The sequence below is a fragment of the Lycium barbarum genome, chromosome 1 (genome assembly GCF_019175385.1).
Source record: "Lycium barbarum isolate Lr01 chromosome 1, ASM1917538v2, whole genome shotgun sequence".
NCBI classification, from domain to species: Eukaryota; Viridiplantae; Streptophyta; class Magnoliopsida; order Solanales; family Solanaceae; genus Lycium; species Lycium barbarum.
The window spans coordinates 166,930,406-167,057,766 of record NC_083337.1 but is presented as its reverse complement, the minus strand read 5'-3'; the positions used below and the strand labels follow the sequence as shown (position 1 = coordinate 167,057,766).

The 127,361-nt window shown below is 37.1% G+C and overlaps 11 protein-coding genes, 2 long non-coding RNA genes and 1 other non-coding gene across 15 annotated transcripts; 9 read left to right on the top strand and 5 right to left on the bottom strand.

Annotated features, from left to right (window-relative positions):
* Positions 1–1,024: 1,024 nt before the first annotated feature.
* On the bottom strand, positions 1,025–1,838 carry LOC132605938 (17.7 kDa class I heat shock protein-like). Its single transcript, XM_060319222.1, has one exon. The coding sequence runs from the start codon at positions 1,718–1,720 to the stop codon at positions 1,256–1,258; it is 465 nt and encodes a 154-aa protein (XP_060175205.1). The 5' UTR covers positions 1,721–1,838; the 3' UTR covers positions 1,025–1,255.
* An 8,016-nt stretch (positions 1,839–9,854) lies between these two features.
* LOC132626439 (uncharacterized) lies at positions 9,855–17,944 on the top strand. Its single transcript, XR_009577294.1, has 3 exons — positions 9,855–9,969; positions 10,077–10,134; positions 17,546–17,944. It is a non-coding gene; the product is annotated as an uncharacterized LOC132626439 (long non-coding RNA).
* On the top strand, positions 15,715–16,707 carry LOC132626431 (uncharacterized). The gene is made up of 3 exons (XM_060341297.1): positions 15,715–15,987; positions 16,071–16,158; positions 16,490–16,707. The coding sequence occupies exons 1-3, from the start codon at positions 15,747–15,749 to the stop codon at positions 16,656–16,658; spliced, it is 498 nt and encodes a 165-aa protein (XP_060197280.1). The 5' UTR covers positions 15,715–15,746; the 3' UTR covers positions 16,659–16,707.
* Positions 17,945–20,597: 2,653 nt separating the features above from the next.
* Positions 20,598–21,113, top strand: LOC132626425 (uncharacterized). Its single transcript, XR_009577283.1, has 2 exons — positions 20,598–20,731; positions 20,826–21,113. It is a non-coding gene; the product is annotated as an uncharacterized LOC132626425 (long non-coding RNA).
* A 1,226-nt stretch (positions 21,114–22,339) lies between these two features.
* Positions 22,340–23,090, top strand: LOC132605932 (17.7 kDa class I heat shock protein). Its single transcript, XM_060319213.1, has one exon. The coding sequence runs from the start codon at positions 22,437–22,439 to the stop codon at positions 22,899–22,901; it is 465 nt and encodes a 154-aa protein (XP_060175196.1). The 5' UTR covers positions 22,340–22,436; the 3' UTR covers positions 22,902–23,090.
* Positions 23,091–26,800: 3,710 nt separating this feature from the next.
* On the top strand, positions 26,801–27,625 carry LOC132605917 (17.7 kDa class I heat shock protein-like). Its single transcript, XM_060319191.1, has one exon. The coding sequence runs from the start codon at positions 26,926–26,928 to the stop codon at positions 27,388–27,390; it is 465 nt and encodes a 154-aa protein (XP_060175174.1). The 5' UTR covers positions 26,801–26,925; the 3' UTR covers positions 27,391–27,625.
* LOC132605925 (phosphoserine phosphatase, chloroplastic-like) lies at positions 27,471–31,061 on the bottom strand. The gene is made up of 4 exons (XM_060319204.1): positions 30,988–31,061; positions 30,173–30,322; positions 30,035–30,088; positions 27,471–29,448 (listed from the first exon to the last, which is right to left on the bottom strand). The coding sequence occupies exons 1-4, from the start codon at positions 30,994–30,996 to the stop codon at positions 29,323–29,325; spliced, it is 339 nt and encodes a 112-aa protein (XP_060175187.1). The 5' UTR covers positions 30,997–31,061; the 3' UTR covers positions 27,471–29,322.
* Positions 31,062–33,429: 2,368 nt separating this feature from the next.
* Positions 33,430–34,238, top strand: LOC132605907 (17.7 kDa class I heat shock protein-like). The gene has a single exon (XM_060319183.1). The coding sequence runs from the start codon at positions 33,537–33,539 to the stop codon at positions 33,999–34,001; it is 465 nt and encodes a 154-aa protein (XP_060175166.1). The 5' UTR covers positions 33,430–33,536; the 3' UTR covers positions 34,002–34,238.
* A 1,430-nt stretch (positions 34,239–35,668) lies between these two features.
* LOC132605899 (phosphoserine phosphatase, chloroplastic) lies at positions 35,669–40,206 on the bottom strand. The gene is made up of 7 exons (XM_060319171.1): positions 39,804–40,206; positions 38,959–39,091; positions 38,762–38,866; positions 37,516–37,609; positions 36,698–36,847; positions 36,560–36,613; positions 35,669–35,949 (listed from the first exon to the last, which is right to left on the bottom strand). Exons 1-7 carry the CDS (start codon positions 40,027–40,029, stop codon positions 35,824–35,826), a joined length of 888 nt encoding a protein of 295 aa, XP_060175154.1. The 5' UTR covers positions 40,030–40,206; the 3' UTR covers positions 35,669–35,823.
* Positions 40,207–64,210: 24,004 nt separating this feature from the next.
* Positions 64,211–69,033, bottom strand: LOC132605888 (uncharacterized). Its single transcript, XM_060319164.1, has 5 exons — positions 68,449–69,033; positions 68,187–68,363; positions 67,758–68,076; positions 65,148–65,270; positions 64,211–64,733 (listed from the first exon to the last, which is right to left on the bottom strand). Exons 1-5 carry the CDS (start codon positions 68,857–68,859, stop codon positions 64,621–64,623), a joined length of 1,143 nt encoding a protein of 380 aa, XP_060175147.1. The 5' UTR covers positions 68,860–69,033; the 3' UTR covers positions 64,211–64,620.
* A 3,984-nt stretch (positions 69,034–73,017) lies between these two features.
* On the top strand, positions 73,018–75,809 carry LOC132617758 (uncharacterized). Its single transcript, XM_060332833.1, has 4 exons — positions 73,018–73,207; positions 74,315–74,413; positions 74,528–75,138; positions 75,369–75,809. Exons 1-4 carry the CDS (start codon positions 73,018–73,020, stop codon positions 75,807–75,809), a joined length of 1,341 nt encoding a protein of 446 aa, XP_060188816.1.
* Positions 75,810–102,445: 26,636 nt separating this feature from the next.
* On the top strand, positions 102,446–102,517 carry TRNAD-GUC (transfer RNA aspartic acid (anticodon GUC)). The gene has a single exon. It is a non-coding gene; the product is annotated as a tRNA-Asp (tRNA).
* A 44-nt stretch (positions 102,518–102,561) lies between these two features.
* LOC132605869 (thylakoid lumenal 15 kDa protein 1, chloroplastic) lies at positions 102,562–103,518 on the top strand. The gene has a single exon (XM_060319134.1). The coding sequence runs from the start codon at positions 102,627–102,629 to the stop codon at positions 103,278–103,280; it is 654 nt and encodes a 217-aa protein (XP_060175117.1). The 5' UTR covers positions 102,562–102,626; the 3' UTR covers positions 103,281–103,518.
* Positions 103,519–107,370: 3,852 nt separating this feature from the next.
* On the bottom strand, positions 107,371–110,943 carry LOC132605877 (uncharacterized). Of its 2 annotated transcripts, none has more exons than XM_060319151.1 (6): positions 110,621–110,943; positions 109,577–109,667; positions 108,454–108,599; positions 108,286–108,361; positions 108,136–108,203; positions 107,371–107,667 (listed from the first exon to the last, which is right to left on the bottom strand). In XM_060319151.1, the coding sequence occupies exons 1-5, from the start codon at positions 110,732–110,734 to the stop codon at positions 108,187–108,189; spliced, it is 444 nt and encodes a 147-aa protein (XP_060175134.1). In that variant the 5' UTR covers positions 110,735–110,943; the 3' UTR covers positions 107,371–107,667; positions 108,136–108,186. The 2 variants fall into 2 exon arrangements, with proteins under 2 accessions (XP_060175134.1, XP_060175128.1); XM_060319145.1 differs by having other exon boundaries at positions 108,454–108,629; positions 110,621–110,939.
* Between the last annotated feature and the right edge of the window lie 16,418 nt (positions 110,944–127,361).

The following is a 127,361-nucleotide window of genomic DNA, read 5'->3' as shown; positions in this document are numbered from 1 at the left end:
AGGGTTCCCCCAGGAAAGGCATCTCGACTGCTTCCAAAATCAGAACACCTTTCTATCTAAAAGAAATGGTGCTCGATGAAAGGATCCAGATTCCACACTATGCTGTGGGCTGGGGAGAGAGCTGCTCTGCGAAGCTGGGCGTTCAATCCTCGCATGAATTGCTAAGGATCCAATAAGTCCAACATTGATTCCTTCAGATGTGTCAATTGGGCAAATACGTCCATAGTGACTAGGATGAATATCTCGTATCTGAAAACTAGCAGTGCTACAAGCTAGCGCGCAACGGCTGAAAAGCCGTTGTTGCTTGCTGCTTGCAGGCTCGAAAATCTCTCTTTCGCCTCTATTTGTGTTTTCTTCTAGGTCGGCTGACCTTGGTCTTCTTTGAGTTTATGATATTCCCCGCTCGTCCGAGCTTTTGTAGACGCAAATATTGGACCTAGGGCAATTTCTATACTTTCTTGAAGTATCACCCCACACAGCGCGAGCACACATTCGTTATAATCTTTGAATATTATCTATAGCCTAGAGTTTTATGTTATTTCAAGCTCAATCCATAGAAATATGATAACCGCCACCCCGTGGTCTAATCTCCTTTAATTATTATATATATATATATATAGCTTGGACGATACCCAAATGTACATCTTGCTAGGCTATTTGGGAATAACTAGAAAATTGAACATTGGGAATTTCGTGCAATTTTGCTTTCTTTGCCTCCTCTTTTTGTTCATTCGGAAGTCCGGAACATTCTCTGTCCTCATGATGTTATGCTTAGCCTTGATAAAGTGTAAAGTAAGGTATAATTTCACATCCACATGCATAAATTAAGTTCAGCCATCATAAGCAGTCTTGAGTTTCGACTAATTTAAGTGTATATGAGTTTACAATCATGTAATATGCTTAATGTAATCTTGATGCATTCAAGCGAGCAAATAAACGTTAAAAGGTTAACATGTTTTTAGTTTCCCAGGAAATTAAAAAACAAGAACTGATTGAAAAACTTAAAGCTAGGAGTCGAGAAGAATAAGAAGAAAGAACATATGGCAGAGTTGAACAGAATCAAAGGATAATACAACACTGCTATTACATTTTTAACATGGAATTATAAAGGAAGTACATCAACTGCCCCATTAGGCGAGAAACAGAGTCGATTCAAGACTTTAATACAGAGAATCTTCAAATCCTCAACAAACACGACTTTATTCGATAATGTAACTTGTCCATCTCATAGACATAGAGTACTTAGCCATATCATCTAACCCGTGATTTGAATGGACTTAACATCAGGCTTCTTAATTTCTTCCTTAGGAACAGTAACAGTAAGCACTCCATTCTCCATTTTAGCCTTAACTTGGTCCATCTTAGCATTCTCTGGAAGTCTAAATCTTCTCATAAATTTACCACTACTGCGTTCCACACGGTGCCACGTATCATTCTTATCTTCTTTCTCAACATTCCTCTCTCCGCTAATCTGAAGAACTCTATCGTCTTCAATCTCCACTTTCACTTCTTCCTTCTTAAGCCCTGGAAGATCAGCCTTGAACACATGAGCTTCTGGAGTTTCCTTCCAGTCGACACGTGTGTTAGCAAATGCAGAGGTCTCTCGTGAATTGGAACCTGGGAACCCTAATTCCCTGAAAGGATCAAACACGTCCATTGAGAATGGATCGAACATGCTGCTGCTTTGTCGATCGCCGAAGATCCTTGGAATTAGCGACATTTTTCAGTGAGCTTTTTGAGAATATTCTGTGTTTGCTTGGGTTTCTGTTTGCTTTCAATTCTGATGGTTCAACGAGGAGGGGCAGATGGGTATTTATGGCTTCTTAGAGGGTGTCAAGTACTATATCGAAATTTCGTTCCCGATATTTCTTGACGAACCGAGATATCAAATGTCGAGATGCTTCTGGAGAGATCTCCTTGGCCCATTAGCAAATTATACGAGTGAACTTGTAAGGACTTGGGCGACATTATACTGTTATAGAGGATTGGGTTGATTTAGCGGCCCAACTCTATCACTGGTCTCAAATTAAATTGGGAAATCTGCCCGATTGTCCTTCGCTTGTGGTGGTATTTAATTTTTGTCCCTCAAATTGCTGGTCTTTAATTTTTTCTCTTAGCCTGAGATTTTGGGTTCGAATCCCAATTTAGTCATAAAAATAAAATAAAATTTCACAAGAAAAGGCTTTACAAAAAATTTATGCAGCAGACTTTGCCTTAAGGCATAACTAAAAGTCTGGCGGATACGACAGACTTTGCCCTAACCATGGTTTACATAATTAATAACTTATTCATAAATATATTAAAATATTTTCTCTCTCTTCCTATTTAACTTTTCCTATACAGTAAAATATCTGTGCTTCTTTACCCGGTTATTTCTCCCACATATTTTTTTTTCTTACGCAAAAATAGGCTCTGTTATTTAATTGGTAATTTTAAATTTCTGAAAGAGGGTATACACATACCTTTCGTTTTTCTTTATCCACATAGCAGGGTTGAAAATCCCTCTTTCAATATTTTTGAATTGAGAGCGTACACTCTATCTTCCAATTTCTTTTTTAATTATCTTTTAATTGCATTTTTTCTTTGGAACTTTCTCTTTAAATTAGCTATTGCAGGGATGATGACACTTCAATATTTTTATAACCACGTGCCTTAATCATAAGAAAACTATGATTATCTTTTTCACCTGTATTTTAATTAAACAAATTACAATTAAGATAAAACAAAGCCATCCTACCCAGTCATCTTTTGTTAATAAGTACCAGCATATATAGTCCTATTGCTACTGAAAAAATAAATACCGCCTCCACATTTCAAGTGGAATAGACAATCCCACCGAAATGAAATGCAACAATTATGACAGCAACTATTTGGCCAAGAAGTGCAGCAGCAGAAGCCTTAAAATACATCAACAAATTTCCCATCTAAGTGTCCATTCTGTGTAGGGAAAAAAAAATTAAGTGGGAGAAAAAACCTGGTAAAGGAGCAAAGATATTTTAATGTGTAGAAAAAGTAAAATAGGAAGAGAGAGAAAATATTTTAATATATTTATGAATATAAACTATGATTAAGACTTTGTTTTAGTCAATTAAATCTTAGCCATTAATTGTAACACATGTCATGTGTCCCTAATCTAAGGTAGAACTTAAGTAACATGGAGAGAAGGAAAATGAAAAGGAGTCCGATCTGGTTTAGAACAACATAATAAAGTTAAATGTGTTTTAATTTTATTTTTTATATTTGAATAGAGTAACTTATACATAATGAACATTTCTTCTGTAATTTATAACTTGGTTATTTAGCATGTTGTCCTCATTGGTATATCAACTCAACAAACATGTTGTACTAACTTAAATATGTTACCATATAACCACGACATGTTAACACTAAAACACACCTTATCATAACAGGAAGGTTGTAACAAACAAATATGTCTTGTGTCAAATCGGTAATCGGACCGGTAAAATTGGAACCGGAGCCGGAACCGGTTAATCGTATATTAATTACCGGTTTCGGTTTCTATTTTTTTGGAACCAGAACCGGACCGGTTAAACCGGTCGAATTAAAAAAAATAAAAAATTGTAGCCGTTGGACTGCTAATTTGGACCGTTGAGCAACGGTCCATTTGCAAAAATGACCGTTGCCAAACGGTCCCAAACCCATTTTTTGCCCCCCCCCCCCCCCCCCCCCCAACCCCCCAAACTTTTTTTTAACACTTTAACCTATCCCCCACCCCTATATAAACCCCTTTCCATTTTCATTTTAATCCACACCAATTCACTCTTCTCTTTCTCTCAAATCTCAATCTCTCAATTATAGTTACTTTGCAACAATTAGCCATTTTAAATTTCTCTCAAATAAATATTATAATGTCTTATTATAATTTCAATTATTAATTTTGCAATTATAATATTGTTGGTGGAGTTGGTGATTTTGCAACAATCCGAAGTAGCTTTGGTGGATTTGCAATTCTAGCCGCCTTCACATTGTTGGAAATTAGTCCGGGAATTTGGTACCTTCGTTCCAACTCTATCTTTATTTTTCGCAATTTAATTCTAGCAATTTAATTTGTTGCAATTTATTTTCTTGTGATTTATTTGAGTGTGATTTAAATTAATTATATTTAATAATGGCGAAGAGATTTAGACGTGGTGCCGGTAGTAGTGGTATTGTTAGGGGTGGGCTTAATGAGGAAACATTTGTGGAAGAAACACCTAATTTAGGTATTGATGTTGGTGGAAATAATCCACTTTTAGGTCATGAGGCAATGCAACAACATTATACCGACACTTTTAATGAAATTGATGATGATGATGATGAAACACAAGCCCCCGAAAATTCCATAGGAGATACATGTCCTGCACAATCACATACACAAGACAAACCGCCTAGAACTCGTAAGCCAACCGCTAAAATTTGGAAATTTATGACTAAGGATAAGGAAAGTCAAACAGCTAAATGTACCCTATGTGGACAAGTATGTACTTTTAGACAAGAAACTAGTAAGGATGGTAGAACGGGTACACTAAATGGCCATATGAGAAAGAAACATATGGATGTTTGGGGAGAGCAAACGGGTTCAAATGTGGGGGGTATTCAAATGACGATAGACCCACGAACCGGTAAAATTTTTAAGTATGACAAGAAAAAAGAGCGTGTAGAAATAGCTAAAATGGTAGCTTATGATTGTTTACCATTTTCCTTTCCTTCGGGTTTGGGGTTTGTTACTTACATTCAACGTTGTTATAATCCGTTATTTGAGGGTATTCCTAGAAGTACTTGTAGAGCGGATGTTATAGATTTGTATAAAAAAAATATAGATTTTATTTGCGTCATGTATTTAATTCTTTAAATTGTAATGTTTCTCTTACCACTGATTTGGATTTTAGTCTTAACAAGTTAGATTTTTTTGCTATTACATGTCATTGGGTTGATGACAATTGGGTTATGCAAAAAAGAATTATATCTTTTTTATATGATGAAGGAAAAGGTCGTCACGATGAATTTTTTTTAGCGGATTCAATGTCTACTATTATGAGATTTTTTAACATTTATAGAAAAATACTTTGTATTGCTTTAGATAATGCTTCTAATAATACAAAGGCGATTGGTCTTTTAAAAAGAGAATTAAACCCTCCGCTAAAAAATATTTTTCATGTGAGATGTAGTTGTCACATTTTAAACTTAATTTTTAAAGATGGTCTTGTGTGTTTTGATGATTCTATTTAAAAAGTTAGAGATGCGGTTGCGTTTCTTTTTTGTAATGCTAATAGGGGAAGACTTAGAGATTTTAAGAATTGTTGTGTGGAAAATAACCTTAGACCTAGAAAAATTCAAGTAGAAATTGAGACTAGGTGGAACTACACTTACATTATGCTACAACAAGCATATGAGTATATGATTCTCATACAACAAGTTCACAACAAATATAATATTAATAATGATGATTGGTTAAATTTTACGCATTGGGAAGATGTTAAGGAATGTGTTGAGCTCTTAGAAATTTTTTATAATGCAACTCTTGCTTTTTCTAAACAATTCTATCCCACGGTAACCGGAATTTGAGCCTACTTAGCAGAAATAGATAGAGTTTTACAAGAGTATAAATATAAACTCGGTTATCAAGCGGCTATTTTTGATATGACAACAAAATTTAAGAAGTATTTTTTCCCATCCCAACTTTATTTATATTGAGTTCTCTTTTAAATCCTTGTTTAAAAGTGTCTTATACTAGAGCATTGGTTGGTCAAATTTATATATTTTTAGAAATTGAAGAGGGAGTTCAACCATCTTTAGCTGAAGCCGAACTCGCTATTGATGACGAGTTTAGAATTTTTTTTACTCATTATTCTAATTTGGACGAACATGCTACACCCGTTGCTCCACGCCCTACTACTTCTCAAAGTAGCAAAAAGGGTTTGTCGGGTGTGTCGCATTTAAAAGTTTTACATTCACAGTCAACTCCTTCTTATAGTGCAAACTTTGATGAATATAACTTTTATTTGATGCAACCAAATGTGGATATCAAGGAACTAGATGAGTTGGACGTCTTAGCATGGTGGAAGAAATACAAGGCAAGTCATCCGATACTCTCAAAAATGGCTCGAGATATCCTTACGGTTCAAGTATCAACCGTGGCTTCAGAGAGTGCATTTAGCCAAGGAAGACAACAAATTGGAGACCATAGACACTCATTATCCGACTTTAGCTTGCAAGTACTAGTGTGCATTCGCGATTGGATTAGACCGGAGCGACGCAACCAAAACTTAGAAGCGGAGGAAGGCAAAGAGGAAGAGATTGAAGATTTGATAGCAAGTGGACCGGACCAAATGGAAGACTTTGAAGATATCTCCATGGCTGAATATGATATGGGAGAAATTAACCAAATGATTGAGAATTGGTGATTTTATTATTCTACTATTTCTTTGCAACTCATGTATTATTTGCAAGTTAAAAAAAACTACAACTTGCGGCGAAGAGGAAGAGATTGAAGATTTGATAGCAAGTGGACCGGACCAAATGGAAGACTTTGAAGATATCTCCATGGCTGAATATGATATGGGGGAAATTAACCAAATGATTGAGAATTGGTGATTTTATTATTCTACTATTTCTTTGCAACTCATGTATTATTTGCAAGTTAAAAAAAACTACAACTTGCAAATAAATATTATCCAAGAATGAATAAAATATATGGCTCATTAAGCTTTCTTCTATTTACTTGTGTTCATATTTTTACTTATACTAAGTTAGGAATACACCTAAAATATACTAAGAATATACTTATAATATACATCTACTTAAATTAAAAACTAGAAAGTTATATACTTGAAAATATATAAGTATATTCTTACTATATTTTAGGTATATGTAGTATAACTTAAGCATATAACTTAATATATATATATATATATATATATATATATATATAATACGTATTTATAAACTTAGAAAAAAAATTAAGCTATAAATAACTTAAGTTAAGTTATATGTATACTATATATAGTTATAAGTTATAAGTTAAACATATATATATATATATATATATATATATATATATATATATATGTAAGTTATATAACCTAAGTATATTGATATATATAAGTATATTCTTACTATATTTTAGGTATATGTAGTATAACTTAAGCATAAGTTAAACATATATATATATACGAATTTATAAACTTAGAAAAAAATTAAGCTATTATAATATATAAGTTATAAGTATATATAGTATACTTAAACATATATATACCGGTTAAACCGGAACCGGTGGCCGGTTCCAGTTTTTTAATCGGAAACCGGCCGGTTTATTAACCGGTTACCGGTCCGGTCCGGTTCAAACCGGTTAACAGGTTTACTTGAACCTGAGTGGATCAAGTCCAGGCACTTAGTCTTCGGCAATTGAGTCTGTTAAACATAGGAAGAACAATTGGTAAGTCAAATTTGATTTTGTAAGAACAATTAATGGTAATTATCTTAGAAAATCACTCAAGTTTATTTTTGTAATGGAAAAAATCACTCAAACATTGTCCTTTTCACCTATAAAGTCACTTTACTATTGTCTTTTCACCTACAAAGTCACTCAACTAATTCAAGCGATATTTTCAGTAAATACTGCTAACGTGAAATTTTTTGTAAGCTAAACTTTAAAAAAATTAAAGTGAATCATTCCAATATAACAAAAATTAATTAAAATAAATACTCCCTCTGTCCCAATTTATACGGGCTGATCGGAGTATGAGGGTCAAAGCAATTAATCTCTTACTTAATTTTAAACATAGATTCTTTCAGTATTTTATAATAAAAATATAAGTCTATTTGGAAAACTACATAAAATATACTATAATTCTGCATAATTAGTAATTCACAATATGTGAAAAGAGTTGGAGAAAATCGTGGTCGAAGAAAGAGTTGTTTGCCTTGACAAATAGTAAAACCTCATATAAATTAGGACGGAGGGGGTAACTTTTTATGTTTTAAGAATTTGGCTTAAAAATATCTCCACATCAGCAATATCTACCGGAAATATCGCTTAAATTGGTTAAGTAACTTTGTAGGTGAAATGACAATAGTTGAGTGACTTTCGTAGGTGAAATGACAATAGTTAAGCGATATTTTTGTTACAAAATAAAGTTGAATGACTTTTTGAAACAATTATCATTAGTTGAGTGATTTTATGTTACAAACTAAAGTTAAATGACTTTTTGATATGCTCTATTCATTTTATAACATTTTTTTTAATTAGTTGACTATGATATGCATAACATTTTAACATTCTCAAGAATTTTAAAACTCCGAATGTTAATTTGTTCATTAATGATTACTCTCACTGGTTCAATTTGTTTGTCTTACTTTCATTTTTAGTTCATTTAAAAAAAATGTCTCTTTTTATTTTTTGACAACTTTTTGATTTAAACTTTACACATGACATATTTAAGATCCAATATTAAAAAATATTTTGATATATTCTACATATCTTTAATTTAAAACCTTAAGATTCAAAACTATTTTTTTTTTTAAAACTCTATAGCCAAGTCAAAATCAGATAATCAACTTGAAAAGGAAGAAGTACCATGCGGGAAGACTAATAACTTTTATTTATTTATTTACATTTACACTCTTTAGAAGAGCCAGTTTAAGAGAACCTTCGTCGTCCGTTTGTGGACCCAAAAAAATTATGGGCCCACATATTTTTTATTGATCTGCTTTTTCAATCCAAAAACTTCTCACATATTTTTATTTTTCAATGACCCCCTTTTTAATACACTTCTAAAGGGTAGAATACCCACTTCAGATGCTTTCACTTCTAAAGGGTAGAATACCCACTTCAACTGCTTTCACTTCTAAAGGGTAGAAATATTAATTACCTTCAATCCAGAATCAATATATCAAGTATTAATTTTTGAACTCTTATAATTTGAGCATCGTTTCTTCTTTTGATAGCATTTTTTAAAGCTTCTTCACCATTTGTAAAATGCAAAACCCTGTTTCATGGTTAAACTTCTTAGTTCGTGTTTTACTTTATGTAAAATCTTACAATGGTAAGATGATATATTTTTTACATTGCTAAGCATGGCAACTACTAAAAGTTCGGAAAATCCTTATTTGATCCAATTTTTTAAAGCTTCTTCAACTTTCTAATGTAAAATAAACGAAATTATGGAAAAGAAATGATAGGGTACTTATAGTTACAGGTGAAGAGTTTGTTGGATTAATTTGGGAATATTGTTAGTTTAGTGGATTTTGAATCTTTTGCAAAAGTCCAATTTTTTTGGGGTTTTGCCTTTTTTTTTTGTTGATACAGGAGATTTGGGGGTGTGGTAGGTGAGGACGTTTTTTCTTCTGTTTAGGTTTGTTTTATCTTTCGGACTTAGGAAGGTCATGTAATGGAAATGAAATGGGAAAGATAAAAGGAACTAAGAGCCTGTTTGGAAAGCCGCCCAGGTAATTATAATTGGGTATAATTACATAGTTTGGCCTATTTATTTGACTAAGTAATTATACAGTTAGGTGAGAATTGAGTTTAATTGAGAGGGTGTAATTACACCATGTAATTATAGGGTTAAGAGCAAGGGTAGGGAAGACTAAGAGGGCTGCGGCATTCAAAGTGCCCACAAAACAGCAAAGTTGAAACAAAAAAAAATGAACTCAATCGAATGAAAAATTGACAAAAGCCTGGAAATTGAAAGAAAAGAGATAGTGGGTACTTTATATAGCTTAGATTTCACTCCAGCCTTCCATGAAAATTGATAATAACCCAAAGCTCATTTTACAGAGCACCTTTTTTAGAAGCATTTGGATAAGGAATATGGGTAGAGAATAGAGTCGAAGAAAGATTGAACAGTGATGAAACATAATAGTGTTAATGTTGTTTGATTTCTGCCATTACTATAAAGTTGGAACTTTCTTTATGTTATTGACAAAGTTGGTTGAATGTGTTGGTGAAATTTCTTGGTTGGATTTTAGGTAAATTTCTCATCTTAAATTCTTTCTGCCTTTTAAAAAATAATAATAAGTTTTATATATTACTAATAGTTGGATTGCTATATTTTGTTTGATCTTATTTGCTGTAGGTTTAACTTTGTGTTGCAGTGATTGTGTACATATGTGTGTTCAACCTCTTTAATTTAAGTAAGTGTCACTCTTCTGCATTGTTAGATTATTGTCAAATTGCTTCTTCAATTTATTTTGTCATTACGGGATTTGGTTGTCTCTTTATTTGTTGTTTATTTAATTTGAGTATAGAAAATATGTACTCTACATTCGTTTGAGTTGTTTTCTTAAAATTATACCGTCAAACTAAATATATCGCACTCATTAAACTGTTTTTACAAAAAATATTACAAAAATTGCAGCAATGTAAGACGATAAATGTAGAAAAGATCAAACCTCTGAAACCATAAATGCTAAGAGAAGAGCTAGGGAACGGGAGTCATATAAACTAATGTCACCTGAAAAAAAAGGAAGCATGTTTAGCCCGACGGCGGGAGTTATATAAGTTAATGGCGCCCGAAAAAAAGGAGGCATGCTTAGCTCGACGACGAGAGTTATATAAGCTAATGACACTTGAAAGAAAGGAGGGATGTTTAGCTCGGCAACGAGGAAACAAAGCTGAAATAAAAAAGCAGTGTCTGCATGACAATTCAGTTCTAGCTAATTCAGTTAATCCATCATCTTTTGAAGTTAGCACTTCTTTCGCAGAGCAGGCTTCGTCTATTGTAAGACGGTCACTGCTTCTTGGTGAAACAGGTTAAGCAGTTTTTCTATAATTTCTGAATTTAATTAAAAAAATAACTTAAGCTAAAAAGTTTTGTTTATTGAATAAACAGGATCGTCGTCAGGCACAAAGCCTACACATCATGGTAAAAAGTCAGTGATCACTACAAATCAAGGTTGGTTCCAACCGTTTCACTAAAAATAATAATTGTCACACATTGCTTAAATTGCCTATTATTTTGTGCTTACGTTAAAGTTTAATATGCAGAAAGAGTTAAAAAAATAACTTAAGCTAAAAAAATTTGTTTATTGAATAAACAGGATCGTCGTCAGGCACAAAGCTTATACATTATGGTAAAAAGTCAGTCATGACTACAAATCAAGTTGGTACCTTAAGTAGCGCAGAAGCAAAAACCAGCTATATTAGCTTGAAAGATGTTCCGAATTGTGGATTTTGTGGAGCCAAAAAGTTTGAATATGAACCGCCTGCATTTTGTTGTAGTAATGGTTCGATTCACTTAATTTCATATCAAATGCCACAAGAGTTAAGAAATTTGTATTTAGGAAACACTGAGGAATCAAAGGAATTTCGAACTTACATTAGAACATACAATAACACATTCGCTTTCACTTCACTCGGAGTAACTTATGATAAAAATTTAGCAAAACGAACTAATGGAGTTTATACCTTCAAAGTCCAAGGACAAATGTACCATTTTATAAATGATTTGGTTCCAACTAATCAAAGGGCTAAGAACTTACAATTGTATTTCTTTGACAGTGAAAACGAACTGCAAAATCGAATGGCATGCTCAAACAAGCTTAATGAAAAAATTGTGAAATCTTTGATGGACATCTTAAGGTCTTACAATCTCGCAATTTATTTACTCTAAATTTTTGAAATCTTTAATAAACATCTCGCAATTGTCTAATTTCTGCATTGCCCTTAGATGTGATGCTGGTCTAGATCAACGAATCTACAACTTACCAACAGTTTCAGAAGTTGGTGGGATATGGGTATAAAATGATAATAATAATTGTGTATCTGCACCACATATTCGCATATATACAGAAAGTAATAGAAGTCAAATAGTAAATTACTATTATGGTTGTTATGATTCATTACAATATCCATTACTATTGCCTTATGGTCAAAATGGATGGCACTGTGGCATTAAAAAAATAAAACCTTCAAATGTGAGACCCAACAACCTAATGTATTGTGAACACGAAGAATTGCCCAATGTAAAAAATATGTGTTCAATAGATGGTTTTCTTCATATGGAAGCTGAAAACATGCAAAAAGGAAAACGCAAAAGAAATACTATTTCTTGCCATGAGTATTATTGTTACAAACTACAAATAAGAAATGATGAAAATATAATTTTGCATTCTGGAAGATTATTTCAACAATATGTAGTAGATGAATGGATTAAAATTGAAAGTCAGCGATTAGATTTCGTTTCGCTTAATCAAGATTTATTTAGAATAGATATGTTAGAAGGACTCTTAGATATGTTACGTCATGGCGAAAGAGAAGCTTCGCAAATAGGTAGAAATAGATATCTTCCCCACAATTTTACAGGAGGACCACGAAACATGTGTCGTCGATATATGGATGCTATTGCATTGGTGCAACGTTTTGGAAAACCTGATATATTTTTGACTATGACATGTAATCCTACATGGCCTGAAATAAAAGCTAATATCTTACAAACAAATAAAGTACAAAATAGACCGGATTTAGTTAGTCGAATATTTCATGCAAAACTAGAAGAGTTAAAAAAGGACATCTTAAGAAGAAATATATTTGGTAAAGTTGTGGCATTTATGTATACTGTAGAATTCCAAAAAAGGGGACTTCCACATGCTCATTTTCTCATCATATTAGATGAAAAATACAAGTTATTGACTCCTGAAGCATACGGTAAATATGTTTGTGCTGAATTACCAGATCCTGATACCAACCCTGAATTATATGCACTTGTGACAAAACATATGATTCACGGTCCTTGTGGTGCATTAAATCCAGCAAGTGTGTGTACTAGAAAGAAAGGGTACTGCAAATTTAAGTATCCAAAAGAGTTTGCTGAACAAACAACCAAGGGAAAAAATTCATATCCAATTTATAAAAGACGAAATACCGGAAAGAGTGTACAAATTAGAGAACATCTAATTGATAATTCATGGGTTGTTCCTTATAATCCATCTTTACTTTGTAAATTTAGCTGTCATATAAATGTAGAGATTTGTTCAGATATAAAAGTTATTAAATACATTTATAAGTACATCTGCAAAGGACATGATAAAATTGCGTTTAATGTACATTCAAATGATACAAATATAGAAATTGATGAAATAAAAGAATATCAATCTGCTAGATGGGCATCGCCACCAGAAGCTACATGGCGTATATTTTCTTTTCATATCAGTGAAATGATTCCAAGTGTATATCACCTTCAAGTACATTTAGAAGGACAACAATTTGTTTCCTTCAAAAGTACTGATAACATTACTATAATTCTAAATAATCCTACGATCGGAAAAACAATGTTGATAGAATTCTTCTTGATGAATGCTAAAGATGAAGATGCTAAAAACCTTAATTTACTATATCGAGAATTTCCAGAATACTTTGTGTGGTCAACAGATAAAACATGGTCCCGTCGCAAGCAAGGAAAAGTTATTGGTCGTGTTGTAACATGTCATCCAACAGAAGAAGAAAGCTATTATCTTAGACTTCTACTAATGAATGTTAGAGGACCAAAATCTTATGAAGATTTGCGAACTGTAAATAGAATATTATACAATACATTTCGAGAATCAGCTGAAAAAAGAGGATTCTTACTTTGCGATAACAATTTGATAGAATGTATGTCTGAAGCTATAAGCTATCGAATGCCATACAGTTTGAGGCATTTATTTGCTACATTATTAATTTATTGCAATCCTACTAATCCAAGAGAATTGTGGGAAAAATTTGAGAAACCATTGTCTGAGGATTTTTATAAATATACCAACTTAGGCACACGAGATATACGTTTTAGAGTATTAAATCATATTAATGATATTTTACATTCAATGGGTCATGATATCAACGAATTACAACTTATACCAGAAATGATAAAACGCCCTGAGATAGAAAAAGAAGCTAAAGATGTTCATTTCGAAAGAAGTATTAAAGTTAGTGAACAAGATTTATTATTAGAAAAAAATTAAATAACGATCAAAAAAGAGCTTACCATGTCATACTTGAAAGAATATTTTCAAACAAATCGGGTGCTTTCTTTATTGATGGCCCCGATGGAACAGGCAAAAGCTTCTTATATCGTGCTTTATTAGCTATTGCTAGACATAGCGGGTTCATAGCTTTAGCTACAGCAAGCTCAGGTGTTGCAGCTTCACTCCTTCCCGGTGGTCGAACTGCTCACTCACGCTTTAAAATACCTATTGACATTGAAGAAAATTTTAATTGTAATATAAGCAAACAAAGTTCATTAGCTTCTTTGATTCGAGACGCTAAGTTAATTGTGTGGGATGAAATCTCAATGGCAAAAAAGAAAATGGTTGAGGCTTTAGATTTACTTTTAAAAGATTTAATGGAGACAAATATACTATTTGGTGGAAAAGTAGTTGTTTTTAGCAGTGATTTTAAACAGACCCTTCCCGTTGTACGTAGTGGGAAAAAAGAAGATTTTATTCGTGAGAGTTTATTGTGCTCTGATATTTGGAATCAACTTGAAATACCTAATGCGAATTGACATAAAATATGCGTGCAAAAACAGATCCTGCTTTCTGTGAATACCTAATGCGAATTGGTAATGGAAGCGAAAAGAAAAATACTCAAGGAAAAATTACAATTCCTCATTCTTTAATTATTCCATTTACTTCCGAACAAGAATCCTTGCAGCTTTTATTTAGAGTTACTTATCCCAACTTACATGTACATCATTCATATGCTTCATTTATTACTTCTCGCGCTGTTTTAACAACAAAAAATGACTTTGTTGATGAAATTAACAATATGTTAATAACACAATACCCAACCCCTCCAAAAATTTATTTGGCTATTGATGAAACAATTGATCCAAAAGATCAAAGCGAATATGAAGATTTCATGCACAGTTTAAATCCTGTAAGTTTACCTCCGTACAAGTTGACATTACAAAAAAATTGTCCAATTATGTTATTACGTAATCTAAATCCTTCTGATGGTCTATGTAATGGAACTAGATTAATATGTAACGATTTCAAAAGTCATATCATCAGTGCAACAATATCAAGTGGTGATTTTAAAAACAAACATGTATTCATTCCACGAATCCCTCTCCTAACATCGCAAGATGAAAAATTACCTCTTCAGTTTAAAAGAACACAATTTCCAATACGATTATGTTACGCCATGACTATAAATAAAGCGCAAGGTCAAACGTTAGATTTTGTTGGTATTTACCTACGTGAGCCACCATTTTCCCATGGTCAATTATATGTCGCTTTATCACGAACCAAAAATTCTAACTGTGTCAAAGTATTAATTAGACCATCTACAACTGAGGACAACGACGATCACTCTACTTATAATGTAGTCTATGATGAAGTGATTGAAAAGGCTTTTTCTGTGGATTGAGCCTATCATTTGGTACAACACAATAGTTGTTATTTACCTTTTGGTACTGTATAAAACATTGTCATTGCTATCATTTGTTAATATAACATATATTGTATTGACATCTGTTTGTTACGTAATTGCAAAATAGATTGAGATGGCAGTTAAATCTACTATCAAGTCAATCACTCCAAAAACTGAGGATTGGATATGCAAAATTCAAGTAGTAGATATATATCCTCCCAGAGACAAGAAAGACAAAAGTGGAAAATACCAACCGATGCTTTTGCAAGACGAAGAGGTACCTTTATCGCTTTTACACTCTATAAACTATACATGTTTCCACAATTTAATCACAATCTTATGTGCTATTTGATTACATGAAAATCAAATTCAAGCCATCATTTGGAATGTTGATATAATGCAATTTGACAAGTATTTCAAACCATTCCAAACATACCTGGTGTCAGTTGCACAAGTAAAAGAACCGAATCCTGCATATGTTAATCCATTCAACAAATACATTTGGACAATTGACAGAAATACTATTGTTGAACCAATTGAAAAAGTCATTCCTCCAGATAATCCACTACCACCGCCAACACGATTGGCTATCACCCCTTTTAAGGCTATTGAGCATCAAATGAAAGATTTTGAATTTGGTAACTAAAAAACCTTCAATATCTCATTTGCAAATTCACACTCTATTTTTTACTTATTCATTTATTGTTTTTTTTATCTAAAGATGTCCTTGGACTACTTATTAATGCTGGACTTGCAAGTAACGCATCAAATGGGAAGAAATTTCAGGAATTCATCATTATGGATACTCAGTAAGTCTATACTATCTTGACTATTGCCCAACTAACTAATTTCAATATTCACTTGTTTTTACATCATTTTATATTCTCATGGTAGCAATTATTTGCAAAAACATCTGTTCCACAGAATAAAATTGAAATCAGATTTCAGAATTTTGAAATAGATAATTGGGACTGACCGAATTACGGTTCACATAATTGTCAAATGTGTATATTTTACTATATAAAGAAAAAAAAAGATTAGTTGATCATGAATAGAACTTTCTCTTTACTATAGTCAATTTGTTTTGATGAAGTTTACATCAATTCAAATGGTTAAACATCTGCTTTGTATCATCCACAGAAAAAGGCCTAAAAAGCTAACACTTTGGGAGGACTCTGTCGAACATTATGGAAATGAACTTTCAGAGAAAGTGAAACACTATCCCGTCTTTCTGGCTAGAAGAGTGGTAAAATCATCATCAGGTAAAATACATGAAGAATTATGGTTTTTTTTTTCCCTAAACACTTAACAATTAACCAAAAATAAATATCCATATCCATGCAGAGATATGGAGCAGATACAACACAACAATACTCTTACATCCCACATATCCACAAGCTACCACATTAGCTGCATGGTAATGACAATACAATTTTTATAACAATTGTTTCCGATAACTTATTTAGACTCTTCAAAAATATGCACAAGTGTCTTAATTTTACAGGATTCAACTCAGACGCAACAACATTTTTGAAACTACCTTTTTTGCAGGGCCAAAACAATTCAACGACAACTCATTGAGTACACAGCTAAAAGCATGTCCCAGAAGGCACTCTTCTTTTTGTTCTCTTTGAAGAAGAATCAATATTCATATCCGATATCCAAATGCAGCCACAGGTACATTCTGTTTAAAACTTTAACAGGGGGTGCAAAACTTTTAAGATCAATAGTATCAATATAAAAATTACTAAGTTGTTTATTATTTCCATTTGAAACATTTCTTATTCAGAGATTATTTATTGCATATTTGTTTTCTAGAGAAAGGAAATAATACATTTTAGAATTGAAAAAAAAAAACCCTATTGTTCATTTTGGTGTAAAAAGGCATTGGTATTTAGCTTCATTTGTTGGCTCACTGGAATAACTATGTTGTAAGCTTTTAAATTGCCTTCATTAAACAGGAAAAAAAGAGGCACAATTGAGCTTTTGAAATGATCTGTCTTCATTTTGGTTATAATAAACTGGGTCAAAACTTATATTTTTTGTGTCAACATACTAGGATGACAATTCTTGATCGTTTGCATGAGAATTTAAAAGTTTCTAACATAGCTAAATCAATTTGTATAAAGCAGTAGTGAAGTTCTTTGCCACTATTTTTTCACTCAACAAAAACTAAATCAATTTGTTAATTTACAGGGACAAATATTCTATATTGACGGTCAACTTTCACTGATAAATGAAGACCAACATTTTTGCTCCATGGCGTGCTCAGATTGTCAATTGCCATTTTTAAGAACTACTACACCAAGGCCAATCTATTGCATCCAGTGTGAAAGATCCACCCAACTTATTCCCAGGTATTACTGATAAACATAGCATCGACAAATATTCAACCTTTAAAGAAATACTAAAAGACGTTTACACTTACATTACTCAACTCAACCGCTGAAACTACTATGAAACTACTTTATTCGCGTAAAAATAAAAATAGGAGGAGGATCTTATACCATAGATTATATCATACAATAAAGACATATAATTACCATTTATATATATGAAATTTTAAAGACTATAATACTCTACGAACATTTCCCGAACTTCATTTATTATTTCCTAGAAATATTTTTAAGTTTATATATCTAAAGTTGTAAAGATTATCACGTTTTAGGCTTGGAATATGATCGTTCAAATGATGTTTACACATGTTCGAGAAGTCTTATTAGTGCATAAAAATAAAATGATTAACATATTTTGGGCCCGTGGTGCCACTTATTAAACTTGAAATTGTTTTTTTTTTTTACTTTATGACAGAATCCAATTTGAAGTTATGGTCATGGATCACACTGGTAGCACAGTAGCCTCCATCTCGAATCAATCAGCAACGAAGATGTTGAACCTCACTGTACAAGAGATTTATGACATCTGCCATGCACAGGTATTTTATATCATCGAATTTATAAACTTATGACAATCATCATGACTAACTAACTTTTTCTCGCTGTAGAGAAAAGCACTGCTTCTTGACAATGCACATAAACAATTGGGACGAACGACTTTCAGAATCTAAATGAAAAGATTATTTTCCAAAAATCAAGATAGGCTAGCTATCATGAATTATGAGGAAAAAGAACCTACAAACCAACCATCACCAACTGCACCAATGACCAGCACTGCTGAAACAAGCAAGCGCAAGGCTATGGAGATTAGCTTCGACCGAACGAATTAGCAGAACCTGCCCAAAGACACACCTTCCAGCACTAGACAGAAAACAGAAACCAAGACTCCTCTCAAAAGGGAGTGAAAGCTACTGGAAATGTAAGTCTTACAATTTCACACACAACTGAATCTTCTCCTTACTTATTACCGTTATTAAAGTTACCATTATTTGGTTGTTTATTTTCTGCTATACTAATAGAAACTTGATAAAAAAAAGTTGGCAATGGCCAACAGAAATACATAACAGATGCTTTTCATTCGCTAAAAACAACTCTAATTTTAAAGTTGCAATTTGATGTGTTGATGGATCTCTACGGTACATCTGGAACATATGTGCAAGATAGAAAACCTGTGGATAAGCAGCGATACTTTGTGTTGTTTAGTTGGCATATGGTTTATCTGAGTAATTAGTGTTGGCTCATAAGGTTTTAGTATAAGGGCGGTGTACCATACATTTGCCATTTTTGAATTCCATATATTTTTATGAAAACCACACTGATATAAGTTCTGAATAGACGTAAAGAGATGTTCTTACACTATTGTTAGATTAAGCTATTGGTCTATATGACAATTGTCATGCTATTTCTGGAAATTACTGCTGCTATTTCAACATCCTTTCTCTTAATATTTGCCCAAATTTCTTCCACTTCTCTTCATCTTCATTTTTTTTGTTCTTTCTAAATCTCTGTGTTAATTTGAGTTATGTTGTATCAGTTTGTTAACATTGGAAAGTTTGATGGGTATATATTTGTTTTCTTCTTCTTCTTCTTCTAATTCATGGACAACATGGTCACTTTAAAGTTTAAGGGATGTTTATGGTATCACAAGTAAATGTGTCAGAAAGACAAGTTACAGATGTACTGATCTAGCTGTGAGGTATAGGAATATTGAGCTTAGGGTCCTGAGTCATTTAGAAATTTTTTAAACACTCGCAAAAGCAGAGTGGAAGAGTCTTTTAGCCATGCGAATTTACATGCAAAATTGATCATAAAATACTGAAGAACTCGCAAGTTATTGAAGCTCAATAATGAATTCGTAGAAACTTGAATGGTTGCCTAATAAGAAGGCGGGTCTGGTGGGATACATTTTTCTGTTGGACTGGAATAAGCCACTAGGTCAGCAATGTTTTTTCTTTACCCTTTTCTATATTTGAAGGTGTAGCTGGCGTATTAAATTTCTCATAGGATCGCGATAAATAGTTATTATTACAACAAGTTATATGTTCCGAACAAGAGCATATGTTTGGCCTCTAAAATATTGCATATTTGGAAACCAAGGGATTACTCTTTGCTGCTCTCTGTTTCAAGAATTGGCTGATTTAGATACGTACAGTTTAGCCCATTAATGATACATTAATGTTCCTAGGAAGAGCTGTAGAGTAGATAGTAAGTTTTATGTTGTATGCTTGTGCAGTGCATATAGAAAACTAACTTCTTTCATTACTTGAACAACTAGAGACATTAAAGACTTATAATTTAGATCCCAAAATGAGAGATTTGCTGAATATGCTTCCTTCATTAGTTTCAAAACAGAGATAGCCATATAGTGAATCAAAACCTTGGTCAGAAGTCCCTTATGAATGTTGATTCTCGGATGGATCTTCAAGCTGTTGGTAAATCTGACTGCTTATTCGACAATCTTTAAGTTATACTGATATATACCAGTGCGTGATGATTTTGAGTTTGTTCAAATTTCAGTTTTGGGGGTTGAAATAGAACATAAAGAACTTAATTTCATAGCTTAAGAAATGAAATTTGTGAAATATCTTTGAAGTTGGTCGTGCCTTGATGTGGGATGATATCAAATCATACAAACAAAAACCATGCACAAATTAAGTTCTGCACATTTAAGTAACAGGATTCTATTACTCAAGAGGTCACTTTAAAGTTCCATTTTTTTTTTAACTGTAATTGGTAGTTTTTTTGGGAGAAATGATGTTTCAGTTTTTGAAGTTTTAGGTTACTCTGGGTACATGGGTAATTTGTATACTTTAAACATCTACATTCCTAACCAAACCTAGCATCATTTTGTTATCAGGTTTTGCCAACAAGTTTTTGGACCATATCTTTTTGCCAATGCACTGTTAAGCTACTATCTTTTTGCCACAAGACTGCCTTTTTGAAAAGCTACATTACAACCATATGTGACGCCCCCTGCTTTAAAAAGGTACATGACACAACTAGCTGAATTGCACTACTACTACACTCTTTACATCCATCACTTGAAAACGTGCATTAATTTTAACAACAAATTTCTACAGGTATTTTGTCAACCATGGCGTTGCACAACTACAACATGCAGGATTACTACTAAGTACTTTTTCTGTAAATATGTAGTATAAATGATGTATATATGACAGTGCAATCATCAATGTAACAGACAAATGTATATATGCATAAACAGTGCAAACTTATTTTAGTTGTCTTATACTATCTTACCTCATTACTTACAATAATCTTCTTACTGTTGGATATTTTAAATCATCCCTAAATATTGTCAAAGTGAACGATTTTTACGTTGGTTTTGGGAAGAGCATAAATTGATCAAAGATTTGCTTGAACTTCTCATTTCTTTGAAAGATATCTTAAACCCGCTAAAAAAGTTTGTTTGAAGAACCTTGGTTGGTGAGTTTGGCCTGTAATATTATGTTTATCTAACTATCATTTCTCATTAGATGCTTACCTTCATATTTATTCACTTTCATCTTTTAGGATATCATGTATCGAATTATGCATCACTGATGCATTAGTAAACCCCTAGATATTCTCTTTTTCAGGATTTATTGTTACTTACAATATCGCTCGTGTAGCTACCCTTTACTTGCACAATTTCATTCACCTAAGATGTGACTTAAATCCTAAATGGCAATAACTACTTTAACATTAACCATAATAACACCACCCAATAATAACATTATTCAATACATAAATTTTTACAATTGTACACAATTACATATATATAAATACATTATAATTCAAAGTGTTGGGCCCGTTCGCAGCACGGGCATACATCCTCTAGTCCGTAGATATAACTGATGGTCGGGTTACTTGAATAACATCTCACCTTCCTCAGATAGCCAACAAAAGTGATGGGCCGTTGTAAAAACTTGGGCCGCAAAAGAAGGACAATTTGCACGATTATCCTTCTTTTGGGGTGGTCTTTAATTTTTATCCCTTAAATTGCTGGTCTTTAATTTTTGTTCTTCACTTAAAATATTCTGAGGTTTTGGATTTGAACTCCGGCTTAGTCATAAAAATAAAAATCGCAAGGCAAAGCTTCCCGAAAAGTCTGCCGCATTTAAGGCATAACTAAAAGTGTGCCGCATTTAAGGCATACCAAATACGGCATACTTTATCTTATAAGATAGATTTTTCGTTATGCCTTAAGGCAACATCTGCTGCATAAGACAAACTTTAGTTATGACTTAAGGCAAACTCTACCGCATATGGCGGATTTTTTCCAAAGTCTTGCCTTGCGATTTTTTTTTTTTTTATTGAACGAAAATTTGAACCCAAAACATCAGAATATTTTTTACCACAGGATAAAAATTAAAGACACAACAATTTGAGGGACAAAAATTAAAGACCATTGCCTTTGAAGGACAATCCGCGCAAAAAATTGGCAAAAGAAAGCTACTGTAACAAGAGAGAGGCCAATTTCAATAGTTCACTAATGGACCTAACGGGATTTGTCCAGAAAGTTCTCGACATCTGCTTCTGGAATATCTACATGCGTTAGAAATAATCTCAAACAGAAGTATCGAGAAAGTGCTAAACACTGCTATAAATTGAACCATCAAAATTGAAAGCAAACAGATATCCAAATTCAATCATCCAAGCAAACACAGAAAATTCTCAAAAGCTCACTGAAAATGTCACTAATTCCAAGAATCTTCGGCGATCGACGAAGCAGCAGCATGTTCGATCCATTCTCAATGGACGTGTTTGATCCTTTCAGGGAATTAGGCTTTCCCGGTTCCAATTCACGAGAGACCTCTGCTTTTGCTACCACACGTATCGACTGGAAGGAAACTCCAGAAGCTCATGTGTTTAAAGCCGATCTTCCAGGGCTCAAGAAGGAAGAAGTGAAAGTGGAGATTGAAGACGATAGGGTTCTTCAGATTAGCGGAGAGAGGAATGTTGAGAAAGAAGATAAGAATGATACGTGGCACCGTGTGGAACGCAGCAGTGGTAAATTTATGAGAAGATTTAGACTTCCAGAGAATGCTAAGATGGAGCAAGTTAAGGCTAATATGGAGAATGGAGTGCTTACTGTTACTGTTCCCAAGGAAGAAGTGAAGAAGCCTGATGTTAAGTCCATTGAGATCTCTGGTTAGACGATTTGGCTGAAAGTATATATATATATATATTATTTGTATGTTGATGTGTAGATACGAAGTAATCTATGGATTGCGTAGTAGAAGTTTTTTTTTTCGTTTTGGAGTCGTCTTTCTGTTTGGCTATTACCTGCTCAATGTATTTTCCTTTACATGTGAAAAAATGTACTAGTAGTATTTCTGGTGCCATTCTCTGATCTGTTCAAATCTTTTTATGTTACCCTTTCTTTCTCTTTTATTTCCATGTTCTGCTTAAACATAGAGAACAAATAATGAATATTGCCAGGAAATTGGAAAAGATTATAACAGCAATCTAGTAGTCCCTCCGTCTCATGTGTTACTTTTTATTTTTTGAGAGTCAATTTGATTAAATTTTAAATTAAATTGAATTAAATTAACTCGATATTTTAACATTAAAATTTACATATTTGAAAACTATAATTTTTCATATTAATTTGATGAAAAAATAAAAATAAATTTTAAAATGATGGTTTTTTCATATTAATTTGATGAAAAAATAAATTTTAAAATGATGGTTAAAATTTGAAGCGAAAAGTGCGGCATAAATTGAGACAACGGGAGTACTTGTTATTATGCGAGTATGTGCATGTAACTAGTTGAAATTATTGGGTTTGCCGTATTTGGAAGGAGTTTGAAATTAATCATCAATGAATGTGCCTCACTCGGTCTCAAACTCTTTGAGTAAGTTGTAACTTGTACATACATATAAACTCTATTTCACTTAATTCTTGGAATTGTAGAAGGGCGTGATCTTATGAGCACCTTAAAAGGATTAATAGCAATTGCCAGACAGAATCGGTTAGAAGGATCTTATCAGCACCTTAAAAGTTAATTGCTGATTACCTCAGAGAGGTAGATGTTGAAACAAAATGGAAAACTTAATTTGATGTAAGCATTGTATAATGTCAGAACTGCTTTACTTCTCATAAAAACTTATATAGTTTAGGTGGTGGTCCAATCCACCCAAACAATAGCTACATATCAAGCAATAAGATCGAATATATATATATAACACAATGAAATGGAAAGGGTCGTTATCCTAACGAGTTAAGACAACAGCCTCGTTCGTTCTGCCAGCAACAATACAATTTCTCCTGAAAATGTCATACACTAGTGACAAAGCACAAACGAGCGCTTAGCTCCCAATCAATATAACTTTTAGTTTCTGATATTAGGTAGGACTATTTTATGCTACCTTATAAAGTGACATCAACACAAAATTAAAGCTGCATAAGCCCCGAAAAACAGATATAGATGAAAGAGGGAAGATGCAATAGCATATTACACCAGTGAATTAATCAAGTCCTTAAAATTAAACACCAGCCAATCAGCTTTAGCTGCAACTGATTCTCGTAGTTGAACTCCTCCGTAGCAAACAAACAAGTCCGCACCACCTTGCATACGAGCTTGCAATAAAAATTGGAGAGAAGGGCGAAAGTTGTCACAAAGACATCCCGCAAACATGTCACAGAATAGTATAACAGGAGCAAACAAGTTTGATGTTAAAGCAACTAAAAAGACACGGCGTCTCTTTCCGTTATCAAGGGTTTCATCAGTGGTTGTGAACGACAGGCTTTTTCAATCTTTTAGACCTTCGTGTGTAGGAGCAAGTCAGAAAGATTGAGAAATAAAACCATCTGATCTAATTCGGTCTAAATAGGCCACGAGATGATCAGATGTTCTTTGAACATTTTCAAACAACTTAACAAAATTTGCATCAAAAGAAAAAGAAACACGAAAAACCTTTTTATTTTTGGGAAAAATTTCAAACAAATACCACATTTATCACCCTCATTTTTTCTTTTCATTTATGTGATCGAAGTTGATTGTCGAACGGGAGACAAGGATATTGGTTGCTTACCTCAAGATCAGTAGCACCATCACCGATCTGACCAGTGACTTGTATCCATGAGCCTGAAATATTTCTTAGCGTTATGAGCATCTTCAAGAAGTTTTGTTAAAATAAACAACCAAAATCACCAGCAGTCCAAACCAACCATTCTTAATTGTTGAACTTCAGTAGCTTTCCCGCCCTTCCTTGAAGTTGGCTCATTTTTATCAAACCCAGCATATTCTCCATTACTCCCAAAGAGTATTTGATTGGCAAAGATATTTTCAATTGGTATACCGAGTATTGATGCCACAGGCTTTAAGAAAGAACAATGGTTAGGAAATATATCGATAATACACCGAATTGCAGGATAAGCACAATTAAAAGGTTATAGGATGGGGAGATAGGATGATGACTAATCAAACTACAGTCATCAAAACACATTTTTCACCCAAATAACAGAAGCTAATAATTGGCTAACTAGCAGAATTTTAAAGTATAATTGGAATCGAACAAAGTGACACCCAAATCTTTCATCAAATTAAAGGTAGCTATTTTTTTGGAATCTATTCTTACATATGACATCTGGTATAGGAAGAAAAGAGAAATTAGGATGGTTTGAAGGATTAAGAGAATTGAATTTGGTGTGAGCAATTGTGATAGAAAATCCCTTTGAGTGAAAAAGTAAGGCTAATTCTAGCATTGGATTTATGTGACCTTGGAATGGACATGGGACTAGTACAATTCTCCCTGACCATTGTTTTTGCACTTCCATTTCTCTTTTCAACTTAGATATGGCTTTATGTTTAGCTAGTATTGAACTATATATTCTCTAATCTTTGGCAAGAAATCATGAGTGTGATTTTCAATCAAATTTTTCCAGTTTTTATATTGAGTGGTGAAAGTTCTTGGACACTTCAATGAAGCTGAATGAGGAATTCAAATTCCATAAAATGTTTATACAACATATATTATTTTTGTTTGATAGTTACAACTTACCACCACCACTAGCTAATGGGTGAAGACTTTCTATCATTCTATGTTATATGAAATGACAAATTGGGTTAAAACTCTTGAATCAGTCAGAAATAATAGGATCTGCAGAAAATAGTAGACTAAGAAAACTATAGTAGCTGATTTATTATACTGCAAGATCCAAATCCTCTATTTTTACCAAGTTGATTAAGAGAAACTTCTTGTATTTGTATTTAGCATAATTAATGTTTGTTTTTAAAGACAATGTTCAGACCTTTCTCATGGCAAGTCAGCCTCTAAACGCTCAGAGGCAACCGTGGTGGAGTAATCATCTAATGCACACTTACACCTTGGAAAATTTGCTTCACATACTTAATGAACGTCTCAGGCATGCTTTACGCTTTGAAATATACGCTCTATTTCATAACATTTACGCTCTATTTCCTAACTTTTCTTTTTAAGTACTTGACTATGATTTGTCTAACAGTTTACATTCCTAAGATTTTCTTAACTTAGGATGTTAATTTGTTCATAGATTATTACTATGCTGGAAGACTAATAACTTCCATAAATATATCTGATGATTGTGTTACGTGAATAGTATCTCATCTTCCTCGGATAACCATAACCAATAAAAATGATGGGCCGTTGAAAAGAACAAAATGAAGAAATTGTACTGTCTTCCTTTAAATGGGTTGGTCCGTGATTTTTAGCCTTCAAAACTGAACTAATGTCAAGCAGAAAATAAGTATTCTAAGGGCGAGGGACCTAACTTGTGAAATATTATGATGTGAAAATATAAACTTATGTCCTGCGAAAAAAGTGTTTGACTTAGGGGGCTAAAAATTAAAGAGCAGCACAAATTAGGGCCAAAAATTGCAAATGACCCAAACAAAATCCCTAGAGAGTTAAGACGACCGGTAAAATTGGGCCACAAATCAAAACCCAATTTCCATAGTTCACTTGTGTGATTTGTAATTGGCCTAGCGGGAATGCGGGATTTGTCCAGAAAGTTCTGGACATCTGCTTCTGGAATATCTTTATCGATTAGATAGGAGTATCGCGAACGTGCTAAACACTCCTCTCCGAAGCTATAAATAACTACCAGGCCCTCTTCTTTAAATCAGCAAAATTGAAAGCAAACAGACATACGATCATCCAAGCAAACCCAGAAAATTCTCAAAAGCTCACTGAAAAATGTCACTGATTCCAAGAATCTTCGGCGATCGACGAAGCAACAGCATGTTCGATCCATTCTCAATGGACGTATTTGATCCTTTCAGGGAATTAGGCTTTCCAGGTTCCAATTCACGAGAAACCTCTGCATTTGCTAACACACGTGTCGACTGGAAGGAAACTCCAGAGGCTCATGTGTTCAAGGCCGATCTTCCAGGGCTTAAGAAGGAAGAAGTTAAAGTGGAGATTGAAGACGATAGGGTTCTTCAGATTAGCGGAGAGAGGAATGTTGAGAAAGAAGATAAGAATGATACGTGGCACCGTGTGGAACGCAGTAGTGGTAAATTTATGAGAAGATTTAGACTTCCAGAGAATGCTAAGATGGAGCAAGTTAAGGCTAATATGGAGAATGGAGTGCTTACTGTTACTGTTCCTAAAGAAGAAGCGAAGAAACCTGATGTCAAGTCTATTCAAATCACCGGTTAGACGCTTTGGCTGAAAGTGGACTTATGTTAGTATGTAAGTATTCTATGGATTGTACGGGAAAGCTAAAATAGAGATATTAAGGTGTGTGGTGTTGTAAGATTTGGAGTTTTTGGTGTCTCTGTCTTTTGCTGAGTCAGTCTTCCTGTTTGGCTATTACCTGGTCTATGTATTTTCCCTTTGAACTCTATATGAAAAAATTGTAGTAGTAAGTAATATTTAAGGTGTCATTCTCCTATCTCTTTAAATATCTTATGTTACCTTTCCTCCTTTATTTCCCATTTTCTGCTTAACCAGACACAAAAATAAGTAAGAAATAAGAGAACATTGCCAGAAGGTAGGTGGGAAGGGTTATAAACAGCAATATTCAACTTGCTAATGCAAGCTTCAGCTGGAATCTTGTTGAAATTATTGGGTTTTGCAATATGTGGAAGAACTTAAAAATTAAACAACCAAATGAGTTAGAACTAGGAATTGATAAGCCTCACAACGTCTCGAACTATTCGAGTAAGCTGTACAGAACGGAGAACTCTGTTGTGCAGTTTAAAAGTGAATGTGAAAGTTTCGAGATGATGCAGGCTAGTACTGGATTTCATTTCTTTTGATAGCCTCATATTGATAGAACATGTGGAAACAAAATGAAAACACTTAATTTGATGCAAGTATCCTATAATTTCAAATTTCAGTTTTCAGTTTTGGCTTTGTCGGATCTCAGCTATGCATCAACTCTCGATCTTTCAACCAAACATTTGCAACATATCACGCAATAGAATCAGTATGCCCTTTTTTGTGATTTGCACCCTAAGGCCTAACCTACTCATTTCTTTGCAAAACAAGAATACTGCTTCTTTTAAAAAATTCTAAGAGGATAAAATAGGAAATACATTGAAAATTTTCATTGAGATTGAGTATCTGATGAATGGCATTGCTGACTTCCGGCATGTTAATTATCTGCTAATGAAAAATACGAAAACAAAAGAAATGGTTTGGGTACGACGGATCAATTTTGATAGAAAATGGGGCAAATGCAGAAAGACATGTTTTTGTACATTGTAGAAAGAGTCAAAACAGAAGTAGAAGCAGTGTTCCCTGCGATTGTGTCTTGTTCTGATATTGTTGCTTTAGCTGCTAGGGATGTTGTTGTTTTGGTAAATATTTGTCTATTTTATTTTTATTTTTCGATTGTCTCGTCAGTTATGTTTGTTTATTTATTTCTTTTGAACTGTCTCACAGTTATGTTTCTGTTCGTTAACTACAATGTTGAATTGTTTCAATTGAGAACCAAAAAAAAAACAAAATTGTGGCTTCTTTTTGATTTTTTAGATATCATGTTAAATTGGTGGCAAACAGGCAAATAGACCTTCATATTAGGTAGAAACAGGAAGAAGAGATGGAGTGATGCCGGAAGTCAGCGATGCCGTATTGCCATACATCAGATACTCAATCTGAATGAATATTTTCAATGTATTTCCTATTTTACCCTTTTAATTTTTTAAAAAAAGAGTAGTTTTCTTGTTTTGCAAAGAAATGAGTAGGTCAGGATGCAAATCATTAAAATAAATAGATTAGGGTGCAAATCACAAAAGATGGCATACATTGGGGGTGTAAAATGCAACGGATTTCACGCAATGCGATCGAAAATATGAAAGGGACAGGATTGTTATCCTAAAGAGCAAAGATAGCTTCTCCGAAAGCGCGCCTCGTTCATTCTAGTTGCAACAGTCCAATAATTATTCCAGAAAATGCACAATACAAGTGGCAGTGCAAAACAAGCGCTTAGCTCCCAATCATTTTGCTCTTTTCTAAGATCCACTATATTTGCGCTTATCTTATCTTATAAAGTTTAATAGCCAAATAAGTGACATCAAGAATCGAAGTACAAAGCTAGCTAAGCCCCGAAGTACAAATATTGATGAAAGAGCGAAGCGTAGGACATTACACCAATGAATTAATCAAGTCCTTAAAATTAAACACCAGCCAATCCGCTTTAGCTGCAACTGGTTCTCTTAGTTGAACTCCTCCATAGCAAACAAATAAGTCTGCCCCACCTGGCATACGAGCCTGCAATAAAAATTGGAGACAAGGACAAAAGTTGTCTTAAGAGATATCATACCGAGTCTGCAAACAGTTCATAGAATAATGTATAAACAAGAGCAAACAGGTTTGACCTCTAAGCAACTAAAGAGACATGACATCTCTTTCTTTTATCAGCGTTCAACCAATTGATAAGTTTCCACATATAATTGGAATTCTTTCAATTTCTCAATCTGTATCTTCAATTTTTGGGAAATTATAAAATCCACTCGCTTTCTAGAATCCTTCATCACAACGGGCTTTTTCAATCTCTTAGATTTGGTGTCGGAGCAAGTCAGAAAGATTGATAAACAGACCATTAGATTTAGTTTGTTCTTAGAAGTCACAAGATGATGATCTTAGAATGTTCTTTGAACATTTTCAAAATTCAAACAACTTAACAAGGTTTGCAACAAAGGAAAAAAAAAAAAAAAACTGAGAAACAGAGTCGCAGACTTTGTATGTGCAGATTTTCAAACAAACGCCACATTTATCACCCGCTTTTTCTTTTCATATATGCGGTCGGAACTCGGAACAGGTGGTTAAACGGGGGACGAGGATATTGGTTACTTACCTCGAGATCAGTAGCACCATCACCGATCATGACCAGTGACTTGTATCCATGAGCCTGAAATATTGCTTAGCTTTATGAGCATCTGCAAGAAGTTTTTGTTAAAATAAACAACCAAAATCACCAGCACTCCAAACTAACCTTTCTTAATTGTTGAACTGCAGTAGCTTTCCCGCCCTTCCTTGAAGTTGGCTCATTTTTATCAAACCCAGCATATTCTCCATTACTCCCAAAAAGTATTTGATTGGCAAAGATATTTTCAAGCGGTATACCAAGGATTGATGCAACAGGCTTTATGAAAGAGTTATAGTCAGAAAGCAAGTTAGATAATACACCAAAATGCAGGATCAGCACAATTAAAAGGTGACGTATAGGATAGGGAAAAAGGGAGATGTGATGATGACTAATCGAACTACACTCATCAAGACACATTTTTCACCTAAATAACTGAAGCAAATATTGGTAACTAGCAGAATTTTTGAAAGTATAATTGGACACTATCGTAAACTAGACCAAGTGGCCACCCAAAATCTTTCATCATATTAAAGGTAGCCATCTTTCCTCAAAAGGATCTATTCTTACGTCGACAACATTTGAACTGCTACCCTTCCCTGGATTCACCAGAAATGTTGCTGCAGTACCGCACCCATATCAGATCTTCCAAAAATGACTACTTTTAGAGGATTTGCCATGCACCAGACGGCATTTTTAAAGACTCCGAACAACATAGCTTTCCAGTAAAGCATATTGCAAATTAAAATTTTGGAAATTACTTACAGTACCCAAGAATAGAAAAATTTCCAGAATGAAACTCGACGCCCGCCCGGAATAGTTCAAAACTTCTTAATATTTTAGGAGAGGTGTAAAAGTTACAACACCTTATCCTTGATATGTTTATATGGATACAAGATAGACAAATAAAACTAACCGTAAACTAAATGTTTGAACAAGCATACATTGATCATTTGACGAAACCCTCCAGAGACCAGATAAACATCTTTATTTGTATCCTTCAGCTTCTTCACCAATAGATCAAATATTTTGAGATTTTGGGTTCGAATCCCAATTTAGTCATAAAAATAAAATAAAATTTCACAAGAAAAGGCTTTACAAAAAGTTTATGCAGCAGACTTTGCCTTAAGGCATAACTAAAAGTCTGGCGGATATGGCAGACTTTGCCCTAAACATGGTTTACGTAATTAATAACTTATTTATAAATATATTAAAATATTTTATCTCTCTTCCTATTTTACTTTTCATACACAGTAAAATATCTTTGCTCCTTTACCCGGTTATTTCTCCCACATATTTTTTTTTTCCTACGCAGAAATAGGCTCTGTTATTTAATTGGTAATTTTAAATTTCTGAAAGAGGGTATACAAATCCCTTTCGTTTTCCTTTATCCACATAGCAGGGTTGAAAATCCCTCTTTCAATATTTTTGGATTGAGAGCGTACACTCTATCTTCCAAGTTCTTTTTGAATTAATCTTATTAAATTTGTGCATTGGACCTATTGAAAAACATGGGATCTGGTAATGTTGTTTGAGTTTTTGTAGGATTGGATGTTCAAGGAACTATGTTGTGTTGCAAATAATGACCTGAAGATGTTCTGGCATTTGATGTAGTCCTAATCAAGTGTAACAAATCATCAACATAGGGGAAATTGAATATAGGAAGATCCTTGAACCTGAGTGGATCAAGTTCAGGTACTAAGTCTTCAGCAATAGAGTCTGTCGAACATAGGAAGAATAATATTCAGCCAAAATTGATTAGTCCTTTGCAGATCAATTAGGACAAGCAAAAATTGAATATTTAGAAGAAAAAAAAATTAAAGACAAAGAAGGGGGTTTGCAGACGAGTAATATTGTCTTTGTGCTGTATTATATAGAATTTTTGATCTACAAAAGAGTCCTGCAATATGTTTTTAAGGATAAACTGAAACATTAAAATCTAATTCTAACCCGAACGAAAAGATAAGACTGTTAAACCTAACTTGGAATAGATGCGAACCCATGAGAATCGACCTTATTCCATGTATACATTTTAAATTCATTTACCAAATTTATACCTAGTTCGAGCAAACATATAATGAATTTGATTGAACTTGAATAGTAGAATTTGTCTTAAATCCACCTTGAACTGGGAATAAGCCCAAACATCTTTCTTCAATCTTTATATTAGAGTGCATATCTCAGTTGAAGCACTCCGAACCATTCAAATGTTAGAGTTTATTGCTTAACGGTCACTGAACTATTGAAAATAAGTGAACTTTTGCATTACAAAACAAAAGGTCACTCAAGCTGAAAAATGAAACCGTCCACATCAGCAATAACAACAACAACATGCTCAGTAGAATCCCACAATGTGGGTTTTGGGAGGGCAGAGTGTACGCAGACCTTACCCCCACATTGAAAGATAGGGAGACTGTTTCGAAAGACCCTCGGCTCAAGAGAGAAAACAAGACAAAAAGTCACATAGGGACAAGCATATAAAAAACAATATGAAAACGACGAATAACAAAAGCGAGAAAGTCATGATAGAACAGTCTGGAAATAAAGGAGCATTTTGTAAAGTAATATCTACAGAAAATATGGCTTAAATTGGTAAAGTAATTTTGTAGGTGAATGACAATAGTTAAGCGATTTTTTTGTTACAAAATAAAGTTGAGTGACTTTCTTAGATAATTACAGTTAGTTAAGCGATTTTGATATAAAAACTGTCTGTTAAATAACCATCTGAGAAATTAACTCTGAATTATATGCTCTGTTCATTTTATAACATTTTAATATTTTTTTTTTTAATTTCTTGACTATGATATGCATAACATTTTAACATTCTTTAAGAATTTTAAAACTCAGGATGTTAATTTGTTCATTAACTATCACTAGTTCAATTTGTTTGTCTTACTTTTATTTTTAGTCCGTTTAAAAAAAAGAATATCTCTTTTTTTTGACAACTTTTTAATTTAAACTTTCCATATGACAAATTGTGGTATATTTTACATATCTTTAATTTAAGACTTCAAGATTCAAAAGTACTTTTTATTTTTTATAAACTCCATAGCCAAATCAAAACCGGATAATCAACTTGAAAAGGAAGGAGTACTGTGCTGGAAGACTAATAACTTCCATAAATATATATGATGATCGTGTTACTTGAATAATATCTCACATTCATCAGATAGCCAACAAAAGTGATGGGCCGTTGTAAAGAATTGGGCCGCAAAAGAAAACTATTGTAAATAAGAGAAAGCCCGATTTCCATAGTTCACTAATGGACCTTAACGGGATTTGTCCAGAAAGTTCTCGACATCTGCTTCTGGAATATCTACATGCGTTGGAAATAATCTCAAACAGAAGTATCGAGAAAGTGCTAAACACTCCTCTAAGAAGCTATAAATGCCTACCCGGTTCTCATCTTTAAACCAGCAAAACTGAAAGCAAACAGATATCCAAGTCCAATAATCCAAGCAAACACAGAATATTCTCAAAAAGGTCACTGAAAATGTCGCTAATTCCAAGGATCTTCGGCGATCGCCGAAGCAACAGTATGTTCGATCCATTCTCAATGGACGTATTTGATCCTTTCAGGGAATTAGGCTTTCCAGGTTCCAATTCACGAGAAACCTCTGCATTTGCTAACACACGTGTCGACTGGAAGGAAACTCCAGAGGCTCATGTGTTCAAGGCCGATCTTCCAGGGCTTAAGAAGGAAGAAGTTAAAGTGGAGATTGAAGACGATAGGGTTCTTCAGATTAGTGGAGAGAGGAATGTGGAGAAAGAAGATAAGAATGATACGTGGCACCGTGTGGAACGCAGTAGTGGTAAATTTATGAGAAGATTTAGACTTCCAGAGAATGCTAAGATGGAGCAAGTTAAGGCTAATATGGAGAATGGAGTGCTTACTGTTACTGTTCCTAAAGAAGAAGTGAAGAAGCCTGATGTTAAGTCTATTCAAATCACCGGTTAGACGCTTTGGCTGAAAATGAACTTATGTTAGTATGTAGATATAGTAAGTATTCTATGGATTGTGCGGGAAAGTTAAAATAGAGATATTAAGGTGTTTGTTTTTGTAAGATTTGGAGTTCTTGGTGTCTGTCTTTTGCTGAGTCGTCTTCCTGTTTGGCTATTACCTGTTCGATGTATTTCCCCATGAGAAAAATGTAGTAGTAAGTAATATTTAAGGTATCATTCTCCTATCTCTTTATATATCTTATGTTACCTTTCCTCCTTTATTTCCCATTTTCTGCTTAACCAGACACAAAAATAAGTAAGAAATAAGAGAACATTGCCAGAAGGTAGGTGGGAAGGGTTATAAACAGCAATATTCAACTTGCTAATGCAAGCTTCAGCTGGAATCTTGTTGAAATTATTGGGTTTTGCAATATGTGGAAGAACTTAAAAATTAAACAACCAAATGAGTTAGAACTAGGAATTGATAAGCCTCACAACGTCTCGAACTATTCGAGTAAGCTGTACAGAACGGAGAACTCTGTTGTGCAGTTTAAAAGTGAATGTGAAAGTTTCGAGATGATGCAGGCTAGTACTGGATTTCATTTCTTTTGATAGCCTCATATTGATAGAACATGTGGAAACAAAATGAAAACACTTAATTTGATGCAAGTATCCTATAATTTCAGTTTTCAGTTTTGGCTTTGTCGGATCTCAGCTATGCACCAACTCTCGATCTTTCAACCAAACATTTGCAACATATCACGCAATAAATTCTAAGAGGATAAAATAGGAAATACATTGAAAATTTTCATTGAGATTGAGTATCTGATGAATGGCATCGCTGACTTCCGGCATGTTAATTATCTGCTAATGAAAAATACGAAAACAAAAGAAATGGTTTGGGTACGACTGATCAATTTTGATAGAAAATGGGGCAAATGCAGAAAGACATGTTTTTGTTCATTGTAGAAAGAGTCAAAACAGAGGTAGAAGCAGTGTTCCCTGCGATTGTGTCTTGTTCTGATATTGTTGCTTTAGCTGCTAGGGATGTTGTTGTTTTGGTAAATATTTGATTATTTTATTTTTATTTTTTGATTGTCTCATCAGTTATGTTTGTTTATTTATTTCTTTTGAACTGTCTCACAATTATGTTTCTGTTCGTTAACTACACTGTTGAATTGTTTCAATTGAGAACCAAAAAAGCAAAATTGTGGTTTCTTTTTAATTTTTTATATATCATGTTAAATTGGTGGCAAACAGGCAAATAGACCTTCATATCATATTACGTAGAAACAGGAAGAAGAGATGGAGTGATGCCGGAAGTCAGCGATGCCATATTGCCATACATCAGATACTCAATCTGAATGAATATTTTCAATGTATTTCCTATTTTACCCTTTTAATTTTTTTTAAAAAGAGTAGTTTTCTTGTTTTGCAAAGAAATGAGTAGGTTAGGATGCAAATCATTAAAATAAATAGATTAGGGTGCAAATCACAAAAGATGGCATGCAAAATGCAACGGGACTCCACGCAATACAATCGAAAATATGAAAGGGACAGGATTGTTATCCTAAAGAGCAAAGATAGCTTCTCTCCGAAAGCGCGCCTCGTTCATTCTGGTTGCAACAGTCCAATAATTATTCCAGAAAATGCACAATACAAGTGACAATGCAGAACAAGCGCTTAGCTCCCAATCATTTTGCTCTTTTCTAAGGTCCAGTATATTTCCGCTTATCTTATAAAGTTTAATAGCCAAATAAGTGACATCAAGAATCGAAGTACAAAAGCTAGCTAAGCCCCGAAAAAATGATATTGACGAAAGAGTGAAGCGTAGGACATTACACCAATGAATTAATCAAGTCCTTAAAATTAAACACCAGCCAATCCGCTTTAGCTGCAACTGGTTCTCTTAGTTGAACTCCTCCATAGCAAACAAATAAGTCTGCCCCACCTGGCATACGAGCCTGCAATAAAAGTTGGAGACAAGAACAAAAGTTGTCTTAAGAGATATCATACCGAGTCTGCAAACAGCTCATAGAATAATGTATAAACACGAGCAAACAGGTTTGACCACTAAGCAACTAAAGAGACACGACATCTCTTTCTTTTATCAGCGTTCAACCAATTGATATGTTTCCACATATAATTGGAATTCTTTCAATTTCTCAATCTTTATATTCAATTTTTGGGAACTTATAAAATCCACTCGCTTTCTAGAATGGACTACTACTACTAAATTTTTCGGAATCCTTCATCACAATGGGCTTTTTCAATCTCTTAGATTTGGTGTCGAAGCAAGTCAGAAAGATTGAGAAACAGACCATTAGATTTAGTTTGTTCTTAAAAAGTCACAAGAAGATCATCTTAGGATGTTCTTTGAACATTTTCGAAATTCAAACAACTTAACAAGGTTTGCAACAAAAGAAAAAAAAAAACAGAAAAACAGAGTCGCAGACTTTGTATGTGCAGATTTTCAAACAAATGCCACATTTATCACCCGCTTTTTCTTTTCATTTATGCGGTCGGAACTCGGAATAGGTGGTTAAACGGGGGACGAGGATATTGGTTACTTACCTCGAGATCAGTAGCACCATCACCGATCATGACCAGTGACTTGTATCCATGAGCCTGAAATATTGCTTAGCTTTATGAGCATCTTCAAGAAGTTTTTGTTAAAATAAAGAACCAAAATCACCAGCACTCCAAACTAACCTTTCTTAATTGTTGAACTGCAGTAGCTTTCCCGCCCTTCCTTGAAGTTGGCTCATTTTTATCAAACCCAGCATATTCTCCATTACTCCCAAAAAGTATTTGATTGGCAAAGATATTTTCAAGCGGTATACCAAGGATTGATGCAACAGGCTTTATGAATGAGTTATAGTCAGAAAGCAAGTTAGATAATACACCAAATTGCAGGATCAGCACAATTAAAAGGTGACGTATAGGATAGGGAAAAAGGGAGATATGATGATGACTAATCGAACAATACTCATCAAGACACATTTTTCACCTAAATAACTGAAGCAAATATTGGTAACTAGCAGAATTTTTGAAAGTATAATTGGACACTATGGTAAACTAAACCAAGTGGCCACCAAAAATCTTTCATCATATTAAAGGTAGCCATCGTTCCTCAAAAGGAATATATTCTTACATTGACAACATTTTAACTGCCACCCTTCCCCGGATTCACAAGAAATGTTGCCGCAGTACTGCACCCATATCAGATCTTCCAAAAATGACTACTTTTAGAGGATCCGACATGCACCAGACGGCATTTTTAAAGACTCCGAACAACGTAGCTTCCCAGTAAAGCATATTACAAATTAAAATTTGGAAATTACTTACAGTACCCAAGAATAGAAGAATTTCCAGAATGAAGCTCGACGCCCGCCCAGAATAGTTCAAAACTTCGTAATATTTTAGGAGAGGTGTAAAAGTTACAACACCTTATCCTTGATATGTTTATATGGATACAAGATAGACAAATAAAACTAACCATAAACTAAATGTTTGAACAAGGGATGTACATTGATCATCTGACGAAACCCTCCAGAGACCAGATAAACATCTTTATTTGTATCCTTCAGCTTCTTGACCAATAGATCAATGCCAGGAGAAAGTCTGCACCAATTAAAACCAGAAAAGATTTCAGCAACCTAAGCGAATAAATTAAACAATCAGATAGCCTCAAAGGAACACCAGACTAAAATTGATATGATGGATTAGGCCAGATAGCTTTGAATCCTTTCCAAAAAAAAAAAATGTCTTTTCAGTGAAAATTTATGAACTCGCTGGACTTTCCTTTAGCATTTGATATATGATGAAATCCTAGTATACCAAGTAAAGAGACGAAGGTTTGCAAAGTGAACATGCTGAAAGTTGATTCACAAACTAACAGATGGTTGAAGGAATACAAGTGATGAAGTTTGGAGGAACCAATCAACTGCAACATTTATTTGCTATTGATGAAGGCCAAGCATTTATATAACAAAGGCTGAATCTAGGCTCGAGCTTATCTTGCTTCTGATCACAGACTACCATTAAAACTGCCTATGACCCTTTTTTCAATAATTTCCTAAATTGATGAAAAGTTAAGTGGCTCTTCTCTTCAAGCCATCTCTTTTCCTTTCGAATGCCATAGTGAAGAAAAGCTGGCAGGGACATCGGCCTCTCCTAAAATTTGCTAATCGTTTAAAGATCCTGAAAAGATCGAAGTGGTTGAGCGTTTGATACAGTGATACTACTACCAGTATTGTCTGAACCGTACTCTTATGGTAGGTTGATAACTACTGAAGAAGGCTACAAGCCTACAACTTATCAAGGCTAGAAAGGAACCACTAACATTTTAAATTATGCAATCCACATGTATTGGTTGCTTCATAGAAATTATCAATTGCTAGTTTTTGTGCCAATTAACATGTCTGCAACATACCCAGTATATTCCCAGAAGTGGCCAATTAACATTGCAATTAGTCTCAAATTGCTGAATCATGAACCCAAACAGGTACATGCCCAGACAAAAGTGTTAAAATAACTAAGTTGGCAGCTATGATCAAGGCCCTAATTAAGGGGCAATAGCAGATAACAGTTCATAACTATCAAGTAAATCACACTCAAATGTAACTGTAAGAGAATCAGATTCATCTCTATAAATAACCTCGTTTTGCTGAGGTAGTATAAAATTCAAGTGACTCGATACTTCTTTGTCTTTTGGCTTATCAAATAATGATAATAACAATCGCAATGCAAAGGTGATCAAAGACACGTTGTTACCGTGGAGGTCTCTTAAGAAAATCTTGGAGTTGTTTCAATGAAGGGCTAATAAGAGATAGACGAGCTGCCAATGCTTCTTCAAAAGGGACAGACCCATTCATTGCCCTGTCAAAGAAAAGATAAATGGGATATGAAATCCTAACGCATTTAACATTAGATTAGAACCATTACTTGCCACATTAAAAAAGAAAACTAACCAAGCAGTCCATTCCGCTACAGCCTTTCCAGCACCACAAAACTCTGCAAATTCATCAATGCCCTCATCTACGCAAACAGTGCTATCCACATCAAAGCATACGGCATCCGCATTTTGCCAAATATCAAGAACCTCTAACATAAGTCAAAAAACCTTCAGCCAACCACAGAATTACAACCAATTCTATCTATAATTGAACCAATCCCATATTTCATCTTACAAGCATCAATCGATCAACTTCATCAAAATCCCAAACTAGTTGGGGTCAGCTACATTAACGATGTGTTTGGTATCATTTTTCCATGTTTGGTAGGTCAAAATTTTTGAGAAATATTTTCTCTAGGAAAACAAGTTTCTTAAAGTACGGAAAATGATTTCCCTATTAGAAGTAGGGAAAACAAGTTCCATAGTGTCATTCCACATTAATCGTCTCCTTCTAAACCTCCTACACATTGCATCCCCACTCCCACCCCATAATCCCCAAGCCCACCGTCCCCACACCCCTACCCCACCACCCATCCTTTGCCTAGATTATACAAATGTATTTTGGACAATATTTATGGCTTACTTACCAAACACAAGAAATAAGTAAGAAGCTCACTTATTTTCCAAGAAATTATTTTCTGTGAAAAACATCGTCCTTCATACCAAACACACCTTAGTTCTCTATATAAGTTCTGCAATTACTCGGATTCATTTCATTATACAAGCATGATTAGATATATTCAAAAAATAACAAATCCATAACAAAATACGATAGATGTTATAGGTCTGAAAACAAGATTCAATTTTTCACTTACATACATATTAGCCCTATCAAGAACGATCACAGATCCTGATATTTACCTTTAGATGGTAACGTGTTGTCAATAGGGGTTACAGCAGAGGCTTCAAGAGGCTGAACTGAAGCAACAAAGGAATTAAACAATTTGGAATTTCTCACCATTCCAATTGGTTGAACAGAAACTCTTGAACTAGTATTTTTTGGAGAGAATGTAGGCATTAGTACCGAGCTTTGCTTTCTAGATACAGCACCAACAGAATTCGCCTGAAAACTCATCAACCCCTCCATTGAAACCTAAATAATCTTCCCGTTGATGGGTGTCGTTAAAAATAAACCTTTCTGCTTAAAATTTAAGTTGTCTTCGCAAAAAAATATTCTGTGTTTGAGAAGATGGCACCTAGCTGAGTACCGGTTGGTGCAGTTGGTGGGAATACAGTGTAATCCTAATTTATTTGGGCCCGACCTTTTGAAGAAGAAAGGGCCTACTCAATTGCCTCTCATATTTAAAATTTTTAAATTTTACCTTTCGGCTAAAACTCATGTGTTTCAGGTTCGAACCCTCACTCAATCAAAAATTTTAAAAAAAATCGCAAAGCAGAATTTAAATTTCGCTATACCCCCACCGGCATACACTTGTTAAGGAATTACCAAAGTTATGTCGGACCCGGCATACTTATGCCTTATGGGCAGACTTGGCATAAGTATGTCGGGTCCGACATAACTTTGGTAATTGCTTCACAAGTTTATGTCGGGTCCGGCATACTTATGGGCAAAATTTTAGTTAAGCCTTAACTAAAAGTCTTTTCTTAGTTATACCTTATGGGGCATACTTTTAGTTATGGTATAACTAAAAGTATGCCCCATAAGGCATAACTTTTCCTTAAGACATAGACTTTATCTTATAAGACAAATTTTTAGTTATGTCTTAAGGAAAAGTTTCGCCTTATGGGGCATACTTTTAGTTGTGCCTTAACTAAAAGTCTGCCCCATAAGGCATAACTAGGAAAAGACTTTTAGTTAAGGCTTAACTAAAAGTTTGCCCATTAAAAGTTTGCTCATAAGTATGTCGGACCTGGTATAAACTTGTTAGGCGTACCTAACTAAATGATCTGTTTCTGGACAATTCTGGTAGAATCTCCTTTTACAATTCTTGCTATTCAGAATCTGCACGCAGTAAACACCAACAATGCCTCACAGGGCATATAGTTATACGACACATCCCAGCCATCCAGAGCTTCTAATTTCAGGTAACAGAACAAATATATCAAAACTTACCTTTATGACTTTCCATATCATCACTCACCTCCTTCCGTCGTATGTAAGGCTTACATAAGGAATATCATTTCCTATGACTCGGCTCTATCGCACGATCTAAGACAGAAAGAAGGCCAACAATCCCTAGATGCCCTACAGCCCCCTGTTTATAAATGTGGTCGGCCTCACACCCATAAACAGGACTCTACTGGACACGACTTTGCAGACAACCCCTAGGACGACCTGCTCTGATACCACTTTGTCACACCCTAACCTCGCTAGGGTGTGATGGGCACCCGACCCCATATTCGGAGCCGAGCGAACCCTCTGACTCTTACCACAGACATAATCTCTTTGGACTCTTATATCAAATAAAATGAAATACATAGTAAGACTTTCTTTTCATCGTGCTCAAATCAAACAAAATCTGTAATCATATAAAACTTGTAACATGTAGCATAATGACACATCGGCTGGTGGAGCCGCTTACAATACTGACATTCTATACCCACGACTCTGTCTGCAAAGTCTCTAACATCAAGCAGGATTCGTAACATATATATACTCTGACTCGGCAACACTCCAGAAGAAGATGGAGCTCGCCAATTCCGCTGGAACAGCTTCTACAATGGCTTCTACTCATATGGGTGTACCTGCGTGGCATGAAACGCAGGCCCCGAAGAAAGGGGGTCAGTACGGAATATGTACTGAGCATGTAAGGCATGAATCACAGTAAAGCGTATCATAACTGAAACGGAGATTTACCAGAAACAAGTATGACTTTTAAAACATCAATGCATTTGCCTTTCGAAATGAAAATCATGTATGCCATCATCATATATCATATATACATATAACGTGCCCCGGCCCTCTAGTGAGGGACGCAGTGAATCAAATCATGTATCATATATGCATGTAACGTGCCCCGGCCCTCTATTGAGGGACGCGGTGAATCAAATCATATATCATATATGCATGTAACGTGCCCCGGCCTTCTATTGAGGGACGCGGTGAATCAAATCATGTATCATATATGCATGTAACGTGCCCCGGCCCTCTATTGCGGGACGCGGTGGATAGAGTCATCATATGCCATCCTGGCCGCCATCCCCGTATCATCATATCATATATACACATATAACGTGCCCCGGCCCGCAAGTGAGAGGGACGCGGTGAACAATGCAGTGGAATACGCACGAGAACATACCCTGGCCCGGGACTCAGTGAAAGACATATTGAGGCGTGCACGAACAGAGTAGTGAGAAACTATATGCACATAAATCAAGACTCGATAGATAAGTACACAACCGACACTTGAGGACCATAAACACGTTTCAAGTCAATCCGAGTTAGTATGAGAAAGTTATGGACAATATCCCTTACAGAAACCTCTTTGAACGTTTCAGAAGCTATCTTTGGAAAATCAAAGCAATAATCATATCAAGTACCTTTCGAATATCACTATGGATCAAATCAAATAGAACTTTTGGAACCATACTCACGTATCAAGACATGGCAAAACAGTTCTCGGAAGTCAAGAACATTAATTCTTGTAGAACTCTTTTTAAAACATATCAAAAGTGCATAAGAATCATAAACAAGCTCGGAATCAAAGAATAGAGTAACCCCAAGATGCATATCATACCTTTGTTGACACCCAATTTTGTTCCGCCTCTCCTCCGAAATACCTATTTACGCTTCTAATTTTTGGAAAAATAAAAAATATATATATATTATATTTTACTATAATTATTAGCCTCTTATCAATACCGGCGTTTCATTATTCTATTACAGTTACTAGCCATCATTATCATCATCATCATCATTATCATTATCATTATTATTATTATTATTATTATTATTATTATTATTATTATTATTATTATTATTATTAATAATAATAATTTTTGTCATTTCGGCGTTTTACCAGCTTATGCACACGCATCGCATTTATCTTTGCATAATTAAATAATAGTGTTTATTTACTGTGGATTTTCGAAATATTATTGCACGGCTATTACAATGCCATTTTTTATTATCTGAGCACTAATAATGGCATATTTTATATTGAGTAATATTTAAACACAAGTTATTTAAACAGGTCTTTTATTTAAACGTAGTAGCCCAATCAACTCATACTATTTTCGGACCAATTCATAAAATTAGCCCACATTCATTCCTAGCCCACATCTTCAAATACCAGCCCAATATCTTAAAATGGACCAGCCCAACCCAATACACTACCCGACCCGACCCGATTGGCCTATTCTCTTTAACAAAAGAGATGAAACCCTAGGGGTTTCATCTCTTCTCCTTGGCCGCCTTCCCCCTTTCCCTTTTCTCCTTCTCCCTCGTCTCCCCCCCACGTTGCCACTGCTACCCCCCATTCTGTAACACCCCGCATCTTGAAACTGAGTTTAAGCTCATATTATTAAAGTTCTAGTGGAAACATTGAAGGTTTGAACGTTTTGCGAAAATGGTTGATAGGCCTAGTTCGGGCAGCAATAACTCCTTGATCGGTTTGGAATTTTGGAAGGTACTATCAATGAAGTTGTAGTATGTAGAAATACCTTTCTAACGATATAAGGACCAAGCCAATCGGAGATCGGAGCAAGGAGATATGATCGTCTCAATATGGCTAATAGTAAGGCACTTGAAATCCTATAGAATCGGCTAAGTTTTCGATACGTCTGCCTTCCAGTCAAATTTCATGAAAATCCGTTAGGAATTTGAGAAAACTTCCTGGATGAAAGTTGTATCCCTTTGAAATAGATTTCCAACGGTATCTTACGGGGGTCAAACGGACATCTGTGCAGAGAGTTATGCCCATTTTACTGAAGCCTATTCGCTGGAAATTCTGCCAGCGTAACGGTGACGTTACGGACCGTAACACGTGTTACGGGCCGTAACAGTGGACCGTAACGTCCCGAAAATTTCCAGAACCTCACTGGAAATTTTCACCAAGGTACGGTACCAAGTTACGGTCCGTACCTCGTGTTACGGGACCGTAACAGTGACCGTATCTTGGTCCGTATGTACGTTTCGGGTCACCTGACTTCGGGAGGCCATAACCCTATCATAACTTGGGAAGAAAGTTGTAGATAATTGAAATACCTTTCCAACCATAGGTTGTGGGTTCACAGGCGACATCGGGATAGGGAGATATGGACGTTTTAAGACAGAAAGGTCCCAACCCGTTTTCAAGTTGGGTCAAACCCATTTCCCCTTAGTATATAAGGGAAATGTTAACCCTAGCAGCCCATTTTTCTCAGATTTTCAGATTTTTAGAGAGAGAAAGTGAGAGGGAGGAGAGTTAGAGAGAGAAAGTAGAGAATCAACCAAGTTTAAGGCCCCGAATCCCGAAGCTCCTGAAGGATAAAGTGTAGTACAAGTTGTTGCCGTCATTCTAAGCTAAGGATCGAACTTGGGGGTGTTGATTTCGTGGTGACTACTCTTGAAAGGTAATGTTTCTACTCCCTAATCATTTATGGTTGTGAATTGATGAATTCTAGAGTTGTTGGATTGTTGACTTGGGATTGTTGTATTCTTATGGTTGATGAAGAATGATGTTAATTACATCTAATTGAGATTGTAGAATTAGCTAGGAGTAATAGAATGGGGATTGGGTGAAGAAAACACCATTAATGAGGGTTATAGAGCTTCATGCCCACTAAGTGTTTGATAAAATGCTTAGATGAACAAAACATGGATATTGTTGCTAATATAGAATCCCTATGGTTTGTATTGCTATAGATTTAAGTTGAAGGGATTGAAGGACATTGTGATACGCTCAAAAGCGGGAAGTTAAGGTATGTAGAACTTCCATCCACATGTGGGAACCTCTACGTTCTTCCCCATGATCCGTTTCTTAAAATCCATGAATGTTCAAATCCTAGGGCATTAAACCCAATATATTGGTAGCCCGTATTTATGTATTTATGTACATGAATCTTGTGTCTATATTCGTTATTGTATTCCTAATCTTCCATTACGGTTATTAGGAACCCCAGCTTAATCCATGAATCATGAATTCTTCCTCATGTGTTCTCATTATGTTTATATGAAACTTATTGATTTTATCTATCAAGTACAAGCATGTTTTCAAGTCAATTATATATATGATCACGAACTATTGTTATTACTCGTGAATCAAGAACATGTTTGCAAGAATATGACAAGTTATCTTATGAAACTACACTTCAAGTTATTTCATGAAACCATGTTTACAAGTTATTTCATGAAATCACGTTTTCAATTCTTTTCATGTTCGGGAGTTGTATTAATACCGAGAAGGCTCAGATAGCATGAAACTACGTATGCCAACGTAGGATAAGGATCGCTCCGCCCAGTTAGGACGATTCCTTCATATTTCCCCATTGAGGGATTTTGGATCCATTCATGTCATGTTCATGTCTCGTGCCCCGGAAAGGTACGAGATGGCTTAGCTGATCGGGCAGAGATCAGACTCCACGTTTCTCCCCGTGGTGGTTCATGTCGGTATTACAGATTTATACAGATTATTACAGATTATCTCATGCTTACAGTACTCATGTTTATGTTCAGTTCCAGTACTCCGTTTCAGTTTCAATTTCATGTTTATGTACTCATGCTCATGCTCATGTTCATGTCCAGGTTTTCAGTTTCAGTTCTTATCATGTTATTTCATGTCACATGTTATTTCATTCAGTTGTTTTACATACCATTACATTCAATGTGCTGACGTCCCCTTTTTATTGCCCGGGGGCCTGCATTTCACAATGCAGGTACTGATATACAGGACGACACATCTGCTCAGTAGGACAACATTCGTATCAGCTTATTGGTGAGCTCCATCTCATTCGGGGTTTAGACATTGTATTTCTTTATTTAGTTCTGCATCTAAAGGTATGCTGGGGGCCTTGTCCCAGTAAGTATGTTTTCCAGTCAGACTCATGATAGAGGTTTCATAGACTAGACAAGTCAGTTATGTCATGTCAGACATTTGGAGTCGTATAGCCATTTTGGCTCACTCATATTTAAACAAGTATTTTATTAAGTATTATGACTTACCATGTTTTATAAAGGCTCATCATGCATTCACGTTATATTTCCGCTCATGTATGCCTCGTGATAGTTCAGCAAGCCATGTGGTTCGCTCGGTCACATGCAGTCAGGCACCGAGTGTCGTATTACGTTCAGGCCATGGTTCGGGGCGTGACACATTCTTTCATGTTCCCCACGCCTCTGCCACACCCACTCCCTCTTGTCCCCCCGCTCCTCTCTCTCTCTCTTTCTTCAAACGAAAACCCTAATCCACCCTATAAATAATCGTTTCTTTTAGTTCATTAAGGACAAGGTTCGGAGACGGGGAAATCCCTTTTACAAAGACATAGTTTTTTTAGTCGCTGAAATCCTCTACAAAGAGAGATTCTTAATCGCAGAAATCCCCAAGAATCAAAGTCTTTGAATCGCCAGATTTCCCTTGAAAATACAAGTCTTTAATTGTTCCAATTCCCCTTTAAAACATCGGCTTTCAATTTGCTCGATATCGTCACAAAATATTAGATCTTGTTCTGTTTTTGCTGTGGGTGTTCGTTCGAATCCGAGCATACGCAAGTTCGAATTTCAAAGTGTTCGAGTGTAGATCGAAGGATCCGAAGCTCCATTTCGCTGCACCCGAAGAAGGTAATTCCCCTTTTCTTTTATTTTTGCATCCTTCAGTTGCTATTCTATATGCTGTTTGGTTAGAGTTGATTAGCTCGGTTTAATAGATAAGTCTGTTTGTATGTGGACATTAGTTCGGATTTAATCAATCCTGCCTGATGGTTTAGTCGCCAAGTTAGTTGTTGACACCCAATTTTGTCCCGTCTCTCTGCCAAAATACCTATTTTTAAGCTTCTAATATTTTTGGAAAAAAAATAAAAAATATATATTATGTTTACTATAATTATTAGCCTCTTATCAATACCGCCATTGTATCATTCTATCAATTATTATTATTTACCGTATTTTATTATTATTATTATTATTATTCACAATTTTTATCATTTCGGCATTTTACCAGCTTACGCGCACGCATCGCATTTATCTTTGCATAATTAAATAAAAAGTATTTATTTTAGTGCGGATTTTCGAAGAAAAAATAATATATATTATTACACGGCTATCATAACACCATATGATCTTATTACCCGAGTCTAATAATCACACATTTTTTGGTATTAAGTAATATTTTGTCACCTTCGGTATATTCATTAATTAAATGGGTCTTTTATTCAAATTTAAAGCCAAACTATTTCTTGCACTCGGTCCGCATTTTGACTTACCGGACTCCAAATTAAAGCCCGATTGACTCTTGGTAATTTTAGGACTAGTCCATATCCCTTGTCTCAATTTTTTAGAATAATCCATGTTTAATTTACTGGTCCGTTCTTTTAATACCCAGTCTAAAATTTGACCCGGTCCACAAATGGACCGGGTCCAATTCATTTTTCAGCTGAATAAGGAAACCCTTTTAGGGTTTCCCCATCACTTTCCTCCTTATCACCGCCGCACCCCCTCCCTTTCTCTCCCTTTCCCTTTCTCCCTCTTCCACCTCATCGCCGTCAATTATCACCACCATCACCACCATCGTCACCTCTACACCACCATCTCCCCATCGTTCTCTTCCTCCCCTTCATCCTAAAACCTAGCCGCCGCACACCCTTCCCACTGATTCTCTCTCCCACGCCTCCACTACACCCCTGACACCCCACTTCCCTCTGCTCCCTTCGTCTCCCATCTCCCCCACGTTACCTTCTGTCACTCCACTTCACCTTGTCTCCACCCACGCCTCTGACTACACCACGTGACCTCACCTGCCATATCCACCACGCCTTCCTGTTCCCCACGCCACTGTTGCCCCCACTTCGACGCTGTCCCCGTTTCCTCTTTCTTTTTTCAATACAAAGGTCAAAAGACCTATAAATGGTGGTAGGGTTGAATCGAAAAGGGAGGATTTTTGGATTCACAAAGTTTCCCAAGAACAAATTTTGTTTAGCTGCAGAAATCCCCTAAAGTTTTGAGTTTCTTTTAATCGCTTCAAATTCACGTCTAAAATTATCAAGTCTTCATCAGTTTTTAATATCGTTTGGATATTCATTCGAAAACAAAAGATTATTCTGATTCCTTTTTGTTCCCTGCAACTGATTCGAGTCCGAGTAAATTTGAAACCAGAGTCTCAAGTGTTTCGAGGTGAATCGAAGACCCCCGTACCCACTTCGCTGCACCCGGAGAAGGTATTTTCTTTCTTTTAAATTGATCTAGTATTTGATTGGATGTTTGAAACTGTTTGTGTGATCTGTCTGTTAGTCATACTTCAGTCCCGTTTGCAGTTATTTTGGTCGTGTTATACAAGTTTAGTCTGGTTCAATTGAGTTTATGACTATTTTAGCTCTATATGCTTGTTTAAATTAATCCTTATGCTGCAAGTTTCGCCTTGTTTGCTGGTGTGTTATTAGATTGATCACATGTTAGTATGAACTAGCTAGTTTGTCCATCTAGTTCGTATGCATTAGCCTTATGATTCAGTTGATTTAAACAAGTCTATCTGGGTTATGCTTTGATCTGACATGTTATCAGGATAGCCCATTATTTCTTGTTTGATATTAGGTTGGTTTAAGAGTGCCGTGTTAGTTCAGGTGGATCAGTTGTCAATGTGTTGCCTAGTTTGATCTAGTTCAGCTGCTCTCGGATTAAGTATGGGTTATATTAGCCTAGTCATTAACTTGCTGGTAGTTTTATCGTAGTCGTTAGCGTGTCTGTAGCACTTCATACTGCTCGAATTGCATAATTGGTCCAGCATCAACGTGCTTTGTGGCCTGAAACTATGCTAGTAGCTAATTATGTGTTGGCTAAGATTATTATAAACATGTTTCAAATTATGTTCATGTCCTGTTCAAATATGTTTGTCCAGATAGCTTTAGGTTATTAATATTTTTCATATATGTTTCTTTGGCTTATTGGGTTTTGATTCCTGTTTGTTAGGGCATCAGCATTTGTGTAGTTCGACTGCTGCTTAATGAAGTAGCTTGACTTAATAATCATTTTCTGGGATTTCTAACAGACTATAGAGTTTAGTTTGGCTATGTTCCATGTGTAGGAGATGTTCTTCCAGCTCAGTACTTAGGATGAGGCAAAATATGTTTTAAAACTAGTTTCCTTCCTTTTCCTTAAACTAGAACCCTCCTCTTCTCCCTCATATCTTGGGTGATTTCTTTCGAGACTTTATCTGAACATTATGAACTTGTATAAATGCTTTGTGATAACATCATGTTAAATAAATCATGGATATAGATAAGTCCTGAGGACTGCTCTATTGATGTATGACCCATTATAGTGATCCTACTTTCTTTTAAGTGGATCTGTTATGCATATTTTAGTTTCATCGGTTAATCCTGTCGGAGTGCTTGAATAATGATTCCATAACAATGCTGAACTTGATATATATTTGGTTTGATTTATGGTATATGGTAAGGTGTTTGTTAAAATGACTCATGATTAGGATTTGTTTGTGTTTGATGGAATCTGCTCTATCTTAATGAATTGGAAGTCTAGGAATTTGTATACAGGGGACTGTTTGGGTATGGACAAATGTTTGAGTTAGAGAATCCCTATCTCTAAAGACTCCTAATTTTCTTAAAGTGATCTGTTTGTCTAGTATATATCGCTCGTTATGTAGGAAACGTGATTGAATACCATGAATATGAGCTAAAATGTGATTGAATACCATGAATATCCTTCCTGAATTCAGTGGATATTCGTATGCCATGTCTAGGCCTGATATGTGTTGTGCACTGCCAATACATTTAATCTATATTCCGAGCACCTTCAAGTGAATGAATTAGCAGATCTACTACTGTTTGAATTTTTGTGCATTGCTGCAAGTATATTTCAATTGGTTTATGTATATTACATATATTGTTGGTATATCCCTGTTTGAAATAGTTATGAATATGTATACATAGTGTATACATAATTCGCTGATTGTTTTGCAAGTCTATATTTCATGTGTCTTAACATCATTTATTGATCATCTACTAATCCTTTTCCCTTTCATTTTTGCATGAACACCGCATACGAATCCGAGGGATTCGTCTCCTTCCGCATTCGATGTTGGGCCAAAGCCCAACGAAACAACATTTTTCTTTCGTTCCAGCCCTGTCCGTAGTCCATTCTAAACGATAAGAGCAGTTCTGGGCCGAAGCCCAGTAGCCCATAAATTACAGCAGGCCAATCCACAGCAATACCAAAAAAGACTGCTGGGCCGAAGCCCAACAGCCGAGAGATCCAACAGCCCCCAAAATGGGTTGGGTCCATTTAATTTGCACTTTCTTATTTCATTATCATTTGATGTGTATTATGTGACTAACTTTTTATTGTTGTTCTACTTTTAGTTAGATGAATTCGGTAAGATTAGTGGCTTAGTTTAGTATAATGGGTAGTCAGTTAAAGAGGACTAACAATTAATTCTACGAGTTATTCTTTTCTTTTCATGTTAAAACTATTTACAAACTCTAATACTTATTTGGAATAATTGATTTGCAAAATGGCATGACTATATATTTTAAATAAAGGGAATCACATTTTATCATAAATGTTTCAAAACGTCACTAATACGCAATTATAAGTATATTTTTAAGTAACTCTTCAAGTTTTGAATCAATCACGCATATTCTTAATTAAGCATAGTTGATAAAGATACTAAAAAATAGATAAAGGAAATCTATTAACTATTTTGTATTTTTATTCATAAACTGAAAATCAATTAATACCTCATTACTTAGTTCAAATATTTATTAAAACATTGCATAAATTCGCATCTTCTTCTACTTATATGTAAGTTATCATGTTTTGTAAACTCCATTCTTATTATGCTACTTCCTTTAAAACTATGAGCAATTATTATAAATTTTATTCTAAGGTTTCCCTTTATACAAAGCATTGACCTTATTTTTAATAGCTTTATTATTAGAAGTCTTTTATAAGTCTTATTATAAACAATATTTTAAATATTCTTCTACATAAATTATTATATTTTCTACAAGTCTTATTTTTCTTTTAAAAAAAATAACATCACTATTCTCATGCAAAGTTTTAACAACATTTATAAGTCTCAACATTTCCTTTGTGAAATTATTATATTTCTCTACAAATTAGTTCAAGCGGTATTATTATATTTTTTTCTGGAACCTTAGTAATATAAGCAAACCATTTTTTCTTAAAATTCAAACACTATATTCAATCTAATTAATTAACCTAAGTTTGGTCGGATAATCGTAAGTTAACGGATTCTAAAGGATGCCTAACCCCTTCCCTTTAGGATAATATAGAGCCCTTACCTAGAATCATATTGGTTACGCAGACTATTAATTGGGGTTTAGTTTTAACTTCGCCTTAGTTAATCTCTAGGTGTCCTAATTCACCGTTTAATTAATTAGGTGGCGACTCCTTAAATAAATAAACAGGAATCACCAATACGTCATACTCCTAAATCGACCCGGTTAAAATGGGGTGTGACATTAGTTCTGTTTATGCCATTGGATATGTTGGGTATAGTAGTTTGATTTTAGTTGGGTCAAAATGCGTGAGCTGTGTTCTTCCTTTCTAACTCAAGTTGCTTTTATCATTTTGCATATGAAAGCTTAATATGTGTGAACCTGTTCGTGTTGCCAGCATAAATAATTTCCCTTCTTCTAATACTTTAGTTTCAATTTGATAATGGAATTTGTCTAGGCATCTCGGCTTGACCCAGTTTTCATGGCCCTATAGACTACTTTAACCTGATCCTCTATGCTCGACCTGCCTGCAGCAGTTAGCTATATTAAAGTTGAATTGGTTGATTAGTATAGCATGTTAGATCAACTGCCTTAAGTGTCCTTTAGATCAGTATTATATTGAGTAAGCATTCCATGTTGATTAATTTTGGTTGTCATAACAAGGCTGGTCATTCCATAATGAAGATTAGATGTTGATTGGTTTCAAACGATGTTGGCAGAACCTGCATTAGTTTAGTAATATTTTGTTAGTAGGTGCAATATTGTGGTTTGTGATTTTACTATTGATTCAACTGTGATCAGGCACATTCCTTTAAGCCCAGGGTATTACAAATCTATGTCATTACAAATTGTGTTGTGGTCATAAATATATGTTCATCTTGTTAAGAAGCAGTTGAATGCCCATTTTAAAAACTGCCGATGGTAGTTTCAAACCTGGCTGCTGAATGAAGGAGTAATTCAAGTTCTGGTCTTTCATTTGTTTAGTGCATAGTTTTATTGTCGTTCTTGTTAAATCTGTGTCCATGATATGAGTCTAGGTAGATTGGTTTGGTATCCCAAAGTCGCAGAGTGTGGGTAGAAAGTTTGTTAGATGCAACTGGTAGCACCTGTGAACCTATCTAGTATTCTGGGAAATTTATGACACATGTTTGAGGTCCTATTTTGGTCAAATTTTATGAATATATGTTGTGTGTACCTCCTTTGAAATCTTTGAATTATTTTGCTAGCTTAGTTATCATTTGGTTGAAGCAGTTGAATCCAATATGATATAAAGCATGCCCAGTTATGTCATAAAATCTAAGACTTTTTAAACCACCTATTCTATTGACTAACTGCAGTAGTTGCCTCTTGATGATTCTGACAACCTTGTGATCTTGCATCTGTTTTATTTGTTTTAATTTGGGTACATGTAATGATCTTGAGAAAAGAGGTAACTGCGACAACTATTTTTTAACTAGATAATGCATTCTTCTCATTTGCTGAAAATATACAATTAAGTGTTAAGATGATTCAGTATATATGAACTAGTCCATTGAACTTCCACCTGCCTGCTCCCTTACCAGAAAAGTGTTCTGTGAGTCAATCATGTATGATGTATGTCTGCGTTTGCAATAGCCGTAACATTATCATATATTACTTGTTTCAAAATGACTTTGAGGCCTGGTATTCTACCTGTCTGTGTTATGTCTCTGCCTCAGTATTTTGTCTTCCTCTTTATATGTTCATGATAGATGAGAAACTGATTGAATAATGTGAACTGAGAGGCGACGATATTCTGTTATCGCTTTAGTATTATAAGCTACATGCAGAGATGGTTTTTTTTATTATAACTAATGGTGTCTTGCTTTGTTAACATAAAGATATGAATTGAAATGTGTCTGAATGCCATAAATGCCCCTCCTAAATTTAGTAGATGTTTGGTATACCATGAATCATCCCAAAATCTGCAGATTTCGTTATTGCTAATGCTGGGCAGATGTTGCCTTAGTATGTATAAATACTCCAATGTTGTTTTGCCTTAACATACTAGGCAGTTTTCCTGCAATACTCACCGCTATTGTTGTGTTGATGTTGTTTGCCTTAGCATATTGTATAATTTTTCTTGTAATGTCCACTGCCATTGCTGGGCAGATTATGTGCTTCAGTACGTTATAAATGCTTTAACGTTGTTAAGGCTGTGAGATCGTATACCTATGTATACACAAGGTATACTTCAAATATACATAGAATATACACAATCTGTTGATTTGGTTGAGTTTGTATTCTACATGTTTGACCTTATTCATCGATTATATACTAATCATTTTCTTCCGTTTTTATGCATGAACATCGCATACGAGCCCGAGGGACTCGTTCTTCCTCCACATCCGGTGTTGGGCTAAAAGCCCAACGAAATCTTTCCCGCGTCCAGCCAGTCCGCAACAAAACAAAAGAAACGGAAGTTCTGGGCTAAGGCCCAATAGCGTGACAGTTTCTCAGCAGTCCTAAAGTGGGCTGAGCCCATTTTAATATCATTTGCCCCCTTTATTTCATTTCATGTATTTGATTTGTATTTGTGCAACTAACACTTTACTTGTTTGTTTCCTTAGCCAAATGAACCTTACTAGATTAATATGAGACTTAGTTTTAGTAATGGGTAGTTAATCCAAGAAAATTAACAATTAATTCCATAAGTTTTATTCTCTTTTTTTCATGTTAAAACTATTTATAATGTCTAATATTTATTTTATTTGGAACAATTGATTTGCAAAATAACATGACTATATATTTTAAGTAAAGGGAATCATATTTTATTCTTACTGTCATAGACATTTCCAAAGCGTCACTAATACACAAATATAAATTCAAGTATATTTTATAAACATTGCTTTCAAGATTCATCCAATTATATATATTTTTAGCTGAGCATAGTTAAATAAAGTTAAAAAGAAAAGAAAATTCATCATCTTTTGCATTCTACGTATAAAATAAGTCTATGACTTTCCACACCACTATACTTATATGATGTAATTTTATTCTGAGTTTAAATTGGTTAGGACTTCTCTTAAAAGCTTCTATTTATATGCGTATCATTATATTTTGCAAGTCTTATTTTTAAAATAGCATTTTTTATTTAAAGCCTTAGCATATCTTTTTTCAAACAGCGTTATTATATTTTTCTTTAAAACCTTAATAACATTATAAGCCATTTTCTTAAAATTTAAACATCTTATTTACTCTCAATTAATTAACCTAAGTTTGGCCGGATAACCGTAGTTAACGGATTCTAAAGGATGCCTAACCCCTTCCCTTTAGGATAATATAGAGCCCTTACCTGGAATCACATTAGTTAAGCAGACTATTAACAGAAGTTTAGTTTAACTTTACCTTAGTTAACATCTAGGTGTCCTAATTCACCGTTAAATTAATTAGGTGGCGACTCCTTAAAACAAAATAAATAGGAATCACCAATATGTCGTACTCTTACTTTAACCCGGTTAAAATGGGGTATGACAACCTTATTTGGCTCTAGGACATGCCAAAAGAAAGAAAGAGTAAGCCTTACATACCTGCTCCACGCCCTATTAGCTATGCTTAATTGTCCAAGCTCGTTATCGCTAATCTACATTCAAGAAGATTTACACAATCATTAAACTCATCGTCACACACTTGTCTTAGTCTTTCAAATAAATTCACTTATAATCTGCCGAAATTTCGGTAGCATTTCCCCTGTAAAAACATCCATCCCCGAGAATCCAACTCGGCCAAATTATCAATCAACAATCCGAGAATTCAACTCGGCCAATTTATCAACAACAATCCCAATAATCATGCCAACAACATCAACAATCAATTCAGGACGCATTCTAACGTTAGTAACTTTCTTCTACATAATTCGACAACATCCCATTTACATTCAAATCGACCATATATAGCCAAACTAACACCAACGATCTCGCATTTAAGTGTTAATCCGAAATCATTCTAACATGGTTCAAGAATTTTCAAACAATTCACATAATGTTCAAACAACCCAACCAACATACCACTTCACCCGAAACCTTCCAAAGTGCAACAATAACAATAACAACACATTTCCTTCCTTCAATTCATGAACTATACCTATAATTCACACACTAACAACATTATTCTCATAATTACAAGAAACCATATTAGAATCACATTAATTCCTCTAATAATTTCTCAACGATTACAACTTCATTTCAATTCATCCAACCTTCATTTTCATCATGGAATCCACAATTACGACAATCAAAATACTAAATAAAATCACTTCATCACATCTTGTCAACATACTCTATATTCGGCCATAACCCCTATATTCATATTTCATGAGTTTCATCCATTCCTACATACTTCAATATACATAAATCATCTATAACACATGTAAAAGAAGATTGAATACATACCTTTCTCACTCCACTTCTTAAATTGGCTAGGGTTGTAAACTTGCACAAATGAATGGTTTGCTTGCTTCAACAACCACCCCATGTTAATTAAGGCCTTCAAATTAGTTGAAATACTAGAAGAAAATATTTTTTCTTGATCAATTTTCATGGACCAAATTTTTGGAACCATGGCCGAATGGCCCCTATTCTTTCTCCAAGTTTTTCTTCTTGAAGTTTCATGGTTTAAAAGATGAATATGCTTTATTTTGTCATCAATTGTATATATATATATATATATATATATGGCTTCTACCAACACAAAGTGGACACATGTCCCCTTCTCCCTTTTTCTTGAACTTTCTCAAAATAAACAAAGATGACTACTTGTCTTGTTATGTAAGCTTTGGTCCATATATATTTATAATTAGCCCCATTTAATAAAAATGTGGACATATGCCACACGGCCAACATGGCCCTTTCAAGAACCTTCTTGAATATTTTGTGAAATTCTCATTTTGCCCCTAGCCTTCCACAATATTACCATGAACCTTCTTGTGAATTTCCTTTTTTACCCTTAGCCTTTCTCAATATTTCCATACTAATAAACAACTTGTACATTAAAATAATTTTGGAAAATAGTCTTGCCCTTAGCTTCCCACGGCTACCTTGAAATATCCGAATGTACAAAATACGGGCTATAACAATTGGGAAGAAAGGAAGTGTATATTGTTGTTGTATGTTGAAAAACATCGTGTGGGATGTTTTATGGAATATATTGGTATTGATAATATTGTGGTTGAGGTATTGTTGTTGTTGTTGTTGGTTGCTGGATTGGAATTTCGGGCTAGGCATATAAACAGGGGAGATGCTGCCCGAATTTTGGCAGATTCTAAAGGAGTTAGGTTTAAGGACTTGAGATAGGCATATGACGATAAATCTAACGGTAGTATAATTTCTCTTGATTGTAGATTTGTAAGTTCGGGAGAATAAGCGTTAATTCATAGGAGATCAATTAGGTATGTTAAGGCTCGTCCCTTTCTTTTCAAGGTATGATTCCTATGGTATGATTTCATAAATGTTCCTATAACCTCATTGATTTCAAAAGCTAGAAGTTTATGACTCTTAAAGCTTCTTATGATGCTAAAGATGAGAATGTTTCTATGAGGATTACGATGATGATGATTTTGTGCTTAAAAGTCTCAAGTTATGATTTCAACGATGATATGAAAATGTTGAGCTATTTCATAATTTTCTCGATTCTATTCATTGTTGTTGATCCACCTCATGAATTGTTCCTTCGAGGTGAGATGTAGCGATAATGGTTGTTCCATAATATGAATCGAAGGTTACCGACCTTATTTCACTCCGATGAAGTTGTAGCTTTCATATGAGATTTCATGTATACTATTTACATTATGTATATGAATATGGTATATATGGATCGGGTCGTACGTTCCTCGGCACTAACTTATATAGATCGGGCCGTACGTTTCTCGGCACTAACTTATATGGATCGGGTCGTACGTTCCTCGGCACTAACTTATATGGATCGGGTTGTACGTTCCACAGTACTAACATTTATGGATCGGGTTGCACGTTCGGCAACACTAATACTTATGTTATATGTGTATATGTGTATATATGTATATAGGTGCTTGTGTGCATATGATTTTAGGATGTACAGGTTATCCCTCCCATTCTATATTACATTTCACATCTTTATTTGTTGTTATTCATGCCTTATATACTCAGTACACTGTTCGTACTGACGTCCCTTCTTGTGGACACTGCGTTTCATGCCACACAGGTGTATATAGATGAGTAAAAGACATTGGTTATAGGATGTTCCCAGGCTATCGGCTGGATTGGTGAGCTCTATCTTAGTTCGGAGTGTTGCCGAGTCAAAGTACTTATGTTTTGGTATCTCGTGTATGTTAGAGACTTTTACAGACAGTGTCCTGTGGATAGTGCGTCGAGATGTCGACAGTGGTGTAAAGCGACCATATAGGTCGATGTGTTTTTATGCTTTATTTTTAAAGACTTTATTGTGACTAAAGGTTTTCTTTGGATTAACGATAAGGGAGAAATCCCTGATTTGACGAAAGAGTTTTATTGAAAAGTTTTTTTTTACCTGACGGAAGCGTCGTTTCGTATAGGGCTGTTCACGGTTTTGGTTAAAATCGAAACCAAATCGAAAATTTAACCTAACCGAATAAAAAACCCGACATTTGGTTTGGTTTGATTTGGTTTTAAATTTTAAAAACCGATAATATTTGGTTTGGTTATGATTCTATTAAAAAATATCCGAATAAATAACCGAACCAAACCGATTAATTATATACATAAATTTTATAATTATTTATATGTATAATATTAGTTTTTCATAAATAATTATAAATATTTTATACCTTTTAATCATTAATTTTATTTTTGGTCTATTTATTTCACATGATTGTTTAAGGAGAAAAGAACAACTCTGTAGTCGAGACCCTAGCCTTGGGGATAGGGTCTGAAGTTTGGATCATTACACAAAGTTTTTTTAATAAAATGGGAGAATTGAGGGCAAAATGCAAGTACTGCCCCAAAGTTTTTTTATTTCATATATTTTAATTTTAATTTTAGGTAGTCTTTATGTTTAATTGATAATACGTATGTTTGTAATAGCAACTAAAAACTCCTATGCTCTACTTTATTTCCAGGTGTATGTATTAAGATGACAAAAATGGTGCAGCCACCATTAAGTTAGTTTTTAGCTCTATATGTAATAATTTAGTAATTTCGGATAACTTGAGTACTACACTATCACTAATAGTGAAAATGTTTCTATGATGTATGTTCCACCTTAAACTATAAATAAAAGTTATCGTTTGAACAAAAAAAAGACATGTCTTTTTCAACTTTTTAATGTTTTACTGATAAGTCTCATGGCTGCTAGTCATAAACCGAAAAATTGAACCAAACCGAACCAAACCAACAATAACCAAACCGGTGGTTATTATTTTATTTGATTTGGTTATGGTTGTATACATTTAAAAACCGACTAAATTGATTTGGTTATGGTGTTAATCAATAACTGACCCAAACCGAACCATGAACACCCCTAATTTCGTAGATTAAAGATTCACAAAAAGTCGTGACTCCTGGATGGAATAGTGGTATGGCACTCAACCAAGTAGGGTCTTGGGTGTCAGTCACGGCCCTCCGGTTTGGGTCGTGACATTTGCCTTCAGGCATAAGGCAAAACTCTGCCTTAAGGTAGAGATTTGCATTAAGACAATTTGTTTTTTTACTCAGTTGGAATTTTGCAATACATTACATGTATTCAATTCTTTAAAATATTTTATGCATAAAAAAATTTATTTGTAATATAATTTATAAATATTTCTTAAAAAAATTCATAGTTTTTTGTCTTTTAACTTACTATTTCAAGCTTGGACTTATAATTTTTAATGTTAATAATTTTTATAGCCCATAGATGCTAATAACTTAAATAAAATCCAAACCAAAACTAACTCAACGCTAATGCTAACAAAAGAAATTCAATTCTAACACTAAGAATGACAATAATGTTGGATATCTATTTTTTAGTTTTGCAGAATTGATTTAAAAAATGAAAATACTTCACTTAATTTTATTTTCTCCTTTGTCATGTAATTTGTCATGTAATTAATAGAATTACTTATTAGTCGTACTTATTTTAGCATGACTTAGTATTTTTAGATTATGATCATTTTCTTTATGGCTTATCAATTAGCGTATTTATTTAACCGATTTTATTATCTTTTTTGTTGAATATTTTAATACAATGTCATCACTCATCTCACATTTTGTGTTATTTTCTTAAGAAACACCTTAATTATATAGTTGTATCTTACTAGGACTAAAGAAATGTTTGAAGTAAAGTTATATGTTTTGTATGAAGACTTTTTCGAGAAAAAGAAACCCCGAAAAATCCGAGAAAACTGAATAACCCGAAAAAATCCGAGGTTGAAAAACCCGAATTTTATTGGTTTGGTTTCATTTGTAAATATAAAAATTCAACATAATTGGTTTGGTTAGGTATTTGAAAAATCTAAACCAACCCGATTCATGTATATCCCTATGCACAAGTATCACATCATTTAGTTGACCCAATTAATGTAGGCTTCTAAGAGTTCAACACATTCTTTAACATCTTCCCAATGCGAAAAATTTAACCAATCATCACTATTAATATTATATTTGTTGTGAACTTGTTGTATGGGAATCCTATACTCATATGCTTGTTGTAGCATAATGTAAGTGTAGTTCCACCTAGTCTCAATTTCTATTTGAATTTTCCTAGGTCTAAGGTTATTTTCCACACAAGCATTCTTAAAATCTCTAAGTCTTGCCCTATTAGCATTACAAAAAAGAAACGCAACCGCATCTCTAACTTTTTGAATAGAATCGTCAAAACACACAGGACCATCTTTAACAATTAAATTTAAAATGTGACAACTACATCTCATATGAAAAATATTTTTTAGCGGAGGGTTTATTTCTCTTTTTAAAAGACCAATCGCCTTTGTATTATTAGAAGCATTATCTAAAGCAATACAAAGTGTTTTTCTATAAATATTAAAAAATCTCATTATAGTAGACATTGAATCCGCTAAAAAATTTCCATCATGACGACCTTTTCCTTCATCATATAAAAAGCTATAATTCTTTTTTGCATAACCCAATTGCCATCAACCCAATGACATGTAAGAGCAAAAAAATCTAACTTGTTAAGACTAAGACCCAAATCAGCGGTAAGAGAAACATTAAAATTTAAAGAATTAAATACATGGCGCAAATAAAATTTATATTTTTTATACAAATCTATAACATCCGCTCTACAAGTACTTCTAGGAATACCCTCAAATAACGGATTATAACAACGTTGAATGTAAGTAACAAACCCCAAACCCGAGGGAAAGGAAAATGGTAAACAATCATAAGCTACCATTTTAGCTATTTCTACACGCTCTTTTTTCTTGTCATACTTAAAATTTCTACCAGTTCGTGGGTCTATCGTCATTTGAATACCCCCCACATTTGAACTCGTTTGCTCTCCCCAAACATCCATATGTTTGCTTCTCATATGACCGTTTAGTGTACCCGTTCCACCATCCTTACTAGTTCCTTGCTTAAAACTAAATACTTGTCCACATAGGGTACATGTAGCTGATTGGTTTTACCTATTCTTAGTCATAAATTTCCAAATTTTAGCGGTTGACTTACGAGTTCTAGGCGGTTTGTCTTGTGTACGTGATTGTGCAGGGCATGTATCTCCTATGGGATTTTCGGGGGGGGGGGGGGGGGGGGGGTTGTGTTTCATCACCATCATCATCAATTTCATTAAAAATGTCGATAAAATGTTGTTGCATTGCCTCATGACCTAAAAGTGGATTATTTCCACCAACATCAATACCTAAATTAGGTGTTTCTTCCACAAATGTTTCCTCATTAAGCCCACCCCTAACAATACCACTACTACTACAGGCACCACGTCTAAATCTCTTTGCCATTATTAAATAGAATTAATTTAAATCACAATCAAATAAATTGCAACAAATTAAATTGCTAGAATTAAATTGCGTAAATTAAATTGCGAAAAATAAAGATAGAGTTGGAACGAAGGTACCAAATTGCCGGATTAATTTCCAACAAAGTGAAGGTGGCTAGAATTGCAAATCCACCAAAGCTACTTCGGATTGTTACAAAATCACCAACTCCACCAATAATATTATAATTGCAAAATTAATAATTGAAACTAGAATAAGACTTTATAATATTTATTTGAGAGAAAATTAAAGTGGTTAATTATTGCAAAGTAACTATAATTGAGAGATTGAGATTTGAGAGAAAGAGAAGAGTGAATTGGTGTGGATTAAAATGAAAATGAAGAAGGGTTTATATAGGGGTGAGGAATGGGTTAAAGTGTTAAAAAAAAAGTTTGGGGGGTTGGGGGAGGGGGGGTTGGGGGGCAAAAATTGAGTTTATGCAAATGGACCGTTGCCAACGGTCCAATAACGGACACAGCCCACAGCCCCCAACGACTATATTAAAAAAAAAAAAAAAAATTACTGGTTTAATCGGTCCGGTTCCAATTTTACCGATTTAACCGGTTCCGGTTTCAAAAAAATCAAAATCGGACCGATAAGAAATAAACGGTTAACCGGAACCGGTTCCGGTTTTACCGGTCCGGTTACCGGTTTGAACCGGTTCCGGTTTTACCGGTCCGGTTACCGGTTTGAACCGGTTAAACCGGACCGGTTGACACGTTTATATTCCACATGCATTATAATTCAATCCTCTTAATTCGTCAAGAATCAGATCTTAAATACAATTCGAACTGTTTGTACTAGTTTATAGCAAAAGAATTATTCCCCCAGGTGTATACTGTTTTTAATATTTTATTATCATTATTACTTTTTTTTTTTGGTGTAGTTTGTTTTCATACCTAAAGAATAATGCAGAAAGTCCAAATTCAGATAGAATAAATATTAGGGAATATCGACGTTTACCATTGACCACCACCACCCTCAGGCCTCATGTGACTTGTCCAAGTACAATGTGATGTAATCTAATATGATTTTTTTTTAATTGTTTTTATTACATAGGGGGAGAGAAAGGAGAAATAGGAGAGGAAATTACAATGTGGGGATTCGAACCTTCACCACGAAAATAAAAGTTCAGATAGTCAACCAATTAAGCTACTAAACTCCTACATAATCTAATATGACTGTGATTTGCGAGTGAAAAATTAATTTTATACACTGTGTGTATATACAACAAGTAAAAGGGAAAGGAGACATTGTGGACAGTTCTTCGACACGTCATTTAAAGCCAGCCTCTAGAGTATAGATAAGATCGAGTTAGTTAACTATTTATTACTCGAATAGAGTCGTTATTTAGACGCCACCCTTGCTAATAAAAACGCTTTTTATTGAAAATTATAGTTTTCATAAGATTAGACCCTCTACAGAAGTAACAAATTTAATCTGTTAAAATGGATTATGTGGTTGAACAAATTCCTCAATTCTTTTGAAATAAATTTTCTATTTAAAATTAGTATCTCTAATCTACTAGCCTCGGTAGATAAAATTAGCTTTCGAGGATATGCTTGTTGTTGAACTGACCAATCATAGGTTTCTATTAATTACAAATATTGTAAAGTGTTCGAGAAGTCAGTAATCAAAGAAAAACTTACTCGAGTTGTTAAACGGCAAATTATTGTCATGCAAAATTACCAAAAGTAGTAATAGCAACATGGAGTATTGTATATTCTGATTTTAAAAGGAAACTTGAGATCTGGATCTGAGCCAGAAAGTGGAAAGAGATACCACAAAGAAAGTGGAAAGATATGTCTCGGAAATCAAGGTATGATATCCCAAATGTTAGAGTCCATACAATACCACAAAGATCTCATCACATTTGTCCAAATCAATAGCTGGCACTCGTTAATTAGCCTGTCTGCAATTCCGGTAGGACAATGTGTTGAGCCCCGTCGGTGGAAATAGGGTTATGTTTCTCTTTATACAATTTTGAGTAACCATCACCTTATAAGCTAATTTTAAGTAGAAATATATTGGGATAAACTGTTTTGACATCGCCATGTAACCTGTTTAAAGTAATACTTCCTCCGTTTTAATTTATATGAACTCATTTGACTGGACACGACATTTAAGAAAGAGGGAAGACTTTTAAAACTTGTGGTTCAAAATAAGCCTTGAAAATTTGTATGACTGTAAATCATTCATAAAGTGAATTTGTTTCCAAATTAGGAAAGAAGTCATTCATTTTGGCACGGACTAAAAAGGAAATAAGTTCAAATAAATTGAAACAGAGGGAGTATATGCGTCAAGCTCATGCATTTCTCTTCAAAGTTCAGTAAAAAGTGATTGAACTTCAGTCATATGTGTCTATACTTCAAACACTGCGTCTGAAGTTAGACTTTGTTAATACTAACTTCATACACCGTATGTCTGAAGTTGTCCGAAGTGTAAATACTTGGATAAAAATTCTAAGAAACAAGCACAAATTAAACGGCATTGTCAAAATCGAATACCCGTGCACATCGGCCCGTTTTTAGAATTGACTTAGACCCAAAATATTTTTCTTATCATGATATCATAATCGGGGTCATCTCAATTTATTGTTTACCCAATTTTAAACTCATTTTATATTGTACAATTCTAGGCGCGTCAAAAAGTGTTTAAGTCTCACATTGATAGAAATATGATATGATGTAGGGATCTAGTAATTTAATTGGTTGACTACCTGAACTTTCATCTTATTGGTGAAGGTTCGAATCCCCACGTTGTAATCCCCTCCTCCATTTTCCCCTATCCCTATGTAATAAAATAAAATAAAAAAGACCTTTAAAAAAAAAAAGAGATAGAAATATGTTCCTTACCTTATTTAATTAGGCCGAAAATCTATTTTCTTATCAGAATACAGAGTGTGAAACGAGTTTCCTTGTCCTTGGTTTCTTAAGGCAAAAACTTACTGCATGCACCAACATAAAAGGAATAATTTTTATTTGCACTTGGCTTTTTCACATTCTTGAATTGGATACATCACTGATCACACCTCCAATCAATTTTTATTACTACAACGCATAACAAATAAGACATCTACCCCTCCCATCAATACAATAGCATCCTAAGGAACAAGCCACATCTTGTATGATACAAGTACTACAACCTAAAACGTGTTATTCGTCATCCATCTTGACTTGCTTGGTGAAATTGAAAGCCACGTCACTTTCAACATCACTACTTATTACTATTTCAAACCACTTAATATCTACACCAAGATTCCTATATTATTTGCACTAGAATATTCTTCTCGTTCACCCTTGTCCTTATTAGTTGCTTCCCAATAAATATGATAATTGATACCCCGTCAATAATAATATAATCACAACCATGTCAATACGTCCATTCTTGAGGTAGCTGCATCTCTTGGTCGTTTACCACACTTGTTTGGTCTTCTGAATGTTGATTTTCTTTAGAAACGAAACCCTCTGTTTCATTCTCTGCATCTGCAAACAAATCACCATAAGGATTTTTTTTGTTAATCTCGAATGCATCAATGATTTAATGAGCTAAAACTAAGAGATCACGTAATCTTATTGTTGACTAGGTTGTAATTCTCACAAAATCCTGAATACAGCAACCATTATTCAGAAACAGATCATCTAATCTCTTTGTTACCAAATCTCAAATAAATCAGTCATTTAATGATCCAAACGTGCAAAACACTTCAGTTCTGATCCGATTCATTCAATTAATACCCTCTCATTATTTTTAACTTGTATCTGAATAATTTTTAGACTTTCTATGGTGGTATCCTTTCAGATGATCTGATAATGTAAAAATTCATTTTCACCATCGTGTATCAAAAAATGTAATCAAAGATGCTATGGAGATTTGCATTGTTTTTTGAATAATCTTACCATTTTTGGGAAGGTGAGAAGGAGAGACAGCACATGTGTTTGATTGAGACAAAGCATCCATGTGGTTGAAGTGTTGTTGCAGCGCTTGTAGCACTCTAGCTGGTATTAGAACCGTTGAATTTCCTGTCCAATTGTCATGAAAAATTACGTTGCCATGTTAGCTTTTGGATTGTTGAAAAAAGGTTAGCTTATGGATTGTTAAACTGTGAAATAGTAGTACCACCTAACTTGCATCTATATTTTACATTATTACATACATAACCAGCTTCCACGTTGTTAGACTATAATAGTCATTATAATATAAGATTTAAGCACATTTAACCTTTAATTAATTAAAATATATACATTTTTAATCTCTTTGTTGGTGAATATTCAAAAATTTACCATAATTATTAATTGTTCCACCAGTTAATTATCCATGTGTTATATTAAGCTTATAGTGCTATTTCATATTTGAGGTAATAATACTTACTATAAAGATAGTCCATACTTCTTACACAAAGAGACCAAAAATGCACATTTCAATTAATTGAAGGTTACGACTTACGATATTTAGTCAAATATCACAAAGACCAAAACAAAATTTACCGATAACTGAGGACCAAAGTGCTATTATCCCTTTTATTTTCGAAAAGCTTTTCTAGAGAACAGAACTAGAAGTCATATTTACAAAAATCACCAAACATTTAAAACACAATCCTAAATACCCCATATACTCTAGTACAAGTTTTTGAATTCGATTCTCTTCTCGCATTCCTTCCAAATATAAGGTAAGACAAATAATGATACCTTTTTCTTCGTACTAATATGGACCCCCAACCACCACCCATTCATATTGATAGCTTAACCGAAACTAAAAGAACAATTTTATTTGGACGAAAGGAAATATATCAAAAAATATACTAAATAAAAGCACTGAGAGATTCCACCAAGATCTTTTTGGTAATTAAATTCTTTTTACAAAGATATAATTTAAATATTTCTTCTAATTTCAACTCAAATAGATATTCAATAAAAAGGTGCTAAACCGAGAAGAGGTTAGTTGCATGAATAAAAAATCTAACGAAAAAGAAACAGTAAATAATCTCCATCATTGTGTATTGACAAAAAAGAATCATGATAAGCATTACGAGCACTATGTGGTAGGAAATAAAAATATCAGAAAGAGTTGTTATCTGATTACGTACTTATTAAAATGTCTCTGTCATAACTTCATATTCATAATAAACAAAACATAAAAAATTGACAATCGTGGTGGGCGAGATATGTATATAGATAATATATGATTGATATAAAGTCAGTTGTCTAGCGTGGATGCCTTAAACATTAGCAACTAAAATGGATCCCACCATCCAGAGGATTCCAATGTAGTTAGATTGATGAATTCAGATTCAAATCCAGATTCCTTGGATAAGAAAATGCATGCATCTCTCATTTTACAGAATCAATTAATTGGAATTACTTATAGATCTCATGTAAAGTCGTTTTCGCTTGTACAGTCTTCTTATTGAATATCGTTTGATTTGAATTATCTGTAAGGTTAAGTAATGAGAACGTATGATTATATTACCAAATTCGGAATACTCGTCACAAAACAATAGCCAATGTTGTTGTGGTCCAATAATGGGTGATTTCGACCTAAGAAAATTAAGTACAAATCTTTTTTCCCACACCTATTCTATTTGTTATCGTTTTATTTTACATGACAATATCATACTTTTATATTTAAAAATAATTAAAGTTTAATTTTTTTCATTTTATTCTAAATGACATACTTTATAGAAACCTAACGTATATTTAAGATAAAGACCATAAATTCCAAAAGTCTGTCCCTCTTTCTCAAATTCCTTCTTTAGTCAAACACCGTCACATACATAAATGAAATAGTTCATATTTACAAAACTATAAAAGTTTCGCGACAAATGCATTATAGAGTTTAAGTTTGTGTTGAATATGTAAAAAAAAGTCACACAATCAAATTACTTACAAAGTAATTATAAATTTGAAATTTCATGTCAAAAGTTAATTCATATAGATTTAACAGTGTAAAAATACCTCTACCAATGTATAACTCAGAGTATTTCCTATGTTTATCATAATGAAAAGGGGAAAATAAGAAATGGAAGATGCTAAGACAAGGTTGAACGACATAATTACTTCTGGAACAAAAAAGGTGAAATAAGATGGAATGGAGGGAATAAAATCCTGCCTAACAAGGTGTCGCGGGACACCAACCAACAAGTAGCATTTACCCTAAGGTGATATTTTTAATACGTATTCGTATTGGTCAGAAAAATAATTAAAAAGAATGAACCACACAACAATACACTGGAATCTAACCAGCAAATGAAGTAAATCTATGGTGGTGGTATATTTCTGATACTGACAGGTTTCTTGATACAGTAACAAAATAAAAATTGTAGGCGGACAAAGTCTGAACGTCAACTCTATTAATTGGTTGAATCCCTAATGGGGTCCATTTACCTCCATTTGGTTGTAAGGTTTAATCATACATTTTTTTAATTCACAATTAAAGTGAAGATAAATATATAAAAAATTCAGATATTGATTCATTGAAGCCAACTAAAGTGTGAGTAACAATGAACATACCAGATTTCTTTTTTGGTGCTGTTGCAGTAGGATTAGGATTTGGATTAATTCTGCGAGGCAAGAAGACCCCAGTTCCTCCAGATGACCCGTTTTTCGAACCGGATGCTCCGAGAAATATTGCCCTCATGCCTGCTCCATTACTCTGTATAGGATGATGAATCTTATCTCCACCAAGTGTTTGTTTTTTGGTTAAAGTACTCTGCATGTTGTTTTTTTCAATCTTGAGTTTCTGAACCGACTCAGTAGTTGTCCCCTTGACTCGCTTACCTTTAGAGGGCTTCTGTTTTGCTGTAGTTGGTTGGTCTTTCAAGTGGTATACCTAAAAATCAGTACCAAAAAAGAAAAGCAAAAGTCAGCTATAAGATATATAGTCAATTCAGTTAGATAGTAAAGACTTATCAAGAAACAACTTCAAATTTCGGTTCTTACATGAATTGGTCTCTTCAAATCATCACTAGAGTAAAATACAGTATTAGAACTGTTTCCTTGATTCACAGAGTCTGCCACAGGCTTAACATATGTGCCTAAAGATTCTTGGTTATAGTAACATATCTCCCTGGAATTGTAATTCGACCAATTCCCAGCCAACCCATATTGGTTTGATGTCTGAAAAAGAGTACCAAGTTCAGTAAAATTGATTAACAACAAAAGAAAAGGTAAAAAGTTGCAATCTTGAGAATATATAATTAACCTGGACAGTATAATTTGGGACTCTGTTTTCATCAACATCGTTTTCATCAACAGAAACTTCTTCTTCTTCATCATCATCTTTAAGCATATAATCAGCCATTTGTCGAGTCAACTGGGCAATGAAATCTTCATCTTCCTCAATTTCAGTTTCATCAGTTTCTGTTGAGCCAAGTTCAGAACCAAAAGGGCTGCTTAAACCAGACGAAGACGAGTGTTCATATAAACCAAAAATAGAATCATTTCCCCAATTAGCTTTTACTTTCTTCAGCCCATTAGTACTCTGTTCTTCAAAGTTAAAATCTTGAACTTTCTTGTTTTGTTCTTCCATGGAAAAACTTGGGAACAACTTGTGAGGAGGAGGGAAACTTTTATCTTCTTTGCCCTGTAATACAGAAGAATAAGAAGCCATCATTAAAGCTTAGTTAAACACTATGTGATTCTTGGTGCTATTGGTAATTTGCCGTTTAAGAGCAAAGACAGCAAAAAGATGCAATATTTGGGAAAGGACGAGTTTGGGGGCTGTCAGGTTGAACTTGGTCTTAATATAAGGCTAAAGAGAGGGGGCGCGAGTGTTAGGGTTTAGTGGTTGGACAGTACATTTGTCTGGCCACGTTATTCAACTGCCACTTGTTGGGAACTAGTAACATCAAACATAATTTTAGATTGGCCAATTTGTATAATTAAAGTGAACGATTAACTTATCTACATAATAGACATTTAAAAATATGTGTGGAATTTTTTTTTAAATTCTAATAGGAATATTTTATCAATACTCAATGGAAATAGATCACAATTTGAATATTTAAATAAAATATACTGACAAATTTAAAAATTGTAGATTTATGCGGTTTAAACTAAAATGAAATGTCGTAAAAGGACTTCTTTTTATGGTTATGTTGTAGTTGTAGTTTGTTTTCCTAACACCTATTAGAGAATGACAGATGGTTATGGTTAGAGTGGTTTGTAGAGTCATACCTATATGGTTGACTGGTTTAGTTGGTAACCAGTTCCCACTCCCCTAATGTTTTAAACTCTTAAGAAAAGAGAGGAAAAGGAGGGAGATAGAGTGCCCTCTTCATCTTGCTTTTGATTGTGGTTGGGTTTGGCATGAGGCTTTACTTTTGATTGAGACCGTATGTAACGGGAAAAATTGTGAAACGCATGTTTCATTGAGTTTATGACTTTATGTTTCATGCATATACACTCTAGACTAGAAATTTTTACATCATTTAAAAAGCGATTATAAGTAATTATTTGATTATGTTAATTGGTAATCTGAAATAGTAAATGGCCTTACATACTTAAATTTAACTTAAACCCGTTTTCAATTGTATTAAATTTTAGGTAAAATTTCTCAAATGACTACCTTATTGTAACTTCCTACCATTTGTAGCTATCCTTTTTAATATTACCATTCGTAGCTAAAAATCAGCTGATTTGTGTATGTTTTCGGATGTATTTGTTGCCAGGAAATACATGAGCATACGGTAAAAAAAAGGAACAGGTTCCTTTATTTTAGCCTGTAACGGTGGTGGTATTAAATGAGAAATTAATATATTTTTTACCTTCTTTTCCACAAAATCACCTGTAATATTCCCTTTCCTTACACGTATCTCTTCTTCCATGCATTCTTCAACATTCAAAACGTAAAAATTCAAATTTCAAATTAAATCTTCAACACATCTGAAAATACATTAACAAAACAAACACATCAATCATCAGGTAATTCGTGCAAAAACACCGTTTTGATTTCACAAATTTCGTCTATTCAAGTTGTATTTATGTGATTTCAATTTTTTTCTTGGAGCATAATGTCAAAGTTGTTTTATTCTTTTGATTTTTTTTTTTGATTTTATCACGCCCCGAACCATGGCCTGAGCGTAACACGACACTCGGGCCTTGCTTGCATGTGTCCGAGCGAACTTCATGGCTTGCTTGTCAACATGGGCATCAAAACAATATAATCTATATGATGCAATTTAAATGAATCGTGAAAATGTAATTTGCGGAATAAAGTCTTGTAATTATCTCATAGCATGAAATATCATGAAAACATAATAGTCTGCAAACATGAAAGCATAACTGACTTTGTGAACTAACATTTGTCTATGAAACCTCTAAAACATGTCTGAATACTAACTACCAGGACATGGCCCTGGACTACCATAAACTGAATACTATTGCAGGCTCTATGTTGAACCCCGAGAGGAATGGGGCTCACCAATAAGCTGATAACTGAAGTGATCCTACTGCGCAGATGTATGCTCCTGAAAACCGGTATCTGCACCGTGAAGTGCAGGCCCCGGGCAAAAGGGACGTTAGTACATGGTGAATAGTACTAGTATGTAAAACCTGCTGAAATGAAGAACATGGCACAACATAGGTATAGGACATGAACTGAAACTGAATGTAACTTGCACATGAGCATGAAACATGAGTAAAGTCTTTAAACAGTAAATCAATAGAAATACTTGTATGTAAAACTACTTGTAACGTGGGGAATGCTATAGTATAACCGACAACATGGTCTGGTACTTGCGTCCTACCAGCAGAACACTTACAACCTTGTCAGGGATATGAAATTTAAGTAATAATAAGCATGTAAGGATCCAAACTGCATAATGAAGGTGTTGCCTCCTTGCTGACAACCCTTATCCTACGGTGGCAACGTAGTTTCAGGCTATCTGAGCCTTCTCGGTTAACTGAGCAATTCCCAAAAACATGAACATGATATAGTTGGCTAAGAAGCCCATGATTTTCATGAAATAACTTGTAATCATGATTTCATGAAATAACTTGTAATATGGTTTCATGAGATAACTTGTCATAGTCTTGCAAACATATTCTTGATTCATGAGTAATAACAATAGTTCATAAATATATATATATATATATATATATATATAATTTGACTTGAAAACATACTTGTAACTTGCTACGTAAAATCATAAAGTTTCATATAACCATAATAAGAACACATGAGGAAGAATTCATGATTCATGGATTAAGCTAGGGTTCCTAATAACCGTAATGGAAGATTAGGAATACAATAACGAATATAGATACAAAATTCATGGACATAGTTACATAAATACGAGCTACCAATATGTTGGGTTTAATGCACTAGGATTTGAACTTCATGAATCTCAATAAACGGAGCATGGGGAAGAACGTAGAGATTCCCACATGTGGATGGAAGTTCTACATACCTTAATTGCTCCAAAATCTTGAATTAAAGACTTGAATTTTGGAGAAGATTTCCTAAATCTTGATTCTTGAACCTTGAGATGGGTTTTCTTGATAACGCTAGATTAGGAACAATGATTTCTTGCTTAGATTATTAGAGTATATGTTAGAAAGGGATTAGGGACTTGAATTCAACCTAGAATCAAGATAAAATTTACCTTGGAAGGTTCTTGAGGTTTGGGACTTGTTCTCTATGAATTTAGGTTGATTTTCGTGAATGGGATGTTGGGGAAATAAACCCCAAATCTTAAATATAACTTAAAACACGTAAATCCGACTTTTGACCTGAAACCCGACCTTTTATGTGTTGGTTCCGCGACGCACGTGCATCGCGCGACCCCCATGCAGATCGATAGTCAGAGAGGGGGTTTTTGTGCGATCGGCCCGCGACGCGGGGCCATCGCACGCGCCCTCACAAGCGACGGGTGTCGGTTCTGAACAACGTTCGGTAAAATAGGCATAACTTCTTGTACATAGCTATGTTCAAGACCTATAATATACCGTTGGAAAGCTATTTCGAAGGGATACAACTTTCATCAAGGAAGTTTTCCTAAAATCCCAAATAATAAAGGGGTTATGGTCGCTGGAAGTAAGACCTTCTACAAACTCACTTGAAAACATCCCTCGTAGAAAGGCTTCTGACTTTGCTTTGTCCAAAGACTATTCCTATGACTTAATTTGTTTTCAAATTACTTTATAAAATCCTCATATTGGTTTCATTATACTACCATCTTATGAGTCAAATCTTCACCCGAAGCTACGAGGTGTTACAGATTTCTATCTTTATAATTGATATTCGAAAATAATGATGTAATATCATTGTAAGCGTGTCAATGAATGAATAATGCTCCTGAAAATTACGGTTGAAAGTATTTTAATGTACATGAATGGTTAGGAATAAAAAAAAAAAGATCCAGTTCATATCTTTTATTTTTCTGAATTTAAACTATGTATTTCTGAACTATGTAAACTGAACTATCTAAACTATGTATTTCTGAACTATCTAAACTATGTATTTCTAAACTATGTATTTCTGAACTATCTAAACTATGTATTTCTGACTATCTAAACTATGTATTTCTGAACTATTTTTCATATCAGTTGCAATTTATGCTAAACTATTGCAATTTATGCTAAACTATGTATTTCTGAAGTGTAATTCAATATGTGTATGTTGTATTTGAATTATTTGAATTATTAGTGAGCTGTAAATCTAATTTGTATAAATTGTTCAAATTTGAACGTGAATCTTATGTAGGGCGTACATATTACATGTTTTATGTTGAGACAGTGATTCAAGGATTTTTTATTTTTTATTTATAAAATGGCCAATATTTCATCGTTGATTAGACACTCTGGTATTTGGAACGACGAGAATAAATACGTCAATTACAAAATCGATGCTGTGACTTTCAAGGAGTATTCGGCGTATGAGGAATTGTTACAAACAGTTGCAACCCAATTGAATTTGGACAAGAAAATGAAAAACATAAGCATAAAATACATGGTTGAAGGTGATTATATTCCAAAGCATTACCAATGTACCCATTATGTATCATTACAACTTATAGAAGCATGGAGATATGTATATCGGATGAGAGTTGTGTTGAAGGTGATTATTTGCAAATCGGATACACGAATCAAACAGTTGGTTCCCGTGATTTGGCATCATCAAGTTGTGGAGAGGCTGATTTGTTATTCGAAAACAACAAGGGTATGGTTATTGATGACAAGAACTAAAAAGTAGTTGCCGTCGATCAAGTATACAAGGATAAAGATACATTAAAATCTGTGATGGTGAACTATGCAATTACAAACAGGTTCAACTATCGGACAGAAAGGAGCAATGCAATAAGGTATTAAATGTGCATTTGTTTATGTATTTGCAACTATGTGTTGTTATGTATTTTAACCGTGACAGTGTATGTTTGTTAATTTGTACGAGTGAAAGTATTTTTCAGCATGTGTATGTTTATTATAAAGTAGAATCAAAACTGATTTGTGTGTATTTGTACTCATAATTAATGTATTTGGCCCGGGTTGCATTTGATTAACTTATTTACATGTGGTAAAATTACTCATCTGTCCTTTGTATTAATAATACAAGAATAAATACATTACTGATGTATTTTACATTAATGTGTGTGTGTGTGTGTTTTTTTGTTGTAGCTACACACTTGTGTGCGTATTAGGCGAGTGTGATTGGAAATTCAGGGCGTCAAGTTTAGGTAAGTCAGGAATGTTTAGAGTTAGGGAGTTTCAAGACAAACATACATGTCCATTAAAGGAAAAGGTTTATTCCCAATGCCAAGCTACAAGTCGGTTGATAAATGGGATTGTTAAACCAAAAATATCAAATCATAAGAGGAAATATACGCCTAAAGACATTGCGGAGGACGTCAAAAATGATTTTGGAATGGATGTTTCGTACATGGTTGCTTGGCGGGCCAAAGAAAAGGCGATGAACGATTTAATGGGTGAACCGGCTGAATCTTATAAAAGACTACCTGGATATCTATACATATTGGATAAGACTTACCCGGGGTCACATATCAGAATGCGTAAAACCCGCGAAAATGAATTTCTGTATGTTTTTATATCACTATATGCATTTATCAAAGGCTTTGATTATTGTCGGCCAATTGTGGTAGTTGATGGAAGCCACTTAAAAACACCATACAATGGAACATTTGTCTCGGCAAACACATTAGACGGTGCAGGTATGTCAAAAAAAAATACATATTAATTTATTACCTCAATATATATTTTATCTATTTTGGACAAATACAAAATGTATTTTATTATTATTTATTTCTTCTTAACTGTATCTCCAGGCAACATATTTCCCTTAGCATATGGTGTGATTGATTCTGAGAATGACAGATCATGGACGTGGTTTTTTGAGCGTTTCAGAGAAACATATGGAATTAGAGAGAATATGCGTATCGTATCAGATAGGCATGAAAGTATAAACAAGGCTGTTTGTAGAAGTTATCCAGAAGTTGCACATTATGCATGTATTTGGCATCTGTGGGGTAATGTATGTAAAAAATACAAGAAGAGCCATAATGTGCTGAGTCCTGTTTTTTATTCCATGGCAAAGGCATACACGCAGGATGATTTCGATGAGTTGATGGGAAAGGTTCAAAAGGTAGATATGCGCGTGGCAAAGTATTTGGAATCGGCTGGTAGAGACAAGTGGGCTAGATTGTATGCATCTGTTAACCGAGGGTGGACAATGACTTCTAACATAGCAGAGTGCATTAACCGACATCTTCTAGTAGCTAGAGAACTGCCTATATATGACTTTCTCGAAGAAGTTAGAAGGATGTTTGGGAGATGGAATTACAATAACCGGAGAAATGGAACATACACGTTCACTACACTCGGTAAAAAGTTTCAGGAGATGCTATCAATCAACGAGTATCTATGTCTACGAATGACGGTATGTTTCAGTTTAATGCTTGTTATAATTTATTTGACAAACTTGTACTTGTACTAATCTGGTGTTTCTACACATTATATAGATGTGTATTTGGTATCCATGAACAGTTAGTATTAATGTAAATTATATGATTCTTTGAAAATTGATATGTATTTGTTTAATGATTTGTTCATTTATTTTAAAATTCTGATTGGTTCAATAACAAATACATGTAATATTTATTTTTTCAGGTAGAACCGTCAACCGAATTCGTGTACACAGTACATGATGGAGGAAGGCGATTCATTCTTAATTTGAATAGCAAAACTTGCAGTTGTCGTATGTTTCAACTAGATGAAATCCCCTGCCCACATGCATGGACTGTCATTAAAAAGAAAAATCTGGTTACTGATGATTATTGCTCTGATTTATTCAAACCGGAGACCGTGTTGAAGACATATGATGTACCTGTGGATCCTCTACCCGACGAGCGTGAATGGAACATTCCCAAAAACATCTTGGAGGATGTGATTTTTCCACCAAGATACAAGAGACCGCTTGGTAGGCCAAAGAAGAGGTGTGATAAGCCTTTAAGTGAATTGTTGTTTGGAAAGAGCAGACATGCTTGCAGTACTTGTGAACAACTTGGGCACAACAGACGTTCATGTAGTTTTGAGCCTTTGAGGAAGTGAATTTTTCTCGTGTTCCTATCCATTTAACTTTATTAGCGAAGATAGATTGGTTATTTAAGTATTTGAACACTTGTGTCAAAAACTTCTATTGACACATGTTGTAGTATTATAGAAATTTTTGCAATGAAATGAATGTCCCATTCAAAATGATCTTAATTGATTTTTTTTTTCCGATACGTATGGTGTTTTTTTCAACTTCAAAAAATATTACGTACTCGGTAAAATAACATACATATTATATCTGTAAAAATGATAAAGTTGTTTTTATTTTGGATTTTTTTTGGATTGGAGGCTCATAGTTGTGTTGGTAATGTCAACTAAACATTATGTATTTGTTGGCCTTCTGAAAATTGTATAAACTGTAACAGAACATACATGTTTTTTGTGATCCTGGTGTTTGAAATTATACGGTGATGTTCATGTATTTTTAACACAAAAAAAAGGCAACCCATGTTCCGGTTATAAAATGGTGTTGTCTATTCAACCTCATAACACTGCATATGTGGTATAAAAACGTACGTATTGTTTCCGAAACTGATGAAGTTGGTTTATTTTTTGTATTTTTTTTTTATTGAAATCATATAGTTGTGTTGGTCATGTCAAATACGCAAGATGTATTTATTAAACTAAAACAAAAATGAATAAAATTTACTAAAACATATGTATTAGCAAGCTTTTTTATTTCATTCCTAACAACTACGTTGTGCCCGGCTGATTGATACGAGTTGTAAACATACAGACGCCTGTACATTTAAAAAAAAAATCAGCGGTAAAATAATGAATGAAACACTAATGATAAAATATTTAATTCATCATTAAAAATACATGTCCTTGAATGAAAGGAGTACCAATAACTAATGATTTTCTTCTTTTATATTCACCGGTATTAGCACGTTGTCAACTGTATGCCACGGGACATTGGCAATAAGCCTGTGGCCCTTAACATACTCAATCAATACTTGCTCTTCATTTGCCACATTTGTCTGGGTTTCAACATTGTGATATGCGTGGTGGACCACATCAATTCTCTGCTTGAATAGGCAGTCAACAGTGGTGAAGCTGAAATTGTTCCTTTTATCATACTTTCCTTTCTTCCGAAAGTAATTGAAAATGACGTCAATGTGCTGGAATTGTCAAAAATACATCAATTAGATCACATTCAAATACATAAAAACATTTTAGTAACAAAAGGTGAATTTCATTGCTGATAAAAATCACCTCCTCATTCAAAAGCTGACCATCCATCGATAACAGGTAAAACCAGTTCTTATCATTGACAATTGTGATGCCAAAATTGAATTTGACTCCATTGTCAAAAACTGCCATTTTTTTTTTTTTGTAATGGTCTTCGTAGTTCTTTCTGCGGCAACAAAACAAACAAATACATCATCTTATTCACAAAAACCATGTGGAATCACTATATGTAATATTGGGATAAAAATATACTTGCTATCGTGCCTCACAAGCAGACCGTTTCGAAGTCAAATACGGTATTAATCCACAATCTGTACATCAAGTGGACCCGTAATGGGATCTTGCTGGAATGAATATTTTTTATCAAACACATGAACATGATCCTTTCCCGAACTACTACCTGTGTATTTGGTCTTTAAACATTAACAGTTGTGTATTAAAAAACAAACAAGTAAATTAAAAATTAGATATATATCAAAATCTGTCACAAACGGTGAAGACTTATATTTACTGGGGCGTGTAGCTCGTGTGACTGATGGATGTAACATGATTTCTTTCCCTGGGGTTTGGCTTGGTAAATACTCATCAGGCAACAACCACTGAGACAACGGCTGCGCGTTACAAACTGCTGCCTAGGGTTTCTCTAAGACAGTTGAGCTGGTGTTTTCCTCGATTTTTTCCTCTTGAACATGTTCATTAGCCATTTCTATTTTTGCTATATTTGCGATCACCTACTCAAAAAATACAAAAAAAAAAAAAAAACATTATTCAATCACTTGTATGATACATTTTAAAAAAGAAAAAAATGGCTGAATCAGAATACGTTTATTTTGAACCTCAGAATTATTTGAATCATCAGAAAATTTTTGCTCTTCCACAGTATGTTTCCCTGTTTGATCAGCCAAACGTTCAACCGAAGTCGTTGGTTCTCCTGAAAGATCACCTCCTTCCGCAATCTCTTCGATTGAAGCTTCCATCGTATCGCCGCTCTCATTGCCAATATCAACTTGAATATCCGGTGCAAGACCCTTTTCCTTATAAAAAAACACAGGCCAAAAGTCTATAAAATGCATGAATCTAATAGATAAAAAACTATATTAAATACATAAATACATGAGAAACTATTTGTTGAGGATGTCCAAAACCAGTAAACAAATACATGAGGAAAACAGCGAACAGTCATGCTGTCAAACAAACAGTACACAAAAAATACATGACACTACTATTTTTCATATTAATATCAAATACATAATATTTTAAAGTCCGGTAGATCCCAAATTTTCATCATACCTGAATTATATTTTTTTTAAAATAACATATAAAAATGAGTAAAAAATGGTAAATACATTAAATATATATATATATACCTCTGTTGGATCAGCCGAACGTTCAACCAAAGTCTTCGGTTCTCCTGAAAGATCACCTCCTTCCGCAATCTCTTCGGTTGAAGCTTTCAGCGTATCGCCGCTATCATTGCCAATACCAACTTGAATATCCGGTGCAAGACCATTTTCCTTATAAAAAACACAGGCCAAAAGTATATAAAATACATGAATCTAATAGATAAAAAACTATATTAAATACATAAATACATGAGAAACTATTTGTTGAAGATGTCCAAAAGCAGTAAACAAATACATAAGGAAAACAGTGAACAGTCATGCTGTCAAACATACAGTACCCAAAAAATACATGACACTACTGTTTTTCATATCAATATCAAATACATAATATTTTAAAGTCCAGTAGATCCCAAATTTTCATCATACCTGCATTATATTTTTTTTTAAAATAACATATAAAAATGAGTAAAAAATGATAAATACATTAAAAAAAAATATACCTCTGTTGGATGCACATCACCCGTATCAGTCTCCATGTGAATACCGTCACCATGGTCCATGTAATCATCAGCTTGTTGATGTATGTTGCCATTAGGTAAAGGAACATGAGTTTCGCTGTCATCATCCTAAAAAAAATGATATATTTGTTAGATACATATGCTTCCTACTTCACACTGAAGGCAATCGTTTCAAATGTGTTTATTGATTTTTTTACCTTTTCTGAATTTTGTTTCCCTTTGACATGTTCCAAAACCTTTTCGAAGTTTTCATCAATAACTTTGCGAAGATCCTTGAGCTCAGTAAAAACATCCTTGAATTCAGCAAGCACCTGAATGGTAAAAATAACAAATTCATTGTAAAAATCCTTATTTGTTTTAGTTTGATGAATATCAAAATAAAATTAAAAAACTTACTTCCTGCTTAAATTGATTAAGTTCCTGCCTCAAACGTGTGAGGTCAACTGATTTGCTGGTAGATACGTCGTCAACAGGAATGCGGTGGACACTTGGAGCAGCTTTTTCTTTTCCCTTTGATTGAACCGGCTTATCTACCACCGAAGCAGATTTATTAGATGATTGTCCAACTGTAGAATTTTTTGGGATTGTGGTTGGTGACTTCTGAACAAGCAATGCTGCCGTCGACATCTTCCTAGGCTTCTTGTGCGGTGGAGATTTTGAAGCATCGTTCTTTTGAGTTTTCTTGGCAGCAGCAACATGGGGAGGTGTTGTGGTAAAATCTGCATATTCATTTTTCTCTTGGTGTATTTGGGGTGGTGGTACAAGTCTGTTGACCAGGTATGGACGCAGACCAAGCTTCTCAACCTCTAACATGGTCGGAACAATGTTGTTGAATTTAAGAATGTCCTGCACATAATATATTGTGAACTGTCAGTTTAGAACCTCTCTGTATTTTACAAATACACAGCAACTAAAATACACAAAATGCATATGTAAAATACTAGTTGATAGACATGTATTTAATGTAAGTATTTTACCTTACCGTCCTTAAACATGCCCAACATCAAGTAGTTAACTGATGGCTTTTGGTTCACTGTTCTCCAATTAAACATTCTTGGGATTCGGCTTCCGGTTTTAACCATTAAATTAGGGTCAACATTAGAGCAGCACTCATATATCCACACTTGCATAGCAAAAGAAAACCCCCGTAGACAATAAAACTGCTTCGGCTTGTCCATCTTATGGTGAATACTCTTAATCAAATCATCAAATGCTTCCTTACTCCATGTCTATTGATTGTACCGTTCACTCTCCACCAAGTCAAAATGATGTCTTAGGACTGTGACGTTCCTCTTTTCACTTGAAAGTATGTAATTATGAATGAAATACAAGATCGCAATCTTTACAACATCTTCATCTGTGTTATCACCTACACCTCAATCTTTGTCTTCAAAGCACTTATTTAAAGTCATCTTTAAAATACTATTACCAGAACCACCGAAATATTCACCCAACAATCTGTTAGGACCCTCGTCAAAAATAACTTCATCCCCGTAACACTTCAAACCAGTAATTAAAGCAAACTCAAAAAGACCGAATATCAATTCCGTCCCATTAATATCGATAACAAACGCATCACTATTACTACGCTTCAACTCCCTAACCATAAAACACCTAAATAACTGACCCTGCACCTCAGTGTCAACTTGCATCTGCATATATTGTCCAAAAATAGTTTTGGAAAATAGCTTGAATTGTCTATCGGTCAGTTTGTCCTTCAACTCATCTTTAATGTTATGGTTCATATATGAAGCAGAACGTATTGGTTGAGTGGGGGACGTTTAACCAGGGATTTGGAGGCCTGAAAGTTTGAATATAATGGCTCACATGAGAATCAAAAATATATAATCATACATAAACTTGTTATTAATTAAAAAAATACACAAATGTGAGAAATTACAAATACATGATACATAGTTGATAATTTGATAACAAAAATGGTTAGTGAAATACATGACACAGTTGTATGTATGTTTCATATACAAAACTAATTCAAACAACACAAAAATATATACGAATGCTATCCCATCTATTAATGAATTGTTCAGATCAATAAATACATGCAAACAAAAAACAGTTATTAAGATGTTTAGTTGACAAAAGTTGAACAAATACACCTTTTATCTGACACATACACATACCTGCTTTTTTTAAAACATACATAAACCTGTTATTAATTTAAAAAAATACACAAATGTGAGGAATTACAAATACATGATACATAGTTTGATAATTGATAACAAAAATGGTTAGTGAAATACATGATACAGTTGTATTTATGTTTCAAATACAAAACTAATTCAAACAATACAAAATACATACGAATGCTATCCCCTCTGTTAATGAATTGTTCAGATCAATAAATACATGCAACTATACTTACGGATGCGGTAAAAAATACATGAATCATTAACCGAATTTGGGCAACATGTAAAATACAATTTTATTCACAAAAATATATATATAAAAATAAAAAAATACCTGCTTGTTCATAGTTAATTGTTGTTCTCCGGTATCTGTCTCTGCAACATTCTTCCCTTTGCTACTAGAAGCAACATCAGATGTTTTTCTCCTCTTTGTGGCAGTATCAAAATCATTTTTTTTCCAAATTAACAGTTGAAGGATTTCTGATTCTGACAGGATCATGGATTTTCTTAGATTTCCTTTCAGCAACCAATTTCTCAGCAGAAGCTGCGTCAACATCATGTTGTTGCTGAGAAATATCCAAATCAAAAGAAGGGGAATCTAAATTTTGAAGAGTATGTGGGATACCTCTTGTAACCCTACTAGATATGCTTTCATCCGCCATTAATTGATGTTTTTCACTACTCAAATTGGGAAACCCTAAGCATTGAAAGTTCAAAATCTTGAAAAAAGTCAAAAATATTGAATTAAATTGACCAAAATACACAAAATAATGAAAACTTACACAAATACACCACCACCCACAAATCTCGGCACAATAAATTATAGTGGAATCGTGCTTGATGGTATGGATAGATTCTGAGGAGAAAAAAATGGCTAAAATTAATGGAAAGGGAGAGAGAAACGTAATATATATTACGTGAGTTTAAAAAATGGGAAGTTGGAATAGTGTTTACCGTTATTTACAGTGTATTTGAGAACTGATAAGTGCAAGTTACTGTTGTATCTAGAATGAGTAATTTAGAAAATTAATTAGCTATTATTATTAATTTTAATAAAAGGTAGTTATTAACATTAAATAGATAATAAAAGTAGCTATAACAAGTAAATTTTCTTAAATTTTAACTCCACATGTATGTGTGTTCACTAATCACTAGTCAACGATCATTCATGTTTCAATGATTTTTCATTCTTGGATCTGGTAGTCCAATACTATTCCTATGTCAATGTATCTTTTCCAAATTACGCATCATGACCTCAAGATTTTCTTTTTTCATTCCTTCTCCGCTTTAGCAGCTACGGCACTTTGGAGAGGGGCGGACCTAGCTTATAAGTTATTTATGTATTTATTGAACTTAGGCAATTTTTGTTCAAATTTATTCACTAAATATTTATAAAAAATTTATTATAAACTTACTATATTATTACATATATATTAACTTAAGATTGTTATAGAAACTTATGAATTTTCGTCTTGCTTCGGAAGAAAAGGCCCTTCAAGCAGGGGCGGAGCCAATGTCCTGATAAGGATTCGGCCGAATCTAGTAATTTTGCTCCAAACTTTAAATTTGATTAAAGAAATTCGTAAAATATGTACAAATTTATTCGAATAGAACCCGATAACTTAGGAGAACTAGAATCATGAACCCATAAACTTCAAATACTAACTCCGCTCTGTCTTCAACTAGTATATTTTTTGAATGTCGTATTGACAAAAGTTATGGGAATCACAAACTTTAAAAGCTAAATCCACTAGCATTTGGTGCCCTGGCTAATCACCAGCTGTTGTACTGTCCACAAAGGATTAGTTCAAGCTTTGTTTAAAGAAATAAAAGGATTAGTTCAATAATCAAAACTAACCCCCCAAATTTGGGTATTTTAAATTCTAATTCTTGTACGTACCCACAAAGCCACAACAAAAGTTAGAAGAGTTAATGAAAGTTAGTGAAAGCCAACTTCTTTAAACATTTTTTAAGTATAACATGCTCATAGATCTAAAAGGAAGCAGACTAAAAGTGTTGTCTCGTGGATGAGATGGGAAATAGAGAACAAGGGCAAAGCTCAGAGCAGAGGACCAACCGACAAAAGAAATGGCTCTTATTTAAGCAGTCGGCCGTTTGATGGAAAATGAGACTTGCCGACGTTAACATACCACGAGGCTTAAAATCTTAATTGCAACAGGATTTAGGGAGTTCAATTGAACTCATTATTTTTTTTAATTCGAATAATATATACATATCCAAAAAAAAAAAAAAAACATATTTATGTAAAGTAAGATTGCACTCATTTTAAATTCATTGATTTTAAATTCTTAACATGACGCAACTTCAGCTTACCGAGGACATGACGTTAGATAGGAGAGATGAAGATAGCGGATTAGGGTAGAAAATTAGTAGGTAGTTGAGCGTTGTCTTGCTTTTCGGCGAGATCAAACTTGGTAGTCTGGAGCATCGTGTCTGTCGTCGTATTAGCTTTATTCATGTAGTTTCTTGCTTTTGATATATGTTACGTACTATCTGTTGTTTATTGTGTTTCGATTATCGCACTATTTCGTTGTTGTTACTGTGTCTTTTTCTGATTGATATGTACTGCTTTCCTAATTAGTTGTCATGTTTTCTTCACTATCGCATTCCTTTTTCATACCTGCTTTGATTTGCTGCAGTTGAGCCGAGGGTCTTTTCAAAACAGTCTCTCTACCTCTAGGAGGTAGGGATAAAATCTGCTTACACTCTACCCTCTCAAAACCCCACTTGTGATATTACACTTGTTGCACCCTATTTTTACCAAGATTAAATAAAGTACAACTTATGGGGGTCTAAAAGGATTGATTATGTACAGAGTCGCCACCTAGCATTTAAGGTATACTAGAATACTTGTAAATTATTAATGTATGTAACTTAAAAATAGTCTGCAAAAACAAGTGAGATTCTAGGTAAGGGTTCAAATTATTCCGAAGGAAAGGTGTTAAGCATCCTTCAGAATCCACAAAATGCGGTTCCCGACTGGACCTGATTTAATTAGACAAGGACTATACAAAATGATTTGTTATTATTTACAAAAAATATTAAAGAATTTGAGCAAAAAATGGTGAACATGAACGTTTATATAGTACAACAACAACAACATACCCAACAAAATCCCACCAAGTAGGGTCTAGGAATGAATGTTTAAATAGTAAAAAATATAAATATTTGCATAATGAAAATATATATTAAAAGAACAATAAAAAAAAAGTAAAAAAAAATCTTCGAATGAACAAATGTACATTGAAAATTAAAGTTTAAAGAATAAAAAAGAATAAATTTATTATTTAAATATAATATATAAAGAAGTTTCAAAGGATGGAACAAAACTTTTAATAAATAAATAGCTAACAAATTTTGACTAAACTGTAAATCTAGTATAAAAAGAATTATTTACAAGTACATAAAATATATGATTAGAGTGACTAACAACTCTAGCTTTAAGAGAATATATAGTATGAACATATTTGTTCTACATTAACTAATTTGCTTTTGAATGAAAAGAAGATTAAGAATATGTTTGAGATAAAAATTAATCAAAAATTATCTACAAATCAATTAACTTTATTACTATATGAAAAGGTATAAATATTGCATATGACATTATTCTAAGCCCAAGTTTATTCAATTTAAAGTGAGCCAACTAATTTAATTAGCTAAGTGTGTACGCCTAATTAATTAATTAATTATGAGATCACGTTCTAAAAGTTAAATATTGAGGTGCAGTATCCTAATTATTTACTAAAGTATGCTAAGCAATTAAATTAACACTCTAGCTAAACGTGATAACTATAAAAATATTAGCTACAACAAATAATAAGCGAGCAAGTAAATTAATAGTCTCCGCCTTCACTCCGAGAGTAAATTTTTTTTCACTATATTTTATGCTTTCTACAATTTTAAGAACGTAAAGTAGATATAAACAGAGAACCCGAGAAGATATTTGAGCTTCTTTCGTGTGCCTTCTTTGGGAAGTGATTCCGGATACCTGCATAAACTTAGTAAAAATGTTAATAGTGGATAAATATCTATTAAAATGAATTTAGTAAATTATGATAAAAATATATTGCGATTTAAAATAACAATCCATCTTATGTGCTGGGAGGCCTCAAAAATCGACGAAAATTTCTTCATTGGCCAGAAGTGCAATATTTCTATACCGAGAGCAGCAAAAAAATAACAAAAATAATGTCAAGGTATCATGAAAACTCATATGGAACACAGTCCTCTTTTATTTTACAAACAGAGATGCAACAAATCCGAATAATCACCAAAAATCAAATAGCACGAAATCAACCTGGAAAAAAAAAACTCAAAGCAGTAGCAGCAGCGAAACAACAATAGGAAGAAAAAAAAAGAGAGAGAGAAGAGAAATGGGAAAGCTTGGTAGAGATCTCCAAAAATGGGAGAGTTAGCAAAAGTTTTAAAAAGAGGAGAAGAAGAGCAGGAATGGGGTGTGGGAAGGATGAGGAAAAGAGATGAAAGAGGATGGAGATCAGCCCCTTGGGAGGAAGAATGAGAAAGAGACAGAGAAATAGATTAATTCAAGTTAATCTATATTTATAAGTTATAACAATAAAAAAACGTCACCTGACTTTAACACGTAAAATTCATGTTTAATAATGACTTGGACAAAGTGTAGCAATTTGTGACAACAACTTTTAATTTCCTATAATATTGTCAGGAGAATACGATTACAATCTATGATTCTCTAAATATTTCATGCCAATGTTATAATAGTATATAGTTTTGGAATGTCCAAAACAAAAAAAGAGTGTCGTTTAAATTGATTAAAAAGAGGAGTACCTGCAGTGGCGGAGCCAGAAATTTTATGAAGGGTGTGCAGAATTTAAAGAAGCAACTAACAAAAAATTTCAGTGAGTGGGTTCACATCCATCTTGCTTAACGCAACCTAGCGACTTTACCATAAACGACATCAATAATTTATTTTCCACCAGAGACAAACCGTCTAAAAATAATTCTTCAATTTAGGTTGCTTTTAGTTATAAAAATACACGATAAATTGTATAAACAAAAATAATAGCCTTATAATGGATGGGTCAAGATTTTTACTGAACATATCACACATTCAAGAAAAATTACATTAATTTATCGATTTTAGCTTAAATTTAAAGTTGTTTTCAATCTATCGATTTCGCTACTTCTTAATTTTAATGGATGTACGTTAATTTTCTTGTATTTTGATAGAGAATGTGTGAGAGTTCCAATCAAAAGTTCCAAATCTCAATTAGTTCTCCCGATTTCCCTACAAAACTATGGAAGAAATTAACCCCTTATTAACTTTTTTTGGTCCAAACCTCCTAATAAACTACTTAAGAGGGAATGGAAAATACAATGGTATATGTAATTGCATACAACCTTTTCTTCTAATTCATTTGATAGAAACTTGTTTGAAAAATTATTTACTATAACTACATACCCAAATTAAAGTTTCAATTAAATTTAATAATTAATAAGTAGTATCTAATGACCTAAAGAAGAAATTAAAGTCAAATACAATATAACTTGGTTTGAGGGAGGGGTCAAAAAGTCTCTTGAAAAGAACATGTGAAATATGCAAGCTGTGTGAATTAACGACCGTCAGTTTTGGCAGACAAATGAAGCAAAAACTAGAGGATTCGAACCTGCAACGTCAAAGCACTTTTGAAGGTTCTTTTCTGCGACACTAAATGCTTTGACCGTGTCAAATATACATATCTTACTATTAACGCAGTATAATTTTTCGATGAAGAGTGTTCACTTACACATCCTTTGTAGGCTGTAGCTCCGCTCCTGAGTACCTGTGGTTATACAAAAGAAAACACTATTTTCATTCACTTAATTAAGTTGTTGCTCTAAATTTGTTTCTTCTATATCAAAGCTAGCTAGAATAACGTGCAAGGCAACACCAAAATATATTACTAGAGACAAAATCTCACAATATATATGAAACAGGCACACAGTTGTACTTATCAAGCCTGTCATTACATTTGTCGTGATGACATGATCAAATTAATTATAGAGATTTATCTGTTAAAACAAATTGCTAATAATAAAATGAATGTGTTGCGTAATAATTGGCAAGAGCAAGTTCTAGGATGAGATTTTCTAGCCCTATTTCTCTTGGGAACTGTAATCAGGAGAGGAGCTGGAAGGGCGAAAAGGAATATTTATTCAAATTGGCTTTTCCGGAAAATCATATTATATATACAAGGTCAATTTTGTATGTATATGTAATTATTTAATTTGTTGGATCTCCTTAGTAAAATCCTTGTCTCCAAGTCTACCATGGTAGGCCACTATCCAACCATCGAAAGTTGTAGAGCAGAAATTTGAATGATGCGTCGCCGGCACGACGACCGTGCGATCCGTCGACACTGAGTGGGACGCCTACTTGCGAAGAACTTAAATATCGAACTCATTAAATCCAAATCATGAATTAATCTCTCGTGGCATACACTTATATTTGGATATACACATATATATAGTGTTGTAATCATATTATATTAAAAGTGGGAAGCTCCTATCTTCCAAGTTGGATTATCATTTTGCTCCTACATTAAATTAATTAATTAAATATCTAATTAAATAATAATATTATTTCCCCCCTACACTAAATTAAAATCTAATTAATTATATTATTAAATAGTAATACTTTAATTACATAAAGGTAGAATTAGAAGTTGCACTTTAATTCTCCACACTTAATTCCCCAAAAACGTTATGCAATCATATTATGTTCTGGCATTTTTCATTCATTCTTTTTTGTTTACTTCATGTTCATGTTCATCTTCAAAGTAACTTTTCACGGCCTTTTACACTCTTTAATTATAGCAAATTAATTCCCTTAGCTATTATTAGCATTAATTGTTTCTATCATTCATCTTGGCCATATTAACTTTTTCCCCATAACCTTAAGATTTAAAAAAAAAAAAAAAGAAAAGACTTTTAATAGTAATAGTTAATGAAAGAAAATCAAACTCATTGAACCGGAGAAATGGTGAATGAATGGTTCATCTGCCAGTAATTAGCTATATCTGTGCATATTTTCTTTAGTACTTAGAATACAACTTTTCCCTTTAAAAATTACTTTATCCCTTTACAAATCTGTTCATTAAATAAGCAGGTTCTCTTCATTCATCTGAAAGGGTGGAAAAATGAGAAGTTACATTTACTGGTTTAGTAATGGACCAAATTCATCTTGATAAGGTAGAGAATATGAGAAGTTACCATTTAATGATTTAGTACTAATCCAAATTCATCTTAATAGTTGCAAGTTATACATATGAAAAGTCATTCTTCAGTGCTTATAAATACGAACTTAGTTGTAAGTTCAAACAAATGCTCCATGGGATAGATTGATACAGAAGCAGAGAATAAATAGAAAAAGAGATCAGTTAGCTGACAGTGGTGGGCAACAAAACATTAGCAAATAATGGTGTAATGATGAAGAAGCTGGATCTAACAACAAAGGAAACAGCTAGAGGTGACTGTTATTAAAAACACGAAGAACGAGGCCCGAGCACAGCATAGATGAAAGTTGCGTAATAGCTACTGCATACTGTTTACCCTGGATTCTAATAATCAATTAAATCTGTAAATGGGTATAGGATACGTGCTTTGTTCTTGATGTGTGTTGGATAAGGAAAGTGAATATTTGAGAGCGCCTTAGTAAAACGGCTAAAGACGATAGTTGGCTAGTAACACAAATGTCTGTGTATAATGTATGATACTTGATGGATGGAATGCAATAACAACAAAAACGAGTGGCCTTGGCCGAATCAAATAATGAGAGAGATTGTATATATGAATTCTTCTATTACAAATGTTCTTGGAAAGTTAAAGGAGTCAACCCCTCCAAAGGAGGGGGATATGCCCTATTTATAGTGACCCTCCCATGGTTCTCCTACAGTATGAGTTAATAAAATAATGACAACAAGGACTGTTCTGCACGGATTTGGTGGGATTGGACTGACGGCGCCGCCTGACACACGCAAGGTAGGTAGTTGACTATGACAGGACGCTACTGGCGCGTGGCCCGCATATACCGGTCACACGGACCAACGGCTACTCGGACTAACGGCCACGAATGCTCGGGTCATCGGGCTTGGATGTTCTAACGATGTCGAAGGCAGACCTGTCGGTGCCCATGCCCAGCTCCGGTTCAAGCATTACCCCGGTCTAGGGCGAACGATATCGCCACCCCATTCCCATTCCTCGCTCCGGCTTCGTTCCTCCGGTTTGTCTCGTATCCGGTATTATCCGTATACAGATAGCCCCCACACTCTCCGGATCTCCGATCTATCGGAGTAACGGGGAGTGGATAAGCTCCTAAACCGGTGGCTCTCTCATCCCGACCTTACCTTCGTATTTTGGCGGGAACGAGTGCGTAACGCATGCCCTTTATCGGCCACGTGTCTCAACCCTGGTGGTCCATTTCTGTCAAGCGCCTTTTTCACGTCGTTTCGAGTCGCTTCACATTAATGATGCGGCACATGGCGCTATCCGATTGGTCGTCCTCGGTAACCGTTTCTCTCCCAACATGCCTATATAAGGCCTTCTACCCCTTCACTTTACCATTTTCACGTTTTGCATCCTCTTCAATCCTACTTCAATTCTGCGTTTTTTCTACTTGCTCCACACACACCCAACTTCATATCTGGTCTCCCTATTGATCTGTTGCTTCATATTGTGTGCACAAGAGTCAACCTTGTCACCGCTGCTGTCGAGTATCCTTTGTTCGAGCGTTGCTGTTTCAACTTTGCCTTTTATCGAACCATCAGTTCCTTCGTTCTTCTTAAATTTCTCTCTTCGGCCTTCTTTCCTTCATATTTTCAGGATGTCCGAATCAACTTCCCATGATGCCCCATTGGTATCGTCCCCGGGAGCCGAGCCCTCGTCCCCGGTTAAATTCGAGCGCACGGCGTCGGATATCATACCGGCCAAATTTAATTTCAACAAAGACCTTGAGGTCGAAAAGCCTTCCTCCGTCTCAGACAGGGGATTCGACGTGAGGCGGTATCCCTCATCCATCACCGAGGAGAAGCTTGACATAGTCCGGGCCGATTGCGGGTGGGACACTCGTCCTGTTCGGGTCTTCGCCCCCGATCCTGATGAATCCGTTACCGACCACCGTGAAGGATTTTTGTACGTTTACACATACCCCTTCACTCTCAAACTCGACCCTCCGGTGGATCCGGTCATTCTCGATATGTGCCGCATCTACGGCGTTACGCTGGCCCAGATTGTCCCAAATGTTTGGAGGGTCGTAGCGTGTCTCCGGTCATTGGCCAACAACGCCGCGAAGGAGTTCACATTAGCCCATCTGATACGCCTATACTCCCCGAGGCTGTTCCGGGGTGGCGTAATGAAACTGGTCAAGCGCAGCCGGAATCCGTTCTTTGCGAAAATGGACGAAGACAGAGACAGGGGATGGTTGGAGCGATTCGTCCGGGTGAAGACCGAGGACATAATTCCAGCCGAGCATATGCCTTTCCCGGAGAAATGGAATAACAAGCGTAAGTCCCAAGCCTCGAACAATTGCTTTGGTATTGCTTTGTCAAATTTTGATTCTTCCTTCTCACTGTTTCTCCTTTACTTTTGCTAGCCAATGGGTACGTTCCTCCGGTCATCCGGAATCTGAATGACTGGGTCACAGTGCTTCTCGCCCAGCATCCCTATGAAGACCGGACATGGGCCCACCTGTCCCGTGGCCGATGGATCGCCCAAAATCACGGTAGCCCTCTATTCTTATTCTGCCGCATTCTCCTTTACTTGTTTCATCCTCTGATTTCTGCTAACATCTTGTCTTTTCAGGTTTTCCTAAGGACTCGGTAGCCCCCAGGTCGGAATCGGGGACCGCCCCTCCAGCATCGGCGCCCGAATTTGACACAGCAGGTTCTTCCCGCGTCCTCTCCGATGCTGCAAAAAGAAAGCGGCCCTCCGAAAAGGGGCAGACGCCGAAAGGGAAGAAGGCAAAGAGTGTTTCCCACCCTTCGAGGGAAGAGGCAGAGCCCGATATCATTGTTCGGAGAGTCGACTCCGTTCCCACCGTCGCTTCAATACCGGAGGAGGCGGTCTCCGTTCCGCCCCTTCCTTCCATTGGCGAAGGCCTCTTGATTCGTGCTCCACATCCAGGTGCGGAAGAAATACTTTCACCAGCTCTTCTTCGGTCGATTGACTTTGTCGACATTTCAGGTGAAACTTCTTCGGAAGATTCTCCCCTTCAAAGAAAAAGGTCCGGGGAAGCGGTTGCTGTTGAAGCCGATAAAAGGACCGAACTAGTACCGGAGAGCGAAGCCCCCACAGACGCGCGTCCGTCTCCCGAGCACGAGTCTGCTGCAATTGTGGAGCCCTCGGCCTTTGCCGAATTTATTGAGGTCGCTCCAAGTTCATCTACCCCCGCTACGCGGGTGGATGACTTTGATGATATGTTCTCGAGAACGAACCCCCCCCCCCCCCCCCGCGCTACCGGAGAAGCAGCGGGCTTCGGTCATCTCCCTATTCCTCGGGCCACAAGGCCGACCAACCGGATCTCCGAGTCAGGGCCAGGGACAGCTTGGTAAACATCTTCCCGGCCCCGAGCGTGGAGCCAAGGAGAACCAGATCGGCCGTAGACACCGTGCCCGAGGACTGCAGCTTTCTGTCGCGCCCGGTGGGCGTAGCGAGCTATTTACGGCCCCTTATTTCTGACTCGGACAAGCGCAAAATGACCGGGCTCACTTGGCAGTGCCTCATTAACGAGGGTATGCATGCAAGTAATCGGGTAAGCTCTTCTGTCATCTTTGTACAATTTATCTATGGATTTTATCCTCACTTCGCCTAAGTCTTCTGACTTGTTTTACCTGTAGAGTGTGGTGTTGGTTAACGAAGCCTTCATCCGTGCCCAACATAAGATAGATGATCTTCGAGGCCAACTGGATGCCCAAGGCCGAGAAACGGAGAAATACCGGCATCTCCTTCAGGAGAAGGAGGAAGATTTCAATCGGGCGGCCGTGCTGGCCAACCTTCGTCCAGAGCTCGATGCGGCTAAGGACGAAAATCATCATTTGAAGAGCGAGCTGGCTGCTATGACCGATTATAACCGGATCCTTGAGGCTGAAAAGATCGGTCTTAGCGTGGATAAAGCCCAATTTTCTTCGAGCCTAGATGAGCTGGAGACCACGGTTTCCCGACTCCGGGGGGAGCTGGACTGGGTGAATGCTGATGCAATAACCCTGGCCGAGAAGAACCGGCGGCTTGAGTCCGAGGCTGCTTTGTCCGACGAGCGCAGGAGGGTGTTTGAAGAAAAAGCCGAGGAGCGATCTCGAATATGCCAAGGCCTAAGAACCGAGCTTGAGGAGGCGGCTATTGCCAACGATGCCCTTAAGGCCGAGCTGGACGCAGCCATTGGTAGGATAAGTGTCCTTGAGGGGGACCGGGCTGATCTGGGAGCAAAACTGGCCAAGGCTGAGGCCGACTTGGAAGAAACATGGAGAAGCGTTGAGGCGGCCGAGGCTCATACTGCTATTGTTGCCGAGTATGAGAAGTGGAAGTCTCGGCGGATCACCCTCGAGCAAGCCGAGCATGGTCTCTCGGATCTCCCGGCCCTGATACTCGAGGCCAAGAGGATGGAGGAAGAAGCCGATCATGCCCTCGGGTCCAAGTCAGACGACTCCGAGCGAACTGAGTCCGAGCATTCAACCACCTCTAGTCATGCCGGATAGTATGGGGCTGGTGCCTTGCTTTTTGCTTTTTGCCTTTGTAGGACTTTGTTTTTCTTTTGATGTAAGGGACATCCGTTGTATAAATAAAAAGTGCATTTTTCTTGCCTCTTCGTTTGAATGTTTGTTTACTGCTTTTGCTATAGTTGTTGATCCGTTCTAGGACCGGCCGACTCATAGTCGTTAATTCATTGTGCCTGCCGGTTTTATCCGATATTTTGGGGCCGGTGGCTTGCCAAATTTTGGCTTGGATCATAGTGATCTCGTTGCCTTTGTCTAATTTCGACCAAGGTACCCGGCGTAGGGTATGCGATCGAGGCAGCGTCGAGATACGACGGTTATCGACCGGGCAAAGTATATTTAACCGAGAGCTGTTTTCCCAACTTTTGGTAACTTGTATTTGCAAAAATGTTTGCCTATCTGAGAATTTTAACTCTTTCTTGCTTAGCCGTAACAAACGTAAAATGGGACACGATTCATTGTGATCGTTTGGTCCTTACATCGGAGGCTATGGCCGGTGGCCGGGCCTTAGTTTTGCCGTAGCAAATGTTGAATGGGACACGATTCATTATGATCGTTTGGTCCTTACATCGGAGGCTATGGCCGGTGGCCGGGCCTTAGTTTTGCCGTAGCAAATGTTGAGTTTCTCCGTTTGTTGTAATCGGTGTCATCTTTGGTGTGGCATAGTACTCCCCTAGCACTTATCCGATCTTCAAGGTCGGGTGAGTGTTATTATGTCCCCAATCGGAGGGTGCGACACCGGGTATTCGGGTACTTTCCCTTCATATTCGTTAAGTAACACGTTGTACTCGTTAAAAACCTTGTCGGAAAACCCATTTTGGGACAAAACCGTACTAAGGAAAAGAGTGCAACACATGTTTTCAAATCTGGGTTCTAATTTTGTCCCACTCCTGCCTTCCTGCAAAAAAGAGAGAAGTTAACGAGAGAATACGGGGGGACCATACCTTAGCAGTAGTATCTCTTTAGGTGGGCCACGTTCCAGTTATTACGCAGACGCTTCCCGTCCATGGAATCCAACTGATACGACCCTTTGCCCGTTATACCGGTTATCTTGTACGGGCCTTCCCAATTCGGAGCTAGCTTTCCCTCGTTGGGGTTCTTGGTGTGCAAGGTAACTTTTCGAAGTACTAAATCCTCAACTTGAAAATGCCGAAAGTTGGCTCTTCGGTTGTAATATCTCTCCATCCTTTGTTTTTGGGCCGCTATGCGTACCGACGCTCTTTCGCGCAGTTCATCCGCGAGGTCGAGCTTCACGGCCATGGCCTCCCCGTTTAAATCTTCGGTGGTATACCTGAAACGGAGGGTCGGTTCGCCAACTTCCACGGGGATGAGGGCTTCGGCTCTGTAAACCAATGAGAACGGGGTTTCCACCGTGCTCGACTTGGATGTGGTTCTGTAAGCCCACAACACCTCCGGGAGTATCTCCCTCCAATGATGCTTCGAAGCTTCAAGTCTCTTCCTCAGATTTTGAATTATTGTTTTGTTCGTTGATTCTGCCTGTCCGTTTGCACACGGGTGATACGGGGTTGACACGATTTTTTTGATCTTCAACCCCTCGAGGAAACTGTTGACCTTGCTACCCACGAACTGGGGGCCATTATCACAGGTTATCTCGGAGGGGACGCCGAAACGGCAGATGATGTGGTCCCATATGAAGTCGATGACCTCCTTCTCCCTTATCTTTTCGAAAGCCTACGCTTCAACCCACTTAGAAAAATAGTCAGTCATAAACAAAATGAAACGGACCTTACCTGGTGCCCGAGGTAAAGGGCCCACAATGTCCATTCCCCACTTCATAAAAGGCCAAGGTGAGATGACCGAATGCGGCAACTCCCCGGGCTGGTGAATCATCGGAGCATGTTTCTGGCACCCGTCACATTTTCGGACAAACCTTTTCGTGTCCTCGTCTATCCGGTTCCAGTAATAACCGGCCCTGACAATGTTTCGAACCAAAGCCTCTGCACCGGAGTGGTTGTCGCAGGTTCCCTCGTGTACCTCCCTTATCACGAATTCTGTTTCCCCGGGGCCCAAACACTTGGCCAGAGGACCGAGGAAAGAGCGTCGATACAGTTGGCCGTCCACCAAGCAATAGCGGGCAGCCTTGGTCCGTAGCGATCGTGACTCCTTCGGGTCATTTGGGAGCTTACCATCACGCAAGTAGTCGATCTAATTGTTGCGCCAATCCCAGGTCAAGCCCATTGTATATATTTCAGCGTGCCCGGTTTCTATGGCCGTGTTCGATAAGTGCACCGTTGCCCCGAGGTCGATTTCCTCCACCTCGACCGAGGATCCCAAGTTTGCTAATGCATCGGCTTCGCTGTTCTACTCCCTTGGTACATGCCGCATGATCCATTCTCTGAGTTGATGAAGTACCACTTGGGTTTTTTCGAGGTATCGCTGCATCCGTTCGTCCTTTACCTCGAATACGCCGTTCACCTAGTTTACGACCAAAAGCGAGTCGCACTTTGCTTCGATTGTTTCGGCTCCCATGCTCCAAGCTAATTCCAAACCTGCAATCATAGCCTCATACTCAGCTTCATTGTTAGTTAGTCTAGCAGTTCTAACGGACTGTCGGATGACCTCCCCGGCCGGGGTCCTAAGGACAATCCCGAGTCCGGAACCTCTAAGATTCGAGGCCCCGTCCGTATGTAGAGACCAAACGCCCGTGATCTTTCCCGAGGTCAGCAAAAGTTCCTTCTCGACCTCGGGGACCATGGCCGGGGTAAAGTCTGCCACAAAATCGGCTAAGATTTGGGATTTGATGGTTGTTCGAGGTTTGTACTCGATTTCGTAACCGCTAATTTCTACAGCCCATTTTGTTAATCTACCGGATAACTCAGGTTTATGCATGATGTTTTTTAAAGGGTAAGTGGTTATTACACATATGGGGTGGCATTGAAAATAAGGTTTGAGCTTTCTGGAAGCGCTTACCAATGCTAATGCCAGCTTTTCCAAATGGGGATAACGGGTCTCTGCATCCCCCAAAGTTCTACTTACATAATAGATAGGGAATTGCGTACCTGATTCTTCTCGGAACAAAATGCCGCTTACCGCCATTTCGGAGACTGCTAGGTAGAGAAAAAGCGGCTCATCGGCCTTCGGTGTGTGCAGTAACGGGGGGCTGGACAGATACTTCTTCAACTCCCTTAGGGCTTCTTGGCACTCCGGTGTCCAATCGAAATCGTTCTTCTTTCTGAGCAAAGAGAAGAAACGGTGACTCTTGTCCGAGGACCTCGAAATGAAGCGACTCAGCGCCGCTATCCGCCCGGTGAGCTTCTGCACGCCCTTTATGTTGTTCACGACCTCGATGTTCTCGATGGCCTTGATCTTTTCGGGTTGATTTCAATTCCCCGGTTCGACACCATGAACCCCAGAAATTTACCGGACCTTACGCCGAAGGCACACTTCTCCGGGTTGAGTTTCATGTTGTATCTTCGGAGTACATCAAAGGTTTCCTGCAAATGCTTTAAATGGTCCTCTGTTTCCAGGGACTTAACAACCATATCGTCAACATAAACCTCCATTGTTTTCCCTATTTGTTCTTCGAACATCCCATTAACTAGGCGTTGGTAAGTTGCACCGACATTTTTTAATCCGAAAAGCATGACGTTATAACAGTAAGTCCCATAACGAGTGATGAAGGATGTTTTCTCTTGATCCTCCGGGTGCATCCAGATTTGGTTGTATCCAGAGTAAGCATCGAGAAAACTTAACATTTCATGTCCGGCCGTCGCATCGATCATTCTGTCGATGTGAGGCAATGGAAATGAATCCTTCGGGCATGCCTTGTTTAAATCCTTATAATCGACACACATTCGAAGTTTATTACCTTTTTTGGGCACCACCACCACGTTAGCAAGCCAATCCGGGTATTTCATCTCCCGGATGGAGCCTATATTCAAAAGCTTTGTTACCTCGTCTTTCACGAAGGCGTGTTTTTGCTCTGACATGGGCCTTCTTTTTTGCTTCACCGATTGAAATTTTCCGTCCAAGCTGAGTTTGTGTGACGCTATTTCCGGCGATATACCTGTCATGTCTATATGCGACCATGCAAAGCAATCGGCGTTAGCTTGAAGAAATTCAATTAATTTACGCCTGAGCTCCGGGGTAAGCCCCGTGCCCAGGTATACCTTTCTGTCCGGTAAGAACTCGAACAAAATTATCTGCTCCAGCTCCTCCACGGGTGACTTGGTCGCGTCCGAGTCATCCGGCGTGACGAAGGACCTGGGCGTTCCGAAGTCATCCTCTTCATGTACTGGATCCGGTCCAGTGCTCTTTAGTTGCTATTGGGGGACCTGCCCTCCGGTTGTACCCTTCTCTTCCTGAGCCAGCTTCTCGGGCCGGGGAGCTGCCTCGTCTACTGCGAACATTTCCTTTGCTGCGGGCTGCTCGCCCCGGATGGTTTTCACCCCCTCCGGAGTGGGGAATTTCAGCAACTGATGCAGTGTTGAGAGTACTGCCTTCATGCTATGTATCCAAGGTCTGCCCAATAACGCATTGTATTTCATGTCTCCTTCGATCACATAGAACAGCGTTTGCTGAATGGTGCCATCCACGTTTACGAGCAACGAGATCTATCCCTTCGTGGTTTCGCTAGCCATATTGAACCCGCTGAGTACCCAAGCTACCGGCACAATCCTATCAAGCAACCCTAGCTGTTCGACCACTCTCCATCGAATGATGTTGGCCGAGCTACCTGGGTCAACCAAAATGCGTTTAACCTTAGTTTTAAAGACAAGTACAGAAATTACCAGTGCATCGTTGTGCGGCTGAACGATGCCTTCCGCATCTTCGTCATCGAAGAAAATAGAGCCCCAGGTCGAATGGTCTCGAACGCGTTTTTCATGAACAATTGAGACCTTGGTCCGTTTCATTACCGGTCCCCGAGGGACGTCAATACCCCCAACTATCATGTTGATCGTATGCTGGTGTTCGGCCGGTTCGACCCTTCGATGAGCTTCCCGCTCTTTGTAGCGATTTTTGGCTTGCTCGCTCAATAGGTCTCGAAGGTGGCTGTTTTTTAATAACCGGGCCACCTCTTCTCTCAACTGGCGGCAATCCTCAGTTTTGTGACCATGGGTTCCGTGATACTCACACACCATGTTAGGATCCCGCTGTCCCGGGTCTGACCTCAGCGGTTTCGGCCATCGCACACCCGGTACTCGGCCGATGGCCGATACAAGGCCCGAGGTATTGACGTTGAAGTTGTACTCTGAAATCTTCGGTGGACCCCTATGGTTGACGGAACTCCCGGCGTCGCTCCTGAACGAGAGTCCCCGGCTGTTTGACGGGCGCTCGACCCGCTTGCTACCCCGACCGGAGAGGTGGTTTGGGCTCTCCCTCGACCCTTCCGACCTGAAGTTTGGTCTCTCCGAGTGGGAGTATGGTCGGAACCTCTCTTTTGACGATTCAGACTTCATTTCATAACCCTTCCTCGACTTCTCGAAACCTCTATCCACTTTTAAATTCATCGGGGAGAGCTCGCACTGATCATCCTCTACCCGAATCTTCGATTCATACCGATTGTGGACATCGGCCCTCGTCACGGCCTCGTATTCCAGCAAATTTTCCTTTAACTTGGCCGAGGCAACTGAACTTAGCATGTTAAGCCCTTTTGTGAAAGCTTGTGCTGCCCATTCTTCTGGCACCGGGGGTAGTTCCATCCGTTCCCTCTGGAACCGGGTGACGAACTCTCGTAGTAGCTCATCGTCCCTTTGAGTTATCCGGAAGATATCGGCCTTACGGGCCTGCACCTTTATGGCACCAGCATGTGCCTTTACGAAGGCATCGGCGAGTATTTCGAAAGAAGTGATCGAGTGCTCGGGTAGATGGTCATACCACGTCAACGCTCCCTTCGACAGAGTTTCCCCAAATTTTTTCAGCAATACCGACTCGATCTCATCTTCTTCCATATCATTGCCTTTTATGGCACAAGTATATGAGGTCACGTGCTCGTGTGGGTCCGTGGTGTCGTCATACTTCTGTACGTCGGGCATTTTGAACATCTTCGGGATCAGTTTCGGGGCCACACTCGGTGGAAAAGGCCTTTGGATGTACCTTTTCGAATTCGGCCCCTTCAGTAAAGGTGGAGCCCCCGGTATCTGGTCCACCCGAGAATTGTATGTCTCAACCCTTTTTCGGTAGAATCCACCCGTTTCTCCAAAGTCTCGAGCATCTTTAGGACCTCAGTCGAGGAGTCAGCTCCGGAGCCGTCGCTCTCAACCATTCGTACTTCGTTTCTTCCGGTCCCGACTGTACCCTTTGCCTTTACCGGCCCTGCTTCACCCTTTCCGCTCTGCAGTTGGGCAATTGCTAATCCTTGCTCGACGATTGCCGCCCTCTGCTCCTGCAGCATTTCAAAAATTAAGCGTAAGTTAATGCCGTCGTTTGGCGCGTCCGGTTCTCTCCGGCCCCGATCCCGGGATAACGTAACAGAATGGTGAGTGTTGAGAGAATCGGTGGCCGGTATGGCGGCGTTCTCTTGATCTACTGTATTTTGCCGGTTGAGTCCTTCCCTTGAATCAACGGGGTTCGGATCAACGGGGTTCGGCAATGCCTGCAGCCCGCTCCCTTCGTTTTCCGCCACGATCTCGGTATTATTGACATGACCGGATTGTTCGACGTCAGCCATTCGAACCGTTTTCACAGAGATGGGTAGGGACGCTTTTGGTTTTGATGAATATGGTAGAAATCAAGGCCAAAGACCACTATTATCCTAGCCCCACGGTGGGCGCCAAACTGTTTACCCCGGATTCGGATAATCAATTAAATTTGTAAATAGGTATAGGATACGTGCTTTGTTCTTGATGTGTGTTGGATAAGGAAAGTGAATAGTTGAGAGCGCTTTAGTAAAACGGCTAAAGACGATAGTTGGCTAGTAACAAAAATGTCTGTGTATAATGTATGATACTTGATGGATGGAATGCAATAACAACAAAAACGAGTGGCCTTGGCCGAATCAAATAATGAGAGAGATTGTATATATGAATTCTTCTATTACAAATGTTCTTGGAAAGTTAAAGGAGCCAACCCCTCCAAAGGAGGGGGATATGCCCTATTTATAGTGACCCTCCCATGGTTCTCCTACAATATGAGTTAATAAAATAATGACAACAAGGACTGTTCTGCACGGATTTGGTGGGATTGGACTGACGGCGCCGCCTGACACACGCAAGGTAAGTAGTTGACTATGGCAGGACGCTACTGGCGCGTGGCCCGCATATACCGGTCACACGGACTAACGGCTACTCGGACTAACGGCCACGAATGCTCGGGTCATTGGGCTTGGATGATCTGACGATGTCGAAGGCAGACCTGTCGGTGCCCATGCCCAGCTCCGGTTCAAGCATTACCCCGGTCTAGGGCGAACGATATCGCCACCCCATTCCCATTCCTTGCTCCGGCTTCGTTCCTCCGGTTTGTCTCGTATCCGGTATTATCCGTATACACATACAATTCTTCTTCATAATTAAATGACACCTTCAAGAATGGTCGGTAGCAGGATAAATGCAGAAACTTAATTAATTTTTCTGGCCTTCATCTCTGCTTGGTCTTTGTCATATGCAAATGTAGATGACTAAACTTTCTGTCACACAAGTTCCCAATTGTGATTGTTGTGTATGTGTGTGCGTTGAGCAAGTTGTGAAACAACCAGACATTGTATAGAAATAAATACTAAAAAAAAAAGTGCCACAACATTAGCCAAGTTGGGATACATTCGGACATTCAATTTGTGGGAAATATCAAAATGGCTGAAATTTTTATACTCTTTGTCAAAATATAAATGAGTCTCTTAACATAAAGTATTAAAAAGGCAATTTACTAAGTTTATCTTTGGAACCCTTGAAAAAACATATTGTGCGTGTAAATGCAAAGATGACTGCTTCAATTCTTTTTGTCCGTTTTTTCCACTAATTTGAATTCCTTTCATCTTCCACTAATGGTTGAAATTACAGTTTATTGCAACCTCTGGAATGTCCTTTCTTTCCGTTTTAAATAGTTATTGCACATTCATGAATTCCAATTGCCAACTTTCTCTCATTCTTTATTTATTTGAGATAAAGCAGACTTATGATTTCCTCGTCTGTATTGTCAAACCTAATCAAAACCTAAGCTTATGAAAAAGTAATTTTCGAAAGTTGATGGTTAAGAAATCTGAAAATGTTTCTCTTTGCTTTTTCCTTTTCTTCATCTTTTCCATCCTTTGTTTACTGCCGTTGCTAATGAAATTTCTGTTATAATTTGATGCTTTGTCATCGTTTGCCAAAAACTTTCCCACTGATAGCTGCATTTTTAGACCTATTTCTGAATTTATTTATCTATTCTGAATTTATTTTCTATGGTGTTTTCCCATTATTTAATTTTTCTTTTTGTGTGTGTAAACTATCAATTTATATCATTTTAAAATGTTTCTACTAATTAGCATGAGACACGCGTGCAACGCACGTGTTCGAGAACTAGAAACATATTAAACCGATGTTCATATACACAAATTTAAAAGTAATATATCTAATGGTATCTCATATCTATTTATTATTAAGAAATCCTGAGTCTTTCTCGAATACTTTACGACGAAGGTATGATGCTGCAACAGTATACATGATACATGCTGCAAAAACGACATGTTAGATGATAACCTGAAGATTCAATGTAGATTTTTTGCATTTTACTTTTAAGCTCAGAATTTTCTTTTCTCAAACGCATTTATCGTTTATTTTTTGTATGACGTGCTAGAGATTTTGTTATGTTTTTGTGTTTTAGATTATTATGAAGTTTGAAAGACTGAGAAATATTTAGCTATGAAACAGAAGAATGATGACCATTCATGTACCACGAGTAGATGTCGTTTTCGTTTGAATAATGAAGAATTATGCATTTTTGCACGGGAGGGCAGTGGAACTTTATTCAATAAAATCCTATCTATTTAATCATGTGAGAGAGGAATTGATTCTGTAATGATGAGTTATTAACTACCCCAATTGTGAGTTATTAGATTAAGATTGAGAATTTTACTACTTAAAAGATTCGAATTGAAAAACTGACACACTTCTATGAATAAGAATTTACTCACGTCTCATGTTTACACAGCTTATCATGATTAAGTAATTTAATATAATGAAGTTAGAATATATACTAATTGGTGGAAAACATCAGATTGTTTTGTTGTGTTTAAAGGGCAGTTAGCATTCCACGTTAGGGTCTGATAAAGAGTTGCACCCCAATGGACTCGATATAGACGATCTAACCTAATGCAAGCATTAGTGACTGCTTCCACGACTCGAATCTGTGACCTATAGGTTACACGAAGAAAACTTTACCGTTGTCTTTTGTTGTGTTTAAAGGGCAACTAGCATCCCGCGTTAACAGTTGTTGTGTTTAAAGGGCAGCCAACATCCCGCGTTAGTAGGATCTAGGAAGGGTAGCACCCCAATGAGGCATGATGTACATAACCTAACCTAATACAAGCATTAATAGCTGCTTACACTATTCGAATCCGTGACCTATATATCACACTAGGACAATTTTACCGTTACTCTCGATCTCCTTCATTTTGTTTGTGTTTAATTTCCACCAACTTTGTTATATCGTACAGTTCCCCAGACCCCACGTTGTGGGATTTCACTGGGTTGTTGTTGTTGTTGTTTGTTATATCGTACAGTGGTCTTCTCTTGTCACAGAAAAACGAAGAAGGTCGTTGTAGTATAGTGGTAAGTATTCCCGCCTGTCACGCGGGTGACCCGGGTTCGATCCCCGGCAACGGCGTTCACATCTTTTTTGAACTTTTTGCCATCTCTATTCTTCAACATTATCACCAAAAAAAAAAAAAAACACCCCAGCAAAACTCACCATCCATAGCCACTCCTTAACAAAAATGGCAATTCTCAGCATCTGCTCCTGCTATCCCAAACTCCTTCCAAACCCAAAACTTCATCAACCTTCTTCATTCTCCCTCAGTTCTAACCCACAAGTTTCCTTAAATCCACTCGAGTCCCCGAAAAATCCTTTAATCTCTTTAACCGAATCAATCTCAAAAACAACCTTTCTAGCCCTTCTCTCAGCTTCACTCTTCTTTACTCCCAATCCAGCTTTAGCATTTAAAGGCGGAGGTCCTTACGGTGCTGGAGTAACACGTGGCCAAGATCTAACAGCTAAGGATTTCAGTGGAAAAACATTAATTAAACAAGATTTTAAAACATCAATACTAAGACAAGCTAATTTTAAAGGAGCAAAATTAATTGGAGCTAGCTTCTTTGATGCGGATTTAACAGGTGCTGATCTATCTGATTCGGATCTTAGAAGTGCTGATTTCTCATTAGCTAATGTGACAAAAGCGAATTTAAGCAATGCTAATCTTGAAGGTGCACTTACAACTGGAAATACATCTTTTAAAGGGTCAATTATTAAAGGTGCGGATTTTACTGATGTTCCTTTAAGAGATGATCAACGTGAATATCTTTGTAAAATTGCTGATGGTGTGAATACTGTGACCGGTAATGCAACACGAGAGACATTGCTATGTGAATAGCTTTGTGTAATGTAAGCTGTTTAATTGTTGATGGCTTCATCAATTACTACTTTGTTTATATATGATTTGAACCTGTAACATGCCCCATGAGGTTCCATCATATTTGATCAAATTGCGAATAGATTGTATTTTTGCGTTATTGTGGTTCACTTGTAAGGCTACTGCCATCTACATTGTTGTCCATTTTTTGGTACTATTACAAAGAAAATGCACTACGACGATGGAAGATTGATTTGGATTAACTTGTCATGGTAGCTTGGTATCTCTTACTATCTTTGATAGTTTAAACTTGTTATAGTGTTGGATTCAAAATCCTTTAGCGTTGGTGGTACTTTCCTAGTGAAATACATCTCTAATTCATTGAGGTACTTAGCTGCTCGAACTAATTCCGGTTCAATTCCTTTCTTTATCGCTAAGCATTGGAATCTTGAATTGCTTGCGATAAGAGGCCTTAAGTAGAGAGGGTTAAGTTGAGGCATTTACATGTAACCCATTGTGATTCATTTATTTTGCTTGAGAATATGGGTGAATACTTTGCTAACTCTCAATTAGCTAATTTGGGAATTTTTCCCGGTCCATATCATATTTCTGAAAATATTTGGTTATTAAAAGAAAAAGAAGGGAAAGTGTGTTCTTTCTCCCAGGTTGGGTTTTCTCAGTCACTTTGAATCCCTCAAGCTAATTGGGAGTTAGCAAAGTTAAACAGCCTCTCTATCTTCTGAGATAGGGGTAAGGTTTGCGTACACTTTACCCTCCCCAAGCCCCGCATTGTGGGATTTCACTGGGTATGTTGTTGTTGTTTGAATCCCTCAAGCTAGTGCCCCACATCTACCCAACTAAACTTACACAAGAGTTCAATTTCACCTCAAAACTAAGGAAATTGACTTAAGTTCAGTTTGAGCAGCAAAGTACCTCATCTGAACTAGAGATTGTATTTCACTGGGAAAAGTGCGATAACTAGCTATCCTGATCGATCTCATAGAATAGTAAAGACCGCACTTCGAGTGAGATGGCCAGCACACATCAATCTGATCCTGGTAGAATGAAATGAAATAGAATTTGTTGATTGTTTTTAAATTATGCTTGTTAGTTCTTATTGATGGGTGATGAGGTGATCCAAAAAGTATTCCAGGGTCACGTGTTGATGTTGAGGTACAAATCAATCCTCGACATGTCCTATTCAAAGGAATATTGGAAATTCCCACATGCCTCCATTAACATGCTTCCCAGGTCCTTATTCAATGGAATTGCCACCAACCTGATATACTGGTCAAAGTTTTGTTATCTTCTCACTGTCCTCCATTTTGCTAAGTCACAAGTTTTCAGTATATTGCTTCTGAAAAGCAAATGGCATCTTCAGTTTTCTGTTTTTCATTTTTTACACTATTAAAAACTATGAAGAAAAATATGGCAACAAGTCCTGGCCTTCATTCACTGCTAGAGAGTGGTGGGAGAGGTGCAAAACCGAGCTCAGCCAGTATCCCCATATCAGCTATAGATGACAAGGTAGTATAAAGCCACTCTTTAACAACGCACTCTATCTCGGCTGCCCTTAAACCTCACCAAGCCAAGTGCTACGAAAAAGCTCTGCATTGATGGACCTGCAGTATCTACGGTATTGTAACATTCAACACTGTCTCTTACAGCATTTCTCTTTTCCAGTGTAGTTGGGTTAGCCCAGAAACAAGATATTAGGCGTAAAGGATAAAAGCAGCAGTGGTAGTGAATAAACGAGCAGTGTCTTGTCTGCACATATTAACACAAAGATCCTACAAGTTGGGATTTTGCCATTTGCAGTTGGATCAACTTTGTGTTGCATTTCTGGAATCTGGCATTTGTGACCATTTTCCAGAGCAAGGTTGCGCCATGAATTGTCCTAAATGGTGTAAGTCTAGACTCAAGCGCCTTGTTTTACTGATGATATTAGCTCTTGGATCTTTAGCTTTATATATATCTATAGTTTCGCATGCCTTTACTTGGTAGAATATTTATCACTAAATGGATTTTCTCTCCTCTTTGAAGAAGGTATTGTGTTTTCCAAAAGAGCTAGAAAAGAAAGTTTATAACATCAGTGCCAATTCTTTTGTTTTTATATTTTGTAGTTCAATCATTAACAAACTCTTAGTACCTTACCTTGAAAGGAGAAGTCCAATAAAGTAACTGCATTTCATGTAGGATTAATTCATTTACAAGCTTCCAAATTTGACCACCAGGCTATTTTGATCACCCCTATTCTCTATGCATCTCAAGCTTCTGAGATCTAACTTGAAGCTTCACAAGACAAAATTTGATTTTCAACCCATCAGGTTCTGCGTTATAGAGGTTCCATCTTTTGAACTAGTGCAGGAACCTTCTTCCTGCTGAGATGATTAATTAGTCCATTTGGTTCTTGAGAAAAGAACTCAGGTGAGTGAGTTCCAGATTTTAAACTTTCATGAAGGAAAAAAATAAACTGCTAGATTCATGCTTTTCTATTGCCCTTCTCATCTATTGCGTTGGTCTTATGATAGGACTCTTGTCTCTCTAGCTATGGTATTTAACATGTGCAGACGATTATACCTCTTAATCTTCTCGCATTTCCAAAATCATGGATCCAACTTGTCTCTTTTGTCAATACCAGCTGCAAGTCTTCTGAAAGTTGCTCTCTTTGTCAAGAAATGTCCAGATAAACATCACGTTGGAGGTCTTGAAGACACGTCTTAACTCCACCTCGCTATTGTGTCAAACATGGCCATGAACTTCATATCTTCTTTATTCCTGCAACACATCCTTCTCTCTGTACCAAATGAGCAATCTCCATTTTCCTTCTTGAGACAAATGCTGCTAGATATATCTGGACCAATCTATCATGCCGAAAACGCAACAGGAATGCCTTTTGATGTGAGAAAAGAGTGTAAGGTTCAGGCGTACTAGATCAAAGAATAAGAGAAATCTTGTTAGCCAGCTTGGAATTCCTTATGATTCATACATAGCAATAGTGATCAAGGTGGTTGAAGTTTGTAAAGTTCCTCCAAGATTTTGCTCGAATGTACTCACAGGGATCTCTGTATTACCAGAATAACGTGTTCATGTCATCCTAAATCATATGTTGCTCGGACTGTCCAAAAATGCTTCCGCATCCATGTCGGATTCTCCAAAAATGCACTACTTTTGAAAGATCTTGCACGTACTTTTGTAATGTCTACAAGCTTGCCAGCATTACAAGGTCTATTATTTTTAGCAAAGAGATGAGGTACATATTGTTTGTGCCTGCAGTAGCAGAACTTAAAGAAAGTTTTATATGAATCATGAAGGTTTGGCAGGATAAAGGAAATTCTGCAGCTGAAAAATCTGCTTGTGCTAATTTGTATTTGTTCCTTTCGTTTTTTTTTTTTTTTTTTTTTTTTTAATCTTTTTGTTAAAGACCAGAAACAATGTTTTCTAATTCTTTCTTATAAGGTCGTGTTCAACAACATTAACCACACAAGACGCCAAGCTTACTGCTATTGTATCCGTTAGAGCCAAGCTTCAAATTCTAGTTATTCTTGGACGCTGGGTTGTGGGGCTTCCTTCCTAGCCCCAGTGGATAGTAACTAGCATTATAACTCGTTGAACAACTGGAATGCTGCCATGAGTAGGCAAGTTTGGGATAGGGGTTTGAAGTTATTCACTGCCACCCAAATGACAGCGGCATATGAAAGGCTGTTCCTTTGCATTTCAAGTGATGGAGAACAATCAAAGGAGCATGATGATTACTGCAGGTACAAACTGCTGTTTGAAATGTTCTTCAATTCTAAATGTATACAAAATAGGTCATAGAATTTAAAGCAATCAGAAGCGTACATACTGTTCTGTCAAGTCGAGCAATTGCTCAATAGGAGCACAGCTCGTTCAAAATATTGCTTTCATTAAATCTGATTCACCACTGAATTATTTTGTTTCTTGTTTTAACCTCCACAAAATTGTACTGTATCTCAAACTCTACATCTAACATCAGAAATCAGCAAGGCTCTGAAGAAGGAGAAAACTGTGGATGAGAACTATAAACCAGCGAGGCACAAGGGGGGTAAAAACGCGAGAGAATTCTTGTCAACATAGCCAACACCTAAGCTTCAGAAAGGGCAATGCAAGTTCATGCAAGTCTTGACAAGAACTTATTCAAAGATTTACATCGTTTAATTGTATGCGAAGAGTTAAAAGTGTATAGAGACGTCAACACAGTTATCAAAACCCCTGCTTTGTAAGGCACTGAGCCAAAAATCTTTAAAAAGGTCCATGTCATATATAAGGTTCAAATAACCATTACAAGAGAACCCAGAATGAAAACTCTTGAGTCTGTCAACACATGGCCGTACTTGTTCGTCTTCAACAAATCTATAGCAACCTGGTTCCAAGACTTCAGGAACTCCTGCAAATTGAACAAGAAATTATGAAACGAAAAATTAGTTGTAGCTCAACAAAGTAACATCACAGTGTTGCAGGAGGTAGTAAAAATAAGACTATATGTACTGTAAGAACAACATCATACACTTGCACAACATCTTAGATAAACAAGATACATTTAGGAAAAGACGCGTCTCTTTCTTTACGAAATTTCCTCCATCCTCACCCATTAAGAAAGAGCAAGTTTCGGCATGAATCTGTTACAGTTCTTTTGGGAAAAGAGTAAGCAATATGGAAATAGGCAACCATCACCAATAACTTTTCTGGCTATAATACTGCTCAACGAAAGGTCCACAGGATCAAAAACTAAGATAACATGTTCAGAATTTGCATTAAAGTTAACATTAAATTTAAACATCTCAAGATAAAAGTTTCCAACATCAGAGACACATTTGATCCACGGAATAGTGTTTGATGTTCCTCACTAACTTACCTCTACTAAATAAACGGGAATTCACGTCTTGGGGGCTCGGAGGCCATGTTTCTAGTAATAAAGGGACCCTGAATACAAGAATTTGCAAAAAATTAGCTGCCACTCAGTAGTACTTGCAAACATTGCAACATAATATTCTAACATGCATACCTTGCCACCAATTTCCTCTAGAAGCATCATGTTGGTTGTTTCCGCTAGAATCATATTCTCTTCCTTCCTTCTTGTACTGATTTATTTACAAAACATCAAAAGGAGTTGGTGCCATCACATTACCTTTTTAAAATTATGAAGATGATTTTAAAGAAAAAAAAAACTCACACTAGGATACGAGATAGATTTTCGATCATCGGATGACTTGATGTACATGTCCTCTTGACCACCATAGAAGATAGCAGAACTTAGGGGACATGGTTCCACTTGATCTTGAAAAAGTGACTCATGTTCCTTACTGGATGTGCAATGCCCTGCACCTTCTCTATTTTTCGTCACATCAGCTGCTCAATGACGTATATTTTAGACACTAATTTGTCACACACCTCATTATAAAAGTATTGGTATCTCAGTGAAAATGCAGAATATAAAAACAAAACTATCAAGTTAGCACCTAGGATTGAAAGTAATGTTCATGATCATGGAACTGTTAAAACAAACAGATTGTAGTGGTAGACCATCACACTGATTTTCCAGTGTTTAAAACCTTATCATAATTACACGGAGTATACTTCTCTTGTCCATTGCCTACTTTTCATTCATAGCACAAGAATTATAGACATTAAGGGGTCATTTGGTTGTTGGTTAAAGTTATGCACGTACTAGTAATGTAGAGATTAGTTATGCAGGGATTAGTTATCCAAGGTTAAGTTATTCGTGTATTAGTTATTCTATCTTCTACCATGCATAAATAATACATAAAACTCTCTCATAACTTATACATGCATTAGTTATGCAGGATTGTAAACAGGTAACCAATCATTGTACTTGGTGTGCTGAATTTTATACATAACAACTAAAATCCTATCAAACATGGTACCAGTTATGTTGGTTTTAATACATGAATAACTCACCTCCTAACTAGCAACCAAACGACCCCTAAAACTTTGTATGGATTTATACCACAAGAAATACAGATCAAGTGTGAACAACTGATTGGAAGGTGAATGCAAAGAGGTGTATGAGAATCTCTCTTATGTTAAAGGTTATCTGATGTCTGTAGAATCAAGTATGTGAAGCACCACAATGATTCTCCAAGAATCAGGTGTTGAGACAGATTGGAGAATAACAAATAAATTAAATGAGGTGAAACAAAGAGGGGCCAAAGAGAATGAAGGAAAAGAGAGAGATCACAAGACACCTGGAGATGATTGAGAATAACAAATAAATTAAATGAGGTGAAACAAAGAGAGGCCAAAGAGAATGAAGGAAAAGAGAGATCACAAGACACCTGGAGATGATTTGTTCCATTCCCTACAACCAGAGGACTGCTTCTGCAGAGATTGTATAAGTTCAGCCGCCGAAGCTTTCCTTCCCATAACCTACAAGAATATAGAAAATGAGATAGTACAATAAATTTTTAATTTATTTTCATGGAAAAAAAAGAGAGCACGAGATCAATGCAATGCTATTTCAAAATTTGATTGTAAATTCGCAATGATGAAAGTCGCAATCCCCAAAAATACGTGTTGTGTTCGACACAAACAGCATATTTTAGAAGAGAAAGTAATGGCAAAAATGGAAGTAAGAAAACATAGGATGCCAAAAACCACCGCTAACTACTATATTGAGAGTAAAGAAGAAGGATGCCATACACCACTTCAACTGTTACCAAATTCGTACTCGTTGACCATCATGAGTTAAGTTTTAGTCTGAATTCGCAGGTTGTGGCAATCCTATCACAATTCTTTACAGAGTTGACATGATAGAATCATATAAACTAGAAAATAGAGTTTCTAGGGTTCACAGAAGTTGATAGGATTACTATATTCTTGTTAGTAAATTCAATTTAATAACGTAGATTCTTTTTGTTTGTCAAACCCTCTTAAGAAACAAAAAAGGTAAGAAATTTTATACTTTTTACAACCCCCCCCCCCCCCCCCTCTCCCCCCTCTATTCCTAATATGTTTCCACTCCATGTTCTTCAATTGGCAAATTACGTTCTTATTTCCAGTTTCATTTTCAATTTGTCACAAAACAAAATCTTGCAATCATATCAATCCCTTTTCATTTTCATTCTCTATCATCTAACCTAATCATACACTAAGTCATCATATTGAAGACAGTAATTTATATTGCACTCTTTCCCATTTAGGGATTTTCCCAAATTCTTGACACCATTATGCTTCTATATCACGTATAATCCGTTCAAACATTCAAGTTTAAACTTTACTACTAAGTCAAATCTGATATACTACTATCCCATTTCGGTCAAATAACAAAGTCAGCCCCAATAAGGATTAATTGAAAGAATGGGAAATAAAGAAATATATACCTTAGATGGTGGTGGGAAAATTGAAGAGAAAATACCCGTGGAGTTGGATGCCAGAGATGATTCTTTGGTGGAAACAGAAATATCAGCAGAACCAAGATTCTTAGTACTTTCCATTGGTACACCTAAGAAATCAGAATACTGCCAGAAGAGAAAGGGTAAAGTACGAAACCAAGATTTTTCTCTCACAAGGAAAATAATTGTAAAGTACTAGTACTGGTTTTAGTTTACTTATAGCATAAGAATTTTGTACTAGTTAAGACTTAAGAGAGGAAAAAGGCGGGCAGGCCACGTGAAAATCGCAGTCAGAGAAATGACTATGAAATCTTGAAAGCGTTACACAAAGCTTTATATAGACGTCTTCACATGTTTGTGCCGCCCGCGTTGGCGCGCTCTCTTTCGGAAAGGGAAATAATTTAATCCCTACATCGTTTGGTAGGTAGCTAAAATTATTCCGAAATTATAATTTTGGGATTAATTTATATCACCTTTTGAGATTATTTTATTTCATCTGGAAGATGCGATAAAATAATCTCAACCTTAGTGGGAAGAGGTGGGATATCCCACCTTTGGGATTATGCTTCATTTTGTACTGTGTTTGATAGGAAGGATATCCCACCCTACTAAATAAGGTACAAAAAATTAGTGTTTGATATCTCAGCCTATACCATGCACCAAACGACCCCTAACATTACGAGAATACATAATTTTCAGTTACACTTAACTGTAGTTAATTAGTACAGTAAAAAATTGCAAAAGGTTAAGAAATCAAATAAAAAGAGGCACTGAAAAAAAAAATTAAAAAAAAAAGAGGCGAATTGAGTACGTATTTTTCAATTTCATCAACTAAATATTGTCCAAATATTCTTTTCTTATTAACTTTCTTTCTCTTTCATTCTTTTTCAGATTTTAAAAACGCTGCATCTTGAATTATTTTTCATGTCATATAACTATTTTATGATGTCAACTCGTGGGGGTTTCACATAGCAGATTACAATTGTAGCAATCACCATCATCGGCTAATAAATTGGCATAGTAAATTCAAATTCAAAATCTCGGATTAATGATAAAGGAGTTTCATTCACCCTACTATACCCATTAGTGGTGTCTCCTGTAACTTTATATCCTCATTTAATCTGGTTCATTCCATTCTAATACTACATTTAGAAAAATAATTGTTCGGAGATTATATTCTGTTTATTGTCAGCCTAGTAACACGACTCTCTAATTCTACTTTAGGACAGATTATATTTTGCAAAACTCATATGATTTTAAAAGTCTACATCACGGAATAATTAAGTTGGTGCAGATCAATGGTCTACATCACGGAATGTGATTTTGCAAAATTCATGTAGGTGAACTCATATGATTTTAGCTAAAAAGATTATTGATATTTATATTACCTAAAACATAAGATGATAAACATTAATTGTATGCATAATTACATTCTCTAGTGGAACAGACTACTCGTTTAGTAGAAGAGTGTTTCACATTAGGAATTTTTTTGTCAATGTTCTTTAGGCGTTAGCGATAAAATTAGGGAAGGAGTGATCATCCCTGCCCACTTATATACAATTTGAGTAGAAAAAAAATTGTAATATCGACTTCTTCTATTCCAATTAAAAGATTATAGAAGATCATTATAGATAAAACACTAATGTCTAGGAAAAATAATTTTAATATCATAGTAGTATATATAACACCACCCCCCCCCCCGCCCCACACCCCCCTTATCGGAATATATATAGATGCATGTGTGAAGAAATCTGTACATCTCATTTTCTCCATTTTAAGATTTGATTCCCATCCTTTTCTGTTCACAAGAGAATATGAAATCCGTCCCAGGGAAAAGGTCCAAATATAAGCATATTTTGAGCGATATAAGAAGTACAAATATATCTTGATGTGGCTTCCATCATTAGTATAAATGGTATATTTAAATCTTTTTAATTATTAAGCAGTATATTTGAGACAAAAATGACGTTGAAGGGCTTATCTATGGGTCGATAAAAAACGAAGAAATATAAGATAAATCACAAATATTAATGGCATTTTAAAACCATTTTCCATTATTTATTATTATTAAGCTTGTTGGGTGTGTCGTATATGCTATTCTGAGTCTCTTTCGGTGATTATTATTTTCAAATCATCGCTCAACTGAAATATAAATGAGAAAAGCTCATATGTATGAGGTGAAAGTGTTTACCCCGAAATCGGATAATCAATTGAATTTGTAAGCGGGTATAGGATATGTGCTTGGATCTTAATATATATATGAGATAGAGAAAATATATATGCAAAAGTTCTTTAATGAAATGGCTAGTGATGGCGATTTGTTTACGAACACAAGTGCTTATGAACAGCGTAGAATGCTTGATGGATTAAATACGCTAAAAACGTGAACAAAACGGTCGTGGCCGGATCAGAAATTGAAGGAAAGATTGTATATATGGGCTATTCTATTACAAGTGTTCTTGGAGAAATGTAGGAACCAACCCCTTTAAGGGAGGAGGACATGCCCTATTTATAGTGCCACCCTCTGGATCTCACACAAATGAAGACTAATAAAATAATCATGACAAGGACAGTCCTGCACGGATTTGGTGGGATTGGACTGACGGCTTCGTCTGACACACGCATGGTAGGTAGTTGACTATGACAGCACGCCATTGGTGCGGGGTCCGCATGCGACGGTTATGCGGAACAACGGCCACTCGGTCCAACGGCTATTCGGGGCAACGGCCACAGACGCTCGGATCAGCAGACTTGGTCGTTTCGATAACGGAGAAGACAGACTCGTTTAACTCCGATACAGACGCCTTCCCCGGGTAGGACCGGATAGCATCCGGTATGTTCTCGCTCCTTTTCTATCACCGATTTACCTTACCACCGTTCTGGCTCATATCTGGTTTTCACCGTATACAGATAGCCCCCACACTCCCCGGATCCCCGATCTATCGGAGTAACGGGGAGTGGATAAGTTCCTAAATCGGTGGCTCTCTCATCCCGACCTCACCTTCATATTTTGGCGGGAACGAGGGCGTAACGCATGCCCTTTATCTGCCACGTGTCTCAACCCTAGTGGCCCGCTTCTGTCAACCGCTTTTTTCACGTCGTTTCGAGTCGCTTCAAATTAATGATGGGGCACGTGGCGCCATCTGATTGGTCGTCCTCGGGAGCCGTTCCTCCCCTAACACGCCTATATAAGGCCTTCTACTCCTTTACTTTGCCATTTTCACGTTTTTGCCTCATCTTCAACCCTACTTCAATTCTGTGTTCTTTTTTTTTCTTGCTCAACACACAACCAGCTTCAAATCTGGTCTCCCTATTGATCTGTTGCTTCATATCGTGTGCACAAGAGTCAACCTCATCACCGCTGCTGTTGAGTATCCTTTGTTCGAGCGTTGCTGTTTCAATTTTGCCTTTTATCGAACCATCAGTTCCTTTGTTCTTCTTAAATTCCTCTCTTCGGCCTTCTTTCTTTCACATTTTCAGGATGTCCGAATCAACTTCCCATGATGCCCCATTGGTATCGTCCTCGGGAGCCGAGCCTGCGTCCCCGGTTAAATTCGAGCCCACGGCATCGGATATCATACCGGCCAAATTTAATTTCAACAAAGACCTTGAGGTCGAAAAGCCTTCCTCCGTTTCAGACAGGGGATACGACGTGAGGCGGTATCCCTCATCCATCACCGAGGAGAAGCTTGACATAGTCCGGGCCGATTGCGGGTGGGACACTCGTCCTGTTCGGGTCTTCGCTCCCGAACCTGATGAATCCGTTACCGACCACCGTGAAGGGTTTTTGTACGTTTACACATACCCCTTCACTCTCAGACTAAACCCTCCAGTGGATCCGGTCATTCTCGACATGTGCCGCATCTACGGCGTTACGCTGGCCCAGATTGGCCCAAATGTTTGGAGGGTCGTAGCGTGTCTTCGGTCATTGGCCAACAATGCCGAGAAGGAGTTCACACTAGCTCACCTGATACGCCTATACTCCCCGAGGCTGTTCCGGGGGGGCGTAATGAAACTGGCCAAGCGCAGCCGGAATCCTTTCTTTGCGAAAATAGACGAAGACAGAGACCGGGGATGGTTGGAGCGATTCGTCCGGGTGAAGACCGAGGACATAATTCCAGCCGAGCATATGCCTTTCCCGGAGAAATGGAATAACAAGCGTAAGTCCCAAGCCCCGAATAATTGCTTTGGTATTGCTTTGTCAAATTTTGATTATTCCTTGAAATTCTTTACTTTTGCTAGCCAATGGGTACGTTCCTCCGGTCATCCGGGATTTGAACGACTGGGTCACAGTGCTTCTCGCCCAGCATCCCTATGAAGACCGGACATGGGCCCACTTGTCCCGTGGCCGATGGATTGCCCAAAATCACGGTAGCCCTCTATTCTTATCCTACTGTATTCTTCTTTTACTCGTTTCGCCCTCTGGTTTCTGCTAACATCTTGTCTTTTCAGGTTTGCCTAAGGGCTCGGTAGCCCCCAGGTCGGAATCGGGGACCGCCCCATCAGCATCGGCGCCCGAATTTGACACAGCAGGATCTTCCCGCGTCCTCTCCGAGGCCGCAAAAAGGAAGCGGCCCTCGAAAAGGGGCAGACGCCGAAAGGAAAGAAGGCAAGGAGCGTTGCCCGCCCTTCGAGGGAAGAGGCAGAGCCCGACATCATTGTTCGAAGAGTCGGCTCCGTTCCCACCGTGGCTTCAATACCGGAAGAGGCGATCTCCGTTCCGCCCCTTCCTTCCATTGGCGAAGGCCTCTTGGTTCCTGCTCCACATCCAGGTGCGGAAGAAATACTTTCACCAGCTCCTCTTCGGTCGATTGACTTTGTCGACATTTCAGGTGAAACTTCTTCGGAAGATGCTCCCCTTCAAAGAAAGAGGTCCGGGGAAGTGGTTGTTGTTGAAACCAAAAAAAGGACCGAACCAGTACCGGAGAGCGAAGCCCCCACAGGCGCGCGTCCGTCTCCCGAGCACGAGCCCGCTACAACTGTGGAGCCCTCGTCCTTTGCCGAATTTATCGAGGCTGCTCCAAGTTCATCTACCCCGGCTACGCGGGTGGATGACTTTGATGATATGTTCTCGAGAACTCCCCCGTGTCCTGCGAAGCAGCGGGATTCGGTCACCTTTTTATCCCTCGAGCCACGAGGCCAGCCTATCGGGCCTCCGAATCCAGTGCCAGGGATATCTTGGTGAACATTTTCCCATCCCCGAGCGTGGAGCCATGGAGAACCCGATCAGCAGTAGTCACCGTCCTCGAGGACTGCAGCTTCCTATCACGTCCGGTGGGCGTAGCGAGCTATTTGCGTCCCCTTGTATCAGATTCGGACAGATGCAAAATGACCGGGGTTACTTGGGAATGCCTTATTAACGAGGGTATGCACGCGGGCAACCGGGTAAGATTCTTAGCCCCCCTCATACATTTCATTTTGAGAATGTCATCCTTTCCTTGCCTAAGTCTTTTGGTTTCTTTCATCTGCAAAGTGTGGTGCTGGTCAATGAGGCCTTCATCCGTGCCCGACATGAGATAGACGATCTTCGAGGCCAACTCGATGCTCAGGGTCGAGAGACAGAGAAATACCAACACCTTCTTCGGGAGAAAGAAGAAGAATTAAACCGGGCGGTCGTGCTGGCCAACCTTCGCCCCGAGCTTGATGCGGTTAAGGACGAAAACCGTCGATTGAAGAGTGATCTGGCCGCCATGACTGATTACAATCGGAGCCTCGAGGCCGAGAAGATCGGCCTTAGCCGGGATAAAACCCAATTTTCTTTGCGGTTAGATGAACTCGAGACCACGGTTTCCCAACTTCGGGGAGAACTTGACTCGGTGAAGGCTGATGCTACGGGCTTGACCGAGAGGAACCGGCAGCTTGAGTCCAAGGCTGCTTTGTTCAACGAGCGCAGCAGGGTACTCGAAGAGAAAGCCGAGGAGCGGGCTCGGATATGCGAGGGCCTTAGAACTGAACTTGAGGAGGCGATTAACGCTAATGATACCCTTAAGGCCGAGCTGGATGTGGCCAATCTTACGAGGGATGATCTTGAGAGGAACCAAGCTCATTTGGAAACCAAACTGGCCAAGGCTGAGGCCGATTTGGAGGAAGCTTGGAAAAGTGTGGAGGCGGCCGAGGCTTATACCGCTATTGTCGCTGAATATGAGAAATGGAAGTCTCGGCGTCTTACCCTTGAGCAAGCTGAGCACGGCCTGGAGGATCTTCCGGCCCTGATACTTGAAGCCAAAGGAATGGAGAAGGAGGCTAACCTTGCCCTCGGGTCCGAGTCAGACGACTCCGAGCGGACTTAGTCCGAGCATTCATCCTCTTCTAGTCGTGCCGGGTAGCATAGGGCCAGTACTTTGGTATTTTTGTTTTCATAGCGCTTTGTTCTTCATTTGATGTAAAGAATCATTCGTTGTATAAATGAAAAGTGCATCTTTCTGCTTCCTCGTTTTGACTGTTTGTCCTTATTTTTGTTGTTTATTGCTGGTCCGTTTTGGGACGAGGTGACTCGTAGTCATTGATTCATCGGTCCCGTTTGGGTCTTGTCCGATGTTTCAATAGTTTCGTCGTCTCCGAATATTCGAGGAGCGTCTTATTAGAGCCGATATTTTTCTTCGGCTGTATTTTAGAACCGGTGTCTTTTCAGCCTTGGCTAACAAAGTTTTTGATGTGGTAGCCCCTGTTTGGGGAGTTTGTCAAATTTTGGCCAGTTGCTTTTGCCGAGTTTCGGCCTTAGTAAAAGCTGCTAACTTTAGTAAATTTTGACAATTTTGATTTTGCAAAACGTATGTTCATATGAGAGTTTTGACTCTTTCTTCTTTTGCCGTAGCAAGTGTAAAAATGGGACACGATTCACTATGATCGTTTGGTCCTTACATCGAAAGCTATGGCCGGTGACCGGTCCTTTGTTTCGCCGTAGAAAATATCGGGTAGGACACGATTCGTTATGATCGTTTGGTCCTTACATTGAAGGCTATGGCCGGTGGCCGGGCCTTTGTTTTGCCGTAGCAAATATCGGATGGGACACGATTCATTATGATCGTTTGGTCCTTACATTGAAGGCTAGGGCCGGTGGCCGGGCCTTTGTTTTGCCATAGCAAATGTTGAGTCTCCCCGTCTACTTTGATCGGTGTCATCTTCGGTATGGGCATAGTATTCCCCCAGCACTGATCCGAGCTTTTTAGGTTGGGTGAGTGCTGTTATGTTCTTCTTATTTGTTCAGTAACACGTTGTACTTGTTGCCTCATTAAAAACCTTATCGGAAAACCCTTTTTGGGACAAAACCGCACCAAGGAAAAGAGTGCAACACGTGTTTTCAGACCTAAATTCTATTTTTCTCCCGTTCTCGACCCCCTGCAAAAGAGAAAAGTCAATGAGAGAGTACGGGCCATACCTTAGCAATAGTACCTCTTTAGATGGGCCACGTTCCAGTTGTTGCGCAGACGCTGCCCGTCCATTGATTCCAATTGGTACGATCCTTTGCCCGTTATACCGGTTACCTTGTACTGGCCCTCCCAGTTCGGACCTAGCTTTCCTTCGTTGGGGTTCTTGGTGTGCAAGGTAACTTTTCGAAGCACCAAGTCCCCAACTTGGAAATGTCGAAAGTTCGCTCTTCGGTTGTAGTATCTTTCCATTCTCTGTTTTTGGGCCGCTATGCGGACAGACGCGCTTTCGCGTAGTTCATCTGTGAAATCGAGCTTCACGGTCATGGCTTCCTCGTTCGACTCCCCGGTGGTATACCTGAAACGGAGGGTCGGTTCACCAACCTCTACGGGGATAAGGGCTTCGGTCCCGTAAACCAACGAGAATGAAGTTTCCCCGGTGCTCGATTTGGATGTGGTTCTGTAAGCCCACATCACTTCCGGCAACACGTCCCTCCAATGGTGCTTTGATGCTTCAAGTCTCTTCCTCAGATTTTGCATTATTGTTTTGTTCGTGGACTCTGCCTGCCCGTTCGCACATGGGTGTTATGGGTTTGATACGATTTTCTTGATCTTCAAGCCTTTGAGGAAACCGTTGACCTTGCTGCCTACGAACTGAGGGCCATTATCACAAGTTATCTAGGCAGGGATGCCGAATCGGCAGATGATGTGATCCCAAATGAAGTTGATGACTTCCTTTTCCCTGATTTTTTCAAAGGCCTGCGCTTCAACCCACTTAGAGAAATAGTCAGTCATAAACAAAATAAAACGGGCCCTACCCGGTGCCCGTGGTAACGGGCCCACAATGTCCATTCCCCACTTCATGAAAGGCCAGGGTGAGAGCACCGAATGCAGTAGCTCCCCGGGCTGGTGAATCATCGGGGCGTGTTTCTGGCATCCGTCACACTTTCGGACGAAATTCTTAGAGTCCTCGTCCATCCGGTTCCAATAATAACCGGCCCGGATGATTTTTCGGACCAGAGCCTCGGCACCGGAGTGGTTGCTACAGGTTCCATCGTGCACCTCTCTCATAACATATTCCGTTTCGCCGGGGCCCAAACATTTAGCCAGGGGGCCGAGAAAAGATCGTCGATACAATTGACCGTCTACCAAGCAAAATCGGGCTGCCTTTGTCCTTAATGACCGTGATTCCTTTGGGTCGTTTGGGAGCTTACCATCACACAAGTAGTCGATGTACCTGTTGCGCCAATCCCAAGTTAGGCCCATTGTGTTTATCTCGGCGTGTCCGTTTTCTATGGTCGTGTTTGACAGGTGTACCGTTGTCCCGGGGTTGATTTCCTCCCCGTAGACCGAGGATCCTAAATTTGCCAAGGCATCGGCCTCGCTGTTTTGTTCCCTCAGTATGTGCTGCACGGTCCATTCTCTGAATCGGTGAAGTACCACTTGGGTCTTCTCGATGTACCTCTGCATCCGTTCATCCTTGACCTCGAAAACGTCGTTCACCTGGTTTGCGACCAAGAGCGAGTCGCATTGAGCTTCGATGACTTCGGCTCCCATACTTCGAGCCAACTCCAAACCTGCAATCATAGCCTCATACTCGGCTTCATTGTTAGTCAATTTAGCAGTTCTAATGGACTGTCGAATGACATCCCCGGCTGGACTTTTAAGGACGATTCCCAGCCCGGAACCTTAAAGGTTCGAGGCTCCGTCCGTGTGCAGGGTCCAGATGCCCGTGCTTTTTCCCGAGGTCAGTAAAAGTTCTTTTTCGACCTCGGGAACCATAGCCGGGGCAAAGTCTGCCACGAAATCGGCCAAGATTTGGGATTTGATGGCCGTTCGTGGTTTATATTCGATGTCGTAACCGCTGATTTCTACATCCCATTTTGTTAACCTACCGGACAGCTCCGGTTTGTGCATGACGTTTTTCAAAGGGTAAATGGTCACTACACGTATAGGGTGGCATTGAAAATAAGGTTTGAGTTTTCTGGAAGTGCTTACCAATGCTAATGCCAGTTTTTCCAGATGAGGGTACCGGGTTTCCGCATCCCCCAAAGTTCTACTCACATAATAGACAGGGAATTGCGTACCTGATTCTTCTCGGACCAAAACGCCACTCACCGCTACTTTGGAGACAGCTAGGTAGAGGAAAAGCGGCTCGTCGGCCTTCGGCGTGTGCAGCAACGGAGGGCTGGTCAAGTACATTTTCAACTCCCGTAGAGCTTCTTGACACTCCGGTGTCCAAACGAAGTCGTTCTTCTTCCTGAGCAAGGAGAAGAAACGGTGACTTTTGTCGGAGGACCTTGATATGAAGCGACTCAACGCCGCTATTCTTTCGGTGAGCCTTTGCACCCCTTTTATGTTGTTCACAACTTCGATGTCCTCGATGGCTTTGATCTTGTCCGGATTGATTTCAATTCCCCGGTTTGACACCATGAAACCCAAAAATTTACCGGACCTTACCCCGAAGGCACACTTCTCCGGGTTGAGCTTCATGTCATATCTGCGGAGCACATCGAAGGTTTCCTGCAAATTCTTTAAATGGTCCTCTGTTTCCAGGGACTTGACAACCATATCGTCAACATAAACTTCCATCATTTTCCCTATTTGTTCTTCGAACATTTCATTAACTAGGCGTTGGTAAGTAGCACCGGCATTTTTTAATCCGAAAGGCATGACATTATAGCAGTAAGTCTCATATCGGGTAATGAAGGACGTTTTCTCTTGATCCTCCGGGTGCATCCGGATCTGGTTATACCCGGAGTAAGCATCGAGAAAACTTAACATTTCATGTCCGGCCGTCGCATCGATCATTCTATCGATGTGAGGTAACGGAAATGAGTCCTTCGGGCATGCCTTGTTTAAATCATTATAATCGACACACATTCGAAATTTATTACCTTTTTTGGGCACCACCACCACGTTAGCGAGCCAATCCGGATATTTTACCTCCCGGATGGAACCTATATTTAAAAGCTTTGTTACCTCGTCTTTGACGAAGGCATGTTTTGGCTCCGCCATGGGCCTCCTTTTTTGCTTCACCGGGGGAAACTTCCCGTCCAAGCTGAGTTTATGTGATGCTATTTCTGGTGATATACCTATCATATCTATATGCGACCATGCAAAGCAATCGGCGTTAGCTTGAAGAAACTCAATTAATTTGCGCCTGAGCTCCGGGATGAGCCCCGTGCCCAGGTATACCTTCCTGTCTGGTAAGAACTCGAACAGGATGATCTGCTCCAGTTCCTCCACGGTTGATTTGGTCGCGTCCGAGTCATCCGGCATGACAAAAGATCTAGGTACCCCAAAGTCATCCTCTTCATATACCGGATCTGACCCGGTATTCTTTGATTGCTATTGGGGGGCTTCGCCTCCGGTTACACCCCTTTCTTCGTGAGCCGGCTCCTTGGACCGGGGCGTTGATTCCTCCACAGCAAACATTTCCTTTGCTGCGGGTTGCTCACCGCGGATGGTTTTCACCCCTTCTAGGGTGGGGAATTTCAGCAACTGATGCAGCGTTGAAGGTACTGCCCTCATGCTATGTATCCAAGGTCTGCCCAATAATGCATTGTACTTCATGTCCCCTTCGATCACGTAGAACAAAGTTTGTTGAATGGAGCCTTCAACGTTCACGGGCAATAAGATCTCCCCTTTTGTGGTTTCGCTTGCCATGTTGAACCCGCTGAGTACCCGGGTTGCTGGTACGATCTGATCAAGCAGCCCCAGCTGTTCGACCACTCTCCACCGAATGATGTTGGCTGAGCTACCTGGGTCAATCAAGTTACGTTTAACCTTAGTTTTAAAGATAAGTATAGAAATTACCGACACATCATTGTGCGGTTGAATGACGCCCTCTGCGTCCTCGACGTCGAAGGAGATAGAACCCCCGGGTAAATGATCCCGGGTGCGTTTTTCCCGAACAATGGAAATCTTTGTCTGCTTCATTACCGGACCCCGAGGGATGTCAATACCCCCAACTATCATGTTGATTGTATGCTGATGTTCAACCGGTTTGACCCTCCGTTGAGCTTCCCTTTCCTTGTAATGTTTTTTGGCTCGCTCGCTCAATAGATCTCTGAGGTGGCCGTTTTTCAATAACCGGGCTACCTCCTCTCTCAACTGGAGGCAATCCTCAGTTTTGTGACCGTGGGTTCCGTGATATTCACACACCATATTCGGATCCCGTTGTCCCGGATCTGTCCTTAGTGGTTTCAGCCATCGCACATCCGGGACGCGACCGATGGCCGAGACAAGATCCGAGGTACTGACGTTGAAGTTGTACTCCGAGATCTTTGGTGGAACCTTATTGCTGGCAGAACTTCCGGCATCGCTCCTGAACGAGAGCCCCCGGCTGTTTGATGGGCGCTCGACCTGCTTGCTACCTCGACCTGAGAAGTGGCTCGGGCCTTCCCTTGGCTTCTCCGACCTGAAATTTGATCTCTCTGAGTGTGAGTATGGCCGAAACCTTTCTTTAGATGATTCGGATTTCGCTTCATAACCCTTCCTCGGTTTCTCGAAGCTTCCATTCACTTTTCACTTTACCGGAGAGTTCGAGCTGATCGTCCTCCACCCGAATCTTTGACTCGTACCGAGTGTGGACGTCGGCCCATGTGACGGCCTCGTATTCCAACAAATTTTCCTTCAATTTGGCCGAAGCAGCTGAACTTAGCATGTTGAGCCCCTTTGTGAAAGCTTGCGCGGCCCATTCTTCAGGTACCGAGGGGAGTTCCATTTGTTCCCTCTGAAACCGGTTAATGAACTCCCGCAGTAGCTCATCGTCCCTTTGGGTTATTCGGAAGATATCGGCCTTACGGGCCTGCACCGGCATGTGCCTTTACGAAGGCATCGGCGAGCATTTCAAAGGAAGTTATCGAATGCTCGGGAAAGTGGTCATACCATGTTAGCGCCCCCTTCGACAGAGTTTCGCCAAATTTTTTCAGCAACACCGACTCGATCTCATCTTCCTCCATGTCATTGCCCTTTATGGTACAGGTATATGAGGTCACATGCTCGTACGGGTCCGTTGTGCCATCATACTTCTGTACATCGAGCATTTTGAATCTCTTCGGGATCAGTTTCGGGGCCGCACTTGGCGGAAAAGGTCTCTGAATGTACCTTTTCGAATTCGGCCCCTTCAACAAAGGTGGGGCCCCCGGTATTTGGTCCACCCGAGAATTGTATGTCTCGACCCTCTTTTCGGTCGAATCTACCCGTTTTGCCAAAGTTTCGAGCATCTTTAGAACCTCGGTAGAGGAGCCGGCTCCGGAACCGTCGCTCTCAACCATTCGTGTCTCATTTCTTCCGATCTCAGCAGTATCCTTTGCCTTTTCCGGCCCCGGTTCACCTTTCCCGCTCTGTAACCGGGCAATCGCTATTGCTTGCTCGGCAATCGCCGCTCTTTGTTCCTACAACATTTCAAAAATTAAACGTAAGCTCACACCGTCATTTGGCGCATCCGGGTTTCCTTGGCCCTGGGTCCGAGACAATGTAGCGGAATTGTGAGTATTTAGAGGATCGGTGGCCAGCAGGGCGGCATTCTCTTGATCCACGGTATTTTGCCGGTCGAGTCCCTCCCTTGAATAGACCGGGTTCGGGTCAGCGGGGTTTGACAATCTCGGTAATCCGCTGCCTGCGTTTTTCGCCACAATTTCGGTATTGTTGACATGACCGGATTGCTCAGCGTCGGCCATTTTTAGTCCGTTTTCGTAGATACGGGCAGGGGCGTTTTCGATTTTGATGAATGTGATTAAGTCAAGATCGAAAGCCACTATTATCCTAGCCCCACGGTGGGCGCCAAACTGTTTACCCCGAAATCGGATAATCAATTGAATTTGTAAGCGAGTATAGGATATGTGCTTGGATCTTAATATATATATGAGATAGAGAAAATATATATGCAAGAGTTCTTTAATGAAATGGCTAGTGATGGCGATTTGTTTACGAACACAAGTGCTTATGAACAGCGTAGAATGCTTGATGGATTAAATACGCTAAAAACGTGAACAAAACGGTCGTGGCCGGATCAGAAATTGAAGGAAAGATTGTATATATGAGCTATTATATTACAAGTGTTCTTGGAGAAATGTAGGAACCAGCCCCTTTAAGGGAGGAGGACATGCCCTATTTATAGTGCCACCCTCTGGATCTCACACAAATGAAGACTAATAAAATAATCATGACAAGGACAGCCCTGCACGGATTTGGTGGGATTAGACTGACGGCGCCGTCTGACACACGCATGGTAGGTAGTTGACTATGGCAGCACGCCACTGGTGCGGGGTCCGCATGCGACGGTTATGCGGTCCAACGGCCACTCGGTCCAACGGCTATTCGGGGCAACGGCCACAGACGCTCGGATCAGCAGACTTGGTCGTTTCGATAACGGAGAAGACAGACTCGTTTAGCTCCGGTACAGACGCCTTCCCCGGGTAGGACCGGATAGCACCCGGTATGTTCTCGCTCCTTTTCTATCACCGATTTACCTTACCACCGTTCTGGCTCATATCCGGTTTTCACCGTATACAGAAAGAGCTTATAGCACTTGTACAATCAACTACTTTAAGATTTTACGATCATTTATGAAGAAACGAATTATAGATCAGATCGTTTAATTATATTCTGTAGTATGTTGGACTAACGTTTGATTTCCTATAGATCTTAATGGGTGATGACTGATGATAGCCGAAAGCCCGAAATATATCTGTTTACCCCGATTTTGGATAATCAATTGAATTTGTATGTGAGGTATAGGATATGTGATTGAACTTTAATATATTTGGTTGAAGAAAGATAAATATGAATATGTAAATGATAATCTATGTAGCAATCGATGTTTTGTACTGAATGCGTATATTAAATAATATATTGAGTACTTGTTTGATTGAACAAAGCTAGAGAACACACTGAATCCAGACCAAAATCAGAGAATGAGAGAGAGATTTGATATATTTTGTTATTACAATGTTCTAGAACTCAAGAAGTCAACCCCTAAAAGTAGGGTAATGGCCCCTATTTATAGTTTTGCCTCATGGGTTTCATACAACATAAAGCTCTTTTGAATAAATAAAAACCCTAAAATGGATAAGGTTGGTCGTACGAACTGACACCTGTACGATTGACAGTACAAGGTGGCAGAACGGTCTTACGCGTGGCATTTGTGTAACGGATTACCCGGACCAACGGCCACGACAACCCGGGCCAACGGCCACGATCAACCGGGCCAACGGCCACGAACACATCGGCTATGGAGAAACCAGACCAATCGATTTCCCCCACTTTCCTCGGATCAAACACTCCTCCGGTTCGAAAGAAAGCCTTCGTGCTCGTGCTTGTTCCTTTCTTCACTCTATCTCCGATCTTGCCGGTTTAGCATATATCCGATTTTTACCGTATACAATATCATGTTTGAAGGATTAGTATTTTTCATTTATATAATATTTGTTTTGGTTCGACAAAGTTAAAAAGATAAGGTTGATAATATTTCTACAACTCTGAGATTCGGATACGGTCTTTTCCTCCGTCTTTCTTAGTGCTGACCCCATTTTCTCTTTCATGTGTTCAATTCATATACAATAATGATATCTCTTTTTGAAAATATGTCATTTTTATCTATATACTCTTTCATGAGTGGTATACCTTTGTCAAGTTGGATGATCAGAATTTTCTCTAAAATGGCACTGTCAGTCTCGAATCAATACAAGCTAACAAAAAGACCTCCCCGCCTTCAAAGATATCTCGGAAAATCTATCCGAACACATGCAAATTTAAGATTTAAATTTTATTGATTTGAAGTCAAAATTATAGCATAATTCATTTGAACTAGATTCAAAATCAATTTATATGATGAACTTTTAACACATATATACAATACGGAAAAGGGCCAAATATACCCCTGAATTATTGGAAAAGGGTCAAATATACCCCTCGTTATACTTTGGGTCCAAATATATCTCTGCCGTTATACTATTGGTCCAAATATATCCCTCGTCCGTTATAGTGGTCCAAAGTAGACATTCAATCCTATGTGGCTCTGACATTTGATAAGGTGGATACCATGTGGCATGCCACCACCCATTTTACCCCTCCCCTATATTTGTTCTTCTACCACTAAAATCTCCTTCCTCTCCACCACCATTGCCACCACTAACGCTATATAGTTAGAGCTCTAGTTCTCCACTTCAGTTTATCCAGAGCTCTAATATAAAATCTTAATCATAGTACGCTATAATATACTGGTATATCGTAAAGAGAAATGAGGTTGCCCCTGTGGTATAAATAGATTCGACAGTAAAAATTCATTGCAAAAGTCAGTAGTCAGATAAGAGTTCCTCGTCTACGCTAACTGAGCAGGCAGAAATAACTAACCAAGAAGTAGCTAGCTTTGTAATTTCCCATCTAATATGGTCCAAATAAATAGTCAGGAGAACAAATTAGAAAATTTAAAAGCAAATGAAACTCAAACAGAATCTAGCAAATTGAAAAAAGTAACTGTTCAAACTTTTTACACACTATATTAGTTTTATCAAATATTTTATTTGTCATCCATTTAAAGTAAATCATCCTTGTTGCTCAGGCCAGATTCCCTCTTTTTTCCATTTCATTTTTTTGTCCTTTTTTTTCTTTCCACGTTAGTGAGGGAAGCAATGGCTTATCCACATAAATGAATCAGCAAACGAAATGCAGTCTCATGGCAAGCGAAAAATGTTCACATCCCCTTATTTGAAATATTACAACCCCTCTAATTTCTTTTCTTAATTGATTCAATATTCCGAAATGGCCATCAATCAAAATATTTTGATCTCTCTGAACACAATAATTACCTTTTTCTATGAAGTTATTAGACAATGTTCAGATCAATACGTAAATTCATAAGATATCAAAAAAGAATTAATTTTTTAATCTTAATCAATAAGATAATGTTTAGGACATATATTTACAATGTTTAGGACATTTTTTCTCGTAGCCTTAACTATATGGTGGTAGTGGTGGCAATGGTTGTGGAAGGGAAGGATCATGACCTAAACCGATGAGTAGTGACGAGCGCCTGATCTCTAGTGACCAAACACACCTATGCTCGCATCTAAATAACAGTAAATAACAAGGGCCCATAAATAGCTTAATATGAACTATACTGACTCAAGAAACGAGGACATCATGAACTCTGTACAATCTGCATATATATAAGCTATAAAGAAAAATGCAAGCCGACTAGGCCACTACATATGTTGTACACAAAAGAATAGAAGCCGACAAGGCTACATCACATGTCATTTACATACAACTGTCTACAGACCTCTACTGGAATAAAAGTTGTAGAAAGGACGGGGCAGGGCCTTGTCATACCCATATGTATATCTACATCTCAA

Bases quoted from the DNA above. Each gene is read 5' to 3' on its own strand.
- LOC132605938 (XM_060319222.1), bottom strand. From the start codon at position 1,720: ATGTCGCTAATTCCAAGGATCTTCGGCGATCGACAAAGCAGCAGCATG.
- LOC132626431 (XM_060341297.1), top strand. From the start codon at position 15,747: ATGCAATTTGACAAGTATTTCAAACCATTCCAAACATACCTGGTGTCA. The intron at 15,988-16,070 runs GTAACTAAAAAA...TTTTATCTAAAG, and splicing joins AATGAAAGATTTTGAATTTG to ATGTCCTTGGACTACTTATT. The intron at 16,159-16,489 runs GTAAGTCTATAC...TATCATCCACAG, and splicing joins TTCATCATTATGGATACTCA to AAAAAGGCCTAAAAAGCTAA.
- LOC132605932 (XM_060319213.1), top strand. From the start codon at position 22,437: ATGTCACTAATTCCAAGAATCTTCGGCGATCGACGAAGCAGCAGCATG.
- LOC132605917 (XM_060319191.1), top strand. From the start codon at position 26,926: ATGTCACTGATTCCAAGAATCTTCGGCGATCGACGAAGCAACAGCATG.
- LOC132605925 (XM_060319204.1), bottom strand. The intron at 30,089-30,172 runs GTTAGTTTGGAG...GCAATATTTCAG, and splicing joins CAGTTCAACAATTAAGAAAG to GCTCATGGATACAAGTCACT. The intron at 29,449-30,034 runs GTAAGTAACCAA...TTTTTATTGCAG, and splicing joins ATGGTGCTACTGATCTCGAG to GCTCGTATGCCAGGTGGGGC.
- LOC132605907 (XM_060319183.1), top strand. From the start codon at position 33,537: ATGTCGCTAATTCCAAGGATCTTCGGCGATCGCCGAAGCAACAGTATG.
- LOC132605899 (XM_060319171.1), bottom strand. From the start codon at position 40,029: ATGGAGGGGTTGATGAGTTTTCAGGCGAATTCTGTTGGTGCTGTATCT. The intron at 39,092-39,803 runs GTAAATATCAGG...GACTTATGTTAG, and splicing joins CAACACGTTACCATCTAAAG to AGGTTCTTGATATTTGGCAA. The intron at 38,867-38,958 runs GTTAGTTTTCTT...TTTCTTTGACAG, and splicing joins GTAGCGGAATGGACTGCTTG to GGCAATGAATGGGTCTGTCC.
- LOC132605888 (XM_060319164.1), bottom strand. From the start codon at position 68,859: ATGATGGCTTCTTATTCTTCTGTATTACAGGGCAAAGAAGATAAAAGT. The intron at 68,077-68,186 runs GTAAGAACCGAA...ACTGATTTTTAG, and splicing joins ATTTGAAGAGACCAATTCAT to GTATACCACTTGAAAGACCA. The intron at 64,734-65,147 runs GTAAGATTATTC...ATTTGTTTGCAG, and splicing joins TTCTCACCTTCCCAAAAATG to ATGCAGAGAATGAAACAGAG.
- LOC132617758 (XM_060332833.1), top strand. From the start codon at position 73,018: ATGGCCAATATTTCATCGTTGATTAGACACTCTGGTATTTGGAACGAC. The intron at 74,414-74,527 runs GTATGTCAAAAA...CTGTATCTCCAG, and splicing joins AAACACATTAGACGGTGCAG to GCAACATATTTCCCTTAGCA. The intron at 75,139-75,368 runs GTATGTTTCAGT...TTATTTTTTCAG, and splicing joins ATCTATGTCTACGAATGACG to GTAGAACCGTCAACCGAATT.
- LOC132605869 (XM_060319134.1), top strand. From the start codon at position 102,627: ATGGCAATTCTCAGCATCTGCTCCTGCTATCCCAAACTCCTTCCAAAC.
- LOC132605877 (XM_060319145.1), bottom strand. From the start codon at position 110,734: ATGGAAAGTACTAAGAATCTTGGTTCTGCTGATATTTCTGTTTCCACC. The intron at 109,668-110,620 runs GTATATATTTCT...ATATTCTTGTAG, and splicing joins TTTTCCCACCACCATCTAAG to GTTATGGGAAGGAAAGCTTC. The intron at 108,630-109,576 runs GTGTCTTGTGAT...GTCATTGAGCAG, and splicing joins ATGGAACAAATCATCTCCAG to CTGATGTGACGAAAAATAGA.